We start from the raw sequence: 144,179 nt of genomic DNA on the forward strand, positions 1-144,179 counted from the left end.
GCATTCACATGCGCTCCCATTTCAGCACTCAGTGCCGAAAAGGTTCACCAACACTGGTCTATACTTTAAGAAAGGATGTAACTGGCACCCAAGACAAAGCTGTACAAAGACCCTCCTAGCCATGGCTGCCACCTGTTCTCTGAGCAGGACTTGTAAATCCAGGAAGATCCCTCAGATTGCACACCTGGTCTTTCTGAGGCAGTGCCACCCAATCTAACACCAAAATGTTATAGTCCTTGAACCAGTGGTGGGATTCAAAATTTTTTGCTACCGGTTCTGTGGGCATGGCTTGGTGGTCATGGCCAGGGGGTGTGACAGGCAGCACTCGGGCTCCTGCAACCCCCTGGGAGCAAAAATGTATGGGGGGAACAAGCCCTCCCATGCCCCATTTTGGGCCTAGGAGGCCTCCCTGAAGCCTCCTGGATGCCCCATTTTGAGCCTAGGAGGCTTCCCTGAAGCTTCCTGTGCACCCCATTTTGGGCCTAGGATTTTGGGCCTAGAGGCCTCCCTAAAGCCTCCTGGGAGCAAGAATGGGCTGTGGGGGGGGTGCCACCCCCTGTGCTCCATTTTGAGCCTAGGAGGCCTCCCTGAAGCCTCCTTGGAGTGAAAATGGGCCATGGGGAGGGTGCGCGGCCCACCCTGCACTCCATTTTGGGCCTCCTAGGCCTCCCTGCACTTACCTGGGAGCCAAAATGGGGCGTGTGGGGACTCCTGGAACGGGTGGGGCAGTAAGGGGTGGGGCCAGCCAGCAATTTAAGTACCGGTTTGCCCAAACCGGCCCAAACTGGATGAATCCCACCACTGCTTTGAACCAATAGTCCTTAAACTCCAGAACCACTCAGTTTTGACAACAGTTGAGATATTTTAGTTCTGTTTTCTTATTAAAACGTGTGTTTGCTTACAATGAGGGCAACATAATCAGCAAAAGTCAGCTAATCCCAGTCTTCCAATGTCTTTTGCATCTTGCAGAATTTTAAGTTTGGCTCTTGGTTTCTCGACCTGCCCTAAAAATCTAAATAAATCTTTTTTGTTATTGTTTAAAAGGTTTATTATTCTTCCAAAGCTGGTATTATTTGAAAGGGACTTCTCTCGTGTCTTATGCTTGCTCTGTGGTTTAATCTTATACATTGTGGTGTTTTTTAAAACATTATTTTATTATTGTGATTTACTCAGAGTCAATGGGAGTTCTTTTTTGTGAGTCACTCAAAGTGAATTAGAGTTTGATGGCATCCAAACTGAATAAAGTATATTTTTAGGAAAAAGCATTAAAAGATGGAAAGGGACAGATGGCATGACATGCACAATATACTATACGTAACCTTTTATAATTTTCTACAAGCCCCTGTACCCCTATTTTGTTCTCTGAATTAGGATAGATAAAAAATCAATATTTCATATTTCATTCTGTCTGTGTCCATGTGTGTATTACAATATCATAAAAATCACTAGATTTTTAGAATTACTTTTATACAGTAGAGGCCAAAATTGTGGAAACCTTTTGGGAAAAGTGTATTTTTGAGGTTTGATGGCTAATAACACCACTTTTTCTTTTGGAGTTTCAAGATAATCCTATTCTACTGCTGGAATGGCCTGGGAATAGCCCAGACCTTCACCCAATTGAAAATCTATAGAGCCGACTAAAGAAACTTGTTAGTCAGAAGCGATCCAGCAATAAAACCCAGTTAACAGAAGCAATCATTCAATCTTGGTTTCACATTATAACAGCTGCAGAACTAAAAGACTTGGTTCACTCCATGGGAAGACATTGTAAGGCCGTAATTCATGCTAAATTTACCCAACTAAGTATTAACTGGCATAGTGATAATATTTATATATCTTGTTTTTTCTATGGTGATCATTTTTGTATATCTCATTTTTTCTATGGTGACATTTACCTTGTTTTTTCTACGTGTTTCCCTTTTCTTCTTTATACTGTAACTGCTATTCTAATAACAAATCCGTCATAAAAGTTATTGCATTGCATTCTTGACTAAATTATCTTTCCATTGATATATAATTTTATGGTACTACTCCAAAAAAAAAAAAAATGGTGTTATTATCTAGTTTTAGAAAATACACTTTCCCCAAAAAGTTTCCACAATTTTGGCCACTACTGTATGTTCTATGTATTAGTAATATATTAGATATTGAAGATACAAGTGTATATAGAGTATTCATCATTTGGAGAGAATGGTGTTAGTTAACCTTTGGGATATTAGCTATCATAATACTTTCTCACATTGACAACTAACAATTATAAGGGTTTTGTTTTTGTTTTTTTCATTTATGGGAAAAAACTTTTAACAGGTAACTCTTCCTGGAATTGGTTCCAATTACTGTCACTTCCTCAAAGCTCCAGAGATTTTTCTAGAAAGCAGTGAAAAATAGAAAGCAAGGTTGATAGAGGTTATAAACTAACCCCAGATCCATGGAGAGCTTGGGATAGTGGGAAGACTCCAACCGGATTATTGGGTTCAGTTTCCTCCAGCATCCGATCTTTCTTTGATCAGACCAATTTGAGATTTGAGTTGTAGAAACCTCAGTCATTATTCAAACACATGTCTGTATCTGCAGTTAAAGGTTTAGACTGATGCTTTCTTCTTAGGAGATGTGTTCAGAAAAATCTAGTATGCTAAGTCAGATCCACTGGTGTGGTTTCATATGTTGGAGACCTCTTTTAGAAGATGTTTTGGCTGCTGATGTGTTATTCATTCTGATGTTCCCAGTGATCAAAGTGAATGCCCTCAAGTGCCCAGAAGCTGATCCTATTCCTATTCCACATGAGTGGTACCAACCAGGTGATCTTCTCGTTGGTGGGATAGCCTCACAGCATCTCTATGCCTTCAGTGAACATAACTTTGATAAACACCCATCTCAGGAGCTATATGGACTTTCAGAGTAAGCAAATCCTACGTTTTCTTCACCTAATCATAGAATAGAATAGAATAGAATAGAATAGAATAGAATAGAATAGAATAGAATAGAATAGAATAGAATAGAATAGAATAGAATAGAATAACAGAGTTGGAAGGGACCTTGGAGGTCTTCTAGTCCAAACCCTTGCTTAGTCAGCATACCCTACACCATTTCAGATGTTATCCAACATCTTCTTAAAAACTTCCAGTGTTGGAGCATTCACAACTTCTGGAGGTAAGTTGTTCCACTGATTAATTGTTCTAATTGTCAGGAAATTTCTCCTTTAGTTCTAAAGTCTTAGGTCAATGCCTGGAATGCACTACCTGACTCTGTGGTTTCATCCCCAAACCTCCAAAATTTTAACCTTAGACTGGCTACTGTTGACCTCACCCCATTCCTAAGAGGTCTGTAAGGAGCATGCATAAGAGCACCAGCGTGCCTATAGTCCCTGTCCTAATGTTCCCTTTAATTGTATTCATTTTATGTATTCAATTCATACTTATACTTATATATATTATCTAATATGTACTCGACAAAATAAATAAATAAAATAAAATAAAATAAATAAAATAAAATAAAATAAAATAAAATAAAATAAAATAAAATAAAATAAAATAAAATAAAATAAAATAAAATAAAATAAAATAAAATAAATAAAATAAAATAAAATAAAATAAAATAAAATAAAATAAAATAAAATAAAATAAGTTGCTTCTCTCCTTGATTAGTTTCCACCCATTGCTTCTTGTCCTACCCTCGGGTGCTTTGGAGAATAGCTTGACTCCCTCTTCTTTGTGGCAGCCCCTGAGTTATTGGAACACTGTTCCTTGTTTCATTCACTCACTGTTCATTCTGGATCACAAATCTCTAAGACACAGGGATTTAATCAAATGAAAAAATCATTAAAAGATTTTGTTGTTAGATGCGAAGTCATGTCCGACCCATGACGACCCCATGGACAATGTTCATTCCTTGTTTCTTCTCAGCTTTTCTATATGTTGGCAGCTATTCTTTTGAGTTAAAAGTTGTTCAAAGAAAGCAAATGAAAACTGGATCTGGTCAAATAACTGTTTGAGTTTTCATAGAGTTTTGGGCTGTAGGCTAAATAAGACTTTTGTGCTCTCATTAAGATACTTCATGCTGTTTTTTTAGGAAAATGACATGAGAGGGTGAATAAGAATTGCTGGATCACAAATCTCTAAGACACAGGGATTTAATCAAATGAAAAAATTATTAAAAGATTTTGTTGTTAGTTGCGAAGTCATGTCCGACCCATGACGATCCCATGAACAATGTTCCTACAGGCCTTCCTGTCCTCTACCATCCTCTGGAGTCCAGTTAAGCTCTTTATCACTGAAATGATTACAGGTGAAGAAATTTAGAAAGGAAAGCTGCATAAAGCAGGGTGCTCAAGGAATATCTATCTGAAATTTGAAATATTCTATCTCAAATAGTTCTAGGCTGCATAAACAGAGGGATAGAATCAAGATCCTGTGAAGGGTTAATACCACTTTATAATGTCTTGGCAAGGCCACACTTGGAATACTGCGTTCAGTTTCGGTCACCATGACGTAAAAAAGGTGTGGAGACTCTAGAAAGAGTGCAGACAAGAGCAACAAAGATGATTAGGGGACTGGAGGCTAAAACATATGAAGAACGGTTGCAGGAACTGGGTATGTCTAGTTTAATGAAAAGAAGGACTAGGGGAGACATGATAGCAGAGTTCCAATATCTCAGGGGCTGCCACAAAAAAGAGGGAGTCAAGCTCTTCTCCAAAGCAACTGAGGGCAGGAGAAGAAGCAATGGGTGGAAACTAATCAAGGAGAGAAGCAACTTAGAACTAAGGAGAAATTTATTTTTATTGTATTGTATTGTATTGTATTGTATTGTATTGTATTGTATTGTATTGTATTGTATTGTATTGTATTGTATTGTATTGTATTATTATTTTATTATTTTATTATTTTATTTTATTTATTTATTTATTTTGTCGAGTATATATTAGATAATATATATATAAGTATAAGCATGAGTTGAATACATAAAACGAATACAATTAAATGTCTTGACAGTCAGAACAATTAATCAGTAGTACAACTTGCCTGCAGAAGTTGTGAATGCTCCAACACTGGACGTTTTTAAGAAGAGGTTGGATAACCATTTGTCTGAAGTGGTGTAGGGTTTCCTGCCTAAGCAGAGGGTTGGACTAGAAGACCTCCAAGCTGCCTTCCAACTCTGTTATTCTATTCTAAATTATAACAAAGTGTTTGAAGTAATGAAAAAAATGATACAGGTGAAACGAGGATTCTTCATTCTCAACTAAGTCACTCACTGCAGAATTAGTTTCTCAAAGATTCTGGGAATTCCACACTGCAACCTAAGCTGTTGGTCTCTTTTGCAGTTTCATGTTCGTTCTTAAGCCAATTTCTGAAATTTGGACTGCAGTGAGTGGGCATTGGGGTCAGGATGATTTGAGTCTGGACTGTTTCTACTGTAGGACCTGGTTATTCTCCAGCATTTTGCCTTTTTTATCTGTGCAAGGAAGGTCAACCTGTTGAGTGCTTCTGAATTAACTTGTTTATCAGCCTCTGCTTTTCTGTTTTTGGTTTGTTCCTTCCTCCTAGCCTTTGTTTTACTGCCAGGTGTCTTAACTAAGCTTTTCTCCCACAGTATCATCCCCCCACCTATCTCTTATGGCACCATCCTAACTCTGATGCTACAGTAACAAAAGCAATAGGGAACAGCTGGTTTTTCAATATTCTTCTGCAGGTCCATGAAAATTAGCTGGAAAAGATGAATGAATAGTTAACCTTCAATCAGAATAGAATAGAATAGAATAGAATAGAATAGAATAGAATAGAATAGAATAGAATAGAATAGAATAGAATAGAATAGAATAGAATAGAATAGAATAGAATTCTTTATTGGCCAAGTGTGATTGGACACACAAGGAATTTATCTTTGGTGCATACGCTCTCAGTGAAAAATAAAAAGAAAAGATACATTCGTCAAGAATCATAAGGTACAATACTTAATGATAGTCACAGGATACAAATAAGCAATCAAATCATACTAGGAAACAATATCAATATCAATCATAAGGATACAAGCAACAAAGTTACAGTCATTCAGTCATAAGTGGGAGGAGATGGGTGATAGGAATGATGAGAAGATTAATAGAAATGCAGCCTTAGTGAATTGTTTGACAGTGTTGAGGGAAATATTTGTTTAGCAGAGTGATGGTGTTCGGGAAAAAACTGTTCTTGTGTCTAGTTGTTCTGGTGTGCAGTGCTCTATAGCGTCGTTTGAGGTTAGGAGTTGAAACAGTTTATGTCCAGGATGTGAGGGGTCAGTAAATATTTTCACAGCCCTCTTTTTGACTCGTGCAGTATACAGGCCCTCAATGGAAGGCAGGTTGGTATCAACTGCTTTTTTCTGCAGTTCTAATTATCCATTGAAGTCTGTGTCTGTCTTGTTGGGTTGCAGAGCCAAACCAGACAGTTATAGAGGTGCAGATGACAGATTCAATAATTCCTCTGTAGAACTGTATCAGAAGCTCCTTGCGCAGTTTGAGCTTCTTGAATTGGCGCAGAAAGAACATTCTTTGTTGTGCTTTTTTGATGACATTTTTGATGTTAGGTGTCCATTTTAGGTCTTGAGATATGGTAGAACCTAGAAATTTGAAAGTCCCTACTGTTGAAACTGTGTTGTCTAGTATTGTAAGAGGTGGTAGTATGGGAGGGTTTATCCTAAAATCTACCACCATTTCTATGGTTTTGAGTGTGTTCAGTTCCAGATTGTTCCGGTCGCATCACTAGTCTAGTTGTTCAACATCCCATCTGTATGGGGATAGAGCTGGAAAAGACCATGGAGGTCTTCAAGTCCAACCCCTTGCTCAACCAGGAGACTCTATGCTATTTCAGACAAGTGGCTTTCCAGTCTTCTCTTAAAAACTTCCAGTGATGAAGCACTACAACTTCTGAGGGCAATGTCGGAGCGTAAATCAGCCCCGTTCCCCCCCTGGGCACTTGATTAGAGACCGATGGATCTTGTTTTTCCATGCTGTATACTTTAAAGAAAGAAAACCTGAAATATATTCTAAGAAACATTTTATTATAAAGAAATAAAACAAACTTACTAACTACATTGTTACCGGACAAAGGAAAAAGATCAGGAAGTTTCTTCCTTAAACTTGGACATGCGCAGTAGCTCTAAAATCACAAGACAGTCTTATCTCTGTTACTACAGAGACGTGATAAAGTTCTCGGCCAGGCTACCATAAGTCTTAGGATGGAAGCTCAGCTGGCAAACACATAACGCAGTGACAGGAAAGCTGTTCCAAAGGTTAATAGTCCCCACTGTGAGGAAGTTTCTCCTTAATTCCAGGTTGTTTCTCTCCTTGATCAGTTTCCATCCATTGTTTCTTGTCTTGCCTTCTGGTGCTTTGGAAAATAAGTTGACTGCCTCTTCTTTGTGGCAGCCACTCAAATACTGGAATACTGCTATCATGTCACCCCTAGTCCCTTTCTCTAGACTGGCCATACCTGCTTCCTGTGATAATTTGTTTAGGAGAGGTAAAGAGAAAAGTGGAATACATTTAGAACATATATACAGACAGTTCTTGCCATTGAACATTGCATTAAAATCCTAAAACTTTATTATTCATGTTTGTTACTAGGAGCAACATTCTGTAAATGAAATATGTAATCATTTACAAATATTATATAGACTGTAGCCCAGGGGTCCTCAAACTACAGCCTGTGAGCCAGATACGGCGTGCCAAAGCCATTAATCTGGCCCACTTGCGACCATGAGACTGCCCTGCCCACATCGCCCCACCTAGCCGCCGCCCCCACCCACCTTCTGGAGGCCTCGGGAGGCGAAATATAGCCCCGTTTTTGGACGGCAGAGTGGTAATGGAGGCCGAGGAGGCCAAAAATGTGCCCATTTTTGGCCTCCCCAGCCTCCAGACAGAGAGAGAGAAGGAGAGAGGGAGGGAGGGAGGGAGGGAGAGAGGGAAGCATGGATGGAGAAAGAGAGAGAGAGAGAGAGAGAGAGAGAGAGAGAGAGAGAGAGAGAGAGAGAAAGACACACATACACACACAAACAGAAGTCCCTCACACACACCCCAAGGCAGTCACATCCCTTCATTAACCTGCTTTCAACCCGCAGGAGCATAACAAATTAAAGTTTAATTTGTGTGTATTGTTTAATGGACTGCTAAATTGGCCATGCCCACCCAGTCACATGACCACTTAGCCACGCCCACCCAGCTGGTCTGCCCCCCCCAGTCTGGGGGGACTGTGACTTGGCCCCCTGTTTAAAAAGTTTGAGGACCCCTGCTATAGCCAAAAGTGTTTAATAGATTAGAAATATCGGCACTATATTGTAAAAATCTAATTCTAATCTCAGGCAGAAACCACTGTTTTGGTTTTTTTTCAATATTGTTCTAAGTATTGTTTTCTGAAGAGTTTCTTTATTTGCAGTCTCATCACAAAATTTTACCAGCATGTCCTTTCCTTAGTCTTCGCTGTGAAGGAGATCAATGAGGACCCACATATCTTGCCCAATGTTACTTTTGGCTTTCACATCTATGACAGCTACAATAATCCGAAGATGACTTATCGGACCACTTTGGACATGGTCTTCAGATTACATACATTCGCCCCCAACTACAGATGTGGCACCAGGAAAAATCTCATGGCCGTCATTGGAGGACTTGGATCAGATACTTCATCCCATATAGCAGACATGGTAGATTTTTACAAGATTCCACAGGTGGGTCTATAGGTGAGGGGATTTACCCTGTTCTTCTTAATCGATTAAAAGATTAATCAATGGATTAAGGATAACCAAGAGCATTCTTTAGTGTTCGTTCTCAGAAATTTCCCCTAAGATTTAAGTGACTCAGAATAACAGAGTGGAAAGGGACTTTGGAGGTTTTCTACTTCAACCCTGCACATGCAGAAGACTCTATGGCCGTGATGGCGAACCTATCGCACGGGTGCCACAGCTGGCACGCAGAGCCCTCTCTGCGGGCATGCGAGCCATCGCCCAGCTCAGCTCCACTGCGCATGTGTGCGTGCCTCCCACTGGCCAGCTGATTTTCAGGTCTCTGCCGTGCATAAATGGGGATGGGGCGCAACTGGGAAACACTTGTGCATGTGCGGGGGGGATTGCACATGCATGGGTGGGGGACAGGGGGAGCACAGCGAGCCCTCCTGCAGCCCGTTTTTGATCCTAGGAGGCTGCAGGGAGGCCTACTAGGCCCAAAACTGGGCATGGGGGGGGGGAGCGGAATGCCCTCTCACAACCTGTTTTTGGTTCCAGGAGGCTGCAGGGTGGCCTACTAGGCCCAAAAGGGGTGTAGGATGTGTGTGGCATACCCCTCCATGGCCCGTTTGTGCACCCAGGAGGCTGAAGTGAGGCCTACTATGCCCAAAACTGGGCATGGGGGGGGGAGTGGCATGCCCCTTCACAACCTGTTTTTGGTTCCAGGAGGCTGCAGGGTGGCCTACTAGGCCCAAAAGGGGTGTAGGATGTGTGTGGCGTACCCCTCCATGGCCCGTTTTTGCACCCAGGAGGCTGAAGTGAGGCCTACTAGGCCCAAAACGGAGTGCAGGGTGTTCGTGTGCACATGCGTGGGGGTGGGGGGGGCACAAGGGGGGTCATGCACGCATGCACAGGGGTGTGGGGCATTTGGGGGGTGCACAGATTGCATTATAGGTGCCAGCACACGGGCATGCTATTGCGTGCCTACGCACATACTTTTGGCACGCAACAACAGAAAGCTTAGCCATCACTGCCCTATGGCATTCCTGAGAAGTAGCTGTCCAGTCTCTTCTTAAAAGCCTCCAGGGATGGAGCATCCACAACTTCTGGAGGCAAGTCATTCCACTGGTTGATTGTTCTTGCTGTCAGGAATTTTCTCCTTAGTTCTGGGTTGCTTCTCTCCTTGATTAGTTTCCATCCATTGCTTCTTGTCCTGTCTTCAGGTGGCTTCGGGGAATAGGTTAACCCCCTGTTGTGTTGTGTCAAAATGCTGCTGGCATTTTAACACGTTTCCTGTTAGGTTGAATGAAACAATGATTCTCCAGAAATTTATCTACATTTTCAAAAAATTGAGAAGTTATGGATAAGGAGTAAATTCTGATCTGTCTGTCTGTCTGTCTGTCTATCATCTATCTATCTATCTATCTATCTATCTATCTATCTATCTATCTATCTATCTATCTATCCATCCATCCAACCATCCATCCATCCATCCATCCATCCATCCATCCATCCATCCATCCATCCATCTATCTATCTATCTATCTATCTATCTATCTATCTATCTAGGTAACAAAATGAAATTCAATGTAGAGAAAAGTAAAGTCCTACACTTAGGTAAGAACAACCAAAAGTACACATATAAAGTGGGTGAAACCAGGCTTAATAGCTGTGAGAGGGATCTTGGAGTCTTAGTGGACAACCAGCTAAATATGAGCCAGCTGTCAAGTTGCAAAGCTTTCAAGTTGCCATGAGCAGGAGGGAAGGAGAACTGATGGAGCTGATTGATCTCCCTAACTGAAATTACATTCCACAGATTCTTTCCTACCGCAATCAGTAGGAGAGCCGAAGTAGTTAATTGGAGAATGTGATTTATAACATGGCCAGGGAGGAGGGGAGAGACAGGGTCATAGGGGTACATAAATCTACGTAGGATTAGTTCTAACTGCATCCGAATATTGCCGAAATGGTGCTCCTGTATGACTGTATTTCTTTTGAAGTTTGGTTTGTGGCTCATGAATTAATTAGGCATCTTTCGGAAACTTCACACCAGCAGTGTGCAGTGGCAGCCAAAAAAGCCAATTAACAGAAGGATACAATCAAGATCAAGTGCTAATACCATTCTATAAAGCCCTAGTAAGACCACACCTAGAGTACTGCATCCAGTTTTGGCCACCACACTATAAAAGAGATGTTGAGACTCTAGAAAGAGTGCAGAGGAGAGCAACCAGGATGATTAGGGGACTAAAACATATGAAGAACAGTTACAGGAACTGGGCATGGCTGGTCTAGTGAAAGAAGGACCAGGGGAGACGTGATAGCAGTCTTCCAATATTTGAGGGGCTCCCACAGAGAGGAGGGGGTTAAGTTATTTTCCAAAGCACCTCAAGGCCAGACAAGGAATAATGGATGGAAACTGATCAAGGAGAGATTCAACCAGGAAATAAGGAGGAACTTTCTGACAGTGAGAACAATCCACCAATGGAACAGAAGTTGCCTTTGGAAGTTGTGGGAGCTTCATCACTGGAAGCTTTCAAGAAGAGATTGGGCTGCCATTTGTCAGAAATGGTATAGGGTCTCCTGCCTAGGTGTGGGGGTGGGGTTTGGACTAGATGACCTATAAGGTCCCTTCCACCTCTGTTAATCTATTGTTAATCTATCCAATTTTTGAAATGATCCATAAAAATGCAGAAGCAAAACAAAAAACTCTCCTTAACTTCATGGCTTGGGTGCTTTTTTGTAGCTCACATATGGATCATTTCCAATGGGAGAAATTGATACCGGTGTATCATCTTCACTTTATTTTATGGCCCCAAATGAGGTTCCTCAATATATCGGGATCATCCGATTGCTCCAGCGTTTTGGATGGAAATGGATTGGACTCTTTGCTGCCGACACAGAGAGTGGAGAACATTTTTTGCAGAAATTGGAGCTCTTGTTTTTCCAGCAGGGCATCTGTTTTTCTTTTGTACAAAGATTCCCAAAACTATTGCGTTTGGATGACTTGGGTGAATTTGGCGATATCATGTTTCATTTTTATACCCATTTCTCAGACGTTGAAACAAACGCCTACATCATCTATGGAGAATCTTTGACCTTAGCCTGGCTGACAGCTCTCAAATCCGTCTGGGAGGCTGCAAATCATGGAAATGCATCGTTCAGCAAGGTGTGGATCGCCACCAGCCAAATTGATTTCACGTTAACGGGAACCCAAAGGGAATGGAACCTCCAATTTTATGATGGGGCCATTGCCTTTCAAATCCATTCAAGTCGAAATCTAGAATTCGAGGAATTTCTCCGGTCCATAAAACCCTATTCAGGGCAAAGAGATGGATTTCGAAACCATTTTTGGGAGCAAGCATTTGACTGTTTCTTTCCTGATTCGGGATCGTCATCCTTGGGAAGTCAAGAATGTACTGGGGAAGAAGGCCTGGGAAACCTTCCAGAATCTCTGTTTCAATTACAGATATCAGGGCACAGCTACAGTATCTACAATGGGGTTTATGCTGTGGCTTATTCTTTGCATAGCATGCTATCCAAGAGATCCCGTTTGAGAAAAATCTTGGCAGATAAAGTGGCTGAATCTCCAGAACTACAACCTTTTAAGGTAACGTTTCTCCCACTTACTTTCCTTTTGCGAAGAATTTCGTTAAGAATAAGTTAGCTCACCAAATGAGCTAAGCCTTAATTAATATGTTGTTCAAATAGCTATGATGTCAAGCCTGAAGCTGACCTTGCTGTGGCCCATTTTCCTTTCTGGGGGGGTGGGGTCCAAGGGTGGGCTTAAAATTTTTTAGCAAGGGGTTCTCTGCCCCATTGCTGGGTGGGTGTGGCCATGGTGGGCATGGCCTAATCAGCCTCCTGCACCATGGTGAGGAGGGCATTCTTGTCCTCCCCGGGATCCGGAGGCTTTCCTTGAGCCTCCAGGAGGGCAAAAATGGCCTCCCCAGGCTCCAGAGGCCCTCCAGATGCTGGAAATGGGCCAGTTTTTGGCCTTCCCGAAGTTCTGGTAAGCCTGCTTTTCACCCTCCCTGAGCCTCTGCGCGTACCCTGCACCCCATCCTGAATCCAGAACGGGCCACATGGGGACACCTGGGAGGGGCAGGGTGGGGTGCGAGGGGCCAGCCAGGGGTGGGATTTGGGGGTTCTCTGAACTGCACGGAATCTTAGCTAGAGGTTCTCTTGAACCCCTGTGAACCCCCAGCAGCCCAACCCTGGGGGGGTGGTCTTTCCTATCGGTGTTTATTTTCACATGACTTCAGGCTGACACAACTTGGAGCTGAAGCGGGGTAGAGGTAGATGTGGGTTTGTTGTCAAAACAACATAGCTTTCAAATGAGTCAGGGATATTCCAATGGCTGGCTGGCCAGAGGAGGAAGAGAGATGTAACCAGGCAACAGGCCAGTATCCAGCTTGGACAATGTGATTTATTGTTTTGGGAAAATGGGAAACTTTTATCTTTTTAATGTGGTGGAAAGCGCGGGAACATTTAGAGTTGGCTTTCCACCGGTTGTGCCAAGATTATATTTCATAATAAAGCTGTTCTTTGAGGAATCAACCTGCCTTGGAGTTCTGTCTACAATGGGGGTATTACTTGCAACGTTGACATATGATTTTAAAAAAAAAAACTTGATGATCTTCTCTGCCCCAATGAAATTGCAGTTAACTTTCTCCACAAGGAAGATTACATCACATAATTCTGTGTATGTTATGTCAGAGTCTGTAGCTATCCAGTCACCACACAAGTAAATAATTCAGCAGGATTCATTTATAGAAGAAGCTTCTTTATATACAATAGTATAAAACATGATGCATATACACAATACCCATTCAGCTCTTGCAACGTGGTAGAAGAAGAATTAGCAAGGACAAGGACAAGAAGAAGAAGTAGAAGGAAGGATTAGAACAATAAGCAAGGAGTAAGGACAAATGAACTCTTATATACACAGAACAGTTAAGCTAAGCGACGCCCAGGCTCCGAGCTGTCTGACATGACTCACAACAAATCCTGAGTCTCAGTCACCAAACAGTTCCCATTGGCTGACTTGTTGTTATGGCTATTCCAGGTCATAAATTCTTATATACTGACATGTTATTCATTCACAATATTTTGTGGGTTGATTTCTTCTTCTGTTGAACAAAACTGGATATTTACAAATGAAGGTGGATATACATATCCCAGGATATTGTTGCAGGATCCCAATCTGAGTCAGTCACTGGGACCAGAGGTTTTGTCTTGTGAGCTTTCAAACTCATGCTGGAGCCCATCTTCAGGGAATTTCTCTCTCACTAGAATGTGACACACTCTGCTAGAGAGAAGTTCCTTGAGGATGGTCTCCAAAAACAAGTCTGAAAGCTCAGAAGGCAAAACCTCTGATTCTGGTACCCAGCCCAGATTGTGTCCTGCAAAACTGGACATTCTTTACAAAACAAACTTTTTATTTTGATTTCACATTTTATCCAGTGAAACTGCATAAAAAAAAAATCAGAAATAGAACGCGAACTGTTTAATGTCGATTTCTTTCATTATTGTTATTTCAACTTCATTGCTTTCTTTTCAAGTAGCTCCACCCATTTCTTCAAGGCATTTCTTTCAACAACTCAGCAGGAGAGGGAGTGTCCTTTAATGAGAAGAGGGAAGTTGCAGCAGGATTTGACCTCATCAACATTATCGTTTTTCCAAACAAGTCTATCCAGAGTGTGAAAGTTGGAAGACTAGATCCCGATGCATCTTATGGAAATGAATTGATCATTAATGAACATCAGATTGAATGGCACAGAGGTTTTAATCAGGTAGGGGCCCACATATATGTTGAATGCTTATAGTTTTACAGCTTCCATTTCCTTAAATGGAAAAGTTAAAATGCCTCCAACTGTTGGTCATGATTTTCTTTATACCTAATTTAACTATCTCTATTTTCAGCTGAAGAAAATCTTAGCAACTATTTCTGCAATCTTTTTTTCCCCCTCACTTTATGACCAGGTTCTTCCAGTTTCTCTGTGTAATGAATACTGTCACCCTGGATATTGGAAGAGAAAATCTGAAGAGAAAACCTTCTGCTGCTATGATTGTGTTTCATGTCCGAAGGGGAAGATTTCAACTAAGATAGGTCAGTTTTGAAGACCTACAAATTATGAAAATATTCAGCTGCAAAGAAATTGTTTTTTCAATTTCAAGTTGTAATTTGTCATGGTTATTTATGTCAAGTGCCGAGGAAATCAGGAGATTCAGGCAGTTCAAATGAGAATAAAGCTGTATTGCAAGTTTAAGCTCTCTACAAGAATCTGACCAACTAATCGTCAAGTGATAAAAAACAATGGATAGAAACTAATCAAGGGAGAGATTTAACCTAGAACTAAGGACAAATTTCCTAAGAAAACAATTAACCAGTAGAATCACTTACCTCCAGAAGTTGTGGATGCTCCAACACTGGAGGCTTTTAAGAAGATATTAGATAGCTATCTGTCTGAAAATGTATAGGTTCTCCTGCCTGAGCAGAGTGTTGGATTAGAAGACTTCTAAGGTCCCATCTAACACTGTTATTCTGTTAATAAGGTAAAAATTCCCCTCGCACATATGTGCTAGTCATTCCCGACTCTAGGGGGCAGTGCTCATCTCCGTTTCAGAGCTGAAGAGTCAGCGCTGTCCCAAGAGGTCTCCGTGGTCATGTGGCCGGCATGACTAAATGCCAAAGGCCCACGTAATGCTGTTACCTTCCCACCAAAGGTGGTCCCTATTTTTCTACTTGCATTTTTTATGTTCTTTCGAACTGCTAGGTTGGTAGAAGCTGGTACAAGTAACGGGAGCTCACCCCGTTACGCGACACTAGGGATTCAAACCGCTGAACTGCTTGACTAAACAGAAATTCTGTGAATATAGGTACACAAAGAACTAATGACAGAATCAATATCAATCTTCAAGCAATAGCATAAAATATTCATTCAAATGTAGTAAATAGGACATCAATGAGTTTCCATCTGATTTTTTTTTTATCCAGACACAGAAGATTGTATCAAATGTCCTGGAGATCAGTACCCAAGCATGGAGCAAGACCGATGCCTTAACAAAACAACAAGTTTCCTGTCCTTTGAAGAACCTTTAGGGATCAGTCTGGCTTCAGCTGCTGTTTTCTTTTCCTTCATGACAATCAGTGTGCTTGGAATTTTCCTTAAGCGTAGAGATACCCCCATCGTCAAGGCCAACAACCGGGACCTCACTTACACTCTCCTTATCGCCCTTCTGCTCTGCTTTCTCTCTTCCTTGTTATTCCTTGGTCAGCCAGGGAAAGTAACCTGCCTTCTACGTCAACCGGCATTCAGCATCATCTTCTCAGTTGCTGTTTCTTGTGTGTTAGCTAAAACTATTACAGTGGTTGTAGCTTTCATGGCTACTAAGCCAGGTTCTTCAATGAGAAAATGGGTGGGGAAAAGATTGGCTCTTTCCATTGTCCTTTCTTGTTCTTTTCTTCAAGCAGGTCTTTGCATTATGTGGCTGGCAACATCTCCTCCATATCCTGAGTTAAACATGGACTTCCTTGTGGAAACCATGATTTTGCAATGTAATGAAGGCTCCATCTACATGTTCTATTGTGTCCTGGGCTATCTGGGCTTCTTGGCCATTGCCAGCTTCATTGTGGCTTTCCTTGCCCGTAATTTACCTGACAGCTTTAATGAAGCCAAGTTCATCACCTTCAGCATGTTGGCCTTTTGCAGTGTGTGGATCTCCTTTGTTCCAACCTATCTGAGCACCAGAGGAAAAGCCATGGTGGCTGTGGAGATCTTCTCCATCTTGTCCTCCAGTGCTGGGTTATTGGGATGTATCTTTTTCCCCAAATGCTTCATCATTGTGTTGAGACCAGAACTAAATACCAGGGACCAACTGATCAAACGAAACAATTAAATTATGTTTACATTATTTTTATGAATAAAAAGGGGAGGATGTTAGCAAAGAAAAATTAAAGATGGCCCTTTTTCAATGTTTCTTCCAACTTTCCAAGCCAACATTATATTATGTAGTTCTACTCCATTTCATCCATTTCCTAAATTAGATTTATTCTCAGTTACTGAAGAAGTGATTCAACAGTGTAATGAAGGTCATCCCAAAGGTGTTTGTTCAAGAGGCAACTGGACTGGACTTTCTGGTTTTTCTTTGAAGATGTTTTCAGTGGTGGGATTCAAATAATTAGCTGCCATGCCATTTCCCATCCTCCCTGGCCAGGGGTGGGTTCTAAATTTTTTTACTACCGGTTCTGTGGGCGTGGCTTATTTTGTGGGTGTGGCTTGGAGGTCAGAGTCATTTCTGGAAGGTCCTCGCACTTACGACCAGTCCTCGCACTTACGACCCGACTCATTTGTTTGCTTTTAACACTGATCAGCTGTAGGACGGCCCTTTGAAGCCCCGCGGCAAGAGTTTAAACAGTTTTTTTCCCTCTAGTCATCAGCTAGGACTCAGGAGGCAGCAATAGATTGGGGGTGGGGCCAAATAAAAGGTAAGAATAACGTTGGGGGTGGGGGGGAGGGAGGGGGGGAGAACCGGTTCGGTGATGTCATATCGTCACCACTACTGGCTTGGCCGAACCAGACCGAACCGGGAGGAACCCACCACTGCCCGTGGCCTATGGCAACTCAAGGGCAGGCCAAGGATGCGAATTGACAGCTATTCTATTTCCACTCTATCAGTTCAAATTTTTAATAAAAACGTGACTAAAAGAAAATGCCTTATTGTTTCTTATTCCCCAATTTACTTTCTGCAGTGTCTTCTAATGTCTTCGAAGAGGACATGTGAAGCTTTTACCTTGTAAACAGCTGTGTGCAAACATTTGTAAGGAACATCAAGGTCCCTCAAATATCTTTGTTGCAGTAGTCAAAATCCTGAATTTATTTTTGAAATCTTGCAACTTTTTTTTCACTAATTTATAAATGAAATAATAGAATAGAATAGAATAACAGAGTTGGAAGGGACCTTGGAGGTCTTCTAGTCCAACCCCCTGCTTAGGCAGGAAACCCTACACCACTTCAAACAAACGGTTATCCAACATCTTCTTAAAAACTTCCAATGTTGGAGCATTCACAACTTCTGGAGGCAAGTTGTTCCACTGATTAATGGTTCTAACTGTCAGGAAATTTCTCCTTAGTTCTAAGTTGCTTCTCTCCTTGATTAGTTTCCACCAATTGCTTCTTGTCTTACCCTCACGAGCTTTGTGGCAGCTCCTGAGATGTTGGAACACTGTTATCATGTCTTCCCTAGTCATTCTTTTTATTAAACTAGACATACCCAGTTCCTGTAACTGTTCTTCATGTTTTAGCATCCAGTCCCCTAATCAGTGGTGAAATCCATTTTTTTTTACTACTGGTTCTGTGGGCATGGCTTGGTGGATGTGGTGTGGCTTGGTGGGCATGGCTTGGTGGGTTTGTCAGCGGAAGGATACTGCAAAATCTCCATTCCCACCCGTCTGGAGCCAGCCACAGATGGTATTTGCCGATTCTCCAAACTACTCAAAATTTCTGCTACCAGTTCTCTGAACTGCTCAAAATTTCTGCTACCGGTTCTCCAGAACCTGTCACCCCTGCCCCTAATCATCTTTGTTGCTCTTCTCTGCACTCTTTCTAGAGTCTCAACATCTTTTTTACCTCGTGGCGATCAAAACTGGATGCAGTATTCCAAGTGTGGCCTTACCAAGGCATTATAAAGTGGTATTAACACTTCACGTGATCTTGATTAATAAAGTCAGCAGTAAAATTTATTTATTTACCAAATTTCTGAGACCACCCATCTCACTCACTGAGGGATTGCAGGTGGTGTACTAGAGGGGTGGGTTCTACTTACCTTTACTACCGGTTCGCAATGGAATCTGCGCATGCGCAGATCACTGATGATGACATCCGGGGCGGGGGGGCGGGACCTCCCACCAGTTCTACTACCAGTTCTTGTGAACCGGTTCAAACTGGGGGCAACCCACCACTGGTGTATTAGTAAAAAACATAAAAATACCATATTAAATTTAATAAGGAAAAAATGGATTCAACAACAACAATTTATAATTACAGTCTTAGACCAGAGACCAGAACTCAGTATATATACACTTTAAAATTCTAGTATAAAATAATAAATAACAACTAAAATCTATAATAAAACCCAGTGTCAATTATACATGGTCTGACTATACAATAGTTGCAATCCCTAAACTGTGTGGCCCATTGTAGTTGCAAGGTCTTTTGGTTTGCTTGGGATGTTTTGAAGGGCTTTAATACTTTGGCCACCTAATGAGAAAGAAGGACTCACTGGAGAAGAGCCTAATGCTGGGAATGATTGAGGGCAAAAGAAGAAGAGGACGACAGAGAATGAGGTGGTTGGATGAAGTCACTGAAGCAGTCGGCGTGAGATTAAATGGACTCCGAGGGATGATAGAGGACAGGAAGGCCAGGAGGAACATTGTCCATGGGATCGTGATGGGTCGGATACGACTTCACGACTAACAACAACAACAACAATAAATTGGCTTGTGTGCTACACTCATTCCATTTGGTTGCAGTAGTCTGTTGGTGGTTTCTGAGATATTTTTGAAGAACGGCAATGTTATTCTGTATTGGACTGAGTGGTCAGGCACTTTTTGATAAAGTGTTAACTTTTTATTATTCACTTTTTGCAGGCTGGACGGATCCTATACTTATCTTTTCACTCTTAACATCTTCCTTGTACATATTTAACGGTATTATTGGAAAAATGAGAATCGGGAATATTGAAATATTCAAAATTCTGTGCTGTTTTATAGCTTTGGCTCTTAGCCTAACAGCAATAGCAATCTCACTTAGACTTATATACCACTTCACAGTGCTTCACAGCCCTATCTAAGCAGTTTACACAGTCAGCATATTGCCCCCAACAAACTGGGTCCTCATTTTACTGACCCCAGAAGGATGGAAGGCTGAGTCAATCTTGAGCCTGATGAGATTCGAATTGCCAAATTGCAGGCAGCCGACAGTCAGCAGAAGTAGCCCGCAGTACTGCATTCTAAGCACTGCACCTCCGCAGCTCAATGCTGGAGATTGGATTCCAAATAACAGGTAAAAATTAAACGTGGATTGATTTCAATAAAATTTATACATCGATTTATCTTCAGATCAGGTATTTAAATAAATTTAATTAAAATAACATCTGCTTCTTGGGAACAGAAGAATGAACAATCCTGTACATTAAGAATCATATTTAACTGCTTTTATTTAAAGTTTGATTAAACTTAAATAATTCTGCATATATTATTTGGATACTCATACTCTTCATTTGAACTTGACAATATAATTGGAATGAAATGTGATATTTTCATTATTTAATTTCTTTTTATTAATTGATCCTTGTTGTTCAGTTCCTGCCTCAGCAAAATGATGAAACATTTTGGGAAGAAGATACATCCAAGTAAGGCCCCACTGGAGGACAAGATGGAGAAGACCTCCACAGCTACCATGGCTTTCCCTGTAGTGCTCAGGAAGGTTGGCACAAAGGAGACCCAGACACTGCAAAAAGCCAACATACTAAAAGTAATAAATTTGGCTTCATTAAAGCTGTCAGGTAAATTACGGGCAAGGAACGCCACAATGAAACTTGCAGTAGCCAAGAAACCGAGGTAGCCCAGGACACAATAGAACATAAGGATGGAGCCTTCGTTGCATTGCAAAATTATGGTTTCTCTAACAGAGTGCTTGTCTAACTCAAAGAATGGATAAGAGGTTGCCAGCCACACAATACAAATGTTGACTTGGAAAAAAGAGCATGAAAAAACAATGGCAATGGCCAATCTTTTTCCTACCCATTTCCTCATCTTGGTTCCCGGCTTGTTGGCCATGAAAGCCATGACCACAGTGATGGTTTTGGCCAAGACACAAGAAATAGACACTGAGAAGATGATGCCAAAAGTTGGTTGCCGGAGAAGGCAAATTACTTTCCTAGGTTGGCAAAGAAATAATACGGAAGAGAGAAAGCAGAGCAAAAGAGACACAAGGAGGGTGTAAGTGAGGTCTCGGTTATTGGCTTTAACTATGGGAGTATCCTTGTACTTAATGAAAGTTCCAAGTATCCAGACTGTTAACAAGCAAAACAAAGCAGCAACTGATGCCAAAATGATTCCTAAAGGTTCTTCATAGGATAGGAAACTTATTTTTTTGGCAATGCAATGATCTTGCTCCTTGCTTGGATACTGATCTTCAGGACATTCAAAACAATGTTCCATCTCTAGATTAAAAGTCAAAAAAACAACAACCTTCATCATTGATGAACAAAGTCAAACTATACTAACATTGATTCTCATTCTGATTTAAATCAATCCTCATTTTGCAAGATCATACTGAAATATAATATTTACTGAACATCATCATGTGGGACAAAAGGGAGAAAGTGTCAGAGTTGTCTGAAGTGGTGTACGGTTTGCTGCTTAAGCAGGGGGTTGGACTAGAATACCTCCAAAGTCCCTTCTAACTCTGTTATTCTTTTCAAAATAAAGGCACATACTGCTGCATTTTCAATTATTTTTCAATGATTCTATAACTTAATCCATTCTCCTTTTCAACATGGCAAAATAGCAAGACTTCATAAATTAAGCTTTCTTGGTTAGGAGATTAATTTATAGTCTACATAAACATCCACGTGCATAATACATTCTCTGTCTCTCTGTCTCTGCCTCTCTCTCTCTCTCTCTCTCTGCCTCTCTCTCTCTGTGTGTGTCTCTGTCTCTGCATCTCTCTCTCTCGCACACACACAAAATTAGGTTTGTCATTTTTGGGGGGGAAACATGTGACATAATCAGAATCTGAATATCCTTTATATAGATAGATAGATAGATAGATAGATAGATAGATAGATAGATAGATAGATATAGATATATATAGATATATAGATATATAGATATATAGATATAGATATATATATATATATATATAGATATATAGATATATATAGATATATAGATATATATAGATATATAGATATCTATATATCTATATCTATATCTATCTATATCTATCTATATCTATCTATATCTATATCTATCTATCTATCTATCTATCTATCTATCTATCTATCTATCTATCTATATATAAAAGAATTGTGCTTTTTTGGACTCCTTCCATTCCCTACCATCCACCCAGAGTTGAAGAAGCTTTTGGGATGAGAAGTGAAACATCTTCAAAGAAAACCAGAAAGTCAAATTACCTCTTGAAAAAGCGTCTCTGGAAGGATGATGGCCTAGCTATAGCTAGGTATTTTAAATAAAAGAATTCAGAAGGACAACAAGATGAGGATTTGTAAGGTGATTTAAAACAAGTGAAGTAATTATGTTGAAACGGATGACTATATCCTGCTAAAGAGGAAGTTGAAGATTAGGGAGGCCCTGCTGCCTTGTTGGAGACAGGAAGTAAGAAGGCAGGGTGAATCCTGCCTAGTTTATTTTTGCCAGGTTATTCTGTAATATACTGTATCATATCATGAGCAAAAGTGAATAAATATTAGTAAAAATTAAAGCTTGCAGAAGTAGGAATTAAAACATCAAAGAAAAGAATGTATAACTTTTTACTGAATGTATTTGAAGAACTATAGAAAAGTGAAAAAGAATATCTCCAAAATATCTTCCCAATTCTACTTCTTCAAGTATTTTCAAAGCAATCAGTCAATTAGGTGACCCAACAAAAGAGAGAAAGATGTTGGTCAGCTATGCAAAGAAAAAAAAGGCCAGCTTGCCAATGTTTCAAAGGTAAATTATATGCCTTACAAATAGCTGAAATCAGTTGGTTATCCCAGTAGGCCAAAACCATCAAAGGTTCTCAGCAGAAGGGAATAGGAATGGAGAAACAACCCATATAATTACTTTTAGAGCCACATGAGAGCACAAAGGGATTGCTTCGTAGGTTTATTTGCACAGATTATCTTCCTCCTGTTTTATCTGCCAGAACTTCTCTTTGACTGAAATAGCAAATGTTCTGTGCAGAAGGAAATAGGAATTGAAAAATAGTCCTCATAAATATCATGGGAGCTGCATGGAGGCAGTAAAGGATAATGCTGACTTTGTGAGATTCATTCTTCCTGTTTTATCTGCCAGAACTTCTCTTTGAATGACAGACCCAGACATTTTCTCCATCACAATAGAATGAAGATGTTGTTCCTTTTGATGTTCTCCATGCACAGAGTAGCTACTCTAAGATGCCCTGCAAGTGAAGCTTTCCCTGTTCCACATGAGTGGTTCCAGCCTGGTGACCTCCTCATCGGTGGGATGGTGTCTCACATTTTCTACACATTTTATGAAATTGAATTAAAGGACCATCATTCTCTACAACTTTATCCCTTGCCAATGTAATATTTTTTTCCTTCAGATGGATTCCCCAATTTTACTGAACTCCCCAATATTTCTTATAAGATTAAAGGTTTTTATGACCATAATGCAGATTTTGTATCTTCCTTTGTCTTTTGAGTATATCTGGTTATAAGAAAACAAATGTTTTCTTTAAGTTAATATATTTTTCGTGAAAATGCTTTCAAGTCTTAAAGTCTTTTTCATTCACACATTAAATGTTTGCCAAAATAAGTTTTTTTAAAGAAAATTCAATGAGCTGAACTTTTTTTTTAAAGATCTCCATTATGACTCCTCACAAAATATGCTAGCAGTAAATGCATGATATTTGCTGAATGTGTTCATATTCTGTTTGTGCTAAACTGAAAGAAAATAAAAGTAGTAGCATGTAAAAAAGCTGACTATTCAATTTGCTGTAGTGCTTATTTATTGTAAGGCATGGAAATACATGGAAACACTATAAATTACTCCAGTATTTTATTATGTGCAATTCTCATCGTCGTACTTCCGTCAGAGACAGAAATGTTTCTTATTCATTTAGAAATGATGCCAAACTATAACAATGTTTAAATTTCTTAATCAATAAGGTTTTTTTAACTTATTGGCAGTATAGTCACCAAATTCTACCAGCATGCCCTCGCCGTGGCCTTTGCTGTGAAGGAGATCAATGAAGACTCCCAGATCTTACCTAATGTCACTCTTGGGTTCCACATCCATGACAGTTACTACAACCCAAGGATGACCTACCGCACCACTCTGGACCTGCTTTTCAAATCTAAGGGATTTTTTGCTAACTACAAATGTGATAGGCAGAAGAATCTCATGGCCATTATTGGGGGATTAGATGCTTCTACTTCTTCCTGTATGGCAGAAAGTATAAATCTCTTCAAAATTCCGCAGGTAATTTGGGGAGAGCAGTAAAAGATAAATTGGTCTTCTTTTGTAATGAACATTAGAGATCATCCTCTAATTTTTTCCCTCCATCATTATGAATATTGACTCTCTTTCTTTGTTCAGCTGACCTATGGATCCTTTGCCCAAGAAGAGCTCCAGGCTACTAAGTTCTCTTCACTTTATTACTTGGTCCCAAAAGAGGAGCATCAATACAGTGGAATTATACATGTTCTTCTCCATTTTGGATGGATGTGGATTGGAGTCTTTACATTCGATAAGAATAAGGGAGAACATTTCTTGCAGAAATTGAATCCGTTGCTTTCCCAAAATGGGATCTGTTTAGCCTTCACACAAAAGATTCCACAGCAAGCCCCACTTGAAGATCTATCAGAATTTTTTGATCTAATGTTGACTATTTTTAATTTACTGATAGATCAGAAAGCCAATGTTTTTCTTGTCTATGGTGAACCATTCACAATTCTGTGGCTCAGAAATGTTGTGTTTTTACGTGATCCTGAAAACAAAGAGAGTGCGTCATTTAGGAAGGTATGGATCTTGATGTTCCCAATTGATTTCACACTGACAGGATTTCAAAGGAGCTGGGATCTCCAGATGTTCCATGGAGCTCTTTCCTTTACTGTTCATTCAAGAGACATTCAAGGCTTTAAAGAATTTCTTCAAGTCATCAAACCTTCAACCCACAAAGATGGATTTCTTCAAGATGTTTGGGAGCAATTGTTTGACTGTTCACTTTCAAATGAAGAATCACCCTCAATGATCGATGAAACTTGTAGCGGAGAAGAGAATTTGGGGAATCTGCCTGGTGCTCTGTTTGAGTTGCAGATGACTGGCCAGAGCTACAGTATCTACAATGCTGTTTATGCCGTGGCACATTCTTTGCATGAGGCAGTGAGATCAAAAGCCCCACACAGAGAAAGTCAAAGGTTTGAATTTCAAGCTCTGCAGCCTTGGCAGGTGATGCCTACAAGCTATACATATGTTATGCATCTTACTTAAATTTAGTTGAAGTCTTAATTTTAGTTCTGGTTTAAACAAAAATCTATATTTTGAAAGACATTCTCCATAACAATTAACAATTGTTAATTAACATCTTATTTTTGTATCGGAAAATATTAATCTAGATAAGCTTAGATCAGATCTGGATAAGCAACCTGGACTTAAGGAGAAACTTCCTAACAGCTAGAAGAATTAACTAGTGGAACAGCTTGCCACTAGAAATCATGGGTGCTCCATCACTGGAGGTTTCTAAGAAGGGACTGGACAGTCACTTGTCTGCAATGGTATAGATCTTCTACTTTAGCAGAGGGCTGGTACTAGAAGACCTCCAAGGTCCCTTCTAGCTCTATTCAGAAGAAAGATCAGACCAAACTAGATTGAGATAGATAGATAGATAGATAGATAGATAGATAGATAGATAGATAGATAGATAGAGGATGGATGGACGGACAGACAGACAGACAGACAGACAGACAGACAGATGATTGATAGATAGATAGATAGATAGATAGATAGATAGATAGATAGATAGATAGATAGATGATAGATAAAATAAGATTATGGATGGTGTAGGCTTGATTCATTGTTTAAATAGAGAGTCCATATCATATTCAAAATAGATTGTTTTCATTTTGCTTTTATTGAATGATTCCCCCCCCCCATATTTCCTTAAAATCATTTATAGAGAAGATCTATACAGTTCCATGCAATATAGATGATCAATTTTCTCCATGTAGCTATTTGAGCATTATCGCAGGAATGGGAAGAATGTGGAAATAAAATTTGAATATTATTATTAGCTCCTTCCAATTCCTTCTCTCTTTTATTCTCTTTGAAGTAGCTCCATTCATTTCTTCAAGGCATTTCTTTTAACAATTCAGCTGGGGAGAGAGTGTTCCTCAATGAGAAAGGGGAAACAACAGGTGGGTTCGACATCACCAACATGATCACTTTTCCAAACAGATCCTTTCAGAGAGTTAGAGTTGGAAGGATAGATCCCAGTGCTCCAAAAGGGAAAGAATTATTTATTGATGAAGATGTGATTGTCTGGCACCCAGCTTTTAACCAGGTATGGATACATTCAATGGATTATATTGTGATCCATTATTATATCATGAAGATGCCTTTGTCCGTAAAGCCATATTGAACATAGTCTCTGTATAAATCTATGTAATTTATAAATGTAATTTCTGTTTTTTTGAAAGAAGAAAGGCATTACTCTCCATATATACAAAAGTGATATTACAATGAGAACACATTTCATATTTGTGTTGCAATTATTAATTGAAAAGATGTTGAATCTGTTTACCTTTATAAATCAAGTTTAATAAAATTCAATAGCCCTTTGGGAAGTCAAATATTGCTTCCTGCCATAATGAAGAATTAGGAACTCTTCTAAAAATCTCCCTTTGCAAAACCTTTCATGTTTATGACCAGGTACTTCCAATTTCTCTGTGTAATGATGGTTGCTCCCCCGGATACTGGAAGAAAGGAATGGAAGGAAGACAGTTCTGTTGCTACAACTGTGTGCCATGTCCAGAAGGGAAGATTTCAAATCAAAAGGGTAAGTGAGACAATCCATCAACTTTTTTAAAAAAAGTTGGATTTAAGCAAATTGTAATGCACGATGTTTGGATGCATATAATTAATGTTTTGACATGTTCTTCACGCTGAATATACATTTCTGCACCTGTGGATTATTGTCCGTTGTTCAGGGGTCAAAGGTTTGTGTATCAGATTCTAATGAGTAGGCTTTCCTAATAGAGCCCCAAAATATATATCCACTGAGTCTTAGATTGTTTGTTTATTTTTTGATTGATTTATTGATTTATTTATTGATTGATTGATTCAATTTATATGCCGCCCTTCTCCGGCGACTCAGGGCGGCTTACAATGCGTTAAGCAATAGCCTTCATACTTTTGTATATACCTGCTTAGTAGGGCTTTTGGCCCCCCATAAGCGGTGTTTCTACAAAGTCAGCTTATTGCCCCCACAATCTGGGTCCTCATTTTACCTACCATAGAAAGGATGGAAGGCTGAGTCAACCTTGAGCCTGGTGAGATTCGAACTTGCAGTAATTGCAGGCAGTCTATGATCATATGATCTCTTATCTATTTATTATTCACATTTTCAACTTCATTTCCATTTGCTGTTCTTTCCCTTAAGATTCTTCACTCAGTTAAAAAGTGAAGAAAAAATTGTAAGAATATATTTAGCATTTTTAAAAGCCTTCTTTCCTGGTATTGCCTATATTACGATGCAGAGGTGGTATTCAGCTGGTTTGAACTGGTTTGCCCGAACCTGTAGCTGAAATCACGGTTGGGCCCACCCACCTGCCCACCCACGTGCCCACCCCAGCTCTATGCCATCCTATTTAGGTGAGTTTTTGAGCCTGGGCACATGAATGGAAGGTGTACATGTGAGCAAACAACATGGCGAAAGGCAGGAGCGCAGGGCGAACTGGTAGTAACATAATGTGAAACCCACCACTGTTATGATGTCATCTTGATAACTTGTGATCAATGTCTAATCATTGTAAGCCCAGATAAATAATGTCTGACCTAATAAATATTTGAGTGGGAGATCTTCAAATAATTTGTACAGTAGCTTGAGAATTAGTGGGGTGGGGGGAACTGTGTTGGAAATAGAGAAGAGCAAAGAGCATTAGTCTTACCAGAAAACCCAACATGTACTTATCGCTTGAATTCCTGGGCAGTCATTCAATTCAAAAACTTCTTTATCTGACAAATTCTTATCTTTTCTTCCAGATATGGATGACTGTTTTGAATGTTCTCAAGATCATTATCCAAATAAAGAAAAGAAAGGCTGTATCCTGAAACTGCTGGTCTTTTTAGCTTTTCCAGAAAGCTTAGGAATTGGCTTAGCCTCAGCAGCTCTTTGTTTTTTCTTGTTAACATCTTGGGTACTTGGAATTTGTATTAAGCACAGGGATACTCCCATTGTGAAAGCCAACAACCAGTCCCTCACCTACACCCTGCTTGTCTCTCTTCAAATCTGTTTTCTCTCCTCTTTGCTCTTCCTCAGCCAACCTTGCAAAGTGACCTGCCTTCTCAGACAATCAACTTTTGGCATCACCTTCTCAGTGGCCATTTCTAGTGTACTGGCCAAAACCATCACTGTGGTTGTGGCTTTCATGGCCACTAAACCAGGATCTCAGATGAGAAAATGGGTGGGAAAAAAATTGGCCTTTTCTATTGTCCTTTTCTGCTCCCTCTTCCAAGTATGTGTTTGTATACTTTGGTTGTCAACATCTCCCCCATTCCCTGAGTTGGACATGCACTCAGAGCTCCAAGAAATGATTTTACAGTGCAATGAGGGGTCAGCTTTCTTCTTCTACTGTGTCTTGGGCTACATGGGTATCTTGGCCATCGCCAGCTTTATTGTAGCTTTTCTTGCCCGTAAATTACCTGACAGCTTTAATGAAGCCAAGTTCATCACCTTCAGCATGTTGGCCTTCTGCAGTGTGTGGATCTCCTTCTTTCCAGCCTATCTGAGCACAAAGGGAAAAGCCATGGTAGCTGTGGAGGTCTTCTCCATCTTGGCCTCCAGTGCTGCATTACTGGGATGCATATTCTTGCCAAAATGCTACATCATTGTTTTGCGGCCTAAACTCAACCACCGGGAGCAACTCATAAAGAGAAAATAGTACCCAATGTTGTCTTTCTTCCTAGTAAAAAATGCTGATAACAAAAAAAATAAAAGGACCATTTGCTATTTACAGAAACCATGTAGTTTTGATTTTGGCCTAAGGGGATATATGTCGGTTTAACCACAGGGAGCAACTCACAAAGACAAAATAGGACCCCATATGATCTCTCTTGCTAAGAAAAAATGCTGACAAGGACCATTTGCTGTCTGCAGGAACCATGTAGTTTGATTTTTTGCCAAAGAAGGATTTATGGGGGATTATTTTTACCATGGTTTGTCACATGGTTAGATGTTCAAACTGGCTTTGGCAATTTGTTCCCCATATCAAATCCTTCCCAATGGCAGATGTGGATGTTTGGTGGTATTTAAATGCATCATTGCAGGGTGTAAGCTTTTCTGAATAAAATTGTCTTTTGCAATTGACTAGTGGTGAATTTGTCAATGCCGATGGTGTTTAAGTGAATCTTCAGATGTTTTGAGCTTGCACCCAAAGCACGTATTATTATTGTTGTTGTTGTTGTTGTTGTTATTGTTGTTGTTACCTTTGCTTTCTTTTGTCACAGACATTCCGTTTCTATTTGCATGTCTTTGTATTTTGCTGTCTTCTCCAGTTCCTTTTCTTCTATTCTGGTATCTCCTTTTTTTCTTTTTCACAACCCTGTAATCTCTTGCATCGGGGTGGAATCAAGGCGACATAATAGAGCTGAGCATTTACTGGCCAGATGATTTTCCTGATGCTTTTGCAGAGCTCACAGCAGAAGTAGAAATTAAAATGTCCAGTATAGGAACCAGTGGTGGAATTCAATTTTTTTTACTAAAAATTTTTTAAGTTTTTTTTTTTTTAAAAAAAAAAAACAATAAGTTTTTTTTAACTTATTGGCAGTATAGTCACCAAATTCTACCAGCATGCCCTCGCCTTGGCCTTTGCTGTGAAGGAGATCAATGAAGACTCCCAGATCTTACCTAACGTCACTCTTGGGTTCCACATCTCTGACAGTTACTACAACCCAAGGATGACTTACCGCACCACTCTGGACCTCCTTTTCAGATCCCAGGAATTTGTCCCTAACTACAAATGTGATAACCAGAAGAATCTCATGGCCATCATTGGAGGGTTAGATGCCCCTACTTCTTCCTTTATGGCAGAAAGTGTAAATCTCTTCAAGATTCCACAGGTAACTTTCGGGGGAGCAGTAAGAGAGAAAATTATCTTCTTTTGTAATGAACATTAGCAGATAGAATAAAATAGAATAGAATAGAATAGAATAGAATAGAATAGAATAGAATAGAATAGAATAGAATGGAATGGAATGGAGAATTAGAATAGAATAGAATTTTTATTGGGCAAGTGTGATTGGACACACAAGGAATTTGTGTTGGTGCATACGTTCTCGGTGTACATAAAAGAAAAGATACATTTGTCAAGAATCATAAGGTACAACACTTAATTATAGTCATAGGGAACAAATAAGCAATCAAATCATATTAGGAAACAGTCAATATAAATCTTAAGGATACCAGCAACAAGGTTAGAGTCATACAGTCAGAAGTGTCCTGGCCAAAACCATCACTGTGGTTGTGGCTTTCATGGCCACTAAACCAGGATCTCAGATGAGGAAATGGGTGGGGAAAAGATTGGCTTTTTCTATTGTCCTTTCATGCTCCATCATTCAAGGATGGATTTGTATTCTCTGGTTGTCAACATCTCCCCCATTCCCTGAATTGGACATGTAGAGCTCCATGAAATGATTTTACAATGCAATGAGGGGTCAGGTTTCTTCTTCTACTGTGTCTTGGGCTACATGGGTGTCTTGGCCATCGGCAGCTTTATTGTGGCTTTTCTTGCCCGTAAATTACCTGACAGCTTTAATGAAGCCAAGTTCATCACCTTCAGCATGTTGGCCTTTTGCAGTGTCTGGATCTCCTTCTTTCCAGCCTATCTGAGCACAAAAGGCAAAGCCATGGTAGCTGTGGAGGTCTTCTCCATCTTGGCCTCCAGCGCTGCATTACTGGGATGCATATTTTTGCCAAAATGCTACATCATTGTTTTTAAGCCTGAACTAAACCAGAGAGAGCAACTAATAAAGAGGACTTAGTACATCATGTGAGTTTTCTCACTATGAAAATTTGCTGACAATTAGGATATTAACAATTGAAGGCCACGAACTGCAAATGGGCTGGCACTCCTTTTTATGGGATGAAAGATATAAAACACATACCTATTTTAAAAGACACACAATTAGGAATACACTACTACTAATTTGGCTAAAAATTCAAAAACAACACTACACAAAAATTCCGAATTGGCTATCACCATTAGAAGCGGTAAGACACCCAAACTTAACAGAACCCAAAAATATAATTAGATACAAAGACTTAATTGACTTCAAGGGAAGCTGAAAACCAAATAACAATTGGAAATAGAGCTAAATAGAGAAGTCGACTGGTGGACTTTTACACAGATCCAATCCAAATACAAGGAACATATAAAAACATATGAAATCTACAGAGAGAAACAAGAACTAGATAAAATTATATTAGACTCACAAGAGAAATTAATTAGTAAAATCTATAATGTTCTATTGCGATATAAGATGGAGGAGGAAACAGTAAAGGATACGATGATTAAATGGATGCAAAATTTTAAATATACAATAGATTTGGAGAAGTGGGAGGAATTATGGCAAATGAATACAAAATTAACATTAGCGGTGGCATACAAGGGGAACCAGCTGAAGATGTTTTATAGGTGGCATATGTCACCCACAAGATTGGTAAAAATTCATTCAAAGAACAGTTCATTATGCTGGAAATGCAAAAAATCGCAGGGTACCTTTTACCATCTATGGTGGACGTGCCCGGCAGCAAAGAAGTTTTGGTCTAACATTAAGAAATGGTTGGAACAAATAACAAAATTACAAATAGAGATGAAACCAGAAACTTTCCTTCTAGGAATCTTCACAAAAATATATCGTAAAGATATAAAATACCTGATAATACATATTCTAACGGCAGCTCGAATAATGTACGCAAGGAATTGGAAACAAGAAAAAATCCCAACGGAAGAAGAGTTAACAGATAAAATCGCACAGAGTGCTGAAATGGATAGACTAACAAAAGAGATGAAGGAAAAAGAAGAGACAGAGTACTACAGAATATGGGACAAATGGTACCTATGGTACAACGCCGCTAATAAAGATACATAGGTGCAAGAAGAATAGAAAAAAGATGTAAATAGATATACTAATAATTTCCTATGGACAAGTAAACATGAATAGGGGAATTTCAAAACAAAAGTATAATCCAAATATAAAGATTGCTAAGGAATCTTAAGGGAAAGGGAAAAAGAAAAGGAGGGGGAGGAAAAGGGAAAGGAAAAACTACTAGGCTAAAATTAGGGGAAAATTACAACTGTATTAATTGAGGAACCACTACGCAATATTGCTTTAAGAGGAAAATTTACTTATATGCTGTATGTTTTGTAAATATTTTTTATATGTGTTTTATATGTGTTTTAATAAAGTTTATAATTTTTTTTAAAAAAAGAAAATTTGCTGACAATTGAAAGACTGTCTGCTATCTCCTGTAAACATATAGTTTTAATTTCTGTGAAAGGAAGATTTATGGAGGATTATTATTGTTATTAAGATTTATTATGTTTGCCATTCCAAAAGGAGTTCTCGTGCTATTGCATTTACAACCATTTTCCAAAGAAGTCAATAAATACATTCCTTTTACAATAGGGGGTTCTTAGATCAATTTTTGACCATATCAAAATATATATTGAAAAAGAGGGAGGGAAGCGTAGGCGATGATATCAAATACATTGAACTGTACTCAATACTTGCAAGTCTCGTTTCCTGGATGGTGATCAGGGTCAAAGTCAGGGGTGAAAACCAGCAGGTTCTGACAGGTTCTGGAGAACCGGTAGCGGAAATTTTGAGCAGTACAGAGAACCGGTAGCGGAAATTTTGAGTAGTTTGGAGAACTGGCAAATACCACCTCTGACTGGACCCAGAGTGGGGTGGGAATGGAGATTTTGCAGTATCCTTCCCTTGCCACACCCACCAAGCCATGCCCACCAAGCCACACCACTCCCACCAAGCCATGCCCCTAGAACCAGGAGTAAAAAAAAATTGGATTTCACCACTGGTCAAGGCTAGCCTTGGGGAAAGGTGGGGAATATAAACTCTGTATGGCTTTGTGTCATCTGACATAATCCTTAATCCTGTCAATTCCGTCTGTCTCAGTCTTCTAATTGGGATTACTTGAGGCCATTCTGGCTGGAAGGCAGGGATTGCTTTACCTTCTATGCTTGGTTTTTCTTTGCCTTCTCTAGGGGCATGGAAACAAAGAGAAGGGGGTGTCTTGTGATTCTTTCTACAGTCACAACTGGTGAAATGGAATGCTCTGGGATTCTGCAACTGTTACAAATACATGTCAGTTGCCAAGCAACTAAAGTTCTATCACATGACTGTGGGAATGCCACCATGGTTGTAAATGCAGGGATCAGTTGTAGTAGGTCATTTTTTTTCAGTGTTGTTGTAATTTTGAATGGTCAAAAAAGAAATGGTTGCAAGTTAAGGACTACCTATATTTTCCTTTAGTAAAGAAAATAGAAAAAGAAACTTGAGACATTGTTCAGAGCAGATAATGGACATCCCAAAGGTGATTTTTTTCAAGAGGCAACTGGACTTTCTGGTTTTCTTTGAAGACGTTTCACTTCTCATCCAAGAAGCTTCTTCAGCTCTGACTGGATGGTGGGGAATGGAAGGATTTATACTCCTTGCAGAAAACTGGTCATTTGCATTCTTTTAGCGGGTCGTTAAGGTCACCTGGAGGTTTATCTGTCTCATCAGGGTCACCTGAGTGGTGCAAATGGATGTGGAGCCTCTCCCCTCCCCCCTCTTCTACATCTACTCATAACAACAAATTTGAAATCGTTGATAAGATGGTGCAAAACTCTTGTCATTCATGACATATGCTGTGCCTATGGAAACCATGGAAAATGAATGGTTTTCAAAGGTTTTCAATGATGTTATCACCTAGATAGGTAACGAAAAGTCTGCAAACAAATAACCTATTTCAGAGAGCATCAAGGACTCAAGGTTGAAAACTAAATTGCTCTTTAAGCAGTTGAATGAATAAAATTTTATTACGGTCCTCGACCAGCAATAGACATACAATGAATTAAAAACAATACTGACATTAATCATGAATAGAAACATTCACTTCTCATCCAAGGAGCTTCTTCCATTCTGACTGTCAGAAAAAGACTGCTTTATCTCTCCTCATAAAACATGCATACAGTAAATGAGTGATATTTGCTACATCTATTCATATTCTGTTTTATGCTAAGCTAAACTGATCTAGCTATATAAAAAAGGCTGTATGTATGTATGTATGCTCCATCATAACTCTGGGACGCCTTGAGCAATTTCAACCAGACTTGGTACACAAATGACTTACTATATGGAAACAAATACTGTGTGTGTTAAAACACCCTGGTGTGTGTGTGTGTGTGTGTGTGTGTGTGTTGCAGCATAACTGTGAAATGCCTGGGCCGATAAGGCGAGTGAGAGCGGCATCCGAGAGAGGCAATTGTTTGTGATGTCAATTCCTTTGCAGCTTCTGGAAAGGCAACTGTGATGTTTGCCATCCAGTGGAGCAATGGGAAAGCGCCTGATGGATTTGGGGCAAATGCCAGGATCGTAGACAGGGTGGGAAAGAGGAGCGCATGGGAGGGGGGGTCAACATTTTCCCCATTCCCTGAGTTGGACATGGACTCAGAGCTCCAAGAAATTATTTTGCAATGCAATGAGGGCTCAGATTTCTTTTTCTACTGTGTCTTGGGCTGCATGGCCATCACCAGCTTTATTGTGGCTTTTCTTGTCCATAAATTACCTGACAGCTTTAATGAAGCCAAGTTCATCACTTTCAGCATGTTGGCCTTTTGTAGTGTTTGGGTCTCCTTCTTTCAGCCTATCTGAGCACAAAAGGAAAAGCCATGGTAGCTGTGGAGGTCTTCTCCATCTTGGCCTCCAGTGCTGCATTACTGGGATGCATATTTTTGGCTAAATGTTACATCATTGTTTCCAGGCCTGACCTAAATCACAGGGAACAACTCATAAAAAGAAACTAGTACATCATGTAATATTTCTTGCCTTGAAAAACATCTTACCAATTCTCTTTTTTCAACTATTCCCAAAACAAATTAAGCAGCAATCCCTTGTCAGGTCACCCAAAGGAGAGAAAGCTGTTGAACCAATGTACAAAGGAAAATTGCCAGGATGCCAATGTTTCAACGATAATTATGTCTCTTGTGAATTACTGAAATTACTATATTATTCTAAAAGGGAAAAGTAGCAAACACAGGAATTGGAATTGAAAAACAATCCATATAAGTATTTCAAGAGCCAGACAGAGGCAGGAAGACAAATTCTCTCTCTCCTGTCTTTATGTGCCAGAACTTCTCTTTGAATGATTGACTGAGACATTGTTGGGTAAAAATAATGTGAAGATGTTGTTCCTTCTGATGTTCTTGATGCACAAAGTAGTAATGCTGAGATGCCCTGCAAGTGAAGCTTTCCCTGTTCCACATGAGTGGTTCCAGTTTGGTGACCTCGTCATTGGTGGGATGGTGTCTCAAATTTTTTACAACTTTTATGAAATTGAATTTAAAGAACATCCTTCTTTAAATCCTTATCCGTTTCCAATGTAAGGACTCCCCCCTCCCACATGTTCCCTAAATTTATCCAAATCCAGTGAATGTGCTAATATGAGTAAAAACTGAGCATGAATGTAGTTTTTGTATCTTCTTTCTCTTTTGAATGGTTGTAAGAGAAGAAATATAGAATAACAGAGTTGGAATGGACCTTGGAGGTTTACTAGTCCAACCCCCTGCCCAGGCAGGAAATCCTACACAACTTCAGACAAATGGTTATCCAACATCTTTTTAAAAAAATTACAGTGTTGGAGCATTCACAACTTCTGGAGGCAAGTTGTTCTACTGATTAATTGTTTTCAGTGTCTGGAAATTTCTCCTTAGTTCTAAATTGCTTCTCTCCTTTATTAGTTTCCACCCATTGCTTCTTGTCCTACCCTCAGGTGCTTTGGAGAATAGCTTGACTTCCTCTTCTTTGTGGTAGCCCCTGAGATATTAGAACATTGCTATCATGTCTCCCCTAGTCCTTCTTTTCATCAAATTAGACATGCCCAGTTCCTGCAACTGTTCTTCATATGTTTTAGCCTCCAGTCCCTTCATCATTTTGGTTGCTCTTCTCTGCCCTCTTTCTAGAGTCTCAACATCTTTTTTACATCATGATGACCAAAACTGGATGCAGTATTCCAAGTGTGGCCTCACCAAGGAATTATAAAGTGGTATTAGCACTTCACATGACCTTGATTCTATCCCTCTGTTTATGCAGCTTAGAACTGTGTTGGCTTTTTTGGCAACTGCTGTGTATTTTTTTTTTTTTTGTATTAACTTAAAAGTCTTTCTCATCAGATGTATGCTTTTTTTCATTTGTATCCTAAACGTCATTCACAAAAATTTACTGAAATTTTGTGGAACATTTAAGGAGCTGAAGGTAATTTTTTTTTCAAAAAAAGGACTGTATTATCATCCCTTTGAAAATGGGCAGACTGTAAATGACTGATATTTGCTTCATCTGTCCCTTTTCTGTTTCGTGCTAAGATGATAGAAAACAAATATGATAGCTTGGAATCAAAGTTATTATTGTCTTTGTTTATTTATTGCAACTCATGGAAATACATTGGGAACACTCTCTAGAAATTATTACAGCAAATTAGCATTTTTGTAGTTATCATCTTCCTACTTCCATCAGAGATAGAAGTCTTTGTTATATATTTAAAAATGATGTCACATTGTAAGAATTTTAAAATGACTTCTTCCATGGGGGGATTTAACTTATTGACAGAATAATAACGAAATTCTACCAGGACGTCCTCGCTTTGGCCTTTGCTGTGAAGGAGATCAATGAAGACTCCCAGATCTTACCTAACATCACTCTTGGGTTCCACATCTACGACAGTTACTTCAATTCAAGGATGACCTACCGCACCACTCTGGACCTGCTTTTCAAATCTCAGGGATTTTTTCCTAACTACAAATGTGATAACCAGAAGAATCTCATGGCCATCATTGGAGCTCTTGTGTCTGATACTACATCCTATATGGCAGAAAGTATACATGTCTTCAAGATTCCACAGGTAATTTGGGTGGAGGGGTAAGAGTGAAACTTGTTTTCTTTAGGAATCAACATTAGAGTTCAATGTTAGAGTTCATTCGGTCTCCATATTTTTCCCTTCATTGTCATGAATAGAGATTCTCCTTTTTTGTGTGTAGTTGACCTATGGCTCATTTGCCCAAGAAGACTTTAAAACTACTGAGTTATCTTCCCTTTATTGCATGGTCCCAAAAGAGGAGCATCAATACAATGGAGCTATACAGCTTCTTCTTCATTTTGGATGGACGTGGATTGGAGTCTTCACTTTTGATAACAATAAGGGAGAACGTTTCTTGCAGAAACTGCACCCGTTGCTTTTTCAAAATAGGATCTGCTTGGCTTTCACACAAAAAATTCCGCAACGAGCCCAATTAGAAGAAATTTCAGAATTTTTTGATGTCATCTCCATTATTTCTGAAAAACTTGTAAATCAGGCGGCTAATGTTTTTCTTGTCTATGGTGAATCATTCACGATTCTTTGGCTCAGAAGTGTTGTGTTTTTCTGTGATCAAGAGAAAAAAGAGAGTGCATCTTTTAGAAAGGTTTGGATCCTGATGTTCCCAACTGATTTCATACTGACAGGAATTCAAAGGTCTTGGGATGTCCAGTTGTTCCATGGGTCTCTTTCCTTTACAGTGCATTCGCGAGAAATTACTGGATTCAAAGAATTTCTTCAAGTCATCACACCTTCAACCCACAAAGATGGATTTCTTCAAGAAATTTGGGAACAATTGTTTGACTGCTCACTTTCAGATGAAGAATCAACCTCAATGTCCAATCCAACATGTAGTGGAGAGGAGAATTTGGAAAATCTGCCTTCTCCTCTGTTTGAGTTGAAGATGACTGGCCAAAGCTACAGCATCTACAATGCTGTTTATGCAGTGGCACATTCTCTGCATGAGGCTGTGAGATCAAGAGCCCAACACAGAAGAATTAAAATGTTTGCATTTTCAAATCTGCAGCCATGGCAGGTAATGTCTCTATGCCACACCTATCTTTTCTTTCCCAGTGAATAGCCTTTCTTCTCATAATCTAATATGGCTTGTTTGCCATGGCCACAGATCAAGACAGATACCGAGGAAACAAAGTTATTAACGTAACAGCTGATTCTATATTATAGAACAAAAGCATTGAAAAAAAACGGTCTTTGCAAATTTCAGTCTAGTCAATGGAATTTTTGTATTATTAAAAAAACAATTATCGATAAGGAAGCCCCCGATGTTCCACATCTACAGATTGTCAGGTGTTAGGCATAAGTGTGATTTATGTAGAAAATCATCACAATTTGTATCATAAAAGATGATCAAAGGAAGCACTGCTTCATACAATTATTTAACATTATTTTTCATTCTCTTTTCCAAAAATTGTCCAAGATACTTTTACTTGGCTCATAAATGTTTTCAATGTTGAGAATATGAATGTGTTTTCTCTCTCTCTCTCTCTCCTCACAGAATAGAATAGAATAGAATAGAATAGAATAGAATAGAATAGAATAGAATAGAATAGAATAGAATAGAACAGAACAGAACAGAACAGAACGGAACGGAATGGAATGGAATAGAATAGAATAGAATAGAAAATATGGAATGGAATGGAATGGAATGGAATGGAATGGAATGGAACGGAACGGAACGGAACGGAACAGAACAGAACAGAACAGAACAGAACAGAACAGAACAGAACAGAACAGAACAGAACAGAATAGAATAGAATAGAATAGAAAATATGGAATGGAATGGAATGGAATGGAATGGAATGGAATGGAAGAGAAGAGAAGAGAAGAGAAGAGAAGAGAAGAGAAGAGAAGAGAAGAGAAGAGAAGAGAAGAGAAGAGAAGAGAAGAGAAGAGAAGAGAAGAGAAGAGAACAGCATACGTAGAATAGAATAAATCTCAAATTCTAAAATCTGGGTTAATGAAATTTGTCAGGTCCCAGGCTCTGTAGCTTTGTACCAATGAAGAAAAAAAAGTGGTGGATAAGATTATGTATGGTGAAGGTTTGATTAATTCTTTAAACAGTGAAGAGAAATCATATACAAAATAGCCTGTTTTCATTTTGCTTTTATTGATTGACACTATTTCCTATTTTTCTTCAGATTAAACCTATACATTTCCATGCAGTACAGATTATCAATTTTCTCAGTGTACTTATTTGAGCATTATTACAGAAAGGGGAAGAATGACTGAAAGAAATGTGAATATGATGGTTTGTTCTCCATTTATTATCCTTTCAATTCCCTCTCTCTTCTATTCTCTTTCAAGTAGCTCCATCCATTTCTTCAAGGCATTTCATTTAACAATTCAGCTGGGGAGAGAGTGTGCCTGAATGAGAAAAGGGAAGCAGCAGGTGGATTCGACATCACCAACTTGATCACTTTTCCAAACAGATCCTTTCAGAAAGTTACCGTTGGAGTCTTAGATCCCAATGCTCCAAAAGGGAAAGAATTATTTATCAGTGGAGATGAGATTGTCTGGTACCCAGCTTTTAACCAGGTGTGGACACCTTTAATGGCCATTTAATGTGATCCATTATAATACCATGAAGGTCTCTTTGTCTGTATTGAACATAGTCTCTTTATACATCTTTTCTTTCAGTCTCTTTTAAAAAAAAAAACAAAAAAAAACCCTGATATATTCTATACAAATGCTGACCATGTTCCGGCATTTACCAAACTGACAAAATGACATTGCAACTTGAAAGCTAGATTTTCATATCCGAGCTACATTTCCATTGGAAATCGTGCAAGTCATGCTGTTTCCATAAGATTGTCATTGTGCACATCAGTGGGGGGATTCCGCCAGTTCAGACCAGTTCGGGCGAACCAGTAGTGGCAACCTGCGAGTGGGCCCACCCTACTGCAATCCCGTCCTATAGTGTTGTGTTTTTGATGCCGCACACAAGTCAGACGTCGTGCATGAATTGCTGTGTTGTTTGACATCACTTGCATTTGTGGATGGCGCACGTAAGTGAATTGCCATGTTTTGTGATGCCGCATGCATGCGTGGATGGCTCGCGTGTGAGCGAAGCAAGCGTGCACAACCTCACATTTCCGTTGCTAGTTGAACCGGTTGTTACAATATGTGAAGCCCATGTCTGGTGCACATTTATCTCCTCACCCTGCCATTCTTCTTCTTCTTTTTTTATAAATAATTTTTATTGTAGTTTTTCTTTTCCAAGACTCTAATATATATTCAAACAGAGAGTGTCATTTTTATATACTTTGGATTAACAGTTCACATAAAATCTACATTATATACATATATATATATATATATATATATATATATATATATATATATATATATATATATATAATTTTTTTAAATTTTGTATGCTTTGTTTTTACTTAGGCTGTGCACCGCCCTGAGTCCTATTTGGAGAAGGGCGGTATAGAAATTTAAACAAATATATATATATATTTATATATATATATATATATATATATATATATATATATATATATATATCCTCAACTTCTTTATGAATATTACCTATTTTTGTTTGTGTTGTCTATCCACCTATACCATTTTTCCCAAACTGCATAATATTCCGAATCCTCTTTTTCTTTTAATTCTAAAGTTAGTTTATTCATTTTGGCACATTCAAATATTTTTTTGATAATCAGTCCCTCTGGTGGTAAGTTATGTTCTTTCCAATATTGCGTGAATGTAATTATTGCTGCTGTTAGTATATGTAGGATCAGATATCTTATTTTTTTTTATCAAATTTAGTTTTTAATATTCCCAGGAGAAATGTTTCCGGATTTAACTCAATTTGGCAATTTATTAAATCTTGTAGCCAATCTCATATTTTCGTCCAATACTTTTTTGTTTCAGGGCATAACCACCAAGTGTGAAAGAAGGTACCTTGGTGTTGGTTGCATTTCCAGCACTTGAGGCTTAGATTTGGGTATATTTTGGCCAGTCTTGCTGGAGCTAAGTACCAGTGATTTTATATTGATTTTCCTTATAGGCCACCGATTTTGCACCCTGCCATTCTTCAAACAGGCCATGAAAATTCTTTCCCGCCATAAAAGAGAACAATTAGATTTTTTTTAAAAAAAAATCTTTGTTTGAAAATCCTTTCATGTTTATGACCAGGTACTTCCAATTTCTCTGTGTAATGACCATTGCTCCCCTGGATACTGGAAGAAAGGGATAGAAGGAAATCAATTCTGCTGCTATGACTGTGTTTCATGCCCAGAAGGAAAGATTTCAAATCAAAAGGGTAGGTGAGACAATCCATCAAGTTTTCATTAGATTGACTTAAGCAAAATGTACCCTATTTTTCAGAGTATATGATGCTCCAGAGTATAAGACGCATATTAGTTTTTAGGGAAGAAAACAAGGGGAAAAAATTCTGCCTTTACCTACCAGCATCCATCCATGGCTAGCATCCTTGCAGCAAAGAGCAAACAGCCTGGTCAGCTTCAGCACATTATTGCAGCATGATTCACCGATCCCTGCCGCCTGGAACCACCCAAAAATGTGACGCACGGAGGTCACAAATGGGGTGTGCGGAGACCAAAAACATGGCGCATGGAGGCTGAATACACGATGCGCGGAGGCAGCGATTGGTAGCGATGTGCTTTGGTGATCCCCGCAGCCTGGAATGGCTCTAAACTGGAGCATTTGGAGGCCGATAATGCAACACACGGAGGCCAAAAACGCAACACACGGAGGCCAAAAACACGAGGCATGGAGGTGGCGATGTGCTGTGGGGATCCCTGCAGCCAGGAACAGGTCTAAAACTTTGCCCCCCACAGAGAGGGCTCGCAATCTGGGTGTCCTCCTGGACGTACGGCTGTCTTTAGAAGAGCACATGACGGCCGTGGCCAGGGGGGCTTTTTATCAGGTTCTCCTGATTCGCCAGTTGCGGCCCTTTCTGGATCGTGACACCCTGCGCACAGTCACTCACGCCCTTGTTACCTCCCAACTGGACTACTGCAATGCTTTCTACATGGGGCTCCCCTTGAAAAGCACCCGGAGGCTCCCACTGGTCCAGAATGCGGCCACGCGGGTGGTTATGGGCGCAACCCGTTGTGCCCATGTGGGACCTCTCCTGTGCGAGCTGCACTGGCTCCCAGTGGTCTTCCGGGTGCAATTCAAGGTGTTGGTTACCACCTTTAAAGCGCTCCATGGCATTGGACCTGGATACCTTCGAGACCGTCTTCTGCCATCCGTAGCCTCCCACCAGCCAGTCCGCTCCCACAGAGAGGGTCTCCTCAGGGTGCCATTGGCCAAATTATGTCAGCTGGTGACACCCTGGGGGAGGGCCTTCTCTGTGGGAGCCCCTGCCCTTTGGAATGAGCTGCCCCCAGAAATTCGTAAAATCTCTGATCTCCGTGTATTTCGCTGTGCCCTCAAAACCTTGTTGTTCCGCCAGGCGGGGCTATCAGTTTAAAGATTTTAATTGGTTTTTAAAAATGGGATTTTAAATTTGGGGTTTTATAACCGAGCCTTATTTAATTATTTTAATTACTTTTTAAATTTTGTTTGTCTTGTGCTTTTAATCAGGCTGTACACCGCCCTGGGTCCTTCGGGAGAAGGGCAGTATAGAAATTAAATAAATAAATAAATAAATAAACAAACAAACAAATAAATAAATAAATAAATAAATCAGCATGTGGAGGCAGAAAATGCAACAGATAGAGTCCGAAAATGGCCAAAGGGTGGGTGTCAGTAAGCGGGGGAGGGGCTACATTCAGTGCATAAGACACACCCAAATTTTCACCCTCTTTTGGGGGTTGAAGTGCATCTTATACTCCGAAAAGTACAGTAATTTAGTAATCTACACTTTAGGATGTGTAGAATTAGTAGTTTTAGGAGATCTTCAGGGTGAATATTTCTTTCTATACTGTAGACTACAGTCTCTCATTCAGAAATCAAAGTTTACTTGTGAGATTTCAGCAGGTAGAGTTTCCTAATGTGGGCCCAAAATATATATATCTCCATTGAGCCATAGGTCTTCTATGATCACATCATCTATTATCTATTTATGTATTTTTCATATTTTCAACTTCATTTGCCTATTGAGGGTTTATTTTGTTCGTGTAAGATTAATAAATGAGAATATTTGTAGCTCAAGGTTACAAATGAGGGGTCCTTGGTGTTCTCTGAGCTTGCTTGTTTTCAAGCAGACTCTAGAAAAAGTGCAGAGAACAGCAACCAGGATGATGAGGGGACTGGAGGCTAAAACATATGAAGAACTGTTACAGGAACTGGGCATGGCTAGTCTAGTGAAGTGAATGACCAAGGGAGACATGATAGCGGTCTTCCAATATTGGAGGGACTGCTACAGAGAGGAACGAGTGAGGCTATTTTCCAAGGTACCTGAAAGCCAGAACAGGAATAATGGATGGAAACTGAGCAAGGAGAGTTTTAAGCTGGAAATAAGGAGACATTTTCTGAGAGTGAGAACAATCAACCAATGGAACAGCTGAACAGCCTTCAGAAGTTGTGGGAGCTTCATCACTTGAGATTTTCGAGAAGAGATTGGACTGCCATTTGTCAGAAATGGTGAAATTTATACTTCTATTTAAGTTGAAATAAACCATGACAGTTTTTAAAAATGATAGTGTAAACTCAAGAAACAACGTTGTGGCTAAGGTCAGTTTGCTTATAAGTGAATGCAGACAATTTTTCCACTTGATCTGCCATTTTCCAGGTCTTCTCTTCCATGAAATCAGAGAGTAAGAGAAAAGCAAATAAGATTCAGCAGACAAAGATAGATTTGTGAATGGATCAGATATTTTACCATGAAAATATCATGAAACCGGTGTTTGTAGAATCAACTAATGTTCTAAACATAGAACACAAAAGCATATTCTCCAAAGACCCTGAGAGTAGGACAAGAAGCAATGGGTGGTAACCATGGAGAGAAGCAACTTAGAACTAAGGAGAAATTTCTTGAAAGTTAGAACAATTAATCAGTGGAACAACTTGCCTCCAGAAGTTGTGAATGCTCCAACACTGGAAGTTTAAAGAAGAGATTGGATAACCATTTGTCTGAAGTGGTGTAGGGTTTCCTGCCTTAGCAGGGGGTTGGACTAGAAGACCTCCAAGGTCCCTTCCAACTCTGTCATTCTATGTCTATAACAAAGGAAAGGCTTAATATACCATTATTACCTTGAAAGCAAGCTAAGATTACTTTATTACATGTGAATCCTAAATAGAGGAAAACCTGCATTTTCACAGAATCATGATCAGATTCGTAACCGGTGGAAAGAACTGATAAGCAATAGCAGTGAGCATCCACTAGGAAAAGAATTTTCAACAATATATAATGGATAGATGACAAATGCCTTGACTTTTTCTTCCAGATATAGACGACTGTTTTGAATGTTCAAAAGACCACTACCCGGATAAAGAACAGAAAGGATGTATCCTGAAACCGGTGGTCTTTCTATCATTTGAGGAAACCTTAGGAACTGGTTTAGCCTCAGCTGCTCTTTCTTTCTTCTTCTTAACATCTTGGGTACTTGGAACATTTATTAAGCACCGGGATACTCCCATTGTCAAAGCCAACAACCGGTCCCTCACCTACACCCTCCTTGTCTCTCTTCTGCTCTGTTTTCTCTCCTCTTTGTTTTTCCTCAGCCAGCCTGGCAAAGTGACCTGCCTTCTCCGACAATCAGCTTTTGGCCTCACTTTCTCAGTGGCCATTTCTAGTGTCCTGGCCAAAACCATCACTGTGGTTGTGGCTTTCATGGCCACTAAACCAGGATCTCAGATGAGGAAATGGGTGGGTAGAAGATTGGCTTTTTCTATTGTCCTTTCATGCTCCATCATTCAAGGATGGATTTGTATTCTCTGGTTGTCAACATCTCCTCCATTCCCTGAATTGGACATGCACTCAGAGCTCCAAGAAATGATTTTACAGTGCAATGAAGGATCAGCTTCATTCTTCTACTGTGTCTTGGGCTACATGGGTATCTTGGCCATTGCCAGCTTTATTGTGGCTTTCCTTGCCCGTAAATTACCCGACAGCTTTAACGAAGCCAAGTTCATCACCTTCAGCATGTTGGCCTTTTGCAGTGTGTGGATCTCCTTCTTTCCAGCCTATCTGAGCACAAAAGGCAAAGCCATGGTAGCTGTGGAGGTCTTCTCCATCTTGGCCTCCAGCGCTGCATTACTGGGATGCATATTCTTGCCAAAATGCTACATCATTGTTTTTAAGCCTGAGCTAAACCAGAGAGAGCAACTAATAAAGAGGACTTAATACATCATGTGAATTTTCTCACTATGAATATTTGCTGACAATTGAAAGACTGTCTGCTATCTCCTGTAAACATATAGTTTTAATTTCTGTCAAAGGAAGATTTATGGAGGATTATTATTGTTATTAAGATTTGTTATGTTTGCCCATTCCAAAAGGAGTTCTCATGTTATTGCATTTACAACCATTTTCCAAAGAAGTCAATAAATACATTCCTTTTACAATCTGGGGTTCTTAGATCAATTTTTGACCATATCAAAATATATATTTAAAAAGAGGTGGCAAGTATTTCCAAATAATTATTTATTAAACATATTTCTAATTAAATATTTACACATATACTAACCTGATAGTAATTCCCTTGTTTTTTACTTTTCCCCTCATTTTTAAAATACTATAATTATGTGACTTGATATTTGATAACCAAAGCCACAAGAACGAAAGCAAAACATGAATAGGCAAAATATGAATTTACAGAGGTGGCATTCAGCCAGTTCAGACCAGTTCACCCGAACTGGTAGCGAAAATTGCAGGTGGGGCTGCCCACCCACCCTGACTCTATGCCATTCTCTTTAGGTACATTTTTGAGGCTGGGCGCATGGGTGGAAGTCAGGTGAGTGCGCAAACTGGGTGCGCGCGGGGGCACAAACTAATCATGTGTGCAGGGGGGTGAACCAGTAGTAACATAATGTGAAACCCACCACTGGAGTTTTACTATCTCCAGAGATAGCACAACAAGGACGCTGTTCTTGCAGAGGAATAATCTGCAACTTGACACAGTCATATATTTCTGTAGAAGTCATTAAGTGTAGGGAATGATAGCAAATACATTGAACTGTACTCAATAACCTGCAAGTCTGGTTTCCTGGGTGGTGATCAGGGTCAAGGCCAGGGGTGAAAACCAGCAGGTTCTGACAGGTTCTGGAGAACCGGTAGCGGAAATTTTGAGCACTTCAGAGAACCGGTAGCGGAAATTTTGAGTAGTTTGGAGAACTGGCAAATACCACCTCTGGCTGGACCCAGAGTGGGGTGGGAATGGAGATTTTGCAGTATCCTTCCCTTGCCACACCCACCAAGCCACGCCCACCAAGCCACACCACTCCCACCAAGACATGCCCCTAGAACCGGGAGTAAAAAAAATTGGATTTCACCACTGGTCAAGGCTAGCCTTGGGGAAAGGTGGGGAATGTAAATTCTGTGTGGCTTTGTGTTGTCTGACCTAATCCTTAATCCTGTCAATTCCGTCTGTCTCAGTCTTCTAATTGGGATTACTTGAGGCCATTCTGGCTGGAAGGCAGGGATTGCTTTACCTTCTATGCTTGGTTTTTCTTTGCCTTCTCTAGGGGCATGGAAACAAAGAGAAGGGGGTGTCTTGTGATTCTTTTTACAGTCACAACTGGCGAAATGTAATGCTCTGGGATTCTGCAACTGTTACAAGTACATGTCAGTTGCCAAGCAATTAAAGTTCGATCACATGACTATGGGGATGCCGCCATGGTTGTAAGCACGGGGATCAGTTGTAGTAGGTCATTTTTTTTCAGTGTTATTGTAATGTTGAATGGTCACTAAAGAAATGGTGGCAAGTCAAGGACTACGTATGTTTTCCTTTAGTAAAGGAAATAGGAAGGAAGAAAAAGAAGCGAAAAAGAAGAGAACGAAGAGCTAGCACAAAAAATCAGGAATGCTAAACAGAAATATTTTGAAGATGCTAATAAACCAGGCAGATGGCTAGCATATAAACTGAAAAAAGAAAGGAACTCAAGGATAATATCACAGTTAATAGATGATCAAGGACAAATTAGATTTGGAAAAAGTAAAGGAAAGAGAAAAAGAAACTTGAGACATTGTACGGAGCAGATAATGGACATCACAAAGGTGCTTTTTTCAAGAGGCAACTGGATTTTCTGGTTTTCTTTGAAGATGTTTCACTTCTCATCCAAGAAGCTTCTTCAGCTCTGACTGGATGGTGGGGAATGGAAGGATTTATACTTCTTGCAGAAAACTGGTTATTTGCATTTTTTTAATAGGTCGTTAAGGTCACCTGAGGTTTATCTGTGTCATCAGGGTCACCTGAGTGGTGCAAATGGATGTGGAGCCTCCACCCTCTTCTACATCTACTCATAACAACAAATTTGAAACCATTGATAAGATGGTGCAAGGCTCTTGTCATTCATGACTTATGCTGTGCCTATGGAAACCATGGAAAACGAATGGTTTTCAAAGGTTTGCAATGATGTTATTACCTAGTTAGGTAATGAAAAGTCCAAATAACCTATTTCAGAAAGCATCAAGGACTCAAGGTTAAAAACTAAATTGCACTTTAATCAGTTGTCTCAAAGGTGGTTTCACCATGTTGGCCTTTTGCAGTATTTGGTTCTCCTTCTTTCCAGCCTATCTGAGCACAAAAGGCAAAGCCATGGTAGCTGTGGAGGTCTTCTCCATCTTGGCCTCCAGTGCTGCATTACTGGGATGCATATTTTTGCCTAAATATTACATCATTATTTTCAGGTCTGACCTAAATCACAGGGAACAACTCATAAAAAGAAACTAGTACATCATGTAATATGTCTTACCTTGAAAAACATCTTCCCAATTCTCCTTTTCCAACTATTCCCAAAACAAATTAAGTAGCAATCCCTTGTTAGGTCACCCAAAGGAGAGAAAGCTGTTGATCTGATGTAGAAAGGAAAATTGCTAGGATGCCAATGTTTCAACGGTAAAAATGTCCCTTGTGAATTATTGAAATTACTATATTATTCTAAAAGGGAAAAGTAGCAAACACAGGAATTGGAATCGAAAAACAATCCCTCTAAGCATTTCAAGAGCCAGACAGAGGCAGGAAGGGGTAACGTTGATTCTCTGAACTTCACTTTGACAAATTCTCTCCTTCCTGTCTTACGTGCCAGAACTTCTCTTTTAATGATTGACTGAGATATTGTCGTGTAACAATAATGTGAAAATGTTGTTCCTTCTGATGTTCTTGGTGCACAAAGTCGTTATGCTGAGATGCCCTTCAAGTGAAGCTTTCCCTGTTCCACATGAGTGGTTCCAGTTTGGTGACCTCGTCATTGGTGGGATGGTGTCTCAAATTTTTTACAACTTTTATGACATTGAATTTAAAGAACATCCTTCTCTAAATCCTTATCCGTTTCCAATGTAAGGACTCCCCCCCTCCCACATGTTCCCTAAATTTACCCAGATCCAGTGAATGTGCTAATATTAGTAAAAACTGAGCATGAATGTAATTTTTGTATCTAATTAAAATCTTCCTTCTCTTTTGAATGGTTGTAAGAAAAGAAATATAGAAATATAGAAAAACAGAGTTGGAAGGGACCTTGGAGGTTTTCTAATCCAACCCCCTGTTTAGGCAGGAAACCCTACATCACTTCAGACAAATGGTTATCCAACATCTTCTTAAAAACATCCAGTGTTGGAGCATTCACAACTTCTGGAGGCAAGTTGTTCTACTGATTAATTGTTCTCAGTGTGAGGAAATTTCTCCTTAGTTCTAAGTTGCTTCCCTCTTTGATTAGTTCCCACCTTTTGCTTCTTGTACTACCCTCAAGTTCTTTGGAGAATAACTTAACTCCCTCTTCTTTGTGTCAGCCCCTGAGATATTAGAACATTGCTAACATGTCTCCCCTAGTCCTTCTTTTCATTAAACTAGACATACAGGGTTCCTGCAACCGTTCTTCATATGTTTTACCCTCCTATCCCCTAATCATCTTTGTTGCTCTTCTCTGCACTCTTTCTAGAGTCTCAACATTTTTTTTACATCATGGCGACCAAAAGTGGATGCAGTATTCCAAGTGTGGCCTTACCAAGGGATTATAAAGTGATATTAACACTTCACGTGACTTTGATTCTATCCCTCTGTTTATGCAGCTTAGAACTGTGTTGGCTTTTTTGGCAGCTGCTACATATTTTTTTTGTATTAACTTAAAAGTCTTTCTCATCAGATGTATGTTTTTTTTTTTTCATTTGTATCCTAAATGTCATTCAAAAAAAACATATTGAAATTTTGTGGAACATTTAAGGAGCTGAAGGTACTTTTTTTTTCCAAAAAAAGGACTGTATTATCATCCCTTTGAAAATGGGCAGACAGTAAATGACTGATATTTGCTTCATCTCTTCCTATTCTGTTTTGTGCTAAGCTGATAAAAAACAAATATGGTAGCTTGGAATCAAAGTTACTATTGTCTTTGTTTATTTATTGCAACTCATGGAAATACATTGGGAACACTCTGTAGAAATTATTACAGCAAATTAATATTTTTGTAGTTATCATCTTCCTACTTCTCTCTCATCAGAGAGAGAGAAGTCTTTGTTATACATTTAAATATGATGTCATGTTGTAAGAATTTTAAAATGATTTCTTCAATGGGGGGGATTTAACTTATTGACAGAATAATAACGAAATTCTACCAGGACGTCCTTGCCTTGGCCTTTGCTGTGAAGGAGATCAATGAAGACTCCCAGATCTTACCTAACATCACTCTTGGGTTCCACATCTACGACAGTTACTACAACCCAAGGATGACCTACCGCACCACTCTGGACCTGCTTTTCAAATCTCAGGGATTTTTTCCTAACTACAAATGTGATGACCAGAAGAATCTCATGGCCATCATTGGAGCGCTTGTGTCTGATACTACATCCTATATGGCAGAAAGTATAAATGTCTTCAAGATTCCACAGGTAATTTGGGTGGAGGGGTAAGAGTGAAACTTGTTTTCTTTAGGAATCAACATTAGAGTTCAATGTTAGAGTTCATTCGGTCTCCATATTTTTCCCTTCATTGTCATGAATAGGGATTCTCCTTTTTTGTTTGTAGTTGACCTATGGCTCATTTGCCCAAGAAGACTTTAAAACTACTGAGTTATCTTCCCTTTATTGCATGGTCCCAAAAGAGGAGCATCAATACAATGGAGCTATACAGCTTCTTCTTCATTTTGGATGGACGTGGATTGGAGTCTTCACTTTTGATAAGAATAAGGGAGAACGTTTCTTGCAGAAACTGCACCCGTTGCTTTCTCAAAACAGGATCTGCTTGGCTTTCACACAAAAGGTTCCACAACAAGCCCCATTTCAAGAACTTTCAGCACTCTTTGATCTAATCTCCATTATTTCTAATAAACTGGTAGATCAGAAAGCCAATGTTTTTCTTGTCTATGGTGAATCCTTCACGATTCTGTGGCTCAGAACTGTTGTGTTTCTACGTGATCCTGAAAACAACGAGATTGCATCATATAGAAAGGTTTGGATCCTGATGTTCCCAACTGATTTCATACTGACAGGATTTCAAAGAGCCTGGGATGTCCAGTTGTACCATGGGGCTCTTTCCTTTACATTTCATTCAAGAGAAGTTCAAGGCTTCAAAGAATTTCTTCAAGTCATCAAACCTTCAACCCACAAGGATGGATTTCTTCAAGAGGTTTGGCAGCAATTGTTTGACTGCTCACTTTCCAAAGAAGAACCATCCTCCATATCCAATCAAACATGTAGTGGAGAAGAGAGTTTAGAAAATCTGCCTTCTCTTCTGTTTGAGTTGCAGATGACTGGCCAAAGCTACAGTATCTACAATGCTGTTTATGCAGTGGCACATTCTCTGCATGCAGCAGCGAGATCAAGATCCCAACACAGAGCGATCAACAAGTTTGAATATCCAGATCTGCAGCCTTGGCAGGTAATGTCTTCAGGCCTTACCCTATCTTTTATTTCAGTGAATAGTATTTCTTATCCACCATCTAATATGGCTTGTTTATCCTGGTCTCTGGCACAGATCAATACAGATAATGAGGAAAGAAAACTATTAATGTAGCAGCTAATTCTAAGTTATATAATAAAAGAGGATGGGGAAAAAAACCATGCCTTTACAAATTTCAATCTAGTCAATGACATTTATTCATTATTATTCTTTTTTTGTTAGTTGCGAAGTCATGTCTGACCTATCATGACCCCATGGACAATGTTCCTTCAGGCCTTCCTCTCCTCTACCATCCTCTGGAGTCCATTTAATTTCAGAACGACTGCTTCAGTGACTCCATCCAGCCACCTCATTCTCTGTCGTCTCCTTCTTCTTTTGCCCTCAATCTTTCCCAGCTTTAGGCTCTTCTCTAGTGAGTCCTTCCTTCTCATTAGGTGGCCAAAGTATTTGAGTTTATTATTCTTTATTCCACAAAATAACCATTTTATCTCTATGTAGAATTGTCCTGTCTTGTAGAATTATTCAGTCTTGTTTCAAGAAGAACTGAATGATAATGTATCTGAAGGCAATCTTTATTTTTCTGACCAACACTTTTCAGAAATGAAAACACATATCTTAATAACTTTTGTAATTTAGGCTACCCTTGAAGAGTGTTCAGAGACTACAGTTGGTCCAGAATGCAGCTGCGCAAGCTGTGGTGGGTGCACCTAGATACACCCATATTACACCAATTCTCCGCGAGCTGCACTGGCTTCCTATTGGTCTCCGGGCGCAATTCAAGGTGTTGGTTATTACCTTTAAGGCCCTACATGGCTCAGGGCCAGGCTATCTTTGAGACCGCCTTCTACCGCATAGGCTCCCAGCAACCGGTAAGATCCCACAGAGTTGGTCTCCTCCGGGTCCCGTCAGCTAAACAATGCCGGCTGGCAGGCCCATGGGGGAGGGCCTTCTCTGTGGCTACCCCAGCTCTCTGGAACCAGTTACCTCCTGAGATCCGGACTACCCCTACCCTATTGGCCTTCCGGAAAGTGGTGAAGATCTGGCTTTTCCGGGAGGCCTGGGGCCATTGATCTCGCTGTTGCAATCTTGAGAGATCTGGTCATGAATGGTGTGCATGGGTTTTTAATGTTTTTAAAATGTTTTTTAATAATTTTCCTATGTTCTTTGTTGTATTATTTTTTGCTGTAAGCCATCCAGAGTCCCTTGGGAGTTGGGCGGCATAGAAATTCGATAAATTAAATAATTAAATTAAATTAAATTAAATTAAATTAAATTAAATTAAATTAAATTAAATTAAATTAAATTAAATTAAATTACTTGGTTGCTAGACTAGGGAATTAGTTTTATGACAGTTGTCCTTTGCTGGTATAATCCAATTATTTTCAAGAAGGGATACTGGTTTGAAGACTTATGATCAACTACCAAGAGACTTTGGTGCTTTAAAGTTCCTGTCATCATTAATTAATAAAATAAAAGTGAGTTGCATATCTCAGTTATTGATAGTTCTTTCTGAGCCAATTACCTATGGAGATTCTCAGTCATCCAGCTCATGGTTATCTCAAAGGTGCTTTTTCAAAAGGCAACTGGACATTGTTTTTTCATTGAGGAAGATGTTTCACGTCTCATCCATGAAGCTTCTTCACCTCTGACTGAATAGGTCAGATCATTCCATTTAATCAACCCACCACCACCACCACCATTCAATCAGAGTTGAAGAAGCTTCTTGGATGAGAAGCAAAACTTCTTCAAGGAAAAAACAAAGTTCAGTTGCCTTTTGGAAAAAAAACGCCTTTGGGACAACCTGTTCTGACCAAGAATACCTTAAAAAGCATGAAGTCTTGGTCCCTTCAAAACCCCTTTTATTTACACAACTGTGAATTCCTTTCATTTACAGTCAGCAAGGCTTGGCAAACAGTCTTTCAGAGGAATATTTATCAACACAGTCCTTATCTTGCTTGGAAAGCTGCCAGATAGTTTCCAAACGCAGGGCAAGGCAAAACTTGGCAAAGAGTCTCTTATGGTCATGAACAGAACTTTCCACTCTTGAAACGAACGAACGAACAAATTGTTTCCTGCAAAAGCCCACTCCCCATTCATTCCTCTTTTGTTTCCTATGGGAGGGGCCAATCACCTCCAAGATGTGGCTTTACTCCCAAATTGACCCTGCTTTCTTAGTTGTTCTTGTCTTCTTAATTTCAATTTAAGAGCTCTGGTGAAGCAGTGGTTAAATTGCAGTATTGCAGCATGCTGACTGTCATGGCCCTGTCGGAGCCTGTCTCCATGGAGGAGGATGAGCCAAAGCTGGGGCCGATGGAGGTCAAGGGTGTGGCCTCGTTGGCTCCAGAGGAACACAGAGAGGAGAAGGATGAGCCAGCCCCGGGTCCCTCAGGCCTGGGACCCTTGACAGCAGGGAAGAAGAGGGACAGGACGACTGAGAGAGGGGAGAAGAGAGGGGAGGCAGTAGAGATGAGGAGCAACAAAGCTCAGGTGACAAGCAAGGACTACCCCCTCCTGATCCCCAAGCATGGAGAGTGGAGAGGAGGCAGGAACAGCGCAGGCTGAGTTGACTCAACAACTCAGGAGCAGAGCGCCCTGCCCCTCTTCAAAAGATACACCTGGGGACTGAGACTTAAGGAGACACCATGGAGAGGGTGAATTCATGGAGTTTCATGTGCCATTGCTGATGCCTGAAGTTTGTTGTACTTGTTGCCTTATTGCTTCCTCGTTCCTTTGCCTCGTTGGACTCCTTGCCTTATTGTTGTCTTAGCAGTAACATAGTTGGAAGGGACCTTGGAGGTCATCTAGTCCAACCCCCTGCTCACGCAGGAGACCTGTACTAGGGATTCGAACCGCCGAACTGCTGATCTTTCTGATCGACAAGCACAGTGTCTTAGCCACTGAGCCACCTAGTCAGGCTTGTTCCGTTGCCTCTCTGAACTTCTTGTCTTGAAGCTGTTGTGGTAATGGCATTTTGCTGGACTACCTGCAGCCAGAGGCTGCTGGAGGTGTGTGTATGTCAGCATTTTGCTCCGGGATGTTCCATAAATGTGGGAGCGTTTGGGGGAAAGTTGGGGCAATAAAGGGGAGTTTGAACTATCAGCTGGCTGTGTTGCCTCCGTGCCTTGCCCCGGGTCATCACAGCTGACTGTGCTGAATGCCAAAAGTTGCTCAAGGTTGACTCAACCTTCTATTCTTCCAAGGTCAGTAAAATAAGGACCCAGATTGTTGTGGGCAAATGGCTAACTCTGTAAACTGCTTAGAGAGGGCTGTAAAAGCACTGTGAAGCGGTATATAAGTCTAAGTGCTATTGCTATATTCTCCATGTTCTTGATAGGTTAACTATTTTTCTTAACCTGCGATTTCTTCCCTATAAAATGGTCCTTGGGCTGTGACCCGTAAGGGCATTTTCAGGTACTCCAAAATAAATTTTAAATGAGGCAAACCCAATCCTCCTCAGACCCTTTGCAGGTTGGAGGACTTTACATTTTACCAGTGGTGGGTTTCAATTTTTTTTTTTACTACAGGTTCTGTGGGTGTGGCTTGGTGGGCATGGCATGGCATGGCATGGCTTGGTGGGCGTGGTAGGGGAAGAATACTGTAAAATCTCCATTCCCACCCCACTCCAGGGGAAGGATATTGTAAAATCCCCATTTTCTCCCCAATCCAGGGGAAGGTTACTGCAAAATCCCCATTTCCTCCTGATCAGCTGGGACTTGGGAGGCAGAGAATAGATGGCAGAGGGGCCAGTCAGAATTTTTATTACTGGTTCTCCAAACTACTCAAAATTTCCATTACCAGTTCTCCAGAACTGGTCAGAACCTGCTGAAACCCACCTCTGCATTTTACCCTAAATTTGCATTTAATTCTGCATTGATGAAATGGCACATCATAGTCAAAATAGCAATGGCATTTAGACTTATATACCGCTTAACTGTGCTTAGAGAGGCAGTAAAAATATATATCGTTTGAAACAAAAACATTCTCCAAGGCAATAAATTCATTTTTTTTTGTACCAGATATTTTTCCCTACACTGAGAAATGTAATTCTTCCTATCTTAATATATTTTATTTTTATTTCATTCCATGTCTTAAATAACATACAATTCATATTAGACATAGTAATGCCTACATGTTTTACTTTTTTCTTAATATTAAACCAAACTTCTCCAATAGTTTCAATTTGGTTTTTATTCTCATATTTTTGTAAACATAATTGTCGTATGGTTGTTAATTTTAAAACTGGCTAGTGTACGAAAAGCTTTTGGTCTTTACAGAGGGAGAACAGCCTTTTCCCTTCATATATAGTATATAGAAGCAGAGTTGGAAGGGGCCTTGGAGGTCTTCTAGTCCAACCCCCTGCTTAGGCAGGAAACCCTACACCACTTCAGACAAATGGTTATCCAACATCTTCTTAAAAACTTCTAGTGTTGGAGCATTCACAACTTCTGGTGGCAAGTTGTTCCACTGGTTAATTGTTCTAACTGTCAGGAAATTTCTCCTTAGTTCTAAGTTGCTTCTCTCCTTGATTAGTTTCCACCCATTGCTTCTTGTCCTGTCCTCAGGTGCTTTGGAGAATAGCTTGACTCCCTCTTTTTTGTGGCAGTCCCTGAGATATTGGAAGACTGCTATCATGTCTCCTCTAGTCCTTCTTTTCATTGAACTAGATCTGTGATGGTGAACCTATGGCATGTGTGCCAGAGGTGGCATGCATTGCCCTCTCGGTGGGCATGCGAGCCGTCACCCTAGTTCAGCTTTGCCGTGGATCTATGACACCCGCCGGCTGTTCTTCGGGTCTTTGCTGTGCATGCATGGGGGATGGGGCATGTGGAGGGGGCACGTGCACAAGCATGGGGTGCGTGTGGGGGGACTGTGTACACCAGGGGTGAAATGCTCCATTTCGGACCGGATTGCCCAATCCAGTAGCAATGGAGGCGTGTAGTTCGGAGAACCGGTAGCAAAAATCTCTGCCCCCTCCCCATGCCCAGCTGAGCCGCGCGATCATCAGAGGCTTTTTTTGTTTTAAATGCCTCTAACGATCCAAGCTGAGTTGCCTGATCGGCAGAGGCTTTTTAAAAATGCCTCTGCCAATCAGATAACTCAGCTGGGATCATCAGAGGCATTTAAAAGAAAAAAAGCCTCTGATGATCAGGCAACTCAGCTTGGATCGTCAGAGGCTGAGCTGCCTGATCGTCAAGATGAGTTTGACGATCCAAGCTGACATTCAAGCCGACGATCCAAGAAGATGTCTGACAATCCCAGCTGAATTGCCTGATCATCAGAGGCTTTTTTTTCTTTTAAATGCCTCTGACGATCCAAGCTGAGTTGCCTGATCGTCAGAGGCATTTAAAAGAAAAAAAAGCCTCTGATGATCAGGCAACTCAGCTGGGATCGTTAGAGCCTTTTGAAAGCATTTTTTTACAACCTCTTCGCCGAAGAGGTTGTAGAAAAAATGGTTTTAAAAGTAAAAAAAAAAAAAATTGGCCATGCCCACCCAGTCACATTACCCTCCCTCAAGCCACGCCCACAGAACCGGTAGTAATAAATTTTAGATTTCACCACTGGTGTGCACATGCGTGGAGGTGGGACACATGTGGGGGGGCTGGTTGCGCATGTGCAGGTGGGCAGAAACTTGCACTTTGGGGACTCGATCTGGAAAAGGTTAGTCATCACTGAACTAGACATACCCAGTTCCTGCAACCATTCTTCATATGTTTTAGCCTCCAGTCCCCTAATCATCTTTTTAGTTTATTTATTTTATTTATTAATTAATAAATAAAATAAATAAATAAATAAATAAATAAATAAATATATTTTAGCCTCCAGTCCCCTAATCATCTTTTTAATAATTTTCCATTTCCAATTACCTTTGGCCTTTGTGAGCTGTAAATTTGTTTTATCCATTTAAAAGCATTCTCACCAAAGTCCATATCTTCCCTGCATTTTCAAAACAGATTAAACTTCAGTCACTTATTGGGTCGTCCAAAAGAAAGACAGATGTTTATTATTATTATTATTATTATTATTATTATTATTATTATTATTATTATTATTATTATTAATTTATTGGATTTATATGCTGCTCTCTCTCCGAAGGAGTCAGGGCGGCTCACATCAATGAAACAATCCCAATAATAATAATAATAATAATAATAATAATAATAATAATAATAATAATAATAAATACAAATTAAATCAGACTAAATCAGACTAAATCAAACTAAAAACCAATTTAAAACAGTAGACCCCATTAGTCCTGGCTAGGGCGTTTAAACAGCCAGGTCTTAAGCTCACGGCGGAAGGTACGAAGGTCGGGGGCCAGCCGAAGACCCACGGGAAGTTGATTCCAAAGGGTGGGCGCGGCCACAGAGAAGGCTCTACTCTGGCGGGTTGCCAGCCCACATTGTCTAGCTGACGGTACCCTGAATAGGCCCTCTCTGTGGGAACGCACCAGGCGATGGGAAGTCGATGCTGGTTGCAGGAGGTCCAACAGATATCCTGGGCCTAAGCCATGAAGAAATACAAAATCAGATATACAAATAAAAATTGCCACGTTGCCAATATTTCAGAGGTAATTATGACACTTATGAATTACTGAAATCACTTTATTATTCTCAAAGGTGGAAACATCAAACGTTCTGTGCAGAAGGGAATAGGAAATGAAAAAACAATACATTTAAATATTACTAGAGCCACATGGAGGCAGTAAAGGGTAATGATGGCTTTGTGAGATTCATTTCCACCAGTTCTTTCCCTCCTCTTTTATCTGCCAGAACTTCTCTTTGAATGACAGACCCAAATATTTTCTCCTTAACAATAAAGCGACAATGTTGCTCCTTCTGATATTGTCGGTGCACAGAGTAGCTACTCTGAAATGCCCTGCAAGTGAAGCTTTCCCTGTTCCACATGAGTGGTTCCAGCCTGGTGACCTCATCATTGGTGGCATGGTCTCTCAAATTTTTTACCACTTTTATGAAATTGAATTTAACGACCATCCTTCTCTAAAACCTTATGACTTACCAGTGTAAGGATCTTTTCCCGTGCATTTTCTAATCTTAGCCAAACTGCCAGGAATTGTTTGTATGAATAAAAACTGTTTGAGCATAAATGTAGGTTTGGCATGTAATCAAAACCTTCTTTGTCTTTTGAATGTTTGTTTGTTTGTTTGTTTGTTTATGTAATTTGTCAAACATGTACGAGATAACAGATATATGTATAAACATGATATGAACACAGCAAATAGGTACGAATAAATGGGGATAGTAGGACAGGCTGGTGTGCTTATGCATGCCCCTTACAGACCTCTTAGGAATGGGGTGAGGTCCACAGTAGAAAATTTAAGGTTAAAGTTATGGGGGTTTGAGGATCTAACGACAGAGTCAATAACAGGTAGTGCATTCCAGGCATTGACCACTCTGTTGCTGAAGTCGTATTTTCTGCAATTGAGTTTGGAGTGGTTTACCTTGAGTTTGTATCTACTGTTTGCTTGTGTATTATTGCAGTTAAAGCTGAAGTAGTCATTGACAGGGAGGACGTTGTAGCAGATAATTTTGTGTACTATGCTAAGGTCAGACCATAGGCAGCATAGTTCTGGGTTGTCCAAGCCCAAAATTTTAAGCCTGGTGGCCTAAGGTATTCTATTGTGAGCAGATGAGTGGAGTACTCTTCTTGTGAAATACCTCTGGACTCGCTCAATTGTATTAATGTCCAATATACAGTGCGGATTCCAGGCAGACAAGCTGTATTCAAGAATTGGTCTAGCAAAGGTTTTGTATGCCCTAGTTTGCAGTATAATATTACCAGAGAAGAAGCTTCACAAGATTAGGTTAACAACTCTTAATGCCTTTTTGGCAATGCTGTTTCAGTGAGCTCTGGTGCTTAGATCATTTGAGATAAGTACTCCAAGTTCCTTGACAGAATGAGGGTTGTCTATGAGGTCGTATCTGCCCAACTTGTATTTGGTGTTCTGATATTTGCTGCCAATGTGTAAGACAGAGCATTTGTTGGTTGAGATTTGGAGTTGCCAATTGTTTGACCATTCTGACAAATGTATCCAGTTGTTGGAGAAAAAATCATTTTCGTTTTAATTAGGTTGAGGCTTTTCTCATCAAATATATGATTCTTTTTTTTCCCTATTCATAAAATATATGTTCTTCAACATATATTCAGGGTATTTATTACTCTGCATTTTCACTCTGTACAAAACTTACACACAGGAAATCCATGATACTTGCTTAGTCTGTTTATAATTTTAGTTTGTGCTACATTAATAAAATGTGTCTTGAAAAGGGAACTATTTTTGGTCATAATACCTATTAGAATAGAATAGAATTCTTTATTGGCCAAGTGTGATTGGACACAAAAAGGAATTTGTCTTTGGTGCATATGCTCTCAGTGTACATAAAAGTTCTGGGTTTTAGGGAGAGTCCTGGTGGCGTAGCAGACTAAAGCAGTTAACAGTGTTATTAACACCAGCTGCCTGCAATTACTGCAAGTTCAAATCTCACCAGGCTCAAGGTTGACTCAGCCTTCCATCCTTTCTAAGGTAGGTAAAATGAGGACCCAGATTGTGGGGGCAATAAGTTGACTTTGTATAAATATACAAAAGTATGAAGGCTATTGCTTAATGCATTGTAAGCCGTCCTGAGTCTCCGGAGAAGGGCGGCATATAAATCAAATTAAAAAAAAGAAAAAGAAAAGAAAAGATACATTCATCATGAATCATAAGGTACAACATTTAATGATAGTTATAGTCTATCATACTAGGAAACAATCAATATAAATCATAAGGATACAAGCAACAAGGTTACAGTCACACAGTCCTAAGTGGGAGGAGATGGGTGATAGGAATGATGAGAAGATTAATAGTAGTGCAGCCTTATTGAATAGTTTGACAGTGTTGAGGGAAATATTCATTTAGCAGAGTGATGGCGTTCAGGAAAAAATGTTCTTGTGTCTAGTTGTTCTGGTGTGCATTGCTCTATAGCGTCATTCTGAGGTAGAAGTTGAAACAGTTTATGTCCATTAGTTGCAAATCATGGAAATACATGGAAACTCATTTCATAATTCTCATCTTCCTACTTCCATCAGAAACAGAAATGTTTGTTATTCATTTAGAAATGATGCCATATTATAAGAACTTTAAAATTACTTCTTCAATGGGGATCTTTAACCTATTGGCAGTGTAGTCACCAAATTCTACCAGCACGCCCTTGCCTTGGCCTTTGCTGTGAAGGAGATCAATGAGGATTCCCAGATCTTACCTAACGTCACTCTCGGGTTCCACATCTATGACAGTTACTACAAACCAAGGATGACCTACCGCACCACTCTGGACCTGCTTTTCAAATCTCAGGAATTTGTCCCTAACTACAAATGTGATAGCCAGAAGACTCTCATGGCCATCATTGGAGCACTTGTGTCCGATACTTCTGCCTATATGGCAGAAACTATAAAAGTCTTCAAGATTCCACAGGTAATTTGGACAGGAGAGTAAGACAGAAAATTGTCTTCTTTTGTAATAAGTATTATAATTCACTTTTGGAATTCATTCAGTTTCCCTTCATTGTCATAATGAATAATGACTAAATTTCCTATGTAGTTGACCTATGGCTCCTTTGCCCAAGAGGCGTTCCAGGCTACTAAGTTATCTTCCCTTTATTGCATGGTCCCAAAAGAGGAACATCAATACAATGGAGTTATACAGCTTCTTCTCCATTTTGGATGGAAGTGGATTGGAGTCTTCACTTTCGATAAGAATAAGGGAGAACATTTCTTGCAGAAACTGCACCCGTTGCTTTCTCAAAACGGGATCTGCTTGGCTTTCACACAAAAGGTTCCGCAGAGAGCCCAATTAGAAGAAATTTCAGAATTTCTGGAGGTGATCTCAGTTATTTCTAATCAACTGACAGATCAGAAAGTCAACACTTTTCTTGTCTATGGCGATTCCTTCACGATTCTGTGGCTCAGAAGTGTGGTGTTTCTACGTGATCCTGAAAACAAAGAGAGTGCATCTTTTAGGAAGGTTTGGATCCTGATGTATCCAATTGATGCTGACAGGACTTCAAAGGGCTTGGGATGTCCAGTTGTTCCATGGGGCTCTTTCCTTTACATTTCATTCAAGAGAAGTTCAAGGCTTCACGGAGTTTCTTCAAGTCATCAAACCTTCAACCCACAAGGATGGATTTCTTCAAGAGGTTTGGCAACAATTGTTTGACTGCTCACATTCCAATGAAGAATCACCCTCCATATCCAATCAAACTTGTAGTGGAGAAGAGAATTTGGAGAATCTGCCTGCGCCTCTGTTTGAGTTGCAGATGACTGGCCAAAGCTACAGCATCTACAATGCTGTTTATGCAGTGGCACATTCTTTGCATGAGGCAGTAAGATCAAAATCCCAACATAGAGTAATTAAAAAGTTTGAAATTCCAGATCTGCAACCTTGGCAGGTAATGTCTCCTTGCCGACACCTATTTTTTGTTCCAGTAAATACTTCTCCTCCATAGTTTAATATGACTTGTTTCCACTGGCTTGTAGCCATAGATCAGTGCAGATACTGAGAAACAAATGTATTAATGTAACAGCTGATCATAAATTATAGAACAAAAGTGGATTAAAAAAAACCCTTGTCTTTGCAAATTTCAGTCTAGTCAATTTCATAAATTAATTTCACAAATAACCATTTTATCTCTATCTAGATTGATCCTGTCTTGTGTAAATTTATTTAGCCTGGTTGTAAAAAGAATTCAGTGACAATGCTTCTCAAGGCAGTCTTTTGTTTTATTTCTATTTTTGTAAATTTTCATTCATAAACATTTCTGGAAACTGGTGCATTGTCAGAGTATCATTTACAAATAGAACACAACCAACGAGAGTTGGTAGTAAATCTTTAGCACACAAACTAAATAGCAATAGTAATAATATAATAACAGTAATAATAATATAACCAAAAAGTTTAAACTAGGTTTCCTCTTGCATTAGCTTATTTACATTTTTATCAATTACTATGTTTATAGTTATATAGAATAGAATAGAATAGAATAGAATAGAATAGAACAGAACAGAACAGAACAGAACAGAATAAGAGAGTTGGAAGGGACCTTGGAGGTCTTCTAGTCCAACCCCCTGCCCAGGCAGGAAACCCTACACCACTTTGGACAAATGGTTATCCAACATCTTAAAAATTTCACAACTTCTGGAGGCAAATTGTTCCACTTATTCATTGTTCTAACTGTCAGGAAATTGCTTCTTGTTCTACCCTGAGGTGCTTTGGAGAATAGTTTGACTCCCTCTTCTTTATTTTCAATACTTATAATATTAACATTCATAATCTTACTTTCTCTAATTTCTACTTCTTTTCTCTATCCATTCATTCTATCCATTTATTCCATGTCCGATAGTATTCTGAATCTTCTTTGTCTTTAATATTTAAAGTTAGTCTGTCCATTTCAGCACAGTCCCAATTTTTTCTAATTACAACCAGGCCCCAGGCACCTATTACCACATGTGGTGGACATGCGATAAAGCAAGAAAATATTGGGAGAACATACATAACTGGCTGGAAACGATAACTGAACAAAATATTGAGTTTAAACCAGAAACATGCCTTTTAGGTATACTATCAGAGGATTATGATAAAGCGTCCACATATTTAATGTTACACATATTGACGGCAGCAAGGATTACATATGCTAAATACTGGAAAAATATGAACATCCCACCAGATGAGGATGTAATTTTTTTTCCCCTGTCCAATACACATTTCTAAAATGTAAACATTTCTCTTCATTGGATTTTTGTAATTTAGTAAAGACTTGGTTGTTAGACAGGGGTTGTTAGTTTTTGTGACAGTCATTCTTTGCTGATCTAGCCAAATTATTTTCAGGAAGAGGTGTTGGTTTTGAGACTTATGTTAAACCCCCAAGAGTTTACCATAAGGTCTATGTTCATATAACCTATTCTCAAATATTTCAGGATTGAGAACCTGAGTATACTATCCCCCTCCCCTCTCTTCCTCCCTCCCTCCTCCTCTTCCCTTAAATCTACCTACCAAAGAATGCTTGAATCTCTAAAATCTGACTAAAAGAAATTTGTCAGGTACCAGGCTCCCAAAAGCTAACGATGAAGAAGAAAAATGGAGGAGAAGACAATGTATGGTTTCTAGACTTGACCAATTTGAGCAGTAAACAGAAATCATATTCAAAACAATCTGTTTTCATTTGGTTTTATTTTCTATATTTCCTTAAAATGATATCAAATTAATAATAGACCTGTACATTTCCATGCAATATAGATTATCAATTTTCTCAATATACTAAATTTGAACATTATTACAGGAATGGGAAGAATGCATGACTGAAGTTTGAATATCATGGTCTTTCTCCATTATTCTCCCTTTCCAACTCTCTTTGTCTTTCATTCCCTTTCAAGTAGCTCCATCCATTTCTTCAAGGCATTTCTTTTAACAATTCAGCTGGGGAGAGAGTGTTCCTGAATGAGAAAGGGGAAGCAACAGGTGGATTCGACATCATCAACCTGATCACGTTTCCCAACAGATCCTTTCAGAAAGTTAGAGTTGGAGACTTAGATCCCAGTGCTCCAAAAGGGAAAGAATTATTCATTGATGAAGATGGGATTGTCTGGCACCCAGCTTTTAACCAGGTATATATCAATGGTGAAATGTAAAATTTGTTACTACTGGTTCTGTGGGTGTGACTTGGTGGGTGGGTGGGTAATATGACTGAGTGGGCGTGGCCAACTTTAAAAAAAAAAACTTTTAAAACCATTTTTTCTACAACCTCTTTGGCTGAAGAGGTTGTAAAAAAATGCTTTTAAAGCCTCTGACGATCCCAGCTGACTTGACTGATCAGCAGAGGCTTTCTTACTTTTTTTTTTTTTTTAAGCCTCTGACGATCCCAGATGACTTGCCTGATTGGCAGAGGTTTTTTTTCCTTTTAAAAACATTTTTTCTATAACCTCTTCAGCTGAAGAGGTTGTAGAAAAAAACACTTTTAAAAGCCTCTGATGATTCCAGCTGAGCCGTGTGATCATCAGAGGCTTTTTTTTTTTTTTACTTTTAAGAGTATTTTTTCAGCCAAAGAGATTGTAGGAAAAATGCTTTTAAAAATAAATTTAAAAAAAGCCTCTGATGATTGTGCGGCTCAGCTGGGCAATGCGGGGGGGGGGGTGTCAGGGATTTTTGCTACCGGTTCTCCGAACCACCTGCCTCCATTGCTACCGGATCGGGCGATCCAGTCCAAACCAGGAGCATTTCACCCCTGGTATGGATGTCATCACACAAAAGTAACTACTCACCCTGCCCTTTTGCAAGGAGCTCCTGTTACACAACCATGTAATTTCAACATCTTTATAGTAAAAATCCCATTTAATAAAATCCTGTAGCAATTTGGAAACTCAATTTGAGGGCTGCCACAAAGAAGGCGGGGGGATCAACCTATTTTCCAAAGAATAGAGTAGAGTAGAGTACAGTAGAGTAGAGTAGAGTAGAGTAGAGTAGAGTAGAGTAGAACAGAACAGAACGGAACGGAACGGAATGGAACGGAATGGAACAGAATGGAACAGAACAGAATAGAATAACAGAGTTGGGAGGGACCTTGGAGGTCTTCTAGTCCAACCCCCTGCTTAGGCAGGAAACTCTACACCACTTCAGACAAATGGTTATCCAATCTCTTCTTTAAAACTTCCAGTGTTGGAACATTCACAACTTCTAGAGGCAAGTTGTTCCACTGATTAATTATTCTAACTGTCAGAAAATTTCTCCTTAGTTCTAAGTTGCCTAGAATTAGTAACTGTTTTAAAATCTCCCTTTACAAGACTTTTATGTTTATGACCAGGTTCTCCCAATTTCTCAGTGTAATGACCATTGCTCCCCTGGATACTGGAAGAAAGGGTTGGAAGGGAAACAATTCTGTTGCTACAACTGTGTTTCATGTCCAGAAGGGAAGATTTCAAATCAAAAGGGTAGGTGAGACAATCCATCAAGTTTTCATTAGACAGATTTAAGTAAAACGCCTTAAACTATTTTACGATGAATATAATTAGTAACTTTAAGGGTGAATATTCATTTCAGTCACAAATTGACTTCCGTGGACCTTACTTCATACTTAAGTAGTCAGTAGAGGAGGCGTGCATAAGTGCACTAACCTGCTTATCATCCCTGTCATTGTATTTTTTTTTCTTTTATTCTTGTTCTCATTTTTGTTTGACAAATTCTAATTAATTAATTCAATAATTCAATAACTTCTTTATCTTTTTATTTTTGTTGGCCCCTATAAAGTATGATTTCTAATCTATATTTTTCAAAGACAACCATTAGTTCAAATTTAAATAAAAAATGACAGCTTTTACAAATAAAAGTTAAGAAACAACCTTTTGATTGCCTCAGGTCAGGGTGAATGAATGAATGAATGAACAAATGAATGATTCCATGAATGAATGAATGAATCCATAAATGAATGAATGAATCCATGAATGAATCCATGAATGAATGAAAACATTTTTTCCATTTGATCTGCCATTTTCTGGCCTTCTTTACCACAAGTAAGAGAAAGCAAAAGAGCTTCAGCAAACAAAGTAAGATTTGTCAATAAATTAGATATACTCAAAGGGACATAGAGTAGGTATTTGTAGAACCATAAAAAAACACTAAAGAGCAGAATAAAGTATAGAGAACAGGGATTTCATTTTCTTGAAAGTAAAAGTAGATAATTCTTTTTGCTTGTTGGATCAATCCTTTTTTGTTTCCTTAGCTTACTCACATTTTAATTGAATCAAATTGAAAATTTAACTGAATTATATTGATTTGCACTCGGAGTCAGTATTTCTGCTTCTCTGATATTCATCATCATAGGTTTTTTTTATATGGTTTGGAAAAATGGAAAAAATCCAAATGTAGTACATTGATTTCAAAGAAAATTTGTGTTTTCCATTGTACTATTTTGCACTCAAATCCTAAATGATACAACAGAGGAGAGAAAAAACTGCAATTTCATAGAAAAATGACCATACTAATTACCAGTTGAAGCCATAACAGTTGGCACCCATCAGATGAATATTTTCAAATATTTGGAATGGATAGATGACAAATTCCTTGATTTTCCTTTCAGATATGGATGACTGTTTTGAATGTTCAGAAGATCATTATCCAAATAAAGAAAAGAAAGGATGTATCCTGAAACCGGTGGTGTTTCTAACCTTTGAAGAAACCTTAGGAATTGGTTTAGCCTCAGCTGCTCTTTGTTTCTTCTTCTTGACTTCTTGGGTACTTGGAACTTTTATTAAGTACAGGGATACTCCTATTGTCAAAGCCAACAATCGGTCCCTCACCTACAACCTCCTTGTCTCTCTTCTGCTCTGTTTTCTCTCCTCTTTGCTCTTCCTCAGCCAACCTGGCAAGGTGACCTGCCTTCTCCGACAACCAACTTTTGGCATCACTTTCTCAGTGGCCATTTCTAGTGTACTGGCCAAAACCATCACTGTGGTTGTGGCTTTCATGGCCACAAAACCAGGATCTCAGATGAGGAAGTGGGTGGGGAAAAGATTGGCTTTTTCTATTGTCCTTTCATGCTCTCTCTTCCAGGTATGTATCTGTATTCTTTGGTTGTCGACATCTCCCCCATTCCCTGAGTTGGACATGCATTCAGAGCTCCAAAAAATGATTTTACAATGCAATGAGGGGTCAGCTTTCTTCTTCTACTGTGTCTTGGGCTACATGGGTATCTTGGCCATTGCCAGCTTTATTGTGGCTTTTCTTGCCCGTAAATTACCCGACAGCTTTAATGAAGCCAAGTTCATCACCTTCAGCATGTTGGCCTTCTGCAGTGTGTGGATCTCCTTCTTTCCAGCCTATCTGAGCACAAAAGGCAAAGCCATGGTAGCTGTGGAGGTCTTCTCCATCTTGGCCTCCAGTGCTGCATTACTGGGATGCATATTTTTGCCAAAATGCTACATCATTGTTTTTAAGCCTGAGCTAAACCAGAGAGAGCAACTAATAAAGAGGACTTAATACATCATGTGAGTTTTCTCACTATTTAATTTCTGTCAAAGGAAGATTTATGGAGGATTATTATTGTTATTAAGATTTGTTATGTTATGTGTGTGATTTTTCTCACTATGAAAAGTTACTGAGAAAAAGAATTGAATTTGCAATCTACAGGAAACATAATTTTGATTTCTACCAAAGGAGACCTTAAGGAGAATTATTATTAATACTTATTATGATGACCCATTCCAGAAGAAGTGCTCATGGTCCTGCATTTTCAGTCATTTCCCAAGAATCTTTAACCAACCCTTTCTCTTTTCCAACAACCCAAGTGAACAAGACTTTGGGATTAGGTTTCCTTGGTTGGTTGCTTTTAGGAGATTTAATATATTGACTACATGCAGGTGCATGTATGTATGACATATGGTCAGATAGGTAGGTATGTAAGTAAGTAGGCAGGTAAATAGATAGATAGATAGATAGATAGATAGATAGATAGATAGATAGATAGATAGATAGATGATTGATACAAATACTAAATAGAATGGAGTGGAGTGGAGTGGAGTGGAGTGGAGTGGAGTGGAGTGGAATGGAATGGAATGGAATGGAATGGAATGGAATAGATAGATAGATAGATAGATAGATAGATAGATAGATAGATAGATAGATAGATAGATAATTGATACAAATATTAAGTAGAATAGAATAGAATATAATAGAATGGGATAGATGGATGGATGGATGGATGGATGCATGATTGATACAAATATTAAATAGAATAGGATGGGATGGGATGGGATGGAATAGATAGATCGATAGATATAGATATACAATCAGACTATGTGACAGTTTGTTTGTTTATAGTCTCCCATCTCCAAGCCAGAATGGGACAATTTGCCATGACCAACTCCCTATGGGACACAACACCACAGGACAATTCAACAAATACAAAAGTTAAATGAATTTCAATGGAACTGTAGCCAATGATAATAAAGTAAAGAAATTCCATCCAGAAATACAAGAGTTGCAATAACTTCAATGAAAATGTGGTCACCAATAATGAAAGTAACCAAATGAAACAATTAACACAGCATTGAATTGTCCCATGATGAGTTGGCCATGGCAATTTGGTCATGATGAGTTGGCCATGGCAATTTGGTCATGATGAGTTGGCCAAGCACCCCAAGCTAACCATTAAGCATTTGTACCTAGAGATGCAAGATAAGGGAAAGAAGAAACCCACACAGATGCAATATTTTACTTCCTTGAAGAGAATAAAATGCAGACACTTCTCACAGACATGGCTGGTAAACAGACTCTTCTGATAGACAGAGTCTTATGTCGCACCAATGCGTGAATTAAAAACCTGGCAATTTCTGTAAAAAAACTGGGACTATGGTTAAATATAGTAAAGAAGAACAACGACATCACAACACATGCAGCAACCATCCTTAAAATCGATAAACCCAACACTGAAGTGGTATGTTGATTTTGCCTTTTAGGATCCAATATCAACAATAAAGAAACCAGCACTCAAGCATATGCTGTGGACCAGAGGTGGGTTTCAACAGGTTCTGACCAGTTCTGGAGAACCGGTAGAGGAAATTTTGAGTAGTTCAGAGAACGGGTAGTAAAAATTCTGACTGGCCCCGCCCCCATCTATTCTCTGCCTCACAAGTCCCATCTGATTGGGAGGGAATGGGGATTTTGCAGTATCCTACCCCTGCCATGCCCACCAAGCCATGCCACACCCACCAAGCCATACCCACAGAATCGGTAGTAAAAAATGTTGAAACCCACCACTGTCTCATACATGTAAGCTCTCCCAATGGTTTATGAAGAATCTGAGTTAAAGTGAGAGAAGAAAAATCTAGAGTGTTGCAAGCACTTGACAAGGGATGAACTTGACTCAAGAAGAGCTAGTAGTAACTGAGAAGGATCTTGGAGTCCTAGTGGACAACCATTTAAATATGAGCCAACCATGTGCTGCAGCTGCCAAAAAAGCCAACACAGTTCTAGGCTGCATAAACGGATAGAATCAAGATCACGTGAAGTGTTATGGCCACTTTATAAGGCTTTGGTAAGGCCACACTTGGAATACTGCATCCAGTTTTGGTCACCACGATGTAAAAATGATGTTGAGACTCTAGAAAGAGTGCAGAGAAGAGCAACAAAAAGGATTAGGGGACTGGAGGCTAAAACATATGAAGAACGGTTGCAGGAACTGGGTATGTCTAGTTTAATGAAAAGAAGGACTAGGGGAGACATGATAGCAGTGTTTCAATATCTCAGGGGCTGCCACAAAGAAGAGGGAGTCAAACTATTCTCCAAAGCACCTGAGGGTAGGAGAAGAAGCAATGGGTGGAAACTAATCAAGGAGAGAAGCAACTTAGAACTAAGGAGAAATTTCCTGACAGTGAGAACAATTAGTCAGTGGAATGCTCCAACACTGGAAGTTTTTAAGAAGATGTTAGATAGCCATTTGTCTGAAGTGGTGTAGGGTTTCCTGTCTGGGCAGGGGGTTGGACTAGAAGACCTCCAAGGTCCCTTCCAACTCTGGTATTCTAAGAGTTAGAGCCATCATTTAGGCCTGCCTAATGGTCATGACCAACATGTTTAAAAATAGAACAAATGATGTTATAAATCAAAAGGGAAAGTGATTAAGGAAATTAAATACTGCCTTGAATTCTAAAGTAGTTGATGGGGGGAAGTTTCATTAGTAATTTTAGAATAATTTTTTACTGCTTTTTGAATATTAAAAACCTTTGGGACAGCATGTTTGATAGCATTCAGTGGGTGAGTTTCCTTCAGTCCTCAATGAAATAAATTTTAAGTATGTATTTAAAGATTTAGAACTTTGGGGGAATAAACAGCAAGAAGGTGATTAGAGTGTTGTTTTTGGAAAGTTAGAAATTCATCGACAAGATGAATTTGAAACAAGCATTTTAAAATCAATTAAAATAATCTTTCCCATGGGAAAATCACTGTTGTTTTCATTGTGGATAAAAAAAAGTAGAATGGATAATTTAATCTTCTGAGAATCGAGCCAATCGTTATCATTTCTTGACCTGCTCAAATCGGTGAAGGCTATGCAAAAAAATAATAATTGAAAAACAGAAAGTAAGTGTGAGATAAGATAAAATCTCAACCTTTGTATGGGAATCTTGATAGTAAGAAGAGAGAAACAATGCTATTGTTGGAGCACTAGAAGTTGTGAATGCTCCAACACTGGAAGTTTTTAAGAAGATGTTGGATAACCATTTGTCTGAAGTGATGTAAGGTTTCCTGCCTAAGCAAGGGTTTGGACTAGAAGACCTCCAAGGTCCCTCCCAAGTCTGTTATTCTAAAAAATTCTATTTAGTTTCATGATTCTGCCATCTTTTGTTACTATTAATCAGGAAAGACTGCTGTCTGTACCGAAACATTTCTTTATTCTCCTGTTGAACTTTAAGTTCAAGTTAAATTCATTTCTCTCAAGAGGTGCACATGGACTGGTCCATTTTTAAAAATCTGGCTGATTGTCTCAACTTGTAGCCTTCGTACTGAAGACATGTTCTTCCTTCTGATGTTTCCTGTGATCAAAATGGATACGCTGAATTGCTCGGTTGCTGAACCTTTTCCCGTTCTGCATGAATGGTACCAGCCAGGTGATCTCTTAATTGGAGGGATGGTTTCTCAGATTATATTTATTTCCAATGAACATTGGTTTGATGAATACCCATCACACAGGATATTTGAGATGACAAAGTAAGCAAATATCTATCCTCATCTAATGAGAATTTTGGCCCTTGTTGACTTTTGCACATCACATTTCTTGTTTCTGGTCTAACAAAAAATATGAGGATCTTGACTGCTCTTCGGTTTTTGATGGTAGTGTCAGGTTTCGATGCTATCTCAAAATAAAGGAATTTCCAAACTGCCGATCTTTAAGGAAATTTTCTGGCTCTTTCGCGGTCAGTACTGACCTTTGTCCCCCAATCCCTCCCTTTCCGATCCCCAATTCTCTGCGTCTCATTGGCTATCTTCCAAGCCACTTTACTCATCCCTCCTCCGTCAGATCACAGGAATGTTTCCCTCCTCCCATCTCCGTGGAGACAGAATATTCAAAGGAATTAAGTAGGCAAAAGTTCAAGCTTCTCCTCTCCTTATATATGTCAGTGCTAGGACGCTGACAGGTAGTTTGAAGAAAAGAAGGACTTAGTTTGAAGAAAAGAAGGACAAGGGGAGACATGATAGCAGTATTCCAATATCTCAGGGGTTGCCACAAAGAAGTGGGAGTCAAGCTATTCTCCAAAGCACCTGAGGGTAGGGCAGGAAACTAATCAAGGAGAGAAGCAATTTAGAACTAAGGAGAAATGTCCTGACAGTGAGAACAATTAATCAGTGGAACAACTTGCTTCCAGAAGTTGTGAATGCTCCAACACTGGAAATTTTTAAAGAAGAGATTGGATAATCATTTGTCTGAAATGGTGTAGGGTTTCTTGCCTAAACAGGGGGTTGGACTAGAAGACCTCCAAGGTCCCTTCCAACTCTGTTTCTATATTCTATATACCAAGGGAAAAGGCTGTTCTCCATGAAACTGTGAGGAACAAATTAAAAATCATTTTTAGCATTGCTAATGATTAACAAGCTTATGAAGACATTGTTCAAGATTTCACTTCAGATCACAAAGATATAGAAAGTGCATTTAGCAATCTGGAGTCGTTTATACTGAACTATTCTATCTTTTCAAATTTACTTAGATGAGATCTAAGGGTCTTACTTTCTGTCTTTTTTCCATAAGCATATACCCATAGGAAGGTTCTTGAGGTACCTCCTAGAAGACTGCATTTTGCTAGAGGCCGAGTCTTTCTGTAAATTCTTCTTCACCACTAAAAGTACAACCTTATTTCAATTGTCTTTGCAGAATTTGACTCCACTTATCATAAATAGACAAAACAAAAAATTGCATCTTTGTCTTCTCTACATACAATAAAACATGGATCTGCTTTAGAATTTCTAAAGATTAGCCGAATTATGGAGAAACTATAGATAGGGAGATGATATGATGATGGATATGTATCATATATTATGATGATATGATAGAGAGAAATTGGAAATGAAAGTTTTCAACCCTGGCGATCCTGTACTACAAAATAAAAATGATGCAATACATTTCGTTTAAGCAAAACATTTTTTATGTAAGTTGAGAAATAGATGTAAAAAAAAATAGCACCAAACTGCAATATTAAATTAACTTCCATTGAGAGACTTAAAAAAAACAAGAATATTTAGTCTGTTTATTCAGACCTATGTCAGGACTGAGCAAAGCTGAAAGAAAAATTATATTCAAGGAAAAATTAAATTCCATTCTGGGGAAACGGGGCAATATACACATGATTTTGCCTTACAGCCTAACACTCTATAAAATTGTATGTCTTTAAGAGTAAATTTTCAGATATAACGGAACGAATAATACAATGGCGACTTTCCCAAACATATTTGCAATTTAGTGCTATGTCAAGCTGCGTAATTCTGAAATATTAGCACCAAAAAAAGTTTGACCTTTCAATTCCAGTTCTAGTCACAGCCAAAAAGTATCATTTTATATGAATCAATTCATTGACTGTAGACTTTATTTATTTTTAGTATGATCACAAAATTCTACCAGCATGTCCTTTCCTTAGAATTTGCTATTGAGGAGATCAACCGGGATCCACAAATCCTATCCAATGTCACACTTGGTCTCCACATCTCAGACAGTTTCTATGATCCAAGAATGACTTATCGGACCACTCTGGACCTGCTTTTCAAATCAAACAGATTTCTTCCCAACTATGAATATGGCATTCCTAAAAATCTCATGGCCATTCTTGGAGGACTTGGGTCTGATACTTCTTCCCAAATTGCAGGAATTATAGATTTCTACAAGATACCTCAGGTTGGTGTAGATATGGGGATTAATTAACCAAGTCATTTGTTTAGAAATTAATCATATTTGAGAGGGTTGCCTAATATTGTTCAGCGGTTCGAATCCCAAGTGCCGCGTAACGGGGTAAGCTCCCATTACTTGTCCCAGCTTCTGCCAACCTAGCAGTTTGAAAGCCCATAAAAAATGCAAGTAGAAAAATAGAGATCACCTTTGGGAAGGCAGGAAGGTAACAGCGTTCCTTTACTTTACTTTACTTTTATTTGATTTATATACTGCCCTACTCCCAAAGGACTCAGGCGGTGAACAGCCAACAATAAAATACATATATACAAAATTTAAAAAGCAGAAATAAAATCAAATTAAATAGTTTGGCCCAGACAAATTAAAACCCCAATCAATTTAAAACAAATTTAAACTTTGAGTATTAAAAATATTAAAAAATATTAAAATTATTAAAATTGTTTAAAAAGAGGGAGAAAGTTGGCCAGGCCCGCCTGGTGAAATAAAAAGGTCTTTAGAGCGCAGCGGAAGGTGCCCAGATCCGGGGTCCTCCGTATCTCCGGGGGGAGCTCGTTCCAGATAGTAGGTGCCCCCACAGAGAAGGGTCTCCCCCTGGGGGCTGCCAGTTGACATTGTTTGGCCGATGGCACCCGGAGGAGCCCCTCTCTATGAGAGCGTACCAGCCGGTGGGAGGCTATTGGTGGTAGTAGGCGGTCCCGCAAATTCCATGTGCCTTTGGCATTTAGTCATGCCAGTCATATGACCACGGAGATGTCTTTCGACAGCGCTGGCTCTTTGGCTTTGAAACGGAGATGAGCACCGCCCCCTAGAGTTGGGAATGACTAGTACATATGTGCAAGGGGAATCCTTACCTTTATCTAGTTTCATGAAAAGAAGGACTAGGGGGTGGCATGATAGTATTGTTCAAATATCTAAATGGCTTCCAGGAAGAAGAGGCAGGTCAACCTATACTCCAAAGCATCTGAAGGCAGGACAAGGAGCAATGGATGGAAACTACTAAAGGAGAGAAGCGACCTAGAACTAGGAGAAATTTCCTGACAGTGAGAACAATTAATCAGACTTGCCTCCAGAACTTGTGGGTGCTCTTTTTAAGAAGAGATTGGACAACCATTTGTCTGAAATGGTATAGGGTTTTCTGCTTGAGCCAAAGTTGGACTAGAAGACCTCCAAGGTCCTTTCCAACTCTGTTATTCTATTATTCCATTAATCTAGTTCAACCTGTTTTGACTTTCTTTCAGCTGACTTATGGTTCCTATCCACCGGAAGCATTTTATGGTAGTCAATTATCCTCACTTTATTTTATGGCCCCAAATGAAGCTACTCTATACATTGGGATTTTACGATTGCTACAACAATTTGGATGGAAGTGGGTTGGGCCTTTTTGCTTCCGAGTCTGACAGCGGAGAACAATTTTTGCATAAACTGCAGCTTTTGCTCTTACAGAACGAAATCTGTTCAGCCTTCCTGCAACAGGTCCCAGGAATTCCCACTTTTGATAACTTGGATAAATTTGGTGGCATAACATCTACTCTTCATCAACTTTACATAGACAACAAGGCAAACACATTTATCATTTATGGAGAATCTTTGTTGCTTGTATGGTTCACAAGTGTCATATTTTTGTTGGATCCTACCTTTGAAGTGAATATGTCCTTTACAAAAGTTTGGGTCATGACCAGTCAGTTGGATTTTATACTCACAGGAATTCAAAAGACTTGGAATCTGCAATTGTTCAATGGGGCCATTTCCTTTCAAATCCAATCAAACAATGTTTTGGGATTTCCGGATTTTGTTCAGTCCATAAAACCTTTAAGGCAGAGAGATGGATTTATAAAGGAATTTTGGGAGCAAGCATTTGACTGTTTCTTTCCTCATTCGGGATTTCCAAAAATGGATACTGGACAATGCACTGGGGAAGAAAAACTGGAGAGGCTGCCGGAAGTGATCTTTGAAATGGAAATGACTGGTCATAGTTACGGTATCTATAATGGTGTCTACACTGTGGCGCATTCTTTGCAAACTTTACTATCAAATGGACAAAATCGGAACAAAAGGATGGTGGGAAAAGTGATTCAACTCACAAATCTCCAGCCTTGGCAGGTAACAGCTATTACACTTTCCTTTCACATAGGTGTTTAATACAATTTGATAAAGACTGGAAAATAAGCGAAGGTTAAAGCACATCGGGGGCATGATGGCTCAGCAGTTAAAGCCACTGAGTTTGTTCACTGGAAAGCTGACAGCCTGCGTTTGAGATACAGGTGCCATGTGATGGGTGAGCTCCCGTTACTTGCCCAAGCTCCTGCCCACTTAGCAGAAAGCATGCAAATGTGAGTAGATAAATAGGTACCACTTAGGTGGGAAGATAACAGTGTTCCATAAGCCCCACAACCTATGAGCTTTGGTGGCGCAATGGTTAGAATGCTGCACTGCAGGCTATTTTCTGTTGACTGCCGGCTGCCAGCAATTTGGCAGTTCAAATCTCACCAGGTTCAAAGTTGACTCAGCCTTCCATCCTTTCAAGGTGGGTAAAATGAGGACCCAAAGTGTTGTGGGCAATATGCTGACTCTGTAAACTGCTTAGAGAGAGTTGTAAAGCACTGTAAAGCGGTATATAACTCTAAGTGCCACTGCTATTGCTCAGCATATAGTAATGCTGAACACGTAACCATGGGAAAGGATTCAGATGAAGCTGGTTCCCTCAGCTAAGGAATGGAGATGAGCACCACCCATTAGAATCAGAAACGACTGGCCAGGGGAAACTTTTATCTTTATCTTCACATGAAGTGTTAATACCACTTTATAATGCCTTGGTAAGGCCACACTTGGAATACTGCATTCAGTTTTGGTCGCCACGATGTAAAAAAGATGTTGAGACTCTAGAAAGAGTGCAGAGAAGAGCAACAAAGATGATTAGGGGACTGGAGGATAAAACATGAAGACTGGTTGCAGGAACTGGGTATGTCTAATTTAATGAAAAGAAGGACTAGGGGAGACATGATAGCAGTGTTCCAATAACTCAGGGGCTGCCACAAAGAAGAGGGAGTCAAGCTATTCTCAAAAGCACCTGAGGGTAGGACAAGAAGCAATGGGTGGAAACTAATCAAGGAGAGAAGCAGATTAGAACTAAGGAGAAATTTTCTGACCACCTGTCCTGGTCAACAGCTCTGCTTTTCTAGAAAGTGATTGCTGGGATCCCCTCTCTGCATCTTTGGGCCCATGAGCCATTGCCCGTTGCTCTTCTGGGTTCCGGTGAACTGGCCAGCTGGTCTTCACATGTGATGGTGGAACACCAGAAAGCGGAAGAGCAGCCGCTCGGTGCACATGCATATTTTCGGTTACTAAATGATGCAAAGTTTAAATCCTGGCTTTTACTCAAATGTTCTGTTATTTGGTGAGGTTTTTCCCCCTCCTTTCTTTCTTACTTTTCCAAAATAGAAAATCATCCAAGTTTTAATAGTCAGAGAATGGCTTTGAAATACCCCTCTGAATTTTTCCAGTTATCATAGAAATAGCAATAGCACTTAGACTTATATACCACTTTACAATGCTTTACAGCCCACTCTAAGCGGTTTACAGAGTCAGCATCAGTGGTGGCATTCAGCTGGTTCAGACCGGTTTGTGCAAACCGGTAGTGGAAATGATGGATGGGCCTGCCCACTCACCCCGGTGCTATGCCGTCCTATTTAGCCACATTTTCTAAACTGGGCGCATGCATGCAAGCTGCGTGTATGAGCAAAGCACATGTGCGGAAGGTGCGTGCTCGGGGCAAACCGGTGGTAAAAATATGTGAAACCTACCTCTGGTCAGCATATTTCCCCCAACAATTTAGGTCCTCATTTTGCCCACCTCAGAAGGATAGAAGGCTGAGTCAACCTTGAGCCTGGTGAGATTTGAACTGCCAAATTGCAGGAAGCCGGCAGAAGTAGCCTGCAGTACTGCATTCTAACCACTGCGCCACCATGGCTCATCATGCCACAAAGAGAAAAGAAATTAGGACATATTAAATTCAATATCCTTAAATATATATATATATATGTCCAACAGTGGAAGAAAAAAATGCTGAAGGCATAATTTTGTTCCCCACTAGAATTATTCTAAAGATAATAATTTGTTCTCTTTGTAAAATCTGTAAACACTAGAATAGAATAGAATAGAATAGAATAGAATAGAATAGAACAGAATAGAATAGAATAGAATGGAATGGAATGGAATGGAACGGAACGGAACGGAACGGAACGGAACGGAACGGAACGGAACGGAACGGAACAGAACAGAACAGAACAGAACAGAATAGAATAGAATAGAATAGAATTCTTTATTGGCCAAGTGTGATTGGACACACAAGGAATTTGTCTTGGTCCATATGCTCTCGGTGTACATAAAAGAAAAGATACATTCATCAAGAATCATAAGGTACAACATTTAATGATAGTCATAGGGAACAAATAAGCAATCAAATCATATTAGGAAACAGTCAATATAAATCGTAAGGATACCAGCAACAAGGTTACAGTCATACAGTCATAAGTGGGAGGAGATGGGTGATAGGAACAATGAGAAAATTAACAGTAATGCAGACTTAATAACTAGTTTGTCAGTGTTGAGGGAATTATTTGTTTAGCAGAGTGATGGCGTTTGGGAAAAAACTGTTCTAGTGTCTAGTTATTCTGGTGTGCAGTGCTCTATAGCGTCGTTTTGAGGGTAGGAGTTAACTAAGACTTTAGAGAAATGAAAATCAAGGAACAGTCTTTCCCGTGGAGATTGGGTAGGAGAAGAAAATGACACACAAGCCCTGAGATTTCAACTGCCCCAAAATTCATTTGTCTTCAGTGCCATTTGGAACGTCTGCATTTAAGCGCTATATGCAAGAAGAATCAGGGCTAAAACTTAATCTTCATCCTTACTCCTAATAGGAATTTTGAGACCGGTGAACGCAGACTAATATTGGAAGCTGCTGGTAGTGAAAGTTCTATACTTAGAGAGCATTTGCTGCCCAAATGTTCTTTCTTCTCCTATTTCCACTTTTCAGAGTTCAATCTTTGCCCTGTGATCCAGGTGATCCCATAATTGTCCCGAATGAATGGTACCAGGAAGGGGACCTTGTCATTGGTGAAATGGTATCCATGGCGAACTACCATTTCAACGAACTCTCATTTCAGCAGCATCCCTCTCAGGAATATTTTGGCAATCCAGAGTAAGGAATTCTTATCTTTTCAGCTTTGTGGCATCTCTAGGTAGAGGGATTGTAATAAATAGGGGGGGGGGGTGAGTAAATTTTCTTCCCATTTGTCTGACGTGGTGTAGGGTTTCCTGCCTAAGCAGGGGGTTGGACTAGAAGACCTCCAAGGTCCCTTCCAACTCTGTTATTAGATTATATTATGTGGACCCTTTCTGATGAAAGATGCAGCATGATGGAATATGGAGTATAATAATGCTACTGTTTGTTTATGATGCAACAAAATTCTATGTTTGGAAAGATGATATACTGTATAGATAGATAGATAGATAGATAGATAGATAGATAGATAGATAGATGAGAGAAAGAGAGAGAGAGAGAATCTTTTCAGTTATAAAGAGCGCTGTAGATAAATTTCTAATTCTGTCTTTCAAATGAACTTTGTTTGAAGTTGGATGTTGATGCTCTCTTTAAAAAAAATAACAAATCAGTAAATTCTATTCTTATTTATTCTTAATAGACTGAGGTTATCTTTTAAAGATTGTTTTCATTTTATTAAATCCCTGTGTCTTAGAGATTTGTGATCCAGCAATTTATATTCACCTTCTCATGTCATTTTCTTAAAAACAAAATGAAGTATCTTAATGAGAGCACAAAAGTCTTCTTTAGCCTACAGCCCAAAACTCCATGAAAACTCAAGCAGTTACTTATCCAGATCGAGTTTTCATGTGCTTTTTTTCAAACAGCTTTTAACTCTAAAGAATAGGTGCCAACATCACGTGAAGTGTTTATACCACTTTATAATGCCTTGGTAAGGCCACACTTGGAATACTGCATTCAGTTTTGGTCACTACGATGTAAAAAAAAGATGTTGAGACTCTAGAAAGAGTGCAGAGAAGAGCAACCAAGATGATGAGGGGACTGGAGGCTGAAACATATGAAGAACAGTTGCAAGAACTGGGTATGTCTAGTTTAATGAAAAGGACTAGGAGTTCCAATATCTCAGGGGCTGCCACAAAGAAGAGGGAGTCAAGCTATTCTCCAAAGCACCTGAGGGCAGGAGGAGAAGCAATGGGTGGAAACTAATCAAGGAGAGAAGCAACTTAGAACTAAGGAGAAATTTTCTGACAGTTAGAACAATTAATCAGTGGAACAACTTGCCTCCAGAAGTTGTGAATGCTCCAACACTGGAAATTTTTAAGAAGAGGTTGGATAACCATTTGTCTGAAGTGGTTTAGGGTTTCCTGCCTAAGCAGGGGGTTAGACTAGAAGGCCTCCAAGACCCCTTCCAACTCTGTTATTCAATTCTATTCAACATATCTTTTCTTTTATGCATACTGAGAGCGTATGCACCAAGACAAATTCCTTGTGTGTCCAATGATGCTTGGCCAATAAAAAATTATATTCTATTCTATTCTATTCTATTCTATTCTATTCTATTCTATTCTATTCTATTCTATTCTATTCAACATATATAGAAAAAAACAAGGAATGATTTGGCGAAGAGCGTAAGATTTGCTTACTCTGAATATGGAGTGTAATAAAGCTATTGTTTTTTTAAAGATGCAACTAAATTCTATGTTTGGAAAGATGAAACAATAGATTAAAATCTCCTTTATGTCAAAAGGAGAATACCTAGGGGAAAATATATATATTAAAGTGTTTTTCCAGTGAGACCGGTCTATCAGGCAACCTGGTCTACCCAAAAATGGGACGGAGCATACTGCTTCCAATTCCGCCTTTCAGCTCCAGTCCAGGAGCCTTTGCAGGCAGTTGCTTCTGCAACAAACTATTTTGTGTTAAATTTAAATTTACCAACAAAGAAATAAAGGGAGACTATAGCAGTGGTCAAAATTGTGGAAACCTTTTGGGAAAAGTGTATTTTCTAAAACTAGCTAATAACACCACTTTTCTTTGGAGTAGTACCATAAAGTTATATATCAATGGAAAGATAATTTAATCAAGAATGTAATGCAGTAATGTTTATGAAGGATTTGCTATTAGAATAGCAGTTACAGTATAAAGAAGAAAAGTGAAACATGTAGAAAAAAACGAGATATATAAAAATTATCCCCAGAGAAAAAATGAGATATACAAAAATTATCACCTCAGTTAATACTTAGTTGGGTAAGCATGAATTTAGCATGAATTATGGCCTTACAACATCTTCCCATGGAGTGAACCAAGTCTTTTAGTTCTGCAGCTGTTATGATGTAAAACCAAGATTGAATGATTGCTTCTATTAAGTGGGTTTTACTGCTGGGTCACTTCTGACTAACAAGTTTCTTTAGTTGGCTCCATAGATGTTAAATTGGGTTAAGGTCTGGGCCATTCCAGCAGTGGAATAGGATTATCCTGAAACTCAAAAAAAGTGGTGTTATTAGCCATCAAACCTCAAAAATACACTTTTCCCAAAAAGTTTCCACAATTTTGGCCACTGGTGTATTATTATTATATACTTTATTCATTAAACATGAAATTCAATCACGAGTTTCATGTTTAAATTGATGCATTTATGAGTTTAAATTTATGAGTCATGAGTTTCATGTTTAAATTGAATGTTCAGTTTCAAACATGAAACTGAACATTCAAAAATGCATCACAAATACCACTGACTGATGCTAATGGTTGATACAGGTTGCTGCCAGCGTCCTAGGTATCAACCAAGTCCCTTCTTAAGATGTACGATATTCCAAGTAGCACAGTTTTTTGCAGTTCCGCTGGTGTTATTGCAGGAAGCTGCAATTTGTTGATGTATCTTATAAAATTCTTGGACATGGTACCAAGTGCCCCAATGACAATGGGTATCATTGTTACATCTTTCATCCATGGCCGTGGAGTTTCGATGGCCAGGTCGCAATATTTCATGATTTTTTTCAGTTCTTTTTCTTTGACTCTGGCATCTCCTGGTACTGCAATGTCACTAAATTGTACATTTCAGTTTTAAACAACTGTGATATCTGGTGTGTTGTGTTCCAAGTGATGATCTGTCTGTATTCAAAAGTCCCACAAGATCTTCATCTTCTCATTTTCTATAACTTTTTCCACTTTATGTTCCCATGACTTTTTGGATACAGGTAAGTTGTATTTTTTACATAATGACCAGTGGATTAATTTAGCAACTCGGTCGTGTCTATCTTTATAACCAGTTTGTGAGATTTTGCTGCATTCACATATTAAATGTGAAACAGTTTTGACTTTGTTGTTGCAAAGTTGGCAGTTTGGATTGTCGGTGGATTTTTGTATCTTTGTTTTCATGGCATTAGTTTGTAGTGCTTGTTCTTGAGCAGCTAGTATTGAACCTTCTGTTTCTTTCTTGATGGCTCCCATCTTAAGCCATGCCCATGTAAAGTTGTCATCACATTTTCCTTCAATTTTTTCAAGTGCTGTCCATCCAAAGCTTTGGTTTTCCATCTATTTAATCTGTAATCCAGCTGTTTTTCCTTATATTCTGCCTTTGTTTCTATTGTTTTTATAATGTTCTCTGTCTTCACAGCCTGCAGCAATTTTTCTGTACTTTGGTTCACATAATCATTCAAACTTCGTTTTTCTTCTTCTACAGTTTGATGGATTTGCAATAGTCCTCTGCCCCCTATTTTTCTTGGCAGGTACAACCTGTCAATGTCACTTCCTGTATGTAAAGCGTGGAACATATTCAAAAGTTTGTGCGTTTTCTGGTCCAAGTTTTCCAGTTCAGCCACAGTCCAGTTGATGATTCCAGCTGAGTAGCGTATCACTGGAACTGCCCATGTATTAATGGCTTTAATTATGTTTCCAGCATTCAGCTTTGATTTTAATATTTTGTGGACCCTCCTGATGTATTCCTTTTGCGTTGACTCTTTGATGTTTCCATTCAAGACGATATCTGCTTCCAATATGCATAGGTATTTGTAACCATCATCCTTTGTTAATGCTTTTACTATGTTTCCATTTCCCAGTTCTATTCCTTCTATTTTTTCCATTTTTCCTTGCTGCATGGATAATATAGCACATTTTTCAAGTCCAAAGTTCATTTTGATGCCGCTGCTGAACAGTTGAACTGTGTTGAATATTGATTTAAGTTCAGTGGGACTTTTTGCATACATTTTTAAGTCGTCCATGTATAGTAAATGGTTTATCTTGCCATGTTGGCATGAGATTTGGTATCCCAGTTTTGTGTTTCATAGGATTATTGTCAATGGAATTGTCATGTTGAATGGTAGTGGTGAAAGTGAGTCTCCCTGGAAGATTCCTCGTCTGATGTTGACTTCACCAATGTTCTCCCCATTTGCTGGTAGAACTTTATTAACTGTTAGAAATTATATTATTACTATTACTATTGCTATTACTATTATTATTATATACAGCTACAAGAAATGTGGAAGTTTCTACCTTGTAAATAGAGCTTCCTGTGAACTAGTTTATAGCGTGACAACAACAGAACAATTTTACTTCTTCAAAACCAAAGAACATTTTTGTCAGTCAGGAACTATGTGAAACTTTAGACAAGAACCTCTAGTTAGTTGTCATAGACTAAGCAATAGAAATGGATCCGCCATTTCATATACACATGCATACGGAGTGAAGCACTTGCGACAATAATCTAGACGTAGTTAATGATATCTATAAATTATCCTATTTTTAGAGCGCTGACAAAATTCTACCAGCATGTCCTTTCCTTGGTCTTTGCTGTGAAGGAGATCAATGAGAATCCAAAAATCTTGTCCAACATCACTCTTGGCTTCCATATCCATGACAGCTACTACAATGCTATGATGACCTATCGAACTACTATAGACCTCCTCTTCAGGTTACAAAAATTTGTCCCCAACTATAAGTGTGACACCAGGAAGAATCTCATTTCCATCATTGGGGGACTCAGCTTTGAAACTTCCTCCTATATCGCTAACCTTTTACAGTTTTACAAGATTCCACAGGTAGGATCTTTGAGAACGGAGGCATAAAAATTCCCTCCTCCTTTCTTTTTCTCAAGCAAGTTTATCAACAATTGATTGTTTTTCAATGATTGCACAGGAAAACAGTTTTGGTCATACAATAGAATTAGATAAATGGCAGAAACTGTGGGACAGGAATTACAAATTAACGATGTCAACTGCATATAAAGAAAATCTGTATAAAATGTTTTATAGATGGCACTTTGCACCGGCGAGGTTGGCAAAGATGTTTAAAGATAAGTCAGCCAAATGTTGGAAGTGCCACCAGATAGGTAAAGGTAAAGATAAAGGTTCCCCTCACACATATGTGCTAGTCATTCCCAACTCTAGGGAGCAGTGCTCATCTCCATTTCAAAGTTGAAGAGCCAGTGCTGTCCGAAGATGTCTCCATGGTCATGTGGCTGGCATGACTAAATGCCAAATGTGCACAAAACACTGTTACCTTCCCACCAAAGGTGGTCCCTATTTTTCTACTTGCATTTTTTACATGCTTTCGAACTGCTAGGTTGGCAGAAGCTGGGACAAGTAACGGGAGCTCACCCCGTTATGCAGCACTAGGGATTTGAACCGCTGAACTGCCGACCTTTCAATTGACAAGCTCAGCATCTTAGCCACTGAGCCACCGCATCCCTATATACCACCTGATACCTAGGTCTTATTATCATATGTGGTGGACATGTGTAGAAGCAAAAAAGTACTGGACAAAAATACATGGTGGAAAAGATGATAAAACAGCACATTGATTTAAAATCAGAAATATTTTTGTTGGGGGTTTTACCTGAAATTTATAGTAAAGAGAACATATATTTATTCATGTATTAATCGCAGCTGGAATAGTATTTGCATGAATTTGGAAAAGTGAAGAGGTCCCGACTGATGAGAATGTGATTAGGAAAATATTAGAATGTGCAGAAATGAACAGATTAATGCTTGCAATTAAGGAGAAAGGACAAACTGAATATTATATGATATAGGGATTATTTTATTCAATTGTTAGAGAATAAAAATGGAAGTTGGAAATAAAAGAAAGAGATTAAAGAAGAGTAGAAACTATGTCAAGATAGAGATGTAAACATTATAATTGTTATTATTAGGATTATTATGCTTGATATTATTATTGTATTCTTATTAGAAGATATGTTAAGAGGGAAAAATGAATAAGTTACTATGTTCAATTGTTCAATAGACTACAAATGTAAGATTAGAGAATTAATATTAATGTAATGAATGTTGTTGTAAATTTTAATGGTTATTGCACAGAGCTATTCGTATCCAGATGACACGCTGTTTAAGGGAAAATTGTATGTTTATCTTTTTTAAAAAAATAATAACTTTTATATTTAAAAAAAAATTGATTGTCTCTGAATGATGTCCACATAGCTCAACAATCTGATCAATGTTGACCAGTATTAGTTTCACAAATAGCAAAAGAGAAATAGATGGGTTTTTTTAATTTATTTTATTCATAAACATTTTGAATTCTGTGTATCGTCAGGGTGTATCATTTACAAAAGAAAAAACAAGGAAAAGACAAAAAGAAATATTAACACATATACTAGTAGCAATAGTGATAACGTAACAGAATAGTTTGGCTAAATTTCTCTTTATATTGGCTTATTTATAATTTTGTTAATTATATTGGCATATTTATAAATGATAAATCATCTTTATATTTAATTCATACATAGCAATAATCTAATTTCTACCTCTTCTCTCTAACCATTCATAGAATCTATTCCGTATCAAGTAATATTCTGCCTTCTCTGTCTTTTAGTTTTAAAGTCAGTCTGTCCATCTCAGCACAATCTAACATTTTCCGAATTGCATCCTCATCTGTCGGGGTGTTCTCATTTTTCCAATATTTGCAAATGCAATCCTTGCTGCTGTCAGTACATGCAAAACTAAATATGTAAGAAATAGATGCTGGTATTGACAGTATAATATGTGTTTCTTTTCTTTTAGCTTACATATGGGTCATTTACCCCGCAGGATATTCATAGTGCTGAGATTCCGTTCTATTACTCCATGGTCCCAAATGAGTCCACCCAATATATTGGGATTATCCGACTGCTTCAGCATTTTGGGTGGAGATGGGTTGGGCTCCTTGCTATTGATAATAGGCACGGAGATTATTTTCTGCAGACCATGGAGTCCCTCTTTTCCCAGCACGGAATCTGCTCTGCTTGTACACAAAGAATTCCTTTCTTAACTTACTGGGATAAATTATTTGAGATGATGGAGAAAGGGAAAAACATTTACAACCAAATCACTACCAAACAGATCAACACCTTTATCATCTGCGGAGAATCTTTGTCGGTTATATGGGTGACGAGTATCATTTTTTGGATCGATCCCGGACTTGGGCAGAGTTCTTTGGGAAAAGTGTGGATCATGACTGCCCAGATGGATTACATATTAACGGGAATGCAAAGAAAATGGGATCGGCAGCTCTTTGATGGGGCCATTTTTTTAACCATTCACTCCAGAGACATTCCAGGGTTCAAGGAATTCCTGAAGGTCATGAAGCCTCCTTGGATTCAAGAAGATGGGTTTTTCCCACTTTTCTGGGAACAAGTATTTGATTGTTTATTGCCATCTCCTCCTATGACTCTTCTGGATGATGACACTTGTACCGGAGAGGAGAGGCTGGAGAACGTTCCTGGGGCACTTTTTGAGGTGCAATTGACTGGGCACAGCTATAGTATTTATAATGCTGTTTATGTATTGGCTGAAGCTTTACATGCTCTCTCCTTACTTCGATCTAACCCCAGGAATTTGGTGAGGCACCAATTATCGGGATATGAAGACGCACAACCATGGCAGGTGAATTGTGTGCTACAACTACTTTATACTAGATAAAGGTAAAGTTCAAAGCAGGGGTGAAATACAGCAGGTTCTGACAGGTTCTGGAGAACCAGTAGCGGAAATTTTGAGCAGTTCGGAGAACCAACAAATACCACCTCTGGCTGGCTCCAGAGTGGGGTGGGAATGGATATTTTGCAATATCCTTCCCCCAAGAGTGGGGAGGAAATGGGGATTTTGCAGTATCTTTCCCCTGGAGTGGGGTGGGAATGGAGATTTTGCAGTATCCTTTCCCTACCACGCCCACCAAGCCACACCCACAGAACCAGTAGTAAAAAAATTTGGATTTCACCACTGGTTCAAAATTAGGGTGATGTGATTCCAACAAGGAAGAAGCAGTTATTAAAATGGACATCTGTCCTTTGGGTATATTTAGGTGTATAATTTTATTACCATCACTTTGCTATGTCTTCTATTACGTTCCCTGGACATCTTCAGAATGCAAGGATGGCTTAAATGAATTAAGATCCAGGGCCTGGTTTTCAAACCCTGTAGCATTTTAGACATATCACCAGTGGTGGGATTCAACCTGTTCAGGCCGGTTTGGGCGAACCGGTTGTTAAACTGCTGGCATAGAATCCATTTTATTCCTCATTTGACAATTGCTCAAACTATCTGATCCTTCTTATTACCTGCATATGCAGAGGCTTGTAAACAGGTTCTCAAAGGGGTACAGAAGTGGATTTTCCATGTTTTCAGAATGTCTCCCTGAAAGGTATATTACAACCAAGACTAAATGACTCATACCTTTCTATTCTTCATTTTTCTATTTTTTTAAAAAAAAAATAATATAGCTCCACCAATTTCTTAAAGACATGAAGTTCAATAATTCACTTGGAGAGGCCTTGGTTTTTTATGATCAAAAGAAGATGGAAGGGCTATTTGATATCATCAACATAGTCACCTTTCCCAATTCCACCTTCCAGAGACGAAAGGTTGGAAAAGTGGATCCAGATGCTCCGAGTGGAAAGGAATTAGACATAAATGAAGACATGATAATCTGGCATAGATCATTTAACCAGGTATTGTTTCAAGGAATGTTTGTATGAACGTTTCTCAGATGGGTTCATATCTACTTTTATCTTTCTCGGCAATTCGTGAAGATTAACAGGATTAAGAAATGACATAATAGAGTTGGAAGGGACCTTGGAGGTCTTCTAGTCCAACCCACTGCTCTAGCAGGAGACCATATACCCATGATGGTGAACCTATGGCATGTGTGCCGCAGGTGGCATGCAGAGCCTTCTCTGTGGGCATGCCAGCCGTCGCCCCAGCCCAGCTCCACCTTGCATGTGTGCGTGCAGCAGGTGGTCTTTGGATCTCTGCCATGCATGCGCGGGGGCAGGGCCTTCCCCAATCTCTGCAGGTTCCACCCTCCGCAGGTGCCTCTCCATGGCAGGAATGGAAGAGAAAGCTAGGGTATGCTGGGTGGGAGAAACTGCAAAGATCAGGGAAGGCATGGAAGGCAGAAAATCATTTTTCTTCAAAACAATAAATCTTCTGCCAACATTTTAATATTGAAAACTAGGTGCTTCCCATTTCTCTGTGCAACGACTATTGTCACCCTGGTTATCAAAAAAGGAAGAATGAAGGGAAAAAATTCTGCTGTTACGATTGTGTTCCATGTCCAGAAGGGAAAATCTCTAAAGAAATGGGTAAGTTAAAAAAAAAAAATCTTCTGATTTTGTGGCTGTACGGTTTGTGGTGCTGATTAAATCAGTTAATGAAATGAAATGAAATCAGCTCATTAAATTTTCCAGTCGTGCCTTCGTGAGATTTTATTCAGAAATTAAATGGGGAAATGCAATTAAATTCACAAGATTAGAAATGATAGGTTCTAACCATGGAATTTTCAAGTGATGATGATGACCACAGCTGCGATATAAGGATATCTGCAAGAGGGACCTAAAGGCCCTGGGAATGGACATTAACAACTGGGAAACCTTGACCTCTGATCGTTCAGCTTGGAGGCTAAAGACGCAGCATGGCCTTCTCCAATTCGAAGAGACACTTGTTTCGGCAGGCTGAGGCAAAGAGGCAGTCCCGGAACCAGCAAAATCTGAGGGCTGGGCAGGGGACGGAATGTATCTTCCCGCAGTGTGGAAGGGATTGCCACTCTCGAATTGGGCTTTTTTAGTCACACCAGATGCTGTTTTAGGACCTCTTTCCAGAGCACGATACCATAGTCTCTTGAGGCTGAAGGATGCCAATGATGATGATGATGATGACATAACAATGATTACAACAATGTTTTAATTCATTAAATAAAATGCCCACGAATGGGTTAGGCTTTTTATAATCAAGCAACCATCCTAATAGCGATTTGAAAAATAATAACCATGAAGAGTGCACAAGGGGAGCAAAAAAATGTGATCATTTCAGAACTTTTTTTTGTCAAATACAGACAAAATATAAGAAACAAAATGATTAGAAAATTAAAATATCTGCATACTGTATATTACGTAGCGATGGTGGCACAATATTTAGAATGCAGGAATGCAGGCGGACTGTGCTCATTTCCACAGTTTGAGCCTAACCCGCTCAAGGTTGTATCAGTCACCCATCCTTCCAAGATCAGTAAAATGAGCAGTCAGATTGTTGAGGGCAATATGCCGACTCTGTAAACCACTTAGAGAGGGCTGTAAAGCCGGTGGTGGTATTCAGCCGGTTTGAACAAGTTCTGGTAAACTGGTAGTGGCTGTTCTGACCTAGGCTTCCCAAGAGCGTGAAGCAGACTCCTTGTCCCGACAAAAATCCCTTTTTATTAAGTTACTGTGAATTCCTCTCATTCACATCCAGCAAGAAAGAATTTACAGTCACAGACCTTATCTGGCTTGGAGAGCTGCCAGGCCGATATCTTCAAAACTTGGCAAGGAGCCATGAACCAATTAAGCGAACTAATTGTCTCCTGTAAACTCCACTCCCCTTTCGCTCCTCTTTATTCCCTATGGGGGGGGCATTCGCCATCCACCCTACTCCTGAGTCAACCCTTGTTCCTTAGCTGTTCCCTTCTCCTGGCAGCTCTGTCCATGCGCACACTGGGGACAGGCTCCAGCTGTTCTTCTGCCCCACTTATGTCTGACTCTGAAGGCAGCTGACAACTGTCAGACGGCCCTGGCCCCATCTCTGCCTCTGATGCAGAGCACTCGTCAGAACCTTCCCCTGGCCCATGTTTCTCCCCAATCTCCTCACTGTCTGAGTCTGCCACCAGCTCCACTGGCCCACCCACCCTGGAACTATGCCATCCTATTTACCCACGTTTTCTAAGCCATGTGCATGTGTGCAAGCCGTGCGCGTGAGTAAAGCGCTCACATTTTCAGTGTGCAATAAACTGGTGGTAAAATTATGGGAAACCCACCTCTGTGTAAAGCACTAGGAAGTGATATACATCTTAGGTGTACACTTATACATCTAAGTGCTATTGCTATTATAAGGACTTAAATCAGTGGTGGGTTGCCTCCGGTTTGCACCGGTTCTATAGAACCAGTAGTAAAACTGGCAGGAGGCCCCGCCCACCGACCTCGATGTCATCAAAACGCTTCTGCGCATGCGCAGAAGAGCACACGTGTGGGCAAGCAAAGTGTGCGTGCGCGGCCCCACTGCAAACCGGTAGTAAAGGTAAGTAGAACCCACCCCTGACTTAAATGGCTGGCAAGCAAGCAGGAAGGAAGGAGGAAGGAGGAAGAATTGTTTTTTCAGTGAAAACTATTCTTATTGATGAGAAATACAGAAACATACAATACAATGTGCCCAATTATATAAGAACACTCTCAAAATATCAAAATGAAATTTATAAAAGTAAATAATTATTTTTTTGGAACCAGGGGTGGTATAGTAAGTATACACTTACTATAAGTAAGTATACACTTACTTTCCCTACAGGTTCACAAATGTGTGTGCACACCCTAACCCCATCCACGCATGTGCCCGGCCTTCTGCATATACACTTTACTGGCGCGTGCGCCTTCCCAATATGCGCCCGGCCTCAAAAACATTCCTAAATAGGATGGCATAGAGCTGGGGTGGGTGGACGATTTCCGCTACCGGTTCTGATGAACCGGCTGAATACCACCTCCGTCGGAAGAAACAGGACAAACTAATGAAGCATTTATTGTAGCAATAATGCAAATATTATACTGTAGATGTTAGGAAGAATATAAATAAATTATTCCCTATTTAAAATCAATTCTTTTTTATTTCCAGTTATATTCTCCTTATGGAGTAAACACAAGAAAGGAAGTTTTAAAAGAAACACGGATGGAGATATTCCTGGGGTTTGCTATACTTTTGTACGTTTTTAAAGGAATCCTTGATTTAATTCCAACAACACACAAACCATACATAGGGAGAGGTTTAAATATATTTTCCTAATGCGGGTTGTATATTTTGTACCAAATATATAAATATCAGGGTGTGGATAAAAATGAAAATTCACAGTTATAATTCTTATGAATCTTTTTTTTCTCTTTCAGACACTGCTGCTTGCTTTCAATGTCCTGATGATCAATATGTAAACCATGAGAAAGATGGATGTATCATGAAAACAATTAACTTCTTATTTTATAAAGAAGTTTTAGGACTCAGTTTAGCCATTGTTGCTACTTTCTTCTTCCTTACCACGACATGGGTGTTGGGAACATTTATTAAGCACAAAGACAGTCCCATTGTCAAAGCCAATAATCGAGATCTCACCTACACCCTCCTCATCTCCCTTCTGTTCTGCTTCCTCTGCCCTTTCCTCTTTCTTGGACAACCTGGGAGAGTCACCTGTCTCCTCAGACAGCCTGCGTTTGGCATCATCTTTTCATTGTCCATCTCTTGTGTGTTGGCCAAAACCATCCTTGTTTCTCTTGCCTTCAAGGCCACCAAACCAGGATCTCGGATGAGGACATGGGTGGGGAAAAGACTGGCTGTTTCTATTGTCCTTCTCTGCTCTCTAGTCCAAGCTAGCATTTGTACTGTGTGGTTGTCCACCTCTCCCCCATTCCCAGAATTAGACATGCATTCAGTCCCTGAAGAAATGGTTCTACAATGCAACGAAGGGTCAGTTATTATGTTTTATTGTGTCTTGAGCTATATGGCCTTCCTTTCATTTGCCAGCTTCGTTGTGGCTTTCCAGGCTCGTAAACTGCCTGACAGCTTTAATGAAGCCAAGTTCATCACCTTCAGCATGTTGGCCTTTTGCAGTGTGTGGGTCTCTTTTGTCCCAACGTACCTGAGCACCAGGGGAAAAGCCATGGTGGCTGTGGAGATCTTCTCCATTTTATCCTCCAGTGCTGGGCTCCTAGGTTGCATCTTTTTACCCAAGTGTTATATTATTGTTTTGAGGCCTGATTTAAACAACAGGGAACAACTGATAAGAAGGCATGTTTAAATACCTTTTTATTTTTATTTTTTTATTTTTTAAAAAAATTTATTTTTATTTTCTATTTTTATACATAAGCTTTTGGGTTGGTAAGATTAAAAAATTGAAATAATTATAAGTTTCTTTATCTTTACTAAAAGGTTACCAAGCTTACCATCATGATTTACTTGTAGCTCTGAAATCTGGTTTTATGGGAACTTAAGTTATTTTTTCCCCAAGAACATCAAAACATGATTTTTTTTTAAGTTAAACCAGGAGAAAAAGTGTCCACATACATTTTGAGATGACAGAATTATAAAAACAAAATAAAACTGAAAAAGAAACTGTTTTGTAAAATGTCTAACTTGTTTATATCTTGTCTGTATCTCTACCTTCTTACATTTCTGCAAGGGTTAACAATAATGCACGCCCCCTCATTTCCATAATCCTACCTGATTCCTGACTCCTCCCCTCAGGTATAAAAAGGTCTCTCTGAGGTAAATCCAGTTATCTAAAAGAGAGAAACGTAACGTTAAAGGTTTAATGATCAAAGAGGCCTAGGATCTATCCAGGTCTAAAATAAAAGCTTGAAAATAAAATACATTTTGATTAGTGAGTTATTGGGCTAGAACCATCAACTTTAACAAAATGGTAGCAGAGGATGGTTGCCCATAACTCTGTAAAATGACTGAAACAAATGCTTACTCTGAAAATATAAACAGAGTAAACACAAGAGCCTTCACCAAGAAAATGGCTGCACAGCTGACAACCAAAGATGCCACTACAAGAACTACTTTAACTGAGAGTGAGCAAGACAACAATCAAACCTCGCTGCTCAGGAACGAGGACCAACAAGAAGGAAAATTACAAAGAGGTGATGAGCTAAGACTATCCATAATGAGGTTAATGGAGATGCAGGCCAGCGAAGAAAGTCTTATCGCTAAACTCCAAAACCTCTAAATAAGCCATGAAACAACTACCAAAGCATCAGCGATGATTAGAGAAATCACCACCTCAGAAAAAGATAAGCCACCTCAGTCGGACAACCCAGAAATAGCCGAATCTGTTCCCGCGCTCCTGCTCCGACGGCCATCTTAGAATGGCCAACAACCAATAGAAAGCCAATATTCAAATTTAACACAGCAAATTAACCAAAACTCTAAAACAAACGAAGAAAAACCCGAAAATCAAATACAAACCAACATGACTACAAGCAATAAAACACCAACCACCTACAAATCAATTACATGGCAAGATTCGAACTCACCACCCATACTACTGCCGGAACGGGACCTAAGAAAAGAAAATCATACCAACAACTCACCTATCCTACGACCTCCACCAGATTTTTCTGATCATCCAGGGACCATCATCCATGGGCCGAGACTCGTCGCCGCTGCTGTCGCCGCCGCAGAGACTTCAAACCCCGATGATCCTCGTCTTATGACCGCCTTGCTGCCGCGTCTTCTGCCTGTCATCACCAGGGATCCAGCCACCCAGCGACAGATCCATGCATCCAGCGTAGAATCCAGGTGTGCAGGAGGTGATCCCAGCATTCCATTGGCAGGCCTGGGCCTAGGCCTAGGAGCAGCAGCCGCAAGCTCCTCACCTAACAGCTCCCAGCGCAAAATGGGCCTCGCGCATGTGCAGTACTCACCTGCAATGATAGAAAAAAAAATTTACTGACAGTTTTTTTTCCATTAGCCCAAGCATACCATTGCCCTACTGTGAATTCAGTCACATCCCAGACCATGGACAGCTACCCCCAGTAAGTAATTATTCTAATAATTCTGGAACACTGCCTATTAATTTTCCAAAATTACAATTAGATGGAGGAAACCTTTTAGAATGGAGTCAACAGTTACAGATTATTTTTATGAGAGAAAATGTACTTTTCTTAATTTCTAAACCTCCAAAAAAACCCTGGTCATTTGAAATTGATTGTATCCACCACAAAGCATTTTGTCTATTGTTAACAAGTATACCACCCACTATGTACCCTAGCATAGATAACAACCTAACTGTGTATGAAGTTATGCAAAAATTATATAGTTTATTCTACAGTCAAAGCAGAGCAACCACCACTAGAATATCCAGGGAATTTCACTCTGCAAAACTCAAGCCAGGGGTCCCCATGAGCGAACACCTATTGAAACTTAATGCCACAAGAGCAGAATTATTACAAAGGGGGAAAATAATAACTCAAGAAAGCATGATGAGTATTATTATTAATTCATTGGACTCTAGCTGGGACAACTTTGTAACACAATTAGATAGCCTAAACTTAGAGCAGATATCCCTGAGCACACTCACAAATCGATTAATTGCAGAAGACAACCTGAGAAGGGACCGCCATATATCTAGAAGGGAACCCAAACCTATAAGGAGAGTTGAATTCCAAGATAGAGTAAGCAATTCACAGGAATGTTTTTCTTGCGGTTCTAGAAACCATTTAAAAAGAGATTGTCCCAGGAACTACAAAAACAAAGGATACACTGATCGTAGGGAGAGACCCGAGCACGGAAGAAGGCCCATAAGGGGAAGCTCACCAGATAACAGAACTTTGAGAGAGAGAGAGCGTGGTTGGTCTCCCAGCACTAGGAGAAATTACGAGCATAGAAACAGTTCACGAGATAGATACTCTGAATCAATATATGGTTTTAAACACGAGAACTCAAACACCAAACTAGAAACATACAAGAACATGTGGCTCCTAGACTCGGGAGCCACTGACCATACCTCACATGACCCAAGATTATTCACCTCACTCATGAAAACAAATTTTGAGATCAAAGTAGCCAACCAGAGTAAGGCTAAAGTAATAGGTAAAGGAAGTGTGCATATCCCAGGAATAGGAGAAATAGAGGGGGTATTGCATGTGCCAGATATTCCACACAATGTGCTAGCAACAGTAAAACTCCCACAAGACACAAACATCAAAGTGATGTTTAAAAAAGGCAAAGTATATGTATCAAATCAGGGGACAAACATTGGGGAAGTAATCATACACAATGGACTACCTTACTTTACACCCAAAGAAAACAGGGAGGGAAGCATTAACATAAACTCTGCTGATAAGGCAGAAGGAAACAAAGAAACAGAAGGAATGGACAAGTGTAATTCACCAAGTAAAAGTAAAATGTCTGTAGGCAACCCTTGCATGACAATTGTGCTCAACTTCTCCATAGAAAATTAGGGCATATTAGTTTCCCAATTGTGCATGTGCATATTCTTTCTAGCCAGGTTTTACTTACGTAAACTAAGTTGTTCTACAGCCCTGGTTCTGTGAAATCTCATTCACAAGTTTCTGGGCCTTTTTTCTGCTGACAAACTGCAACTCTGTGTTGCTCTCTGGGAGACTCAGATAGCTATTTCTGCCTTTTAAGGCATCATTGGTGAGCCACACCCACTTCTTGTACCTTTACAGGGAGGATGACGCCTTAAAGGCAGAAATAGGGCTGTAGAACAACTTAGTTTACATAGGTAAAACCTGGCTAGAAAGAATATGCACATAAAAGCCTACGAAAAAGAAAAAGACACATTGTACCTTTACAGGGAGGATATCTGAGAAGTGGGTGTGGCTCACCGATGATGCCTTAAAAGGCAGAAATAGCTATCTGAGTCTCCCAGAGAGCAACACAGAGTTGCAGTTTGTCAGCAGAAAAAAGGCCCAGAAACTTGTGAATGAGATTTCACAGAACCAGGGCTGTAGAACAACTTAGTTTACGTAGGTAAAACCTGGCTAGAAAGAATATGCATATATATATATGTAGGTCTTTGGTTATTCGGGTCTTCTCCCACATAAAATTGAAAGTGTCTTGGCGACGTTTCGACGAAGTCTCATTCGTCATCTTCAGGCTGGTGTTCTCGGCTTCGTGCTTCCAGGAGCAATGCCACATTGTTTGACCTACATACAAACACCCGCGAAAACCTGAGAAAACATATATATATTTTCTCAGGTTTTTGCGGGTGTTTGTATGTAGGTCTTTGGTTATTCGGGTCTTCTCCCACGTAAAATTGGAAGTGTCTTGGCGACGTTTCGACGAAGTCTCATTCGTCATCTTCAGGCTGGTGTTCTCAGCTTCGTGCTTCCAGGAGCAAAGGAAGCACGAAGCCAAGAACACCAGCCTGAAGATGACGAATGAGACTTCGTCGAAACGTCGCCAAGACACTTCCAATTTTACATGGGAGAAGACCCGAATAACCAAAGACCTACATATATATATATATATATATATATATATATATATATATATATATGTATGTATGTATGTATGTATGTATGTATGTATGTATTATGTACAAGCCATCAGTTAGACATTTAGAGGGGGTTTTGTTATGTAAAATGTCTAACTTGTTTATATCTTATCTGTATCTCTACCTTCTTACATTTCTGCAAGGGTTAACAATAATGCACACCCCCTCATTTCCATAATCCTACCTGATTCCTGACTCCTCCCCTCGGGTATAAAAAGGTCTCTCTGAGGTAAATCTGTGCAGTTCCAGTTGTGTATCTAAAAGAGAGAAATGTAACGTTAAAGGTTTAATGATCAAAGAGGCCTAGGATCTATCCAGGTCTAAAATAAAAGCTTGAAAATAAAATACATTTTGATTAGTGAGTTATTGGGCTAGAACCATCAACTTTAACAGAAACAAATACATACATGCTATACATGACCCCAGCATACTAAAAAGCAGAGACATCCCTCTGCCAACAAAAGTGTGTAGAGTCAAGGCTATGGTTTTCCCAGTTGCAATGTATGGCTGTGAAAGTTGGACCATAAGGAAGGCTAAGTGCCAAAAAATTGAGGCCTTTGAACTCTGGTGCTGGAGAAGACTCCTGCAAGTCCCTTGGACTTCAAGGCAATCAAACCAGTCAGTCCTAGAGGAGATCAACCCTGACTGCTCTTTAGAAGACCAGGCCCTGAAGATGAAATTGAAATACTTTGGCCACCTAATGAGAAGGAAGGACTCACTGGAGAAGAGCCTAATGCTGGGAAAGATTGAGGGCAAAAGAAAAAGGGAACGACAGAATGAGGTGGCTGGATGGTGTCACTGAAGCAGTAGCCGTGAGCTTAAATGGACTCCGGGGGATGGTAGAGGACAGGAAGGCCTGGGTGGGGCCATGATGGGTCGGACATGACTTCGCAACTAACAACAACAATGTCAGCCTCCGCTTTGCCTGCTTCAGCTGCCATAAGAAGGCAGGGAGGGACCAGTTAAGGGGCCCGGGGGGGGGGAAGATTGCAGGAGGTGTCTTTCCAATGCAGGAGGTGTCTTTCCAAGAAACGAAACTGAATCTCCAAAGGGGCCGGCTGACCAACTGCCCTACATTCCTGATGAATGATGTTGCCAGAAGTGATTCCATCTGACCTTTGGGAGACCTTTGGATTGGATGATGGTCAATGGACACGGGGGGGCGGGGCGGGGGAAGAAGCTTACTAGATGCTATTTCGCGCGTTGTGCTCACTTCCAGCTTTACCTGGGTTGCGATCATTTCATATTCAGTAAAAGTACTAATCTCTTTAAAATATGGAGTTTGGGTCATTCTTTCCTGGATTTTGAAGGAAACACACCTGACAAACAATATATCACCCAACAGTAATACATTTACAAAGGTTTTACATAAACATTCTGCAGTCCATTGGAAACTGAGGCTATTTGCCAAACAAAAGTTTTTTGTCTCGTCTAAAATGGAAAATCCACTTTTCACATTCATATTGTCATATTTATTTCATGGTGTATACTCACATACATATGTAAATTTAATTTAATATTTGAGACCATTAAATCTTATCTCACGAGATAATGTATATATTAGGATCATAATAGCTGTTGCAATTGTAAATGCTATCATTCACACTTACAATGCCATCATTTACATATCCTGGGCTGTCCTAAGCAGAAAATGTTTGTTTCCTAAAGGAGAAAAACATTTGCAGCTACTAATGTGAAGTATAAATGCTGGCTTTCACTCAAATCTTCCATTTATCATGTTTCTCCATTTAGTTAATGTTGAGATCTGGATTGCACATTGCATTAACTTAGCATGAAAGAAAGGGAAATTTTTTTGCCTTTGTTTTGCACACATAAATCACCAAAGTCTTTGAATCGATGTATAAAGTAAAGGTAAAGGTTCCCCTCACACATATGTGCTAGTCGTTCCCAACTCTAGGGGGCGGTGCTCGTCTCCGTTTCAAAGCCAAAGAGCCAGTACTGTCCGAAGACGTCTCTGTGGTCATGTGGCCGGCATGAATCAATGCCAAAGGCGCATGGAATGTTGTTACCTTCCCACCAAAGGTGGTCCCTATTTTTCTACTTGCATTGTTTACATGCTTTCGAACTGCTAGGTTGGCAGAAGCTGGGACAAGTAATGGGAGCTCACCCCATTACACGGCACTAGGGATTTGAACTGCTGAACTGCCGACCTTTCGATCGACAAACTCAACATGTTAGCCACTGAGCCACCGCATCCCCTGTCAATATATACTAAGCCATTATTAAAGACTCAAATCAATTCCACTTCTACCACTGGTGGTCCTCTAATTTCTAATTAATTACAGATTAACAGAGTTAGAAGGGACCTTGTAGGTCATCTAGTCCAACCCTCCACCCAAGCAGGAGACCCAACACAGTTTCTGACAAATGGCAGTCCAGTCTCTTCTTGAAAGCTTCCAGTGATGAAGCTCCCACAACTTCCGAAGGCAACTTCTGTTCCATTGGTTGATTGTTCTCACTGTCAGAAAAGAGAGTCTGCACGTCCTTAAGGCCATTTTGGAGGCTTATCTGTGCCCTCAGAGTCTCCTGAATGGTGCAAATGGGTGTGGAAACATTTTGGAACTGCTGAAAGGACTGTGTTGTAAACAGGAGATAGCTGGTGTTGTATTCCTCTCCTTTTGTTGAGAGAGGGCTGTTCACTCTGAGAAAGAGTGCTAATCAGGGATGGTATTTTCTTACTTTCCCTACCGGTTCGTAAATGTGAGCATCCTTCCACGAATGCGCCCGGCCTCAGAAACGTGCCTAAATTACAAATTAACAATGGCTACAGCATACAAAGAGAATTTGTATAAAATGTTTTATAGATGGCACATGTCACCGGAAAGATTTGGCAAAAGTGTTCCAAGATAAATCAACCAGATGTTGGAAATGCCACCAGACATCGGGATCGTACTCTCACATGTGGTGGACATGTCCAGAAGTGAGAAATTGTTGGGCAAAAATTTGAAAATGACACAGCAATCTATTGATCTTAAACCGGAGCTGTTCCTGTTGGGTATCTTACTGGAGCAATTTAGTAAAGAAAATATATATTTGATTATACATGTAATAACGGCAGCAAGAATGGTATTTGCATAAAATTGGAAAGCAGAAAAAATTCCTACCAAGGGAGAGCTAATTAAGAAAATATTAGAATGTGCAGAAATGAGTAGATTAACATTAGCAATTAGAGGGAAGGAAGAATCGGAGTATTACAACATATGGGGGCAATTTTATCAATGGATAGAGACTGAATACAGACAATGTAAAAATAAGAAATGTGGGAAGAATATGTTGTAATACATTAAATTTAAATATAAGAGGGAAGATGTACTAAGAAAATGATGATAAATGTTGAATAAGATGACACAAAAAAATTTTGTACCCAGATGTTACACTGATTGATTAATGATGAATTGTTTGTTTAAAAATAAAAATTCAAAAAAATCCATGCCAAAATAGGACAGCATAGAGCCGAGGCAGGTGAGCGGGCCTGCCCGTGATTTCCGCTACCGGTTCAGGTGAATCGGTCTGAACCGGCTGAATACCACCTCTGGTGCTAATGAAACAGATGATTGCAAGGAGTGTAAATCTTTGCATTCCCCACCATTCAGTCAGAACTGAAGAAGCTTCTTGGGTGAGAAACGAAACATCTTCAAGGAAAAACAAACAAGGTCCAGTTGCCTCTTGAAAAAAAAGCACCTTTGGGATAACCATGATCCATAACTACATGGGACAATACATAATTGTCCCGTGTATTTATGGGACAATGAATTGGGACAATGAATTGCAACTATCTTTGTCTTCCCTGCAATTACCTGGATTATAATAATGACTGCTTCTCAAAACAAAATCCAACAGCTTTACCAAAGTTAAAAGAAAAACAGCTGATGTGTCATTTCAAACATGGTTATAAAACCCATTTACCCCACCCTGCTGTTCACATCTGGGCTAACTGGGGAGAAGAGACAGATGGTAGGCCTGGAACCCTGACAACAGATGTGGCTGTGGGTTGTTTTTTTTTTTTTTTAATTCCTTTCCATGCTATGTGACATTCTCACCATTGAACGTGGTGCTTGCTTGAATTAAATATAGTCCTAGTGATGAGGTTCTTGATGGACATCTGAGCACCTAATCTGCACCTAGATGATGATATTAGGAGTCTTGTTCTTTCTTTTATCTCACATAGAAAACAACATCAGTGCAAGGGTCTGCAATCCATCTGATTCCCTTTCCATCCCTCATGAATCGTACCAACCAGGTGACTTCCTCACAGGTGGGGTGACTTCTCAGATGTGGTACTTTTTTCATGAACTTTCTTTCCACAAGCAACCTTCACAGGACCTGAGCTTCCAGTTTCCAATGTAAGAAACTCTCAGATCTGACTTTAGAGTATTTATTTTATTTTATTTATTTATTAATATTCGTCAAGCATGTATTTTATGACAGATACAAGTGTAAACATAATTATAAATACATGTAAAGGACACGAATAAAAGAAAACAGACGGTAAGCACCCTGGTTCACTTATGCATGCCCCTTACAAACCTCTTAGGAATGGGGTGAGGTCAACAGTAGACAGTCTTAGGTTAAAGTTTTGGGGGTTTGGGGAAGAAACCACAGAGTCAGGTAGTGCATTCCAGGCATTGACCACTCTGTTACTTAAGTCGTATTTTCTGCAATCTAGTTTGGATCGGTTTACCATGAGTTTGTATCTATTGTATGCTCTTGTATTGTTTTGGTTGAAGCTGAAGGATTCATTGGCTGGTAGGAGGACATTGTAGCAGATGATTTTATGTACTATGCTTAGGTCAGACTGAATAAATATGAAAACCGAATAAATATGAATAAATAAGCCTGAGTGGCGCAGCAGACTAATGCTTCGGTTAAAGGTAGTATTTAGCTTCCAGCTGCCTGCGAGTTCAATTCTTACCAGGCTCAAGGTTGACTCAGCCTTCCATCCTTCTGAGGTCAGTAAAATGAGGACACAAATTGTTGGGGGCTATATGCTGACTCTGTAAAACTGCTTAGAGAGGGCTGTAAAGCATTGTGAAGTAGTACATAAATCTAAATCCTATTGGCATTGCTACTTGCCTTTTATGTATTTTTGTCCTTTTTCAAGAGACACTCACAAGAGGTGCCATTCAAGATTAGCAGAGATGGAAAGAATCAATGAGACTTTTCACTGCTGAGGTTGTAATTGGCCTCGGAGACCTGGCTTATTTGATTTTGACTGGGTGGGGAAATGGTGACAAATAAGGATATTCAAAGAAGTGCCATTTTTAACTGAGACTACTGCAAAAGAAAATGGGAATGTGCCTTTCCCTTAAGCTTCAAATGCCAACATCCTTTTATTCAGTGTGTCTACATTGTCACTGCCTCCATCCTCTGGAACAAACTTATTCTTACAATTTCTAAGGACAAATGAAAGGGGAAATGAATAAATAAATAAGCTAAATTCTCTCTTATGTTCTCTCCATGGATTCCTCTAAGACATTATAATTGGAGTAACTACTTCCAAAATAATTTTTATTTGGTTTGGTTCCAGTCACTGAATTCATCCAATAATTCTATTCTTCTTCCCAGGACTAAGGAGAAATATTGTAATAGTGAGAACAGTTAGCCAGTGGAATGGCTGGTTTTCCAGAAGTTGTGGGTGCCAAATCACTGAACATTATCTGAAATGTTATAGAATCTCCTGCTTGAGCAGGGTTTGCACTAGATGACTTCCAAGGTCCTTTCCAACTATTTTATTCTATTTTCTACTCTACTCTACTCTACTCTACTCTACTCTACTCTACTCTACTCTACTATTTCTATTCTACTCTACTCTACTCTACTTTACTCTATTATTTCTATTCTATTCTATTCTATTCTATTCTATTCTATTCTATTCTATTCTACTCTATTATTTCTATTCTATTCTATTCTACTCTACTCTACTCTACTCTATTATTTCTACTCTACTCTAGTCTACTTTACTCTACTCTATTATTTCTATTCTATTCTACTCTACTCTATTCTATTATTTCTACTCTACTCTACTCTTATTTCTACTCTACTCTACTCTACTCTACTCTACTCTACTCTACTCTACTTTACTCTATGCTATGCTATGCTATGCTATTCTAATGTTATAGGGTCTCCTACTCAATCAGGGGGTTGAGTAGGACTAGAACACCTCCAAGATCGCTTCCAACTCTGTCATTCTACAGTAGCAGCCAAAATTGTGGAAACCTTTTGGGAAAAGTGTATTTTTGAGGTTTGATGGCTAATAACACCACTTTTTTTGGAGTTTCAAGATAATCCTATTCCACTACTGGAATGGCCTGGGAATAGCCCAGACCTTAACCCAATTGAAAATCTATGGAGCCAATTAAAGAAACTTGTTAGTCAGAAGCGACCCAGCAATAAAACCCAGTTAACAGAAGCAAATATTTGATCTTGGTTTCACATTATAAGAGCTGCAGAACTAACAGACTTGGTTCACTCCATGGGAAGACGTTGTAAGGCCATCATTCATGCAAAAGGTTACCCAACTAAGTATTAACTGAGGTGATAATTTTTGTATATCTCATTTTTTTCCATGGTGATAATTTTTGTATATCTTGTACTTTCTATGTGTTTCACTTTTCTTCTTTATACTGTAACTGCTATTCTAATAGCAAATCCTTCATAAACATTACTGCATTACATTCTTGATTAAATTATCTTTCCATTGATATATAACTTCATGGTACTACTCAAAAAAAAAAAAGTGGTGTTATTAACTAGTTTTAGAAAATACACTTTTCCCAAAAGGTTTCCACAATTTTGGCCACTACTGTACATAAACAACACCTCATTTTGCTTCTATTGATTTTTCCCCCAAAATTTTAGATTGCTTGTAGTAAGTTAAATGGATCCAGAGACTGATTTAAAAAAAAGAGTTATATGGGTTGTACAATCTGAACCTAACTGTCTTTCAGCATACTGACGAAGTTCTACCAACATGTCTTGGGCTTGGCATTTGCAGTAAATGAGATCAACCAAAATCCCCAGATCTTGCCCAATGTCACACTTGGATTCCACATCTATGATAGTTATTATGATGAGAAGATGACCACACTGGACCTGCTCTTCAAATTTGATCGATTTGTCCCCAACTATGCATGCAACATCCAGAAAAACCTCATGGCCATCATTGGGGGAGTTGGCTCTGATATCTCCTTCCACATTTCTGACATCTTAACCCTTTATAAAATTCCACAGGTAAGATCTTCAAATGCATTTTTTTTGTCTCTTCTAGTTGTCTTGATTCCTGGTGACTGCCTAAGGAATAGATTAGACTAGACTAGACTAGACTAGACTAGACTAGACTAGACTAGACTAGACTAGACTAGACTAGACTAGAATAGAATAGAATAGAATAGAATAGAATATTGGCCAAGTGTGATTGGACACACAAGGAATTTGTCTTTGGTGCATACGCTCTCAGTGTACATAAAAGAAAAGATACGCTCATCAAGAATCATAAGGTACAACACTTAATGATAGTCATAGGGTACAAATAAGCAATCAGGAAACAATATCAATATAAATCGTAAGGATACAAGCAACAAAGTTACAGTCATACAGTCCTAAGTGGAAGGAGATGGGTGATGGAGATGATGAGAAGATTAATAGTAGTGCAGACTTAGTAAATAGTTTGATAGTGTTGAGGGAATTATTTGTTCAGCAGAGTGATGGCATTTGGGAAAAAACTGTCCTTGTGTCTAGTTGTTCTGGTGTGCAGTGCTCTATAGTGTCATTTTGAGGGTAGGAGTTGAAACAGTTTATGTCCAGGATGTGAGGGGTCTGTAAATATTTTCACAGCCCTCTTTTTGACTCGTGCAGTATATAGGCCCTCAATGGAAGGCAGATTGGTAGCCGATGTTTTTTCTGCAGTTCTAATTATCCTCTGAAGTTTGTGTCTGTCTTGTTGGGTTGCAGAACCAAACCAGACAGTTCTAGAGGTGCAGATGACAGACTCAATAATTCCTCTGTAGAACTGGATCAGCAGCTCCTTGGGCAATCCCTACAGTTTTCTTGACAAGATTTCAGAAGTGGTTTGCCATTGCTTCCTTCCTAGAATTGAGAAAGAGTGACTTAACCAAAGTCAACCAGCTAGCTTCATGCCAAATGAAGGACTGGAATTCACACTCTCCTTGTTTGCAATCTGATGCCTTAACTGACTCTCATGCCACTATGAAGGGTATACTGATTTGTTTATGAATTAAGATGGAGTAGATATGCGTTTAATTCATTTTTGGAACTATTTTATTTATTTATTAAAAACAATGGCTACCAACCTGCCTTCCATTGAGGACCTGTATACTGCACAAATCAAAAAGAGGGCTGTGAAAATATTTACAGACCCATCGCATCCTGGACATAAACTGTTTCAACTCCTACCCTCAAAACGACGCTATAGAGCACTGCACACCACAACAACTAGACACAAGAACAGTTTTTTCCCACACGCCATCACTCTACTAAACAAATAATTCCCTCAACACTGTCAAACTAGTTACTAAGTCTGGATTACTATTAATCTTCTCATCGTTCCTATCACCATCTCCTCCCACTTATGAGTGTATGACTGTAACCTTGTTGCTGGTATCCATACGATTTATATTGACTGTTTCCTAATATGATTTGATTGCTTATTTGTTCCCTATGACTCATTAAGTGTTGTACCTTATGATTCTTGATGAATGTATCTTTTCTTTTATGTACACTGAGAGAGTATGTACCAAGACAAATTCCTTGTGTGTCCAATCACAATTGGCCAATAAAGAATTCTATTCTATTCTATTCTATTTTTGGAACAATTCATTTATTTTAATTAATTTATTTATTTTATTCGTTTGTCAAACAAGTACAAGATAACAAGTATAGGTATGAACATAAACATGAACAAAGGAAGTAAATATATATAAATGGGGGTAGTAAGACAGGGACGGTAGGCACGCTGGTGCACTTATGCACACACCCTTTACGGACCTCTTAAGAATGGGGTGATGTCCACGGTAGACAGTTTGAGGTTGACGCTGTGAGGGTTTGAGGCTGTAACAACAGAGTCAGGAAGAGCATTCCAGGCATTGACCACTCTGTTGCTGAAGTCGTATTTTCTGCAATCAAATTTGAAATGGTTTACCTTGAGTTTGTATTGATTGTTTGCCTGTGTATTGTTGTGGTTGAAGCTGAAGAAGTCGTTGACAGGTAAGATGTAGTAGCAGACAATTTTGTGTATTATGCTTAGATCGGACCCCAAGCGGCGCATTTCCAGATTGTCCAAGCCCAAAATTTCAAACCTGGAGGCATAGGGAATTCTATTGTGATTAATATTATTACTCAATATTTAGAAAAAAGGAAGAAAGATTTGACTGGCAACAAATGTTTGACTATTCAAAATGAAGCCAAGTTATTGTGGTTTAATGGATTTTGACAATTAAAGAACAGAAAAATAAGCCAGAGGAATGAATTTGAGCAGATTTATTTATTATTATCCTCTTTGTAGAAATTATTTCATTTCTCCATAGACCAGCATTGTTTATGAATGAAGGAAAGGCATTCAAATCATGATCCGAGGCTCCATGTTCTAAAAAGGCAGTCACAAAGACTGAGAGATGATCAAGGGAGGTACTAATACCACTCTATAAAGCCTTAGTAAGACTACATCTAGAATACAGCATCCACACTATAAAAAGATGATGAGACTCTAGAAAAAGTGCAGAGAAGAGTAACAAAGATGATTAGGGGACTGGAGACTAAAACATATGAAGAACAGTTGCAAGAACTGGGCATGGCTAGTCTAGTGAAGAGAAGGACCAGGGGAGACATGAGAGCAGTCTTTCAATATTTGAGGGGCTGCCACAGAGAGGAGTGGGTCAAGCTATTTTCCAAAGCACCTCAAGACCAGACAAGGAATAATGGATGGAAACTGATCAAGGAGAGATTCAACCTGGAAATAAGAAGGAACTTTCTGACAGTGAGAACAATCCACCAATGGAACAGAAGTTGCCTTCGGAAGTTGTGGGAGCTTCATCACTGGAGGCTTTCAAGAAGAGATTTGTCAGAAATGGTGTAGGGTTTCCTGCTTGGGTGGGGGGTTGGACTAGTTGACCTACAAAGTCACTTCCAACTCTGTTAATCTAATCAAATCAAATATATCTGCCTTTCCTTTCAGCTCACATATGGTTCTTTTGCCTCAGAACAAAACAACCCAATATGGTTTCCTTCCTTTTATCGCATGGTCTCAAACGAAGCCCATCAGTATACAGGAATTGTCCAATTACTGAAGCATTTTGGATGGACCTGGGTTGGACTCATTGTTTTGAGAGACGAGAGCGGAGATCATTTCTTGAAGATCTTGGAACATTTGTTTTTCCAGAATGGAATCTGTTCTGCCTTCACACAAAGAATTCCAAGCCAAAGTCGTTTGCCATCGTTAACCCAAATGAACGAAGTATCCTCAAGCACTTATCAATATGTCATGGACAACAGAGCCAACATATTTGTTGTGTATGGAGAAACTCTTACAGTGATGTGGCTAAGTTCTCTAATGTTTCAGCCAGATTCTTTTCATCAGGAAAATGCATCCATTGGAAAGTTGTGGATTGTGACTGCACAAATTGATTTCACCATCATGGGCCTTGTCACCAGCTGGGATTCAGAATTATTCCAAGGCACCATTTCCTTTGAGGTCCCTTCAAATGAACCACTCGGGTTTCAGACGTATCTTCAGAACCTAAAATGCTGCTCAGAACAAGGGGACAATTTCCTAAAGGATTTTTGGGAGCAAGCCTTTCACTGTACGTTTTCAAATTCCAAAGAATCAGTAGAGCACGATAAAGTATGCACTGGGGTAGAGAGGTTGGAGGTGCTTCCAGATGCTGTTTTTGAAATGCAGATGACTGGTTACAGCTACAGCATCTTCAATGCTGTCTATCTGTTGGCACATGCTTTACATGCCATGACTTCATTTAGGTCCCTTCGCCGAGCATCAGTGAAAAGAAAGAGACTGGCAAGCCAAGATCTTCAACCTTGGCAGGTATTAATGATCATGGTGGCTCCGATGATTAGGACACTGGTTTATAGAATAGAAAAACAGAGTTGGAAGGGACCTTGGAGGTCTTCTAGTCCAACCCCCAGCTTAGGCAGGATACCCTATACCTATACTTTTTAAAAAATATTCTTCAAAACTATTTCATTCTTCTAGGAGGGGTGGTGGTGGCTTCCCACAAGTTGATCAATTAGGTGAACTGTTCAGGGGTGGGATTCTACCATTTTATTTATTATTTATTTATTTTATTAAATTTCTATACCGCCCTTCTCCCAAAGAACTCAGGGCAGTGAACAGCCACAAGATAAAACACATAAATACAAAAATTTAAAATAAAATAAAAACAATTAAATAATTTGGCTGAACAAATTTAAAATACCCCATAATTTAAAAACAAATTAAAATTTACCATTTAAAAAGGGGAGAAGATTTAGGCCAGGCCAGCTTGATGAAATAAAAAAAGTCTTAAGCGCGCGACGGAAGGTGTACAGACTCACCCATTTTGGGTGGATTCGGGGGAACCAGTAGTTCTGACGATCAGCTGGGAGCGAACCGGTTCTCCCCGACAATCAGATAGATCTATCTGCTCGCTCGCACTATTTTCCTAACTTTATCTTCTCCACTGATTCGCGCAGCAAAGCAGATTGCTGCGCCTCAGCTGTGTTTCTCCTCCGAAGAAACGCGGAAGTGAATTTTTTTTTTCAATCTGTGCACACGCACACTCGTTCACAAAGTGCGCGATCACCGAACCGGTTGTTAAACCAGGAGGACCCCACCACTGGAACTGTAGCTTGTGTCAATTTTCCCACTGTGTTACATGTGATGTTTTAGCTGTTCTTTTTTTTTTTTTTCTGACAGCTTCACTGGTTTCTTCAATGCCCCCCCGTCATGCACCTCACTCCCCACGCATGCACGGCAGAGACCCAAAGATCAGCTGACTGGCGGGGGGTGCGCGCACATGCTCAGCAGAGCTGAGCTGAGGTAACAGCTCATGTGCCCACGGAGAGGGCGCTGCATGCCGCAATCACGGGTATAGCAGAATGTCAATTTAAGTTCAACAACTACTTTTCCATAGGGACATAATCTCAGCTCATAGGGGCATTGCATCAACCTCCAAAACTGCTGTGGGGAGAAAACCGAAGTGTACTTTTTTTTTTTTGCTTTAATTTATATGCTGCCCTTCTCCGGAGACTCAGGGCGGCTTACAATGCATTAAGCAATAGCCTTCATTCTTTTGTATATTTTATACAAAGTCAGCTTATTGCCCCCACAAACTGGGTCCTCATTTCACCTACCTTTGAAAGGATGGAAGGCTGAGTCAACCTTGAGCCTTGGAGAGATTTGAACTTGCAGTAATTGCAAGCAGCAGATGTTAATAACAGTGCTTTAGTCCACTGTACTACAGGCTCCTAAAGTCAGTTCTCTTTGGAATTTGAAAACAGTTATGTGGTGTAAGTATCTTGCTGGTTTGTAAAAAAAAGGGGAGGCTTGGCTGCTCAAAATAAAACATTCTTAGGTAGAACAGACTGGTCTTGTTAGACTTCCAGATCTTTCATAAGTAATTTAAATGTGCTGCGTGCAGGCTTATAACACATAATTAGGATTCCCTCCCTGGAAAAACCAAAATGATGAATTCTTTTAGAATAACAGAGTTGGAAGGGACCTTGGAGGTCTTCTAGCCCAACCCTCTGCTTAGGCAGGAAACCCTACACCACTTCAGACAAATGGTTGTCCAACATCTTCTTAAAAACTTCCAGTGTTGGAGCATTCACAACTTCTGGAGGCAAGTTGTTCCACTGATTAATTGTTCTCACTGTCAAGAAATTTCTCCTTAGTTCTAAGTTGCTTCTCTCCTTGATTAGTTTCCACCCATTGCTTCTTGTCCTACCCTCAGGTGCTTTGGAGAATAGCTTGACTCCCTCTTCTTTGTGACATCCCCCGAGATATTGGAACAGTGCTATCATGTCTCCCCTAGTTCCAAGTTTTTGTGAGATGGTTCTGTACCATACTGATTTGTAACAGAGTCCTCAAGAAGGAAAGAACTGAAACGGGTTTGCAAGAACAGTGTCCTATGATACAGGTATATGTGCCTGCTTCAACTTTCCCTCCCTCCCTTCTTAATATTACATTTAGAACAACATGCAGCTATCCTGAATATAGATTTTAAGAATTTAGATTGGACCCTTTCAAAAGGAGAACAGAGGGTATAAGGACATCAAAAAGTAGTTGTCCATGAAATGACATGCATGCTTTTTTAAAAATAAAGCTCACTCTTAAAACAGAATTGGTCTTTTTTATTATATCATCATCATCGTATACATCTTCATTACTATGTAAAGATAAAAGCCTTCTGAACTCAGGCTGACCCTATAACCATCGAAGATCTAATAAGATGTTTTAAAGTATTAGTTGGGTTGCAAAATAGAGTCCCAAAGATGCTTTTTCAGGAGTCAACTGGACTTTCTTGTTTTTTCTTTGAAGATGTTTCGCTTCTCATCCAAGAAGCTTCTTCAGTTCTGAGATTGGGTTTCCCTTTCAAACGCAAGATATTATTTTTGTTTTACAAATTTTTGTTCTATGGTTATTGAATTGCATTTATTTCGTTTGTCTTTTAAAATGGCCACCTAACATTAAAAATGTCATCAAGAAAGCACAACAAAGTATGTTCTTTCTGCATAAACTCAGAAAGTTAAAACTGCCCAAGGAGCTGCTGATCCAGTTCTACAAAGGAATTATTGAATCTGTCATCTGCACCTCTAGAACTGCCTGGTTTGGTTCTGCAACCCAACAAGACAGACACAGACTTCAGAGGATAATTAGAACTGCAGAAAAAACAATGGCTACCAACCTGCCTTCCATTGAGGACCTGTATACTGTACGAGTCAAAAAGAGGGCTGTGAAAATATTTACAGACCCCTCGCATCCTGGACATAAATTGTTTCAACTCCTACCCTCAAAACGACGCTATAGAGCACTGCACACCAGAACAACTAGACACAAGAACAGTTTTTTCCCGAACACCATCACTCTGCTAAACAAATAATTCCCTCAAAACTGTCAAACTAGTTATTAAGTCTGCATTACTATTAATCTTCTCATCATTCCTATCACCCATCTCCTTCCATTTAGGACTATATCACTATAACCTTGTTGCTGGTATCCTTACGATTTATATTGACTGTTTCCTGATATGATTTGATTGCTTATTTGTTCCCTATGATGATCATTAAGTGTTGTGCCCTAATGATTTTTGACGAATGTATCTTTTCTTTCAGAAAAGTCCAGTCACACTTGGCCAATAAAGAATTCTCTTCTAGTCTACTCTACTCTACTCTACTCTACCCTACCCTACCCTACCCTACCTTACCCTACCCTACTCTACTCTACTCTACTCTACTCTACTCTACTCTACTCTACTCTATTCTGGTTTGTTTATCGATTTTGAAGGCCATTTAACTCACAAATGGGGTTTTGGATGGTATAGAGCCGTGATGGCGAACCTATGGCATGCGTGCCACAGGTGGCATACACAGCCATATTGGTGGGCACGCCAGCTCAGCTCTGGGGTGCATGTGCACACTGGCCAGCTGATTTTTGGGCCTTCTGGGCCCACCAGAAGTAGGGAAACAGTTTCCTGCCTCTGAAGGGTCTGGGGTGGATGGGTGGGGAAGGCCTGTTTTTCTTTCTTACCTGGCTCCAGATCCTCTCTATTTATCTGGGAAGGGCGAAAACAGCCTTTCCCACCCTCTTGGAGGCCCTATGGAGGCTGAAAGAGGGCCCATTTCCCAACTCTCGGTGGTACAGGAAGTGACATTTTTTCCTGTCCCCAGCCTCCAGAGACTCCTAGAGAGGCTCCTACAGACTCCTAGAGAGGGTCCTAGAGAGGTTCTGGAGGCTGGGGACAGCAAAAAATTCACTTCCTGTACCACCGAGAGTTGGGAAATGGGCCCTTTCAGCCTCTGTAGGGCCTCCAAGGGAGTGGGAAAGGCTGTTTTCGCCCTTCCTAGATACACAGAGAGGATCTGGAACCAGGTAAGAAAGAAAAACGGGCCTACCAGGCCATCATGTGCCAGGAGCAGGGGGGAGGGGGTTGCGCACGCATGCGTGTGGGCATGTGCATGCGCGACCCTCCCCTGCCCCCCTCTCCTGGCACGCGATGGCAAAAAGGTTAGCCATCACTGGTATAGAGCAATAAAAACCTTTTAAAAAGGTTTTTAAAAAAACCTTCTGCACAGAAAGTACATACATCATTTTTGGATAGGTCATTAGTGTCAAGATGCACAACAACATAAACATCACAGTCCTTACTAGCACTCTTGACTATCTTGATAATGTGTCTCTTTTCTTGGCTAGCAATAGCTCCAGGTAGACATCTCATCTCTTTCAAAACCTCCAAATTCAGTGGTGGGATTCAAATTTATTTAACAACTATCAAGAGCCTTGATAGTACAGTGGTTTAGTGCACCCTGTTATTAACACAGCTGCCTGCAATTTCTGCTGGTTCGAATCTCTCCAAGGCTCCAGGTTGACTCAGCCTTCCATCCTTTCTAAGGTAGGTGAAATGAGGACCCAGTTTGTGGGGGCAATAAGCTGACTTTGTATAAAATATACAAAAGAATGAAGGCTATTGCTTAACGCATTGTAAGCCGCCCTGAGTCTCCGGAGAAGGGCGGCATATAAATCAAATTAAAAAAACAAAAACAAAAACAAAAACAAAAAAACAACTGGTTCTCTGTCCTAATGACTGACTGGGTGGGCGTGGTCATGGTGGGCATGGCCAGGGGGTGTGACAGGAAGCACTAGGCCTCCTGCATCCCCCTGGGAGCAAAAACAGGCTGCGGGGGGACATGCTGCCCCCTGTGCCCCGTTTTGAGCCTCCTGCAGCCTCCTGGGAGCAAAAAGTGGGCTGCCGGGGGGAGGGGGGAGGTGTGCCGCTACCAGTTTGCCTAAACCGGACAGAATCAGCTGAATCCCACCACTGTGAAGCATGATCTATGCAGTTCTGGGTACATTTGTCATTTGACAACACTGGATGTAGGGCAGACAAAGAGACATACAGTAGTGGCCAAACTTGTGGAAACTGTTTGGGAAAAGTGTATTTTTGAGGTTTGATGGCTAATAACACCACTTTTTTGGGGGGGGGAATTTCAAGGTAATTCTATTCCACTGCTGGAATGGCCTGGGAATAGCCCAGACCTTAACCCAATTGAAAATCTATTGTGTATTGGCATCCTTCAGTCTCAAGAGACTATGGTATCGTGCTCTGGAAAGAGGTTCTAAAAGAGCAACTAGTGTGACTAAAAAGGCCAATTCGAGAGTGGCCATCCCTTCCACACTGAGGGCAGATACATTCTGTCCCCTGCCCAGCCCCCAGATTTCGCTGGTTCCGGGACTGCCTCTTTGCCTCAGTCTGCCGAACAAGTGTCTCTTTGAATTGGAGGAGGCCATGCTGCGTCTTTAGCCTCCAAGCTGAACGATCAGAGGTCAAGGTTTCCCAGTTGTTAATGTCCATTCCCAGGGCCTTTAGGTCCCTCTTGCAGATCTCTTTATATCACAACTGTGGTCTCCCTCTGAGGCGCTTTCCCTGCACTAATTCTCCATACAGGAGATCTTTCAGAATCCGACCATCAGCCATTCTCACGACATGCCCAAGTCAGCGTAGACGTCGCTGTTTCAATAGTGTATACATGCTAGAAATTCCAGCACGTTCCAAGACTGCGCTATTTGGAACTTTGTCCTGCCAGGTGATGCCAAGAATTCATCGAAGACAGCACATATGAAAGGTGTTCAATTTTCTCTCCTGCTGTGTGTAAAGGGTCCAAGACCCAAGTAGAAGAGTGTGCTCAGGACACAGGCTCTATAGACTTGGATCTTTGTATGCTCCGTCAGCTTCTTATTAAGCCATACTCTCTTTGTAAGTCTGGAAAATGTGGTGACCGCTTTACCAATACGTTTATTCAGCTCAGTATCTAAAGAGAGAGTGTCAGAGATAGTTGAGCCGAGGGACACAAAGTCATGGACGACCTCCAGTTCTTGTGCAGAGATTGTAATACAGGGAGGTGAATCCACGTCCTGACCCATAACTTGTGTTTTTCTTTCAGGCTGATTGTTAGTCCAAAGTCTTGGCAGGCCTTGCTAAAACTGTTGTTGAAGGTCTTCAGCAGAGTGAGCAATGATGGCAGCATCAGCAGTGAAAATCTGTGGAGCGAACTAAAAAAACTTGTTAGTCAGAAGCAACCTGGCAATAAAACCCAGTTAATAGAAGCAATCATTCCAATCTTGGTTTCACATCATAACAGCTGCAGAACTAAAAGACTTGGTTCGCTCCATGGGAAGACGTTGTAAGGCCGTAATTCATGCTAAAGGTCACCCAACTAAGTATTAACTGACATGATAATTTTTGTATATCTCGTTTTTTCTAAGGTGATCATTTTTGTACGTCTCGTTTTTTCTCCGTGTTTCACTTTTCTTCTTGATACTGTAATTGTTATTCTAATAGCAAATCCTTCATAAAAGTTATTGCATTACATTCTTGATTAAACTATCTTTCCATTGATATATAATTTTATGGTACTACTAAAAAAAAATTGGTGTTATTAACTAGTTTTAGAAAATACACTTTTTCCAAAGGGTTTCCACAATTATGGCCACTACTGTATATGTATGTGCATGCACCTGCACACATACACACAGAGAGAGATGTTTAAAGGATAACTATGCATACAATATATTGTGTGTATACATACACACAGAGAGTGATGCATGTTTTAAGGGATAACTCTATATGTAAATATATTTGTGTGTCTGTATTTTATTTTTCAAATTATGCACTTATTTACACTCACACGTTTTTCATAGTATACATTCATTTACATTTACGGACCCCTCAGTATATTATTATTTTAATCCTATTGTTTTAAATATCTCTCTGAAATAGTGTGTGTGTGTGTGTGTGTGTGTGTGTATCAAAAAAATAAAGGGAACCCAAGCAGAAGACATCCGAGATCTGAATGAATGAAATAGCCTTATTAAATACTGTGTTCTTTACATACAGTAGTTTATACACTGCTCAAACAACTAAAGGGAACACAAAACTACTCTATGTAACGAACAAAGTATTTAATGATGCTATTTCATATATATATATATTTGCTCATTTTCAGCAGCAGGAAAAAGCACACTGTGACTCTAGAGATTTTAATAAAATGTGTGTGCATTTTGTGTGTGTTGACTTCTCTAAGCCACTCTCGTGTCCTCTGAGCAATTCAGTCTCCATGTCAGCAAATTCCAGAGAAAGTTGAAATTATCTCAGCTGTGAAAAAAGCTGAGATGGTTTGTAAGAAACTCTTTTGGGGACTGCAACTCTCAAAGGCCTTGAAGTGGTCTTGTTCACAACATTGAGGCTGAGGAAACATCTAAAGCCAAATTGCAAAGTCATTATCTTGGAAAATAAACAATGGCATAATAAGATGTCTGTCGAACTGGGCATTAAATATCCTACTGTGGCATGCTTATGGCCAGCAGATACGAACATTCATATTTTTAGTTTGTGATTCAACCCAAGAATTAACCCAAGGTCTACTAGGAGTGGCATCAGTCAACCGGCTGGACTGTCTCTGTTGTAATTACACACCAGAGTATCAGTTAATGATATCTATGGAGATTGTCAGTCATCCAAATCATGGTTGTCCTGAAAGTGCTTTTTCAAAAGGCAGCTGGATTTTGTTTTTCCATGAGGAAAAAATGTCTCCCTTGAAAAAGCATCTTTAGGATCACTTAATCATAGAGTTATTAGCATTCGCAGAAGAACGGCTGAGGAAGAAAAACTGAAATGCTCTCTTGGTAGTTCTCCTAATCTCCCCCTTCTTCATATCTAACTTTTCTGATGGGGCAATTAGTGAGCTGCAGACCTGCTTCTGCTTTTTAGGAAATTATCCTCTCTGTGATTATGTTGCAGGAATTTTAGTTCTGTGTTTTTGAAGTGTCAAAATTCAAACCAATACAAACACACTAAAACTATTTGGGATTTGATTCCTGGATCGTTTAATGACAGTGTGTGAACCTTAAGCTGACAAATCCCCTCCATTCTGTATTATGCCAAGATATATCAGCTTCTTTCTTTATTAAAATAAAATTTGAAATACAATGAAAAATAAAAAAGATAATATGATAAGATAAAAGGCAAATCACTAGCATTTAGCATTGCCTTTATTTTTTAGGATGTTGTGTGAGTCCTCTATGAGCTCTCAGGCAAATATGTGGTAAAGCTATTAATAATAACAATAATTTAAAAAAAAAACTTGTCCAGGCATTTGCTATGAGATAATACTACTTTGAATGTACAAATGATTCTGATTTTAAAGATCAGAAATTAGATTGCAATGGATATAGTTAATTTCATGTGCAGGCTGAAATCATAAGATACATAAATCATAAATCTTGAGATACATAAAAAGAACATTGGTTAAATTAGGACTCAGATTAAACCATTTACAGCAAAATTAACAGAATAACAGAATCATGGAGTTGGAAGGGACCTCGGAGGTCTTCAAGTCCAACCCCTCTGCTCAGCAGGAAACTCTACCTGTGACGGTGCACCTATGGCACGCGTGCTACAGATGGCATGCAGAGTCCTCTCTGTGGGCATGCGAACCATCAGCTCAGCTCCACATGAATGCACATATGCCTCCCACCAGCCAGCTGATTTTCAGGTCTCTGCTGCGCATACATAGGGGGTGGGGCGCATGCGGGAGATGATGCACAGGGGGCAGGAGGGAGGGGGTCACGCATGTATGCATGGGTGCATGGGTGTGTGTGCATGCATTGCATTATGGGTTATAAGTGCAGGAAGGCCTACTAGGCCCAAAACGGGGCATGGGGAGTGTGGTGCACCCCCCCCCCCCGGTGGCTCATTTTTGCTCCCAGGAGGCTGCAGGGAGGTCTACTAGGCCCAAAATGGGGTGCAGGGTGAGAGCATGTGGGGGGTCATGTGCACATGCACAAGGAGGTGGGGCATGTGGGGGGGATCACACACGCATTGCATTATGGGTGTGGGCACACGCACGTGCTTTCGGCACGCAACAACAAACAGGTTAGCCATCACTGCTCTATACCATTTCAGACAAATGATTTTGTGTCACTTTATGTCAAAAGATTTAGGCACCCCTGTTCAGGTTGCAGGTTAAATCAAAAGAAAGGAAGTAATAACTTGTACTTGAGATGCAGTTAAGGATTATATCTTTCACCCAATGTAATGGTAGTTTATTTTATTCGGCACGAATAGATTTTTGCATATAAATGGACCTAATACAAGTTTGAATCTTGGCCATAACAAATGGATCTCTTTTCCATTGTTCTGCAGCCTTGATCAGTGATTAATCCAAAATATGTGTTAATGTAATGAAATCAAATATCCTTTCTCTTCTGCCACATATTCATCTAAAACTAAGTATAGCTTCACGCCCGAAACCACTGCACAAGGAGCTGAAGTCTTGATTCTTCCTATGGGCTTTGAACTTTTATGCAAGTGTGAATTGTCCTGAATCAGAAACTGTAAGTGCAGAAGAGGCTAGAATTGTGTCTCCATAGAAAGAAAAACTCAGAGCAGGTTGTAACGTGTTCTGTGACTGCACGGTCTATATTCTAATCCGAAAAGGAAATAGTACTCTTTGGTGGGCTATATTGGGTTTTTTAAAAGATTTTATTTAGGCTTAGCTTAGACTTAAAACACTAAGAATAAATATTTAGGAAGTTGTGTATGTGTGTGGTTGAATACTATTGGATTTTAGCTACCGGTATGATTTTATAATCAAGGGTGAAAGGAACAAGAGATTATTCAAAGACGATAATTCCAATAATTGAATGTAGGTTTTGTCACCAGAACTTTCTTCCATGGTTAGTTCTTAACATTTCAATGACTTGATTGATTGGTTGGTTGATGGATTGTGTTCTGACCCAGGCTTCCCTAAAAAGCACGAAGCATTCTTGGTCCCGGCAAAACCCCTTTTATTTACACGACAGTGAATTCCTTTCATTCACAGTCGGCGAGGCCTGGGAAACAGTCTTTCCAAGGAATATTTATCAACACAGACCTTATCTTGCTTGGAAAGCTGCCATGTAAATAGTTTCCAAACGCAGGGCAAGGCAAAACTTGGCACAGAGTCTCTGAGACTCACAGACAGATCTTCCCACTCTTCAAATGACTGACCAAATGAATTGTTTCCTGCAAAAGCCCACTCCCCGTTTGCTCCTCTTTTGTTTCCTATGGGAGGGGCCAATCACCCCCAAGGTGTGGCTTTACTCCCAAGTCGACCCTGCTTTCTGAGTTGTTCTTGCCTTCTGGCAGCTCTGCACATGTGCACACTGGGAGCAGGCTCCTGCTGTTCCTCTGCCTCGTTGCTGTCTAGTTCCCTCTCTGCCTCCGATGCAGAGCCCTCATCCGAGCTTTCCCCAGCCCCCAGGACTGGCCCATGTTCCTCCCCAACCTCCTCCCCAACCTCCTCATTGTCCGACTCTGCTTCCAGCTCCACTGGCCGCCGGCGGGCCACAACAGATTGATTGCTTATATACCATCATATTGTTTTCAATTTAGGAACTCCATAGATCAGTGGTCCCCAAATCTTTCTGGCTCCATGGACCAGCAGCAACAGCAGCTGGTCCATGCAGAGGCAGGAAGGAGAGGATGGTTTTGCATACACAAAACCTAGATCCCACACATGCACAAATGAAGCTTTGCACACTTGCCTGCTACTTGTGCAACTGGTTCCCAACGGGCTGTTGACTGGTACTGGTCCGCAGCCCAGGGGGTGAAGACCTCTGCCATAGATAGATTTTTACCATGATGATGTATCTTTAACCTATACTTTCAAGTTTCCTAATGGTGCATTCATGGTCAATGTAACTGAATATGTCATTGTCCTCTTTTTCTCTTTCCTTCCCTCTTTCCCAGCATTAGGGCCTTTTCCAGAGAACTGGAACTGGGTTTGCATGATAAAGTCGCTCGGATTCGGGAAGGCTTGGACTCCAACTGGGTGAGTCCGGGAGATGGGGGTAGGTCTTGAGAACATTATCTGGGAAGAGTTTGACCCTGTGGCTCCTGAGGACCTGGACAGGATCCTGGGTAGGCTTAGTGCTGCCACATGTTTATTGGACCCGTATCCCTCCTGGTTGGCCTCCCGGGAGGTTACACGAGGCTGGCTCCAGGGGATTATAAATGCTTCTCTGAGTGAGGGGACCTTTCCTGCCACCTTGAAGAAGGCGGTGGTGAGGCTCCTACTCAAGAAGCCTTCCCTGGACCCGGCTGTATTAGCAAATTACCGTCCAGTCTCCAACCTTCGCTTTGTGGCGAAGGTTGTTGAGATTGTGGTGGCACGACAGCTTCCCCAGTACCTGGATTAAACAGTTTATCTGGACCCTTACCAGTCGGGCTTCAGATGGGGTACAGCATGGAAACGGCATTGGCCGCATTGGTGGATGATCTCTGGAGGGCTCGGGACAGAGGTTGTTCCTCTGTTCTGACCCTATTAGATCTCTCAGTGGCTTTTAATACCATCGACCATGGTATCATGCTGCAGCGGTTGAGGATGTTAGGAATAGGGGGCACCGTGTTGTGGTGGTTCTCCTCCTTCCTCTCCAACCACTCACAGTTTGTGTTGGCACGTGGGCAGAGGTCGACCTTGAGGCGCCTCGCTTGGGGGGTGCCGCAAGAGTCGGTCCTCTCGCCCTTTCTGTTCAACATTTATGTGAAGCCGCTGGGCGAGATCATCCATGGTTTTGGGGTGAGGGTACATCAGTATGCTGATGACACTCAGCTGTACATCTCCACCCCAGACCACCCCAATGATGCCCTTGACGTGATGTCCCGCTGCCTGGAGGCCGTACGGGTCTGGATGGGGAGAAATAGGCTCAGACTCAACCCTTCCAAGACTGAGTGGCTGTGGCGTCCCGGTATAGTCAGCTGATGCCATTGCTGTCTATAGGGGGTGAATCACTACCTACCACAGAGAGGGCTCACAATCTGGGCATCCTCCTAGATGCACGGCTGTCTTTAGAAGAGCATATGATGGCCGTGGGCAGGAGGGCTTTTTATCAGGTCCACCTGATTCACCAGTTGTGTCCCTTTCTGGAGTGGGACGCCTTGTGCACAGTCACTCACACCCTGGTTACCTCCCGGCTGGACTACTGTAATGCTCTCTACATGGGGCTCCCCTTGAAGAGCACTCGGAGGCTCCAACTGGTCCAGAATGCGGCCGCGCGGGTAATTATGGGTGCAACTCATTGTGCCCATGTAACACCTCTCCTGCGCAAGCTCCACTGGCTCCCAGTGGTCTTCCAGGTGCGATTCAAGGTGCTGGTTACCACCTTTAAAGTGCTCCATTGCTCAGGACCTGGGTACCTATGAGACCGCCTCCTGCCACCGATAGCCTCCCACCGACCAGTTCGCTTCCACAGAGAGGGAGTCCTCAGGGTGTCGGCTGGCGACACCCAGGGGGAGAGCCTTCTCAATGGGGGCACCTGCCCTTTGGAATGAACTGCCCCCGGATATACGCAAGGTCTCTGACCTCCGAGTTTTCCGCTGTGCTCTTAAGACCCTGCTCTTCCGACAGGCAGGGCTAGCTTCATAATTGAGTTTTAATTTTGGAATTCTTAAATTTTGGGTTTTTTTAGCTAATTGGCCTTGAATGTAATACTTTTAATAATTTTTAAATTTAAATTGTGATATCTGTATTGTGTTTTTACCTGGCTGTACACTGCCCCGAGTCCTTCGGGAGAGGGGTGGTATAGAAATAAAACTATCCTATCCATCCTATCCTTGTGCTTTGGAAAATAGTTTGTCCCTCTCATCTTTGTGGTAGCCCCTCAAATATTGGAATATTGCTACCCATGATTTCCCAAAAATAAGACCCTGTCTTATATTTTTTGAACCCCGAAATAAGCGCTTGGCCTTATTTTTGGGGGGTCTTATTATTTTGGGGTGTGTGAAGCAAGATGGAGCTCCTCTTGCCATCTTACCTGATTTCCAGCTCTGCATTTAAATATTTTTGGGGAGGGCTTATTTTCAGGGGGAGGCTTATTTTAGCGCATGCACTCAAAAGTCTGATTGGGCTTATTATCATGGGATGTCTTATTTTTGGGAAAACAGGGTATCCTGGTTTTTCTTTTCACTAGAATAGGGAACTCATTTCATTAAACATTTTACAGGGAAATGGATTCCTGATCCATTGATAAAATTAAATCTTTGTCCTTTTAGAATTTGATTTTAGAATTAGAGCAATGTTTTAGCTTCCAACTTCCCAATTTGATTTCTCCACTATTTTCAAAACAGGTTAAGCATCAGTCACTTACGATGTCACTTCAAAGAACGAAAGTTGATGATCAGACATATAAAAAAAACATAATCTTTAACATAAAAAATAATATTTGCACAAAATTGGAAGAGTAGTGACACATCAACAGAAGATAGAGTAATTAGTAAAATCATGGAATGTGCAGAAATGGACAGACTCACAAAGGAACTACAAGATAAAGAGGGACACGATTACTATCTAGTATGGGAAAAGTGGTACACTTGGTTGGAAAATAGAAAAGGGAAAAAGACTAGGGAGTAATTGGAGTTATAGAAACAGAAACATAAATCACTAATGCAGGCTAGCAGTGAACTACAAAGATAGATATAAGAGAAAGACCAAACAAGGAGGAGTCAAAAACACAAATAAGAACATATATTACAGTTGCGATAACCTTGACAAAATGTATATTCAAATTCTTTGTTTACATGTTTTGTATGTTTTGTGGTTACTCGTTTTGTCTTGTTTGTATTTTTAAACAAATAAAAAAAAATATAAACAAATACAAAAAGAAAAAAGAAAAATAAAAGAAAACATTGCCAGGTTGCCAATGGTTCTATGGCAGTTATGTCCCTTATGAATGACTGCAATCATTCTATTATTCTAGCAGGCCACAATATCAATCGTTCTGCACAGAAGGGAATAGAAAGTGAGAAAGGATCCATATAAATACTTCAAGAGCAACATGAAGGAAGGAAGTCATAATGCTGACTCTGTGAGATTCATTTCCACAAAGTTCTCTTCCTTCTGTTTTATCTGCCAGATGTTCTCCTTGAAGGCAGACTTGGACATTTCCTCGATATACAGAGAATCATAAAATTGATCCTCCTGGTGTTCCGGATGCACGAAGCAGTTACTCTGAGCTGTCCTGCAAGTGATGCTTTCCCTGTTCCACATGAGTGGTATCAGCCTGGTGACCTCGTCATCGGTGGGATGATGTCTCACTTGATTTACCATTTCTATCAAACTCTATTCAAGCAACATCCTTTTCTCAACCTTTATGATTCACCAGGGTAAATGTTTTCCTTTGAATCATCTGACCTTAGACTCACATTGCAAAGAATCATTTATATGGCTGTTTGTGTAGGAAATGTAGAGTTTTTCATGTAAATGTATGAATTCTTTGTGTTTTGAAAGTGGTAAGAGAAGAGGGAACTTTCATTGTATTTGTTTCATTAACAACATTCAATAAATAAAGCATATTCGATTGTGTGGAAATTATCAAATAGAGGAATGCTAAAAACAATCAGCTCTGCCACATTTCACAACCCAGAAATAAAAGTGTTTTTCCAAAAAGCAACTGGACATTATTGTTTTTTTTTCTTTGAAAATATTTCATTACTTATCCAAGAAGCTTCTTGTTCTGTCTCAGTTCTGGTTCAATTCTGGAAGCTTCTTGGATGAGAAATTAAAAATATTTTCCAAGAAAAAAAAACCTCAAGAAAGTCCAGTTGCCTTTTGGAAAAGGACTTTTGGGCCAACCATGACCAGGATGACTGAGAATCTCCATAGACTTAAATATGGGAAAATAGTTAAATCTATTGGCATTCTGTTTTATTAAATAGGTAAGGAATTATAGGATAAAGATGTTTAAATATTTCTATCTGTTGCAGCAGATAGATAGATAGATAGATAGATAGATAGATAGATAGATAGATAGATAGATAGAATTTTTTATTGGCCAAGTGTGATTGGACACACAAGGAATTTGTCTTTGGTGCATATGCTCTCAGTGTACATAAAAAGAAAAGATCCATTTGTCAAGAATCAAAAAGTACAACACTTAATGATAGTCATAGGGTAGAAATAAGCAATCAAATCATACTAGGAAACAATCAATATAAATCCTAAGTATACAGCAACAAGTTACAGTCATACAGTTATAAGTGGGAGGAGATGGGTGATAGGAGCAATGAGAAGATTAATAGTAATAGTAATGCAGACTTAGTGAATAGTTTGACAGTGTTGAGGGAATTAGTTGTTTAGCAGAGTGATGGCATTCAGGAAAAAACTGTCCTTTTGTCTAGTTGTTCTGGTGTGCAGAGCCCTATAGCGTCGTTTTGAGGGTAGGAGTTGAAAGAGTTTATGTCCAGGATGCGAGGGGTCTGTAAATACTTTCCCAGCCCTCTTTTTGACTCGTGCAGCATACAGGTCCTCCATGGAAGGCAGGCTGATAGCAATTGCTTTTTCTGAAGTTCTAATTATCCTCTGAAGTCTCTGTCTGTCTTGTTGGGTTGCAGAACCAAACCAGACAGTTATAGAGGAGCAGATGACAGACTCAATAATTCCTCTGTAGAACTGGATCAGCAGCTCCTTGGGCAGTTTGAGCTTCCTGAGTTGGCGTAGAAAGAACATTCTTTGTTGTGCTTTTTTGATGACGTTTTTGATGTTGGGTGTCCATTTTAGGTCTTGAGATATGATAGAGCCTAGAAATTTGAAGGTCTCTACTGTTGATACTGTGTTGTCTAGTATTGTAAGAGGTGGAAGTATAGTGCACACACATCATGGATATTGACTCTGGGGGAACTAAAAATTATGATCACTCATGTAATATTCCTTCAGAACTGAGCAGATTCAGATGAACAAGATCTATGGGTTTAGAGGGAAGCTCACCCTTAATCTATAATTCTTTCTAATTCAGTAACGTGCCTAGAAAACTAAATCAACAGAGAAACCAAGCCAACATTCTAGTTTAAACTGAGCACTGAATGAGCTCAGAAATTAATATAGTACGCTTAACGATGAGTAACTTTCTCGAAAAATATAAAGGAACAAAAAATGTGTGCAAAATATATTTGCACTGATTACAAAATTATTTAATACTTCAGACAGAAACAAGTTTTCCCGTAATCAGTTACAAACAATACCATACCAAAATTATTTGGAAAATCATTAAATATTATTATTATTATTTTGAAAAGGTGTGCTTAATCTATTTGCAGTGTAACGACCAAATTCTACCAACACATCCTTGCCTTGGCCTTTGCTGTGAAGGAGATCAATGAAGACCCCCAGATCTTACCTAACGTCACTCTTGGGTTCCACATCTATGACAGTTACCAGAATCCAAGGATGACCTATCGCACCACTCTGGACCTCCTTTTCAAATCCCAGGAATTTGTTCCTAATTACAAATGTGATAGCCAGAAGAATCTGATGGCCATCATTGGAGGATTAGGTTCTGATACATCATCTAATATAGCTGAAGTTGTAGGTTTCTACAAGATTCCACAGGTCAATATGGAGCAAAAAATTCTGTACCATGTTTTTATGGCATAATTACTGCAAGTCAGATGTTAAGATGTTCTGCCAATCTTGAGATATAATACTTAGCACTCTTTTCTGAAATTACAATACCGCTCCTAGAAGTACATATTAGGGGTGGGATCCTACTGGTTGGACAACCAGTTTGCTGAGTGCGCACTTCGTTCACTCTCACTCTCTGGTTCGCTCTTGGCACGAAGTGGGAACTACTGGTCTGAACTGGTAGAATCCCACCCCTGGTATGCATCCTGGGACATTCCATAAATAAAGAAAAAAACTGAATGTAGTACTTCCTGGTCCTGTTCAAACAATTGAACTATTATAATGTGTTTGAAATAATTCCTAGAAATTCCATTCTATCTTAATATTTCAAAAGAAATAGAGGAAAAATGCCTTCTTTAGATATTTTTTTACAGGAAAACTAGATCCAGATTTGAGCTAATGACTCAACAGAGTATTATTCTGCTTTATTTTAGCTGACATATGGCTCATTAGCCCAAGAAGAGTTTCAGACTAGCAAACGCTCTTCACTTTATTTCATGGTCCCAAAAGAGGACCATCAATACATTGGAATTATTCAACTGCTTCATCATTTCAGATGGACGTGGATTGGGATTTTTACTATAGATAACAACAATGGAGAACGTTTCTTACAGAAAATGCAGCCCATACTTTCACAAAATGGAATCTGTTCATCGTTCGTAGAAAGGCTTTCACAACTAATCCACATAGAACAGTTTGGTGAACTTTATCATCTAGTCTCAAATATTATCATTAATTTGAGGAATAGCAACACCACTGCATTTCTTGTCTACGGAGAATCACTGACAATTATGTGGCTCAGGGCTATCATGTTTGTAGCAGATCCTGAAAACAAGCAAACTGCATTATTTAGAAGGGTGTGGATCATGACTGCACAGATTGATTTTGTGCTCTCCGGCTTTCAAATCATGTGGGATCTCCAGATGTTCCATGGGGCTCTTTCCTTCACGGTTCATTCAACAGCAGTTGTAGGTTTCAAGGAGTTTCTTCAGACCATCAAACCTCATTCAGGCTGCAGAGATGGGTTTCTGCAGGACGTTTGGGAACAAGCATTTGATTGTTCATTCTCAAAATCAGAATTACAAGAAATGTCCAATAGGCAGTGCCCAGTGGAAAAGAAACTGGAGGATCTTCCTGGGCCCGTGTTTGAAATGGAAATGACTGGCCACAGCTACAGTGTCTACAATGCTGTTTATGCTGTGGCTCATGCTTTGCAGGCTCTACTCATGTCGGGGTTCAATAAGAAAAAAACAATGATGGGTAAAAAAACTGACCTTCCCCCTCTGCAGCCTTGGCAGGTATTCTCTCTACATTGGACACTTCTTTTATTTCAATGAGCAATTTGATATAGAATTACCAATTGAACCTATAGCAGAAAGTCTTCATATTTTCTGCTTATGAAATCCAGTTCGCATAGAATAGAATAGAATAGAATAGAATAGAATAGAATAGAATAGAATAGAATAGAATAGAATAGAATAGAATAGAATAGAATAGAATAGAATAGAATAGAATTCTTTATTGGCCAAATGTGATTGGACACACAAGAAATTTGTCTTAGGTGCATATGCTCTCAGGGTACATAAGGAGAATATTCATCAAGAATAAAAAGATACAACACTTAGTGATAGTCAAGGTTACTAATAAGCTATCAAATCGTACTAGGAAACAAATAAAAACAATATAATTGAAAGATGCAAGCAACATGGTTACAGTAATAAGTGGGAAGAGATAGATACTAGTAAAGAAGAGAAGAAGAATAGTAATACAGTCTTAGTAAATTATTTGACAGTGTTGTGGGAATTAGTTGTTTAGCAGAGTGATGGCATTCAGGAAAAAACTGTCCTTGTGTCTAGTTGTTCTGGTGTGCAGAGCCCTATGGCATCCTTTTGAGGGTAGGAGTTGAAACAATTTATGTCCAGGATGTGAGGGGTCTGTAGATATTTTCACAGCCCTCTTTTTGACTCATGCAGGATACAGGTCCTCCATGGAATGCAGGTTGGTAGCCATGGTTTTTTCTGAAGTTCTAATTATCCTCTGAAGTCTGTGTCTGTCTTGTTGGGCTGCAGAGCCAAGCCAGACAGTTAAGGAGGTGCAGATGACAGACTCAACAATTCCTCTGTAGAACTGAATCAGCAGTTCTTTGGGCAGTTTGAGCTTTCTGAGTTGGTGCAGAAAGAAAATCCTTTATTGAGCTTTTTTGATGATGTGTTTGATGTTAGGTGTCCATTTTAAGTCTTGATATGATAGAACCTAGAAACTTGAAGGACACTACTATTGATACTGTGGTGTTTAGTATTGTAAGAGGTGGTCGTATAGGAGATTTTCTTCTAAAATCCACCACCATTTCTACGGTTTTGAGTGTATTTAGTGTATTTAGTTCCAGATTGTTCTGGTTGCACCACAAGGTTAGTTGTTCAACCTCCCGTCTGTATGCAGATTCATCATTGTCCTGAATGAGACCAATCACTGTTGTATCATCTGCAAACTTCAGTATTTTAACAGAGGGATCATTTAAGATGCAGTCATTGGTGCATAGAGAGAAGAGAAGTGGAGAGAGCACACAGCCCTGGGGGGCTCCTGTGCTAATTGTGCAGGTATTTGATGTAATTTTGCCTAGCTTCACCTGCTGCTTCCTGTCTGTTAGGAAGCTTATGATTCATTTATAACTGTGGTCAGGTTCAGCTAGCTGATTTAGTTTAGTTAGAAGAATATCTGGAACGATGGTATTGAATGCTGAGCTGAAGTCTACAAAGAGGACCCTCCAAAGACCTATGACCCTTGCATAGGTCTTTGGAGATTCAAGATGTTGTAGAATGTAGTGCAGAGACATATTAACAGCATCATCTGTCGATCTATTTGCTCGGTAGGGATCTAACAGCGGATCAGTGTTGAAACTACATTTTCATCATTGACAGTAGTCAAGAAACTACTGTCTTGTTAAGTAATAGAGTTGTAAAGGGAACCTGGCTTCCCCGTTGACTTTGCTTGTCAAAAGGTGACAAAGGTCACAAATTTGAAAAATGGACATAAATCAGTGCCATTGCAACTTCAAATAGTCACTAAACAAGTTGTTGTAAATAGAGGACTACCTATATTAGCCTTACAACTCTCTCTCTCTTTTTAAATTCTCTTTCACATAGCTCCATCCGTTTCTACATGGCATTTCTTTTAACAATTCGGCTGGAGAGAAAGTTTCCCTGAATGAAAAAGGGGAAGTAATGGGTGGATTTGATATCATTAACCTCATCACATTTCCCAATCGGTCTTTTCAAAGAGTTAGAATTGGAAGAATAGATCTGAGTTCTCCAAAAGGCAACGGATTATTGATTGAGGAAGATTTGATTGTCTGGCACCCAGCTTTTAATCAGGCATGGACTCATTTAATGGACTGTATCTTGAGCTATTATGATCCCAAACAGAGACCTTGGTTTCTTAAACCATATTGAGCAAAGCCTCTTTAGAAATCTAATTTCTATGTTTGTAAGAAAAAAATGGCATACTTTGAACAAATATGGCCCAGGATCAAGCATTGATCAAATTGACAAAATGATCTTACAATGTAAAAGTCTGCTTTTTCTTTTGGTTGCAATTACCTTTCAAATTATGGACGTTACCTTATTTTTATAACATTGTCATCTCGCATATTTATTTACCCATCTTGCCTTTTTCAAAGAGGCCCTTTTCGTCATCATTGTAATTTCAACAACTTTTAATGTAGAATATAAATCCTGCTAGTTAATATTCACTTGCCCTTTGGGAAGTAAAGAATTATTTACCCCAATAAAAGAGGGTGATTAATAACTCACGAATGAAGATGACCCAAGATAATGTTGAAGAATCTACTCTGAGTTGGTCACCGGTCAACCTTTGGTCCCGGTGACTGTCCCAGATTAGATCCTGCAGGATTAATAAATGGGTTTTTTAAAAAAATCTCCCTTTGCAAGAATCTTTTATCTTTATCACCAGGTTCTTCCAATTTCTCTGTGTAATGACCATTGCTCCCCTGGATACTGGAAGAAGGAGACTGAAGGAAAACAATTCTGTTGCTATGACTGTGTTCCATGTCCAGAAGGGAAGATTTCAAATCAAAAGGGTAGGTTAGACAATCTAGGAAGTTTTCATTAGGTTGATTTAAGCAAACGAAGAGGAGCGGTGTTATATACGAGTAGATAAATAGGTGACTAGGAAACTGGGTACCTATTTATCTACTCTGGGAAACCTTGACCTCTGATTGTTCAGTTTGGAGGCTAAAGATGCAGCATGGCCTTCTCCAATTCGAATAGACACTTGTTCAGCAGGCTGAGGCAAAAGGGCAGTCCCGGAACCAGCGAAATCTGGGGGCTGGGCAGGGGACAGAATGTATCTGCCCTCAGTGTGGAAGGGATTGCCACTCTCGAATTGGCCTTTTTAGTCACACTAGATGCTGTTTTAGGACCTCTTTCCAGAGCACGATACCATAGTCTCTTGAGACTGAAGGATGCCAATGTAACGAAATAGGTATCACTTCGGTGGGAAGACAAGCTGACACTTCATGTGGACTCATAGAATGCTGCTGGCATTGCACTTCCCATTTGCAATGCCCATTTGCGAGGCAGCTTTGGTGGTGGGAGAGAGCCCCATATGATGCTGCAGCCAAGACCACTCAACTTTCTTTCTGATGCAGAGCTAGTTCACTCCCTATGCTGCATTTTGGAAACATACAAGTGTGAACCAAATGGCTAGGAATCTTTGGCAGCCAAACTAATTGTTATATTAGCATTATAGTCTCCTGGCTAATGTAACATCACCATACACTAAATAATTAAGTGAATTTGTGAAAAGTAGAAAAATGTGGGTTAGACAGCATCACCACCAGATGGATTCATAACTGGCTGACCAACTGCATTCAACGTGTAGTCCTCAATGGAACTGCATCTACATGGAGGGAAGTATGCAGTGGAGTACCCCAGGGCTCTGTTTTAGGCCCAGTGCTCTTCAACATCTTCATCAATGACTTGGACGAGGGGATAGATGGGGAACTCATCAAATTTGCAGATGACACCAAGCTGTCAGGAATAGCCAACACTCTAGGAGATAGGCTCAAAATACAGAAGGATCTTGACAGACTTGAACATTGGGCACTATCTAACAAAATGAAATTCAACAGTGAAAAAAGTAAGGTTCTACATTTAGGGAAGAAAACAAAATGCACAGGTACCGTATATGTGGTACCTTGCTTAATAGTAGTAACTGTGAGAGGGATCTTGGAGTCCTAGTGGACAACCATTTAGATACAAGCCAGCAGTGTGCAGCAGCTGCCGAAAAAGCCAACACAGTTCTGGGCTGCATAAACAGAGGGATAGAATCAATATCATATGAAGTGTTAATACCACTTTATAAATGCCTTGGTAAGGCCACACTTGGAATATTGCATTCAGTTTTGGTTGCCACAATGTAAAAAAGATGTTGAGACTCTAGAAAGAGTGCAGAGAAGAGCAACAAAGATGATTAGGGGACTGGAGGCTAAAACACATGAAGAATGGTTGCAGGAACTGGGTATGTCTAGTTTAATGAAAAGAAGGACTAGGGGAGACATGATAGCAGTGTTCCAATATCTCAGGGGCTGCCACAAAGAAGAGGTAATCAAACTATTCTTCAAAGCACTTGAAGGTAGAACAAGAAGCAATGGGTGGAAACTAATCAAGAAGAGAAGCAACTTAGAACTAAGGAGAAATTTCCTGACAGAACAATGAATAAGTGGAAGAACTTGCCTGAAGAAGTTGTGAATGCTCCAGCACTGGAAATTTTTAAGAAGATGTTGGATAACCATTTCTCTGAAGTGGTGTAGGGTTTCCTGCCTGGGCAGGGGGTTGGACTAGAAGACCTCCAAGGTCCCTTCCAACTCTGTTATTCTATATTCTCATTTAAGCAAACTGTAATACATTACCTTAGCGTGAACATAACTAATACTTTTACGTCTTCTTCAAGATGAATATTCATTTTTATAGCTGTGACTCACATTCTGTTGTTCAGGTTTCAAACTTTGTCAATACATTATGTTACTTGAGACGTACATATATCCTCACGGTTTTCTTTTCCACATTTTGGAAAAAAATGGGAAAAGTCCAAATTGCCTACATTGTAATAAATTTTAAAATCATACAAAGGGTTGCATTTCAAAGAACAATTGTCCTTCCATTTCTGCTTGCTGTTATGCCAATCCTAAATTTTCCATTTGAGGAAAAATGGAATTTTCATAGAAACACGATCCATCTGGTAACCAGTGGAAAGAACTGAAAACGAATAACAACTGTCACCCGTTCAGACTGTAATTTGAATAATATGTCAAATTCCTTGATTTTCCTTCTAGATATGGAAGATTGCTCTGAATGTTCAGAAGATCATTATCCAAATAAAGAAAAGAATGGATGTAACCTGAAACTGCTGGTCTTTCTAACATTTGAAGAAAACTTAGGAATTGGTTTAGTCTCAGCAGCTCTTTGTTTTTTCTTTTTGACATCTTGGGTAATTGGAACATTTATCAAGCACAGGGATACCCCCATTGTCAAAGCCAACAACCGGTCCCTCACCTACACCCTCCTGGTCTCTCTTCTCCTCTGTTTTCTCTCCTCTTTCTTCTTCCTCAGCCAACCTGGCAAGGTCACCTGCCTTCTCCGACAATCAATGTTTGGCATCACTTTCTCAGTTGCCATTTCTAGTGTACTGGCCAAAACCATCACTGTGGTTGTTGCCTTCATGGCCACTAAACCAGGATCTCAGATGAGGAAATGGGTGGGGAAAAGATTGGCCTTTTCTATTGTACTTTCATGCTCTATCATCCAAATATGTATTTGTATTGTTTGGTTGTCAACATTTCCCCCATTCCCTGAGTTGGACAAGCACTCAGTGCACCCAAAAATAATTCTACAGTGCAATGTGGGGTCAGCTTTCTTCTTCTACTGTGTCTTGGGCTACATGGGTATCTTGGCCATTGCCAGCTTTATTGGGGCTTTCCTTGCCCGTAAATTACCTGACAGCTTTAATGAAGCCAAGTTCATCACTTTCAGCATGTTGGCCTTTTGCAGTGTGTGGATCTCCTTCTTTCCAGCCTATCTGAGCACAAAAGGCAAAGCCATGGTAGCTGTGGAGGTCTTCTCCATCTTGTCCTCCAGTGCTGCATTACTGGGATGCATATTCTTGCCAAAGTGCTACATCATTGTTGTACGGCCTGACCTCAACCACAGGGAGCAACTGATAAAGAGGAATTAACACTTGGTGTAATATTTCTGGCTTTGAGAAATTGCTCACGAAAAAAAAGAAAGAAGGATTGTTTGCTGTCCATAGGAGACATATAGAAGTCCTTAATTCTGACAACAGAGGATTGATGGAGGATTATCCTGACAACTAAGATTTATTATAGTTGCCAGTTGCAAAAGAAATGCTCATGCTGCTGCATTTGCAATCATTCTCCAAGATACTTTAATTAAACACCTTCTTCTTTCAACACCCAAAGATTGAAAGACATTGAAAATTCAGTTGTTTTGTTAGAAGATTAGAGATATTGAATCAAATCATGTTCAATGTTTGCATTTTACTTATTTATTTATGTAGAAAATTTATATAGCCACCTACTTGCTCACAGTGACTCTAGTCAGTTTACAACAATAAAACAAAATATAGGAATTAATTTTTAAAAAGCTAAATGTCCTTGAAGCCATTTCGCTTCTCACCTAAGAAGCTTCTTTGGTTCTGACTCTGACCAAGAATGGAAGAAGCTTCTTGGATGAGAAGTAAAATGTCTTTGAACAAAAGCAAAGAAAGTCCAGTTGCCTTTTGAAAAATCACTTTTGGGACAACCAACAACAAAAGAACCAGCACTCAGGAAATAAGTTGCAGACTATAATTTGCTGAGGTAGCAATGAAAGTTTCAGAGAAAGTTTCATGCACCCCAACACACTAGACCCCCATAAATTAATAAGATACAAAGAATTACTGGACCTCCAAGGAAGATTAAAAACACGGCAGGAACTCAGGGAACAAGGCATAGAAATAGATTGGCGGCCCTACCTACAAATACAAACTAGATACAATAAAGAAATGAGGAAGGAGGAATCGACATAAATCCCAACCGACTAGACAAATTATTAGGAACTAAGGATGGAAATTTGATTTCAAAGATATACAAATACTTATTAGAATTTGACCTAGCAGAAAATTTAGTTAAAGGACAAATGATAGCTTGGGCAAGGAACATTGGCAAAAATATACAATTAGAAGAATGGGAAAGAGTATGGGAAACCAACTATAGAATAACAAAATCCGTAGCATATAAGGAGAACCACTACAATATGTGGTACAGATGGTATCTAGCCCCTGCGAGATTGGCGAGGATGTATGCAAACCTTAATCCAACGTGTTGGAAATGCAAGCAAGCACAGGGAACCTTCTTTCATGTCTGATGGCTTTGCCCAAAAATTAAAAAATATTGGATAAAAATAAAAATTTGCATATCAGAAATAATTGCAGAGAATATTGAGCTAGAACCAGAAATTTTTTTGTTAGGAATGCTTAAACAAAACATTAGGAAGGAAAAAAAGTACCTAATATTACATATAATTACAGCAGCTGGGTTAGCTCTAGCACAAGTCTGGAAAACAGATCAATTGCCAATGGAGCAGAAAATAATTCAAGCAGAAATGGATAGACTAACATTGAAATTGAAAGATAAGGAAGACTCTCAGTATTTTAAGATATGGGACAGTTGGTATGAGTGGATAAACCAATGAAAAAGAAGATAAAGTCAAAACTTAGTAAGAAATTTAAAGTAATAATTATACACCGTCATTAAGGGGGAAAAAAGGGAAAATAAGTTCTTGTATATATGTGTACTTATATACATTATATATACCTTATTTGTTGTTTGTTGATATTGTTGATTGTATTTTAAGGTTGTGAATGTTTTATACAATTTCATGTTTTTTTTTAAATCTAATAAAGTTTGTTTTTAAAACCAAAAAAAAAAAAAATAGAAAGTTTCAGAGAAGACATTCAAGTGTCCTCATGTGACAATATACAGGAAGATAAGGATTCCCTGAAGAACACACAACCTACTGAAACAGAGCCATGGAAATTGTGAAAGTCACACCCAGCAACCACAATTTTTCTTTTCTTTGAGTATCAGTTCAATATTTCCTACTTTTGTTCGTGGCTTTGGACTTCCCTGCTCAAAAAAAGATTGCTCCATTCACTCATAAGTGACATTTATTTTATTTTATTTATTATTATTTGTCAAACATGTAAGATAACAGATATAAGTATAAACATGATTATGAATGCAGGATAAGGATACAAATAAATGGGGACAGTAGGACAGGGATGGTAGGCATGTTGGTACGCTTATGCACGCCTCCTTAGAGACCTCTTAGGAATGGGGTGAGGTCAACAGTAGACAGTCTAAGGTTAAAGTTTTGGGGGTTTGGGGGAAGAAACTATAGAGTCAGGTAGTGCATTCCAGGCATTGACCACTCTGTTGCTGAAGTCATATTTTCTGCAATCGAGTTTGGAGCGTTTTACCTTGAGTTTGTATCTATTGTATGCTCGCATATTGTTGTGGTTGAAGCTGAAGTAGTCATTGACAGGTAGGACATTGTAGCAGATAATTTTGTGTACTACACTTAGGTCAGACCGAATGCAGCGTAGTTCTAATTTGTCTAAGCCCAAAATATCAAGCCTGGTTTTATAAGCTATTCTGTTTTGAGCAGACGAGTGGAGGACTCTTCTCATGAAATAACCTTGGACTTGATCAATTGTATTAATGTCTGATATACAGTGTGGATTCCAGGCAGATGAGCTGTATTCGAGAATTGGTCTAGCAAAGGTTTTGTGTACCCTAGTTTGCAGTACAATATTACCAGAGAAGAAGCTTCATAGGATTAGGTTAACAACTTTTAATGCCTTTTTGGCAATGTTGTTGCAGTGAGTTCTGGCACTTAGATCATTTGAGATGAGTACTCCAAGGTCCTTGATAGAATGAGCATTATCTACGAGGTCGTGTTCGCCCAGCTTGTATTTGATGTTCTGATTTTTTATTTTTTTTTTGCCAATGTGTAAGACAGAGCATTTGTTGGTTGAAATTTTGAGTTGCCAATTGTTTGTCCATTCTGATGCATAGTTAAAGTCTCTTTATAGAGCAGTATTGTCAGTGATGTTGAATAGTTTTAAATCGTCAGAGAAGAGAATGCAGTTGCTTATAATATGATCGCAAAGGTCATTTATGTAAAGTATAAAGAGTGTGGGTCATAGAACACTACCCTGGGGGACACCGCTGTTAACAGGTGCAGGGTTTAACTACTTGTTAAAGTAGTATTTTGACTACTTGTTGCTTGTTTGACAGGAACGCAGCTATCCACTTATGTAGGGATCCGGAAATGCCATAAGATTTGAGTTTTAGAAGTAGTTTGTCATGTACCTCTGAATCAAAGGCTTTGCAGAAGTCTAAGCAAATTGTGTGTGTGTGTGTGTATCACAACAAATTGTGGCAAGTTCTTAAAGAGATGGAGGTACCAGACCATCTTATTTGTCTCTTGAGAAACCTATATGCGGATCAAGAAGCAACAGTGGGAACCGATTGGTTCAAAATTGGGAAAGGAGTCCAGCAAGGCTGTATACTGTCACCCTGCCTATTTAACTTATATGCAGAGCACATCATGAGAAAGGCAGGGCTAGATGTATCAAAAGTTGGAATTAAGATTGCCGGGAGAAATATCAACAACCTCAGATATGCAGATGATACCATTCTAATGGCAGAAAGCGAAGAGGAACTAAAGAGCCTCTTGATGCTGGTGAAGAAGGAGAGTGCAAAAGTTGGCTTGAAACTCAACATTAAGAAAACTAAGATCACGGCATCTGGCCCTCTCAATTCCTGGCAAATAGATGGGGAAGAAATTGAGGTAGTGGCAGATTTTATTTTCCTGGGCTCCAAGATCATCGCAGATGGAGACTGCAGTCAAGAAATTAAAAGACGCCTATTCCTGGGGAGGAAAGCCATGGCAAATCTAGACAGCATACTAAAAAGCAGAGACATCACCCTGCCAACAAAAGTGCGTATAGTCAAGGCCATGGTTTTCCCAGTTGCAATTTATGGCTGTGAAAGTTGGACCATAAGAAAGGCTGAGCGCCACATTGCACTTCTCTTCCTAGTTCCAATTCATTTCTACTTTTTAATATTCCCCTCTTGGTTATTATGTCTCTATACCTAATTAATTTTGTCCAGTCTACTAAATTTGGATATGTTAAAGTTTCCTCTGGGGAAATCCAAGACGGGATTTGTATATAATGCTGTTTTTTAATTTTATTCCAAATTATTAGTAAAGAATTCCTAATTGTGTGCCTTCTAAAGTATCCATAAATAGTTTGTTTTCCTCCCCATAAATATGACTGCCACCCTATAGTTAGATCATGTCCTTCTAATGTTAGCAGCCTTTTATTTTCCAATTCCATCCATTCCTTTATCCAAACTAATCCTGCTGCTTGATAGTAGTTCTCCCAATCTGGGAGGGCGGCTCCTCCTCTCTCTCCGGTATCTTGTAATACTTTTAACCTAATTCTAGGCTTCTTTTCTTGCCAAATAAATTTTGTAGTTAATCTATTTAATAAGTCGAAAAAAATTTCCCCATTTTTATTGAAATAGTCTGGAAGAGGAATAAAATTTTGGGCAAGATATTCATTTTTATTACTGCCACTCTTCCCATCCATGAAATCTGCAACTTTGTCCAGTTTTCCAAATCTTTCCTAATTTAGTGGACATATCTGCAGATAAATTCAAAGTACATGGAGGATATAAAAAACGATCAAGTTCGACTAGAAGAAACAGAATTAGATAAAATCATACTAGGGAATGATAGAAAACTAATAAGTAGAATATACAAGTTTCTAATTCGGTATAAAATGGAAGAGGAAACGGTGAAAGACACGATGATCAAATGGGCACAAAACTTTAACCATGTGATAGAACTAGAGAAGAGGGAGAGGATGTGGAAAACAAACATGAAACTAACAATTGCGACAGCATACAAGGAAAACCAGATGAAAATGTTTTATAGATGGCACCTTCCACCGGCCAGAATTGCAAAAATGTTCCCTACCAACTCCCCGAAATGTTGGAAGTGCAAGACTGGCTACGGAACATACTATCCCCAATGGTGGACCTGTACGATGGCACAATAATTCTGGAAGAAAATCAAAACTTGGATAGTAGAAATAATTCAGAACCCAACAGAGGGAAAACCGGAACAATTTCTGTTAGGAATCTCAATAGAAAATTATACTAAAGAAATACAGTACCTTATATTGCATATATTGACTGCAGCACGTATTGTATACGCACAATATTGGAAGAAGGAAACACTACAAACGGAAGAGGATTTAATTAAAAAAATTCTAGAATGTGCAGAATTAGATAAATTAACTAAAGAAATTAAGGGGAAAGAAGAATCAAAGTATTATAAGGTTTGGAGTAGATGGTATGAATGGTTGAAACATAAGGAAATAAGTTAAATGAATGAAGAAAGGAGGGGGGAAATGTGTATGATCTTTTGTTAGTAAAGAAGAAATGATATAAAGTAGAAAATGAACATCAAATAAGTATATACTTAAATATTTGTAAATATTGATGTATAGAAAGAGCAGACCGCTGTGTATAGCTGAAAGAAAAGTGATATTTTTCTTTTTTGTGTTACTTTTTGTTGCATGTATATGTTTGATTTTTAATGTGTTTTTAATGTGTTTAAAATAAAAAACTTTTTTTAAGAAAAGTAAAAAAAGAAGAAAAAAAGAAAAAAAAGAAAGAAAGGTTGAGTACCAAAGAATTGAGGCCTTTGAACTCTGGTGCTAGAGAAGACTCCTGAGAGTCCCTTGGACTGCAAGGCAATCAAACGGGTCAGTCCTAGAGGAGATCAACCCTGACTGCTCTTTAGAACATTAGGCCCTGAAGATGAAACTGAAATACTTTGGCCACCTAATGAGAAGGAAGGACTCACTCGATAAGACCCTAATGCTGGGAAAAAGAAGAAAGGGACGGCAGAGAATGAAGTGGCTGGATGGAGTCACTGAAGCAGTAGGCATGAGCTTAAATGGACTCTAGAGGATGGTAGAGGACAGGAAGGCCTGGAGGAACATTGTCCATGGGGTCGCAATGGGTCGCACATGACTTCGCAACTAAGAACAACAACAATGTAAATTGCCTCTATTGCTTTACCCTGGTCGAGTTGTGTAGTCCATATGTTTTTGCAGTGTAAGAGTTGCAGATTGCAGGACAATTTTTTTTCTGAAACCAACTGCTTGTTAGAGAGTAGGTTATTTGTCTCTAAGTGGAGGGTAATGGATTAGGTTATTCCCATGAACTCTACTCTGAACTCAAAAGACGTCAAGACCAAGATGTCTTTTGATGTCTTTTGATGCCTTGCTGGCGCAGCAGACTAAAGTGCTGTTAAGTAACACCAGCTGCCTGCAATTACTGCTGAGCACATTGTAAGCCACCCTGAGTCTCCAGAGAAGGGCGGCATATAAATCAAATTTAAAAAAAAATTACTGCAAGTTCAAATCTCACCAGGCTCAAGGTTGACTCAGCCTTCCATCCTTTCAAGGTAGGTAAAATGAGGACCCGGTTTGTGGGGGCAATAAGCTGACTTTGTATAAAAAAGAACACCGCTGGGGGGGGACAAAAGCCCTACTTAGCAGGTATATACAAAAGTATGAAGGCTATTGCTTAACGCATTGTAAGCTGCCCTGAGTCTCTGGAGAAGGGCGGCATATAAATCGAACCAATAAATAAATAAGACCAAGGAGAGACTGACTTATACAATGACAACCGCGCTGACTGTATCAAAAGTAAGACCAACGGCCCATGGCCCAACAACCCCCCCCCCAACAACCAATAATAGGTATGCACACCCCTACCTTCCTCAAGATCCACCACTACAGACCTTAAATGCAAGCTACTTAATGCAAGAAATTGGTAAGATGTTTTTCAAGGCAAGAAATATTACATGATGTACTAGTTTCTTTTTATGAGTTGTTCCCTGTGATTTACGTCAGGCCTGGAAACAATGATGTAACATTTAGGCAAAAATATGCATCCCAGTAACGCAGCACTGGAGGCCAAGATGGAGAAGACCTCCACATCTACCATGGCTTTGCCTTTTGTGCTCAGATAGGCTGGAAAGAAGGAGACCCAAACACTGCAAACGGCCAACATGCTGAAAGTGATGAACTTGGGTTCATTAAAGCTGTCAGGTAATTTATGGACAAGAAAAGCCACAATTAAGCTGGCGATGGCCATGCAGCCCAAGACACAGTAGAAAAAGAAATCTGACCCCTCATTGCATTGCAAAATAATTACTTGGAGCTCTGAGTCCATGTCCAACTCAGGGAATGGGGAAAATGTTGAAACCCCCCCCTCCCATGCGCTCCTCTTTCCCACCCTGTCTATGATCCTGGCATTTGCCCCAAATCCATCAGGCGCTTTCCCATTGCTCCACTGGATGGCGAACATCACAGTTGCCTTTCCAGAAGCTGCAAAGGAATTGACATCACAAACAATTGCCGCTCTCGGATGCCGCTCTCACTCTCCTTAACGGCCCAGGCATTTCACAGTTATGCTGCAACACACACACACACACACACACACACACACACACACCAGGGTGTTTTAACACACACAGTATTTGTTTCCATATAGTAAGTCATTTGTGTACCAAGTCTGGTTGAAATTGCTCAAGGCGTCCCAGAGTTATGACGGAGCATACATACATACATACATACATACAGCCTTTTTTATATAGATAGATCAGTTTAGCTTAGCATAAAACAGAATATGAATAGATGTAGCAAATATCACTCATTTACTGTATGCATGTTTTATGAGGAGAGATAAAGCAGTCTTTTTCTGACAGTCAGAATGGAAGAAGCTCCTTGGATGAGAAGTGAATGTTTCTATTCATGATTAATGTCAGTATTATTTTTAATTCATTGTATGTCTATTGCTGGTTGAGAACCGTAATAAAATTTTATTCATTCAACTGCTTAAAGAGCAATTTAGTTTTCAACCTTGAGCCCTTGATGCTCTCTGAAATAGGTTATTTGTTTGCAGACTTTTTGTTACCTATCTAGGTGATAACATCATTGAAAACTTTTGAAAACCATTTGTTTTCCATGGTTTCCATAGGCACAGCATATGTCATGAATGACAAGAGTTTTGCACCATCTTATCAATGGTTTCAAATTTGTTGTTATGAGTAGATGTAGAAGAGGGGGAAGGGATACGACAATCTACAACACAGTCCTTTCAACAGTTCCAAAAAGGCTCCACATCCATTTGCATCACTCAGGTGACCCTGATGACACAGATAAACCTCCAGGTGACTTTAACGACCCACTAAAAGAATGCAAATGACCAGTTTTCTGCAAGGAGTATAACTCCTTCCATTCCCCACCATCCAGTCAGAGCTGAAGAAGTTTCTTGGAGGAGAAGCAAAACGTTTTCAAAGAAAACCAGAAAGTCCAGTTGCCTCTTGAAAAAAGCACCTTTGGGATGTCCATTATCTGCTGTGTACAATGTCTCAAGTTTCTTTTTCTTCCTTTCTATTTCCTTTACTAAAGGAAAATATAGGTAGTCCTTGACTTGCAACCATTTCTTTAGTGACCATTCAAAATTACAACAACACTGAAAAAAAATGACCTACAACAACGGATCTCTGCATTTACAACCATGGTGGCATTCCCACAGTCATGTGATCGAACTTTAGTTGCTTGGCAACTGACATGTACTTGTAACAGTTGCAGCATCCCAGAGCATTCCATTTCACCAGTTGTGACTGTAGAAAGAATCACAAGACACCCCCTTCTCTTTGTTTCCATGCCCCTAGAGAAGGCAAAGAAAAACCAACCATAGAAGGTAAAGCAATCCCTGCCTTCCAGCCAGAGTGGCCTCAAGTAATCCCAATTATAAGACTGAGACAGACGGAATTGACAGGATTAAGGATTATGTCAGACAACACAAAGCCACCAAGAATTTATATTCCCCACCTTTCCCCAAGGCTAGCCTTGACCAGTGGTGAAATCCAATTTTTTTTACTCCCAGTTCTAGGGGCGTGTCTTGGTGGGAGTGGTGTGGCTTGGTGGGCATGGCTTGGTGGGTGTGGCAAGGGAAGGATACAGCAAAATCTCCATTCCCACCCCACTCTGGGTCCAGCCAGAGGTGGTATTTGACAGTTCTCCAAACTACTCAAAATTTCTGCTACCGGTTCTCTGAACTGCTCAAAATTTCCGCTACCGGTTCTCCAGAACCTGCTGGTTTTCACCCCTGACCTTGACCCTGATCACCATCCAGGAAACGAGACTTGCAAGCATTGAGTACAGTTCAATGTATTTGATATCATCGCCTACGCTTCCCTCCCTCTTTTTCAATATATATTTTGATATGGTCAAAAATTGATCTAAGAACCCCCTATTGTAAAAGGAATGTATTTATTGACTTCTTTGGAAAATGGTTGTAAATGCAATAGCATGAGAACTCCTTTTGGAATGGCAAACAAAATAAATCTTAATAACAATAATAATCCTCCATAAATCTTCCTTTCACAGAAATTAAAACTATATGTTTACAGGAGATAGCAGACAGTCTTTCAATTGTCAGCAAAATTTCTTTTTTAAAAAAAAATTATAAACTTTATTAAAACACATATAAAACACATATAAAAAACATTTACAAAACATACAGCATATAAGTAAATTTTCCTCTTAAAGCAATATTGTGTAGTGGTTCTTCAATTAATACAGTTGTAATTTTCCCCTTATTTTAAGCCTAGTAGTTTTTTCTTTCCCTTTTCCTCCCCCTCCTTTTTCCCTTCCCCTTCTTCCAAATCTTTATATTTGGATTATATTTTTGTTTTGAAATTCCCCTATTCATGTTTACTTGTCCATAGGAAATTATTAGTATACCTATTTACATCTTTATTCTATTCTTCTTGCACCTATGTATCTTTATTAGTGGCGTTGTACCATAGGTACCATTTGTCCCATATTCTGTAGTACTCTGTCTCTTCTTTTTCCTTCATCTCTTTTGTTAGTCTATCCATTTCAGCACTCTGTGCGATTTTATCTGTTAACTCTTCTTCCGTTGCGATTTTTTCTTGTTTCCAATTCCTTGCGTACATTATTCGAGCTGCCGTTAGAATATGTATTATTAGGTATTTTATATCTTTAGGATATATTTTTGTGAAGATTCCTAGAAGAAAAGTTTCTGGTTTCATCTCTATTTGTAATTTTGTTATTTGTTCCAACCATTTCTTAATGTTAGACCAAAACTTCTTTGCTGCCGGGCACGTCCACCATAGATGGTAAAAGGTACCCTGCGATTTTTTGCATTTCCAGCATAATGAACTGTTCTTTGAATGAATTTTTGCCAATCTTGTGGGTGACATATGCCACCTATAAAACATCTTCAGCTGGTTCTCCTTGTATGCCACCGCTAATGTTAATTTTGTATTCATTTGCCATAATTCCTCCCACTTCTCCAAATTTATTGTATATTTAAAATTTTGCATCCATTTAATCATTGTATCCTTTACTGTTTCCTCCTCCATCTTATACCGCAATAGAACATTATAGATTTTACTAATTAATTTCTCTTGTGAGTCTAATATAATTTTATCTAGTTCTTGTTTCTCTCTGTAGATTTCATATGTTTTTATATGTTCCTTGTATTTGGATTGGATCTGTGTAAAAGTCCACCAGTCGACTTCTCTATTTAGTTCTATTTCCAATTGTTATTTGGTTTTCAGCTTCCCTTGAAGTCAATTAAGTCTTTGTATCTAATTATATTTTTGGGTTCTGTTAAGTTTGGGTGTCTTACCGCTTCTAATGGTGATAGGCAATTCGGAATTTTTGTGTAGTGTTGTTTTTGAATTTTTAGCCAAATTAGTAGTAGTGTATTCCTAATTGTGTGTCTTTTAAAATAGGTATGTGTTTTATATCTTTCATCCCATAAAAAGGAGTGCCAGCCCATTTGCAGTTCGTGGCCTTCAATTGTTAATATCCTAATTGTCAGCAAATTTTCATAGTGAGAAAACTCACATGATGTACTAAGTCCTCTTTATTAGTTGCTCTCTCTGGTTTAGTTCAGGCTTAAAAACAATGATGTAGCATTTTGGCAAAAATATGCATCCCAGTAATGCAGCGCTGGAGGCCAAGATGGAGAAGACCTCCACAGCTACCATGGCTTTGCCTTTTGTGCTCAGATAGGCTGGAAAGAAGGAGATCCACACACTGCAAAAGGCCAACATGCTGAAGGTGATGAACTTGGCTTCATTAAAGCTGTCGGGTAATTTACGGGCAAGAAAAGCCACAATAAAGCTGCTGATGGCCAAGACACCCATGTAGCCCAAGACACAGTAGAAGAAGAAAGCTGACCCCTCGTTGCATTGTAAAATCATTTCTTGGAGCTCTGAGTACATGTCCAATTCAGGGAATGGGGGAGATATTGACAACCAAAGAATACAAATCCATCCTTGAATGATGGAGCATGAAAGGACAATAGAAAAAGCCAATCTTTTCCCCACCCATTTCCTCATCTGAGATCCTGGTTTAGTGGCCATGAAAGCCACAACCACAGTAATGGTTTTGGCCAGGACACTAGAATTGGCCACTGAGAAAGTGAGGCCAAAAGCTGATTGTCGGAGAAGGCAGGTCACTTTGCCAGGCTGGCTGAGGAAGAGCAAGGAGGAGAGAAAACAGAGCAGAAGAGAGACAAGGAGGGTGTAGGTGAGGGACCGATTGTTGGCTTTGACAATGGGAGTATCCTGGTGCTTAATGAAAGTTCCAAGTACCCAAGAGGTCAAGAAGAAGAAAGAAAGAGCAGCTGAGGCTAAACCAGTTCCTAAGGTTTCTTCAAATGATAGAAAGACCACCAGTTTCAGAATACATTCTTTCTGTTCTTTATCCGGGTAGTGGTCTTTTGAACATTCAAAACAGTCGTCCATATCTGGAACAAAAAGTCAAGGCATTTGTCATCTCTCCATTGAATATTGTTGAAAATTCTTTTCCTAGTGGATGCTCACTGCTATTGCTTATCAGTTCTTTCCACCGGTTACTAGTCTGATCGTGATTCTGTGAAAATGCAGGTTTTCCTCTTTTTAGGATTCACATGTAATAAAGTATATGTGAGGGAAAAGGCAATTATTCTTTGAAATCAATACTGAAAAAAGTATGTTGGGTCCAACAAGCAAAAATAATCTCCTATGCTTGCTTTCAAGATAATGAAGGTATATTAATCCTTTCCTTTGTTATAGAAATAGAATGACAGAGTTGGAAGGGACCTTGGAGGTCTTCTAGTCCAACCCCCTGCTTAGGCAGGAAACCCTACACCACTTCAGACTAATGGTTATCCAACATCTTCTTAAAAACCTGGGTGTGTTGCAGCATTCACAACTTCTGGAGGCAAATTGTTCCTTAGCCACAAGGTTGTTTTTTGAGTTTTACACTATCATTTTTTAAAACTGTCATGGTTTATTTGAACTTTAACTAGAAGTATAAATTTAACTTGAATCTCCTTATTAACATTCCTTTTTTAAAAAAAGAAGAGGCTGGTGGTCTTCAAATTATACTTTAATCTAGGCTAAGAAGAAAAAAAAGATAATTAAAAATTGAGTTAAATCATCGCTTAATTGACTCAAATGATATATTCATTTAGGTTTTTCTGGTAAGAAAAAAGTACTTTGTGCTTTTCTTTTCCCAGCAGACTTTTTCTTTAATTCCTAAATATTTATATATTTAATTCCTAAATATTTATTGCTTCACAGAACTTACAGTGATTAGGTTAACATCACAATTTATGAAGATGACATCTTCAAGATAGAAGACACCAAGAAGCATATAATAATAATAATAATAATAATAATAATAATAATAATAATAATAATAATAATAATAATAATAATAATTTTATTTCTATACCGCCCTTCTCCCGAAGGACTCAGGGCGGTGTACAGCCTATTTAAAAACACAAAAAACACGACAACAATTTAAAATTTAAAATCATTAAATCATTAGGCTCCAATTAAAATCCCAGAAATTTAAAATACCCCAATTTAAAACGTTATGTTAGTAACCCTGCCTGGCGGAATAAGCATAAATAAGCATAATATATCCCGAGTTTATAAAAATCATGATATATTTGAATGATCTTATGGGGGACGGGGTATCCTTGGTGCTCTCTGAGCTTGCTTTAATAAGAGACTGTAGTCTACAGTATAGAAAGAAACATTCACCCCGAAGAACTCATAAAACTACTAATTCTACATATCCTAAAGTAATTAATTACTGTACTTTTCGGAGTATAAGATGCTCCTCCCCCCAAAGTGGGTGAAAATTTGGGTGCATCTTATACACTGAATATAGCCCCCTACCCGCCAGCCCCCACCCTTTATCCATTTTCGGCCTCTGTACGGTGCATTTTTGGCCTCCGCGTGCTGTTTTAGACCTGTTCCAGGCTGCAGGGATTACTACAGCCCATCGCTGCTTCTGTGCCTCGTGTTTTTGGCCTCTGCATGTTGCATTTTTGGCCTCTGCGTGTCGCATTCTCGGCCTTCAAATGCTCCATTTTAGTCCCATTCCAGGCTGCAGAGATCACCACAGCACATTGCCACCAATCGCCGCCTCCATGCATCGCATTTTTAGCCTCCACACGTCATGTTTTAGGCCTCTGCATGCCCCATTTTTTGCCTCCGCGCATTGTGTTTTCGGGTGGTTCCAGGCGGCGGGGATCTGCAAATCATGCTGCGATAATGTGCTGAAGCTGACAAGGCTGTTTGCTATTTGCTGCAAGGATCTTAGCCAGATGAATTCTGATGGATGTTGGTAGGCAGAGGCAGAATTTTTTCCCATTGTTTTCCTCCCCAGAAACTAATGTGCATATTATGCTCTGGACCATCGTATACTCCGAAAAATACGGTACATTTTGCTTAAGTCAATCTAATGAAAACTTGATGGATTGTCTCACCTACCCTTTTGATTTGAAATCTTTCCTTCTGGGCATGAAACACAGTCATAGCAGCAGAATTGTTTTCCTTCTATCCCTTTCTTCCAGTATCCAGGGGAGCAATGGTCATTACACAGAGAAATTGGA

At 39.6% G+C, this 144,179-nt stretch overlaps 9 protein-coding genes across 9 annotated transcripts in view; 7 read left to right on the forward strand and 2 right to left on the reverse strand.

Moving 5' to 3' along the window:
• Window positions 1-11,474: 11,474 nt before the first annotated feature.
• LOC117658073 (vomeronasal type-2 receptor 26-like) lies at window positions 11,475-17,136 on the forward strand. Its single transcript, XM_034406199.3, has 4 exons — window positions 11,475-12,295; window positions 14,253-14,480; window positions 14,671-14,797; window positions 15,686-17,136. Exons 1-4 carry the CDS (start codon window positions 11,495-11,497, stop codon window positions 16,585-16,587), a joined length of 2,058 nt encoding a protein of 685 aa, XP_034262090.2. The 5' UTR covers window positions 11,475-11,494; the 3' UTR covers window positions 16,588-17,136.
• A 2,878-nt stretch (window positions 17,137-20,014) lies between these two features.
• LOC148113639 (vomeronasal type-2 receptor 26-like) lies at window positions 20,015-20,911 on the reverse strand. Its single transcript, XM_087892308.1, has one exon. It carries the CDS (start codon window positions 20,909-20,911, stop codon window positions 20,015-20,017), a length of 897 nt encoding a protein of 298 aa, XP_087748434.1.
• A 4,851-nt stretch (window positions 20,912-25,762) lies between these two features.
• LOC132709848 (vomeronasal type-2 receptor 26-like) lies at window positions 25,763-29,024 on the forward strand. The gene is made up of 3 exons (XM_060684841.1): window positions 25,763-26,000; window positions 26,369-26,495; window positions 27,701-29,024. The coding sequence occupies exons 1-3, from the start codon at window positions 25,875-25,877 to the stop codon at window positions 28,597-28,599; spliced, it is 1,152 nt and encodes a 383-aa protein (XP_060540824.1). The 5' UTR covers window positions 25,763-25,874; the 3' UTR covers window positions 28,600-29,024.
• Window positions 29,025-36,671: 7,647 nt separating this feature from the next.
• Window positions 36,672-45,288, forward strand: LOC148113640 (vomeronasal type-2 receptor 26-like). The gene is made up of 5 exons (XM_087892328.1): window positions 36,672-36,807; window positions 37,433-37,821; window positions 39,114-39,341; window positions 40,950-41,076; window positions 44,171-45,288. The coding sequence occupies exons 1-5, from the start codon at window positions 36,672-36,674 to the stop codon at window positions 45,067-45,069; spliced, it is 1,779 nt and encodes a 592-aa protein (XP_087748454.1). The 3' UTR covers window positions 45,070-45,288.
• Window positions 45,289-49,963: 4,675 nt separating this feature from the next.
• On the forward strand, window positions 49,964-66,794 carry LOC117658074 (vomeronasal type-2 receptor 26-like). The gene is made up of 4 exons (XM_087892330.1): window positions 49,964-50,752; window positions 63,203-63,430; window positions 64,624-64,750; window positions 65,896-66,794. The coding sequence occupies exons 1-4, from the start codon at window positions 49,964-49,966 to the stop codon at window positions 66,792-66,794; spliced, it is 2,043 nt and encodes a 680-aa protein (XP_087748456.1).
• Window positions 66,795-72,399: 5,605 nt separating this feature from the next.
• LOC132709882 (vomeronasal type-2 receptor 26-like) lies at window positions 72,400-104,862 on the forward strand. The gene is made up of 10 exons (XM_087892332.1): window positions 72,400-72,690; window positions 82,558-82,797; window positions 84,778-85,593; window positions 86,604-86,699; window positions 87,206-87,332; window positions 90,150-91,041; window positions 91,744-91,895; window positions 92,385-92,553; window positions 102,247-102,529; window positions 104,842-104,862. Exons 1-10 carry the CDS (start codon window positions 72,400-72,402, stop codon window positions 104,860-104,862), a joined length of 3,087 nt encoding a protein of 1,028 aa, XP_087748458.1.
• A 689-nt stretch (window positions 104,863-105,551) lies between these two features.
• Window positions 105,552-110,723, forward strand: LOC148113641 (vomeronasal type-2 receptor 116-like). The gene is made up of 2 exons (XM_087892333.1): window positions 105,552-106,352; window positions 110,718-110,723. The coding sequence occupies exons 1-2, from the start codon at window positions 105,552-105,554 to the stop codon at window positions 110,721-110,723; spliced, it is 807 nt and encodes a 268-aa protein (XP_087748459.1).
• A 13,159-nt stretch (window positions 110,724-123,882) lies between these two features.
• Window positions 123,883-130,382, forward strand: LOC132709832 (vomeronasal type-2 receptor 26-like). Its single transcript, XM_087892336.1, has 3 exons — window positions 123,883-124,053; window positions 126,986-127,112; window positions 129,369-130,382. The coding sequence occupies exons 1-3, from the start codon at window positions 123,883-123,885 to the stop codon at window positions 130,265-130,267; spliced, it is 1,197 nt and encodes a 398-aa protein (XP_087748462.1). The 3' UTR covers window positions 130,268-130,382.
• Window positions 130,383-139,781: 9,399 nt separating this feature from the next.
• The window catches only part of LOC117659463 (vomeronasal type-2 receptor 26-like), an 11,647-nt gene continuing 7,249 nt past the window's right edge, over window positions 139,782-144,179 (reverse strand). The window contains exons 4-5 of the mRNA XM_087892337.1: window positions 144,058-144,179; window positions 139,782-142,037 (exon numbers count right to left, since the gene is read on the reverse strand). The exon at window positions 144,058-144,179 is cut by the window's right edge and continues 5 nt beyond it. Of these exons, the coding sequence (XP_087748463.1) occupies window positions 141,139-142,037; window positions 144,058-144,179 (1,021 nt within the window). The 3' untranslated portion in view covers window positions 139,782-141,138. The remainder of the gene's footprint in view (window positions 142,038-144,057) is intronic.

Source organism: Pantherophis guttatus, chromosome 4 (assembly GCF_059756535.1).
Source record: "Pantherophis guttatus breed Tessera chromosome 4, ASM5975653v1, whole genome shotgun sequence".
In the NCBI taxonomy this organism is placed as follows: Eukaryota; Metazoa; Chordata; class Lepidosauria; order Squamata; family Colubridae; genus Pantherophis; species Pantherophis guttatus.

Excerpts from the sequence above, each read along its gene's own strand:
- LOC132709882 (XM_087892332.1), top strand. The coding sequence starts at position 72,400 with ATGATCACAAAATTCTACCAGCATGTCCTTTCCTTAGAATTTGCTATT. Across the intron at positions 91,042-91,743 it reads AGGGAACAACTGATAAGAAG|AGTAAACACAAGAGCCTTCA; the intron begins GCATGTTTAAAT and ends AAATATAAACAG. Across the intron at positions 102,530-104,841 it reads CCCTTTATAAAATTCCACAG|ACCAGCATTGTTTATGAATG; the intron begins GTAAGATCTTCA and ends ATTTCTCCATAG.
- LOC132709848 (XM_060684841.1), top strand. The coding sequence starts at position 25,875 with ATGATCACTTTTCCAAACAGATCCTTTCAGAGAGTTAGAGTTGGAAGG. Across the intron at positions 26,001-26,368 it reads GGCACCCAGCTTTTAACCAG|GTACTTCCAATTTCTCTGTG; the intron begins GTATGGATACAT and ends GTTTATGACCAG. Across the intron at positions 26,496-27,700 it reads GAAGATTTCAAATCAAAAGG|ATATGGATGACTGTTTTGAA; the intron begins GTAAGTGAGACA and ends CTTTTCTTCCAG.
- LOC117658073 (XM_034406199.3), top strand. The coding sequence starts at position 11,495 with ATGGCCCCAAATGAGGTTCCTCAATATATCGGGATCATCCGATTGCTC. Across the intron at positions 12,296-14,252 it reads CAGAACTACAACCTTTTAAG|CTCCACCCATTTCTTCAAGG; the intron begins GTAACGTTTCTC and ends CTTTTCAAGTAG. Across the intron at positions 14,798-15,685 it reads GAAGATTTCAACTAAGATAG|ACACAGAAGATTGTATCAAA; the intron begins GTCAGTTTTGAA and ends TTTTTTATCCAG.
- LOC148113639 (XM_087892308.1), bottom strand. The coding sequence starts at position 20,911 with ATGGAACATTGTTTTGAATGTCCTGAAGATCAGTATCCAAGCAAGGAG.
- LOC132709832 (XM_087892336.1), top strand. The coding sequence starts at position 123,883 with ATGACTGCACAGATTGATTTTGTGCTCTCCGGCTTTCAAATCATGTGG. Across the intron at positions 124,054-126,985 it reads GAGATGGGTTTCTGCAGGAC|GTTCTTCCAATTTCTCTGTG; the intron begins GTTTGGGAACAA and ends CTTTATCACCAG. Across the intron at positions 127,113-129,368 it reads GAAGATTTCAAATCAAAAGG|ATATGGAAGATTGCTCTGAA; the intron begins GTAGGTTAGACA and ends TTTTCCTTCTAG.
- LOC148113641 (XM_087892333.1), top strand. The coding sequence starts at position 105,552 with ATGGTCTCAAACGAAGCCCATCAGTATACAGGAATTGTCCAATTACTG.
- LOC148113640 (XM_087892328.1), top strand. The coding sequence starts at position 36,672 with ATGACCTACCGCACCACTCTGGACCTGCTTTTCAAATCTCAGGGATTT. Across the intron at positions 37,822-39,113 it reads CAAATCTGCAGCCATGGCAG|CTCCATCCATTTCTTCAAGG; the intron begins GTAATGTCTCTA and ends TCTTTCAAGTAG. Across the intron at positions 39,342-40,949 it reads GGTACCCAGCTTTTAACCAG|GTACTTCCAATTTCTCTGTG; the intron begins GTGTGGACACCT and ends GTTTATGACCAG.
- LOC117658074 (XM_087892330.1), top strand. The coding sequence starts at position 49,964 with ATGGTCCCAAAAGAGGAGCATCAATACAATGGAGCTATACAGCTTCTT. Across the intron at positions 50,753-63,202 it reads CAGATCTGCAGCCTTGGCAG|CTCCATCCATTTCTTCAAGG; the intron begins GTAATGTCTTCA and ends CCTTTCAAGTAG. Across the intron at positions 64,751-65,895 it reads GAAGATTTCAAATCAAAAGG|ATATGGATGACTGTTTTGAA; the intron begins GTAGGTGAGACA and ends TTTTCCTTTCAG.